General features: G+C 41.7%; 1 protein-coding gene across 6 annotated transcripts; it reads right to left on the bottom strand.

Moving 5' to 3' along the window:
- Window positions 1–17,829: 17,829 nt before the first annotated feature.
- sulf1 (sulfatase 1) lies at window positions 17,830–86,114 on the bottom strand. Of its 6 annotated transcripts, none has more exons than XM_060899872.1 (20): window positions 85,767–86,113; window positions 67,235–67,477; window positions 63,879–64,118; window positions 59,639–59,790; window positions 57,832–58,001; window positions 55,236–55,386; window positions 54,984–55,159; window positions 54,734–54,862; window positions 53,093–53,149; window positions 50,481–50,616; window positions 45,679–45,889; window positions 42,077–42,332; window positions 37,476–37,572; window positions 37,087–37,181; window positions 34,438–34,515; window positions 30,610–30,782; window positions 30,322–30,464; window positions 27,306–27,429; window positions 22,460–22,493; window positions 19,618–19,750 (listed from the first exon to the last, which is right to left on the bottom strand). In XM_060899872.1, exons 2-20 carry the CDS (start codon window positions 67,404–67,406, stop codon window positions 19,717–19,719), a joined length of 2,628 nt encoding a protein of 875 aa, XP_060755855.1. In that variant the 5' UTR covers window positions 67,407–67,477; window positions 85,767–86,113; the 3' UTR covers window positions 19,618–19,716. The 6 variants fall into 6 exon arrangements, with proteins under 6 accessions (XP_060755851.1, XP_060755852.1, XP_060755853.1 ...); XM_060899871.1 differs by having other exon boundaries at window positions 19,664–20,430; window positions 85,767–86,114; XM_060899873.1 differs by having other exon boundaries at window positions 19,664–19,793.
- Between the last annotated feature and the right edge of the window lie 52,961 nt (window positions 86,115–139,075).

The following is a 139,075-nucleotide window of genomic DNA, read 5'->3' as shown; positions in this document are numbered from 1 at the left end:
CTCACAGTAATCTTGACCTGTGACCTTTTAACCTCAAAATCTAATCAGTTCATTTTTGTCCCAAAGTGCACAAATGGTGAAAGTTTGGTGAAATTCCTTTCATTAGCCTTTGAGATATCGCGTTCACAAGGTTTCGGGACGGACGCAAGCAGACAGACACTTGACCTCATGGTGACCTTGACCTTAGACCTTTTGATCTCAAAATCTAATCAGTTCATCTTTGTCCCAAAGTGCACAAATGGTGAAAGTTTGGTGAAATTCCTTTCATTAGCCTTTGAGATATGGTGTTCACAAGGTTTGGGGATGGACATTTGACCTCACAGTAATCTTGACCTGTGACCTTTTAACCTCAAAATCTAATCAGTTCGTCCCAAAGCACGCAAATGGTGAAAGTTTAGTGAAATTCCTTTCATTAGTCTTTGAGATATCGCGTTCACAATGTTTGGGGATAGACATTTGACCTCACAGTAATCTTGACCTGTGACCTTTTAACCTCAAAATCTAATCAGTTCATTTTTGTCCCAAAGTGCACAAATGGTGAAAGTTTGGTGAAAGTCCTTTCATTAGCCTTTGAGATATCGCGTTCACAAGGTTTCGGGACGGACGCAAGCAGACAGACACTTGACCTCATGGTGACCTTGACCTTAGACCTTTTGATCTCAAAATCTAATCAGTTCATGTTTGTCCCAAAGTGCACAAATGGTGAAAGTTTAGTGAAATTCCTTTCATTAGTCTTTGAGATATCGCGTTCACAATGTTTGGGGATAGACATTTGACCTCACAGTAATCTTGACCTGTGACCTTTTAACCTCAAAATCTAATCAGTTCATTTTTGTCCCAAAGTGCACAAATGGTGAAAGTTTGGTGAAATTCCTTTCATTAGCCTTTGAGATATCATGTTCACAAGGTTTCGGGACGGACGCAAGCAGACAGACACTTGACCTCATGGTGACCTTGACCTTAGATCTTTTGATCTCAAAATCTAATCAGTTCATGTTTGTCCCCAAATGCACAAATGGTGAAAGTTTAGTGAAATTCCTTTCATTAGTCTTTGAGATATGGTGTTCACAATGTTTGGGGATAGACATTTGACCTCACAGTAATCTTGACCTGTGACCTTTTAACCTCAAAATCTAATCAGTTCATTTTTGTCCCAAAGTGCACAAATGGTGAAAGTTTAGTGAAATTCCTTTCATTAGTCTTTGAGATATCGCGTTCACAATGTTTGGGGATAGACATTTGACCTCACAGTAATCTTGACCTGTGACCTTTTAACCTCAAAATCTAATCAGTTCATTTTTGTCCCAAAGTGCACAAATGGTGAAAGTTTGGTGAAATTCCTTTCATTAGCCTTTGAGATATCGCGTTCACAAGGTTTCGGGACGGACGCAAGCAGACAGACACTTGACCTCATGGTGACCTTGACCTTAGACCTTTTGATCTCAAAATCTAATCAGTTCATGTTTTGTCCCCAAATGCACATATGGTGAAAGTTTGGTGAAATTCCTTTCATTAGTCTTTGAGATATGGTGTTCACAAGGTTTGGGGATAGACATTTGACCTCACAGTAATCTTGACCTGTGACCTTTTAACCTCAAAATCTAATCAGTTCATCCCAAATGCACAAATGGTGAAAGTTTAGTGAAATTCCTTTCATTAGTCTTTGAGATATGGTGTTCACAATGTTTGGGGATGGACATTTGACCTCACAGTAATCTTGACCTCTGACCTTTTAACCTCAAAATCTAATCAGTTCATGTTTGTCCCCAAATGCACAAATGGTGAAAGTTTAGTGAAATTCCTTTCATTAGTCTTTGAGATATCGCGTTCACAATGTTTGGGGATAGACATTTGACCTCACAGTAATCTTGACCTGTGACCTTTTAACCTCAAAATCTAATCAGTTCATTTTTGTCCCAAAGTGCACAAATGGTGAAAGTTTAGTGAAATTCCTTTCATTAGTCTTTGAGATATCGCGTTCACAATGTTTGGGGATAGACATTTGACCTCACAGTAATCTTGACCTGTGACCTTTTAACCTCAAAATCTAATCAGTTCATCCCAAATGCACAAATGGTGAAAGTTTAGTGAAATTCCTTTCATTAGTCTTTGAGATATGGTGTTCACAAGGTTTGGGGATGGACATTTGACCTCACAGTAATCTTGACCTGTGACCTTTTAACCTCAAAATCTAATCAGTTCATGTTTGTCCCAAAGTGCACAAATGGTGAAAGTTTGGTGAAATTCCTTTAATTTGCCTTGGAGATATTGTGTTCACAAGGTTTTCAGACAGACATTTGACCTCACAGTGACCTTGACCTTAGACCTTTTGATTTCAAAATCTAATCATTTCATCTTTGTCCCAAAGTGCACAAATGGTGAAAGTTTGGTGAAATTCCTTTCATTAGTCTTTGAGATATGGTGTTCACAAAGTTTGGGGATGGACATTTGACCTCACAGTAATCTTGACCTGTGACCTTTTAACCTCAAAATCTAATCAGTTCATGTTTGTCCCAAAGCGCAGAAATGGTGAAAGTTTGGTGAAATTCCTTTCATTAGCCTTTGAGATATCGTGTTCACAAGGTTTTGGGACGGACGGAGGCACGCACGGACACACGGACGGACCGATGCACGGACAGACGGACAACCCGAAAACATAATGCCTCCTGCACCTTAAGGTGGCAGAGGCATAATAAAAATGGAGAAGTACAGGGAAGGCCAGAGAAAGCTACATTGTGTGTTTGTAGACCTGGAGAAGGCATATGATAGAGTGCTGAGAGATGAGTTATGGTATTGTATGAGAAAGAGTGGGGTGAATGAGAAATATATTAGAGCAGTGCAAGACATGTATGAGAACAGTGAAACAGCAATGAGGTGTGCAGTTGGAACAACTGAATGGTTCAAGGTGAAGGTGGGACTCCATCAAGGATCTGCTTTGAGTCCTTTTTTGTTTGCCAAAGTGATGGATAGCTTGACGGACGAAGTGAGGCAAGAGTCACCATGGAACATGATGTTTGCGGATGATATTGTGATACGTGGTGAAAGTAGAAAGGAGGTTGAGTTGGGTTTGGAGAGATGGAGGTATGCATTGGAACGAAGAGGAATGAAGGTGAGCAGGAGCAAAACAGAATACATGTGCATCAATGAGAATGGGGCTGAGTGTGTAGTGAAGATGCAAGGAGTAGACGTAAAGAAAGTTGGTGAATTCAAGTACCTGGGGTCAACTGTGCAGGAAAATGGGGGCTCCGATAGTGAGGTGAGAAAGAGAGTGCAGGCAGGGTGGAGCAGTTGGAGAAGGATTTCGGGAGTCATTTGTGATAGGAAAGTCCCAGCAAAAGTGAAAGGTAAGATGTATAAGACAGTAGTGAGACCAGTTGTGATGTAAGGATTGGAGACCGTACCCTTAACGAAGAGACAGGAGGCAAAGTTGGAGGTGGCGGAGTTGAGGATGTTAAGGTTTGCGATGGGAGTGACAAGGTTGGACAGGATAAGGAACGAGCACATCAGAGGGACAGCACATGTGGAGAGCTTGAGAATTAAGCTAAGAGAGATGAGACTGAGATGGTACGGGCACATCCTGAAAAGAGATGCAGAGCATGTGGGAAGGAGAATGTTGAGAATGGAGCTGCCAGGCAAACGAAAATGAGGAAGGCCAAAGCAGAGATACATGGATGTGGTGAGAGAGGACATGAAAGTGGCAGGTGTGGTAGAGAAGGATGCAGAAGACAGGGAGCAATGGAGATGAAAGATCCGCTGTGGTGACCCCTAATCGGGAGCAGCCAAAAGAAGAAGAAGACATATACAAAAAAAGTCCAGCAGGAGAGGTGTTGCACATTATTGTTGTTGTTGGCTCCTTTGATATCGAAAGATCATGGTGATCTGCGCCAGGGGTCATCCATCAGTTGTCAAGTTGCAGCACCTAGTATGACTGTATAGGCCGATGCGTGAGCCGCACGGTCTGCTACAGTTGCTGCAGGTGAAGTTGCTTGGTCAGATGTCTGTTGATGCCGTCTGCAGTCTCCGCTGTCGTCGGAGCCTCCCCTCCCCCCACCAGGTCTCTCTCCTTTCCTCGGCTTCCCCAACGACGGCCTTGGTGGTGGACTGCCAGCCGACGCGGTCTGAGGCTGCCGTCTCCAGGTCTGCGGGGTTGAAGCCGCCTGCACATTATATTGCACATTTATATTGCACATTGTCCAGTATTGCTTTTTGTCAGGCTAGGCTACTGCTCCTTCCCATCCTCTGCCCTCCTGTTCCACCCCCAGAGAGGAGTTGTACAGTCTGATGGCATGAGGGACAAAGGAGTTTTTAAGTCTGTTAGTCCTGCACTTGGGAAGGAGCATTCTGTCACTGAACAGGCTCCTCTGGTTGCTGATGACGGTGTGCAGAGGGTGACTGGCATCGTCCATGATGTTCAGTAGTTTGTCCATAGTCCTCTTCTCTGCCACCGTCACCAGAGAGTCCAGCTTCATGCCGACCACAGAGCCGGCCCGCCTGATCAGTTTGTCCAGCCTGGATGTGTCCTTCTTGGATGTGCTGCCCCCCCAGCACACCACGGTGTAAAATAGGACACTGGCGACTATGGACTGATAGAACATCCACAGGAGTTTCCTGCAGATGTTAAAGGACCGCAGCCTCCTCAGGAAGTACAGCCTGCTCTGTCCCTTCCTGTACAGGTGGTTGGTGTTGTAAGTCCAGTCCAGCTTGCTGTCCAGCCACAGCCCGAGGTACTTGTAGGAATCCACAGCCTCCACCTTGACTCCCTCGATCAGAACTGGTCATGACCTTGGTCTGGACCTCCCAAAGTCAATGACCAGCTCCTTGGTCTTCGAGGTGTTGAGCTGCAGATGGTTCCTGTTGCACCAAATGCAAAGTCCCTCACCAGGCTTCTATACTCCTCCTCTCTGTCGTCCCTGATACACCCCATGATGGCTGTGTCATCGGCGAACTTCTGAATGTGACACAGATCTGAGTTGTAGCAGAAGTCCGCGGTGTACAGGGTAAAGAGAAGAGGGGCCACCACTGTACCCTGAGGTGCTCTGGTGCTGCTAATCACAGTGTCAGACGTGATGTCCTTCAGCCTGACATACTGCTGCCTGTCGGTGAAGTAGCTGGAGATCCAGGTGACCAGGCAGGGGTCCACTCGCATCCTGTTCAGTTTGTCCTGAAGCATAAGGGGCTGGATGGTATTGAAGGCACTCGAGAAGTCCAATAGCTGCATAAGAATATTAGAAAAGCACCCACTGTAATTTTTCTAAAATTTTTTTAACTAGATTGTCACCTCAGCCTCATTAGGGTTTCTATACCCTTGTATTGACTTCCTGTGGTTTGGGCATGAAAACCCAGTTCTGCACAAGCCCAACACGATCGCACTAGAAAGCATGGTCAAGCTGCCAGTGTAACTGCAGTCTTTTTAGTTGCGAATTACGATTATTTCCTCTTGTGTTAATAATTCGCCATGTCAAAACAAGCAAAACTTTCCTCCTTCTTTCGATGTGAAGAGAGGTAAGCAATTTATTATATATTTTTTTCCATCAAAGTTGCATTTTGTGGCTTTAAGTTTTAGTGTTTCGTTTCTAGAACACAACGTCAAGAAAACATGGAAGCAACAGCAATAATGGAAGACCCGGTTTCTAAGCTACCTAAAACTAGCAATGGTAATTATTTTTTGTTACATATTTTTCATAGTTCTATTCTAGTACTAGGTCAAATTTTTTATGATAAAACAGACTCAAAACAAGATGCATCATCGCCTTCGGCAGACCAAGAAACACCGGCCCAAGCAGCAGTTGCCGCTGAGTGAGCTTGGTTTGCTTATGCTGTGGTTTGCTTATGTTGTTTGGTTTGAAAGAATTAGCCCAAAACATTAGTATGGTCAGTAAGCTCAACCATTCTTTTTGTTCGATGTAATCTTTCTTGATTTGCCAGATGAAATAATCTTGAAGATTATGAAGCACCGACCGCTCTCGGCAGTGTTCCATAGCTTGTCGAGTACCTGCAAAAGGCTGCTGCAGCTATCTCACACAGCCGTGTTATGGAAACGTTTCACATTAGAAGGTCCAGGACGTCCTCCTTTCTACACCATCCATAGTTTTAAGAGCATTTTTGAGAGGCATGTACTCATTTTCACCATCTTTATTTTAACGGCAATTTTGAACAACATTTCACCTTTCAGTTTAGTAAATTCAATCTTACACAAAGTGGTCAAGCTGCCAGTGTAGCTGCAGTCTTTTTAGTTGCAAATTATGAGTATTTCCTTTTGTGTTAATAATTGGCCATGTTAAAACAAAGGAAACTTTCCTCCTTCTTTCGACGGGAAGAGAGGTAAGCAATTATCTTTTTTTTCCATCCAAGTTGCATTTTGTGGCTTCAAAGCTAAGTTTTAGTGTGCCGTTTCTAGAACACATCAGGAAAATATGGAAGAAACAGCAATAATGGAAGAGCCGAATTCTAAGCTACCTAAAACTAGCAATGGTAATTATTTTTTATTACATAATGTACTCAGGCTGCCAGTCAGTGTGTGACCCCCCTTTGAAAAATCCTAGCTACGCCCCTGCAGAGTATCAGGATCAGATGGAAGCCCGTTTCCACCACATGGAAAAAACAAACAAACAAACAAACAAACAAACAAACAAAACACAGTACTGGACATCATAATAATAAGAACATATCTCATATCATAATTATGACTTATAATATGGATAATGGATGATTGGTGCTTGAAAAGTTAAGATAGAAGAATTTAGCAAAGACAAAAGTAGTGATATCCATTATCCATAACCATTTATCCTGTACAGGGTCCCAGGCAAGCTGGAGCCTATCCCAGCTGACTATGGGCAAGAGGCAGGGTACATCCTGGACAAGTCGCCAGATAGATCATCACAGGGCTGACACACACAGATAAACAACCATTCACACTCACCGTCAATTTAGAGCCATCAATTAGCCTAACCTGCATGTCTTTGGACTGTAGGGGAAACCTATACAGACACAAGGAGAACATGCAAACTCCACACAGAAAGGTCCCCATCAGCTGCTGGGCTCAAACCCAGAACCTTCTTGCTGTGAGGCAACAGTGCTAACCACTACATTATCATGCCACCCGTAGCTACATACATAGAATAAGAAATAGAAGAATCTGAAATATACACATTAGAAAAGTGGACATATTTATGTGCATGAGTTGTTGAAGTCCAAGCTGTACAGTATGTTTGGAATATGCAAAAATGGGTCACATGATGAAGAGGAAGAAGAGCCATGATAGGAATGTGTAAAAGGAAGAGCATATGTGCAGTGGGTTAAATAAATAACCAAGCTTTACAGTGTGAGCTGGAATGTGCAATAAAGGTTCACAGAATGGAGATGTATGACATGGCCTTGAAATGTGCAAAATTGCAGTTCAGTGACAAAATGCATTAATGTCACACAGATTGGAAGTGTGAGGTTGGAGTCAGTGGGAGTCTCTGACCTTATTGATGAGGCAGCTGCAGTGGGGAAAAAGCTGGCCTTATGGCATGAGGGTTTGGTTCTAATGGACCGCAACCTCCTACCAGAGGGGAGTGATTCAAAAAGTTTGTGTCCAGGGTGAGAGGGGTCGACCACAATCCTTTCTGCTCTCCTCAGGGTCCTGGACTTGTACAGGTCCTGAAGAGATGAAAGGTTGCAGCCAATTGTCCTCTCAGCAGAGTGAATGATGTGCTGCAGTCTGCCCTTGTCCCTGGCAGTGGCAGCAGCGTACCAGATGGTGATGGAGGAGGTGAGCAGGTATACGCCTCCCACTTAAGGTCCTGGGTGATTATAGTGCCCAGGAAGTGGAAATACTTCACAGGGGTTACTGGGGAGTCAAAAAGGGTGATGGGGGAGGGTGTGGCAGAGCTCCTCCTGAAGTCTACAGTCATTTCCACTGTCTTTAGAGCATTGAGCTCTAAGTTGTTCTTCCTGCACCAGGACACCAGATGATCAATCTCCTACCTGTAGGCAGACTCATCCTCATCAGAAATGAGTCCAATGAGGGTGGTGTCATGTGCGAACTTTGGGAACTTGACAGACTAATGACTTGAGGTGCAGCTGTTGGTGTACAGGGAGAAGAGTAGAGGAGAAAGGACACAGCCTTGGGGGGATCCAGTGCTGATGGTTCAGGAGTCAGAGATGTGTTTCTCCAGCTTCACGTGCTGCTTCCTGTCAGACAGGAAGTCAGTGATCCACCTGCAGGTGGAATCAAGCACATTCAACTGGGAGAGCTTGTCTTGCAGAAGAGCCGGGATGATGGTGTTGAAGGTGGATCCTAGCCAAACAGGATCCTAGCATAAGTTCCTGGGGAGTCCAGGTCCTGGAGGATGACTTGAAGAGCCATGTTGACAGCATCGTTGGCAGATCTGTTGGGTCTGTAGGCGAACTGCATTTGGTCCAGGAGCAGGTCAGTGATGGCTTTGAGGTGGTAAAGCACAAGGCACTCAAAGGATTTCATAACCACAGAAGTCAGGGCGATGGGTCTGTAGTCATTTAATCCTGTGATAATGAGAACATTGTCTCAGAATTATGACTTATGTTCTCATAATTGAGATATTAAGTCATAATTATGAGATACTAAGTCATTATGTGATGAGATGACCATTAAGAGCTTGAAAATCATAATTATGAGGAACTTTCTCATATTTATGAGAGTCTTAAGTATGAGATACTCTGCCATTATTATGAGTTAGAATGTCATACTTAAGATACCAAGTCCCTATGATAAGAACTTAATTCATAATTATGAGATACTAAGTCATTATGTGATGGGATGACCATTATGAGATTGAAAATCATAATTATGAGATACTAAGTCACAATTATGAGAAACTTTCTCATATTTATGAAAGTTGTAAGTACAAGACACTCAGCCATGAGATAGAAAGTCATACTTATGAGATACCAAGTCCCTATTATGTGAACCTAATTCATAATTGAGGTACTAAATCATAATTATGAGAGTCGTAAGTACGAGATACTAAGCCAGGATTATGAGATATCAAGTCATTATTAGGAGAACTTAATTCATAATTATGAGAAAGCTTTTCATATTTGTGAGATAGTCATGATTATGAGATACCAAGTCACTATTAGGAGAACTCTCTCATAATTGATATACTAAGTCATAATAATTAGAAACCTTCTCATACTTATGAGATAATCATAATTATGATATACTAAGTCATAATTATGAGATTATGAGATGCTTCTTCTTCTTCTTCTTCTTCTTCTTCCCTTCAGACATAATGTGTACAATTGTACACATGAAGTTCCATAGCATTTTTCCTTGTGTCCGAAGGGGTTATTATTATTAAGTTATCTTTATACAATGCCTATCACAATCCCAAGTTTGCTTGACATAGAGGAAGGGGGAGAAAAGGGGAGAAGAAAAAAAGAGCAGATTAAGCAGTAAAGGAGGAAGTGTAGTGTTCATTGAAGAGATGAGTCTTTAATTCAGATTTGAAAGTAAAGAAAGAAGAGCAGTCACAGAGAGATTGAGGAAGAGAGTTGAAGAGTCTGGGGGCCATGACACTGAAGGACCTGCCTCCCAGGGTGGAAAGTCTGGTGCATGGGACAGCAAGGAGATTATTGGTGGAAGACCTGAGAGAGCAAGAGGGATAGTAAGGGATGAGGAGCTCGCTGCTGTCAAATGATCAGATAATTGCATAAATGAGCTCATTATTTAAATGTATACAGTAAGATTCTGGCTATTTATTGGAGCCATAGTGCTTTTGAATTCCTGAACTTACAAATCAAGAGATCACATGAGGTGCAGCTTGACCTTATTTAGAGGCTGCTTATTTTCTACTTGTTGAGGTTTGAATTACACTGAGCTTAGGAGGCTAATAACAATAAGCACACAATAATTATGATAATTATGATAGTGGAGCAATCATTGGAATGGAACTCTCCCCTCTCCATTAACTTCATTGACTATGAGAAGGCATTCAACAGTGTTGACAGAGATACACTGTGGAAGCTACTGAGACACCATGGGGTACCTGAGAAGCTCATCTCCCTTATCCAGTGCACCTACAAGGACATGACATGCAAAGTAGCTCATGCATGACAATTGTCAGACAGCTTTGAGGTAAAGATTGGAGTGCTGCAAGGGTGTCACCCTTCCTTTTCCTCCTGGTGATCGACTGGATCATGAAGACCACTACAGCAGGAAGGAAGAACGGAATACAGTGGACACTCTGGACGATCTAAACTTTGCTGATGACCTGGCACTCCTGTCACACAATCATAACCAGAAGCAAGACAAAACTACTTACCTCACTATAACATCGGCAAGAAGAGGGCTTAAGATCAACAGGAAGAATACAGAGCTCATGAAGATCAACACCAGTCACCAAACACTCCAGTCACAGTAGGTGGGGAGCCAATCAAAAAGGTTGAATCCTTTGTGTACCTAGGAAACATGGTTGACCGACAGGGGGGCATGGACCGAGACATCACAGCCAGGGTTGGCAAGGCAAGAGCAGCATCTGTCATATTAAAGAACATCTGGGCCTCAAAGGAAATCCACACAGCCACAAAAATGCGCATCTTCAACTTCAACATCAAGTCAGTCTTACTCTATGGCCCAGAGACATGGAGAATGACTAGGGCATCACAGCAAAAGTTACAAACATTTATTAACACTTGTCTACAACAAATCTTCAACATCAGGTGGCCTGACAGAATCAGCAATGAAGAATTGTGGCAACGGGCAGGACAAGAACCAGTCACCAAGCAGATTCTGAGAAGAAAGTAGGACTGGATTGGACATACCCTTAGGAAACCAGCATCACCCATCAGGCACTGACCTGGAACCCCCAGGGTAGAAGAAAGAGAGGCCAGTCCAGAAACACCTGGAGGCGCAACACTGACAAGGAGCTGAGGAAACAGGGGACCAGCTGGTTGGAAGTGCGGGAGACTGCCCAGAACAGAGTTAGATGATGGAGATTCATTGGTGGCCTATACTCCATAAGGGGCGAAGGGCCCAAGTAAGTAAGTGAATGTGAGTGTGAATGGTTGTTTGTCACTATGTGTCAGCCCTGCGATGATCTGGTGACTTGTCCAGGGTGTACCCCGCCTCTTGCCCAGAATCAGCTGGGATAGGCTCCAGCTTGCCTGCGACCCTGCACAAGATAAGTGGTTATGGATAATGGATGGATGGATAATTATGATAACTGTTGGGTGTAATTTCAAGCACATCAATCAATCAATCAAACACCACTGGTGCCATATAGGAATCAAGGCCAATTCAAAAGTGTAAAGTAATTATCCTGAATCACCAAAATCTTAAATAAAACTGGCCTATTCAGTTGTCATCACTGCCGAATCCAATCTGGGATTGGGGTGAACCATGTTTGGTTGACTTGGCCAGAATTGCAGCAGTAGGGTGGCCAGTTCCTTTCCATACACTCACATTCACACCTATGGGCAATTTAGAGTAGCCAGTTAACCTAACCTGCATGTCTTTGGACTGTGGGGGAAACCGTAGCACCCGGAGAACAGGGAGAACCAGAGTTCTTCATGGGGAGAACGTGCAAACTCCACATAGTAGAAGAATAAAAACCTTTATTCGTCACATGCACACTTCAAGCACAGTGAAATTTATCCTCTGCATTTAACCCATCTGAAGCAGTGAACACACACGCGCACTCAGAGCAGTGGGCAGCCACACCAGAGCACCCGGGGAGCAGTCAGGGGTTTGGTACCTTGCTCAAGGGCACCTCAGTCCAAGGCCGCCCCACGTCAACCTAACTGCATGTCTTTGGACTGTGGGGGAAACCGGAGCACCCGGAGGAAACCCACGCAGACACGGGGAGAACATGCAAACTCCACACAGAAAGGCCCTCGCCGGCTGCTGGGTTTGAACCTGGAATCTTCTTGCTGTGCTAACCACTACACCACCGTGCCACCCCAGCCTGTTCACTATGTGCTCGCAAATCCGATCCAATCAATGGCTCAGTCTATATTCTTTACTCTCACTGGCTTCTCCCCTACTGACATGTTGCCATTTTAACTTCCTGCTTGCTTCAGATCTTTTTTTTCTCAGTCCTGTCTTCAGCAAGTGAAATGCAGCTCACTCATATTCAACTAACTCGACCCCTCACCCACTATAGGTTAAATAGTCTCAAGTTGCAGCTGATGGATCACAGTTTAACTCTGTAATCATCATTTAATTTCAATTATAATGTGCTGGAGGAAATAACCTGAGTGCATTTGTGGTTTAATTACTTTTACATTACACTACACAGACTAATCAGACTGCTTTAAATAACATCTCCTACACATTTCTCATTAGGAGATTAGCACAAGATTTTTGATACAAATGGACTTTCCTACATATCAAAACATTAGGTTTCATCAAGTCATAGTTATTTCCTGTTTTTATCTTTGGATATCAGGTTGTTGTTGTTGTTGTTTTTTTTTATCCAAGTTCCCTCCAGAAAAGTCATAGAACTTGTGATTTATTAATGTGTTATGTTTTATCACAGTGTTCACATGTACAGTACATTTTTCACATTTTACTTTCACATGATGTATTTTCACAAGTGACTCTGACAACACAATGAATTGATTTTCACGTTAATTTTTCACATGATTTTATTTTTCCACATGGGACAAAACATAAATGTGTGTATGACACCAAAAATATCTTTTCACACATAATATCGATATTATTCAAGTCCATAGTTATGAGTTACATATGATTAATTTGACTAATGCAAGGGCGGCACGATGGTGTAGTGGTTAGCACCGTTGCGTCACAGCAAGAAAGTTCTGGATTTGAGCCCAGCGGCCAATGAGGGCCTTTCTGTGTGGAGTTTGCATGTTCTCCCCCTGTCCGCGTGGGTTTCCTCCGGGTGCTCCGGTTTCCCCCACAGTCCAAAGACATGCAGGTTAGGTTAACTGGTGACTCTAAATTGACTGTAGGTGTGAATGTGAGTGTGAATGGTTGTCTGTGTCTATGTGTCAGCCCTCTGATGACCTGGCGACTTGTCCAGGGTGTACCCCGCCTTTCACCCGTAGTCAGCTGGGATAGGCTCCAGCTTGCCTGTGACCCTGTAGAACAGGATAAAGCGGCTACAGATAATGAGATGAGATGAGATGTTAATTTTTCACATGATTTTATTTTTCCACATGTGACGAAACATAAATGTATGACACCAAAAATATCTTTTCACACATAATATCGATATTATTCAAGTCCATAGTTATGAGTTACATTTGATTAATTTGACTAATGCAAGGGCGGCACGGTGGTGTAGTGGTTAGCACCGTTGCCTCACAGCAAGAAAGTTCTGGATTCGAGCCCAGCGGCCAACGAGGGCCTTTCTGTGCGGAGTTTGCATGTTCTCCCCGTGTCCGCGTGGGTTTCCTCCGGGTGCTCCGGTTTCCCCCACAGTCCAAAGACATGCAGGTTAGGTTAACTGGTGGCTCTAAATTGACCGTAGATGTGAATGTGAGTGTGAATGGTTGTTTGTCTCTACGTATCAGCCCTGTGATGAGCTGGTGACCTGTCCAGGGTGTACCCCGCCCCTCGACCATAGTCAGCTGGGATAGGCTCCAGCTTACCCGAGACCCTGCACTAGATAAGCAGCTATGGATAATGGATGGATGGATGACTGATGCCATTAAAGCAAAACCGGGACAATGCCACTGTCCATCAAACTCATATTTCTGACCCAACACTGACATCTGCTGGTACAATGGTTTGCCTAGGTTCATTCACATTTTAAAGCTGTGCTCGTGACCCAGGACTGCCAGAGCCACAGCTAGTGGCATTTCAGTTTTAATTCTTGCAAGATTTTAGAAAAAAAGTTGGGATGGTAAAAGTATTTACCACTTCATCATGTTGCCATTCCCTTTTGCAACACTAAAAAGTTATTTAGGGACTTGAAACACCAAGTGATGAAACGTTTCAGATGTTATTTTGTCCCATTTTTCTTGCAAACAGGTCTTAAGGTATGCAACAGTACAGGGTCATCGTTGTCATATTTTCATTTCAAAATTCACCACACATTCTCTATTGGGGACAGAGGGGTCAGCCACCCTCTTCTTCCACAGCCCCGCCTTTGCATTGTCTTGTTGAAATATCCCTGGAAAAGACGTCGTCTTCAAGGCAACCAACGTTACTCCAAAATCTCAGTGTACTTTTCTGCATTAATGCTCCATCACAGAAGTGTTAGTTACCTTTGCCAAGGGCACTAACACAACCCCATACCATGACAGACCCTGACTTTTGGACTTGTTCCTGGTAACAGTCTGGAGCGCGCAGTGTCCATTTCTTAGATAAAAGACCTGGAATACTGATTTGTCTGACCACAGTACACATTTCCACTGTGTAATGGTTCATCCCAGATACCTGACCAGACGAAACATGAAATATCTTGGGTTCATACTGCCTGTAATGAAATACAAGTCAAAGTAAATTTAGAAATCGCTGCCTTCTTTTTTTAATTTACATTTTCCATAACATCTCAACTTTTTCTGATTTGAAGCTGTATCTTGCTCATGCACAGTTTATTCTTGAATGACTTGTTCCTGTTGTCATCTGTTGTTCTTTATACATAATGTAAAACACACTAAGCTGTCTATGAAAGCTGCTACAATATGAAATGAAATAAAATGATCCCAACTTGAAGAAGGTCCAACTAGTCATGATTTATACTCTACTTGATTTTGAGTTAGAAGTTTTTTGGGGTCATGAAATCATTTTTTTTCTTCTATCGACTGACCCTAGATGCACTTTATTTCATTTTCCTGCATGTAGGGAGGTCTATAGAGTCCTGCATTTCATTTTCTCTGCTCCAATGGCACCCATTAGCGCGCATCATCACATCCTTCAGTGTAAAGGGCACCTAAGAGGGCGTTTTATCATGTTTTATTTACTGTACTTGCAGAGCAAGTAAACTTCTTATTTGTTCTTGCCAGAGCTGATAGACAGTAACAGTCTTAAATCTGAGTGCCATACGTAACAAAAATAGTTAAATTTCTTATGTTATGTTACTTGTCTATCCATTTCTAAATGTGATAAATCTTTCTTCTTCTTTTGGCTGCTCCTGATTAGGGGTCGCCACAGCAGATCTTTCGTCTCCATTGCTCCCTGTCTTCTGCATCCTTCTCTACCACACCTGCCACTTTCATGTCCTCTCTCACCACATCCATGTATCTCCTCTTTGGCCTTCTTCGTTTTCGTTTGCCTGGCAGCTCCATCCTCAACATTCTCCTTCCCACATCTCTTCTCAGGATGTGCCCATACCATCTCAGTCTCATCTCTCTTTTTTTTTAAAGATATTTATCACATTTCTAAATGTGATAAATATCATCTCAAAAAAAAACCCACCTGTGTGCATATGCTTAGTTTGTATAACTGTCTCAAACTTCTTCCCTAAACTGGATGCACCATTTGGACCGTCTCAGTCGTCCTGACATTATACACTGCCTTCTTTTATTTTCTGTTGATTTATGTATATACAGTATTTGGACTGCTGTCTTATTGCATGATGCAAACTTTCGCACCCAGCTGTAACAGTTACAGGCAGTTACAGCAGTGCTCACATACCTAACAATAGCTTTGCTCTGTAAGTCAGGCGGGGCGGCACGGTGGTGTAGTGGTTAGCACTGTCGCCTCACAGCAAGAAGGTTCTGGGTTCAAGCCCAGTGGCTGACGGGCGCCTTTCTGTGCAGAGTTTGCATGTTCTCCCCGTGTCCGCATGGGTTTCCTCCGGGTGCTCCGGTTTCCCCCACAGTCCAAAGACATGCAGGTTAGGTTAACTGGTGACTCTAAATTGACCGTAGGTGTGAATGTGAGCGTGAATGGTTGTGTGTCTCTTTATGTCTCAGCCCTATGATTATTTGGCAACTTGTCCAGGGTGTACCCCGCCTCTCACCCATAGTCAGCTGTGATAGGCTCCAGCTTCCCCACGACCCTGCACAGGATAAGCGGTTACGGATAATGGATGGATGTAAGTCAGGAATAAAATGCTTGGGGGAGTGCTGCCATTTCATTCAACTTGGCGCAAGAGTCACGGCACAAATATTACATTTAGCAGACGCTCTTATCCAGAGCGACATACAACATACCCAGAGCAGCCTGGGGAGCAGTTGGAGGTTAGGTGCCTTGCTCAAGGGCACTTCAGCCATTCCTGCTAGTCCAGGGAATCGAACTGGCAACCTTTTAGTCCCAAAGCTGCTTCTCTAACCATTAGGCCATAGCTTCAAATACAGACAAGTTGCCTTATTTTCAGACAGCGAGCTCCTGGAATGCTGCAGAATCACTTACTCTCAGCATTACCTGCCCGTTTTGCTGAACTATTCATCCTGATCAGGGCTCCACCACAGATTCGTCCATTATTCCTGTGGACACAGTGTTTCCTTCATGGTTAAGGACTTTGCAGTGGTGATTCATCACTCAGTACTGTTTAGATTAGTAATTGCTGTTCTGCCGTTTTCTTCACCTTCTTCATTCTGTATTCCACAACCAACTTCAAGCAGAGGTCGCTCTTTAAAGATTTCCAGTGAAAGACCTTTGGGCTTCACAAAGAAACTCAGCAAAACTGGATGACGAATCAGTTCTAGAGAATAACAAAACACCTTTCTTGGCAGAGACTGAGCTTCGACTTACAGTAGACTCATTTACCCTCGCAATTGGAACTTGCCACTGAAAAGCATTCATCATTGTCTACAATATATTAGAAAAACAAAAAGAGAGAAAGACAAAAGAGTGACAAGAACGGAATCTAGTAGTATGATTCGAGACCAAATTTTAAAAATGTTATCATTACAGACATCATGTTTCTTTTATTATTGACAAAATGATTTGAGTAACCAGATTAGTCACCTTACCTTAATGTCTTATAATGTTAGTGTTGTAGTGTCATAACTGTATTCAGGGGTGCAGATCCGATGTCAGGATTGGGGGGACACAAAAGTGATTTTTTTTTTTTTGTCTGTATGCAACTCATACCATGCAACCATAAATCACAACTTCGTAGAGGCTCGCCACATCATTCAAAAAGTACTGCACAGGGAATCATCTCATCTCATCTCATTATCTCTAGCCGCTTTATCCTGTTCTACAGGGTCGCAGGCAAGCTGGAGCCTATCCCAGCTGACTACGGGCGAAAGGCGGGGTACACCCTGGACAAGTCGCCAGGTCATCACAGGGCTGACACATAGACACAGACAACCATTCACACTCACATTCACACCTACGGTCAATTTAAAGTCACCAGTTAACCTAACCTGCATGTCTTTGGACTGTGGGGGAAACCGGAGCACCCGGAGGAAACCCACGCGGACACGGGGAGAACATGCAAACTCCGCACAGAAAGGCCCTCGCCGGCCACGGGACTCGAACCCGGACCTTCTTGCTGTGAGGCGACAGCGCTAACCACTACACCACCGTGCCGCCCACATGGAATCATTTGTCTGAAAATACATTTGTTTGTACAATTTTGAATAATTTAGGAGATTTTTATGGGGGGGGGACAATTCATGTTTTTCAGAAATTGGGGGGGGGTCATGTCCCCCCCGTGATCTGCACCCATGACTGTATTGTATTCTGAAAAACTATTCAGGCCATGAAAGACATTGATCAGAGCAGCAGATTCCTGCATGAACTACGGGTTTGGACTTCATTTCTGCTGATAAATAATGTCCAAGCTGCACAAAGGAAAGAAAATCAATGCCCAAGAGAGGATCATCTTTGCAGTAAAAGCCACAATGTTTTTATAACCTCCACTGTGGTTTATTAAGCAGATGAAAAGATGCAGATGGCTCCTTTCATTTTAACAATAAAAAAAAAAACATACATGACAATCAGGTTTGACAAAGATTTATTTCATAACAGCTTCTCGGCTTTCCAGAAGCCAGAATTGTTTCAACATCTCCAATGGATGCCAATGATTTAAAAAAAAACAAAAAAACAGCATTTTATGCATTTTAGATTAACCAGTCAACATATTTCACTCCAGCTATAAAATTAGATGTTTTTCTGTTAAAGAAAGAAAGAAAGAAAGAAAGAAAGAAAGAAAGAAAGAAAGAAAGAGCGAGAGGACGAAAACAGACACAGAGCAGCACTTAGTTCTGATTGTATGTTCACAAAATCCACAGTTTCCTCTGATCTGCTAACGTTGATGAACTGCTGATTTGGAAAATCTCGTGAATGTGCTTGTGTGCGTTTGTATGCATTATATGTAAACTAAATACAGCTGCGGAACAAACCAAAACCATTCCTGTTAACCGGTTTCACCATTTAATGTCTGAACATCAGTGACTGAAAAATGTGCTCAAGCAGGGTGTAATACTGTAAACCTACACGTCATTGTGCAATTAAACAGAAAAACAAACAAACATCTTCTTCTAGACAATTACCAATGTATAAAAATCTGAACCATATATATATTTTTTTTAAATAAGGGTGATGGAAAAAAATGTGGACGTTAGGACTGTAACCTCCTCATTCAGAAAAATGTGAGATCTATTGTCGATAAGATTGTGGATTATTTCTGGTTGTTCTGTGCGCTCAGGTTAAAGCCTGGTGTCCTCCATGTACTGTAAAGATGGTCAGTCTTTGAGAAAGTGCATTAAACCTCTCACCATACTTATTTTTTGTGGTTCTTTGATGTCCGAGTGCAATGAACGGGTTCACCAACAGAACTTGTGATCCTTTACAAAAATACATTACAGCTCTGTTGTTGGTGTTCTCCACTTGAAATTTACATAAACCCAACATTTAAACTGCATTAAGGCTCTTGATCTCTAAATATATATATATATATATATATAGGCATATCTTACAAAACACATAACACTGACTTCTAATAAATGAAAGCACCGGTAAAAAAAATTAAAACAATAAAATTGTGTTTCATAATGCAATATTTAGCCCGATCTTAGAGCTCCAGCACTTAGTGTCTCTGAGCATAAATGGCTTCGGGTCTTTTTTTTTTTTTTTTTTAAAGTCACAGCGATGTGCTGGAGGGGGAAATTAGGAGACCACTGCCTTCTGAATCTTGAGAGTCATGCGGCATTTGGGCATGGAGTGTATGGAGATTTTGGAGTGGAGGTTGGGATGGAAGCCTGGCTGGTAGGTAGATCTGGGCCTCAAAGATGTCCTCCTCATCCTCCTTTTCTGTAAGACGTCCTCCTTTTTCTTTTTGTGCTCTACTGAGAGCTCGCTCTGCTTCCAAGGCGGAGCTGCTGAACAGAAAATCGTCACGCGTTTCGAGCTCTGTCAGCCCGTTCCCGCTGAAACTCAAGTCATCTCGGTCCAACTCGTTCTGAGGCCGTAAGCCTTCCCGACGGTTTAAGACATGGCCTGAAGGTTTAGTAGGAAGTCCTTCAGGGAGATCATTGGCTGATTTACGGGTCCACTGAAGAATCAGAGGAGTCACTGGGGTTGTGTTTTGAGGTTCTGAAGTGAGAACCAAGTGCCACTGCACTTGCTCAGCGACTCCTGCGCCACTGGCCTCATCCAGACCCCCATCTCCTGACCCCAGGTCTGCCCACGGCTCCAGCTTCTCAGTTCGGTTCAGTTTCTTTAAATTGCTCAGCAGTGCAAACATACTATCTACATCCTTCGCAAAGTTGGCCCAGTCTTCCAGGCTGGGACTGTAGTCGTGTCTGTGCTCAAACAGACTCTCGTTCACACTGTACAGTTGTGCCAATCCTTGCCAGTTGGCTTCCTCGGTGAAGTTGGGCAGCTTAAGGTCGGCGCCCGTCCCATGTAGGCTGTGTGCTGGAGGGAGGGAAGGAGAACAGGGTGACACGGTCAGCCAAGTCTGAAGGAGAGAAGAAACTCTGTGGAGCACAAGTTTGGATGGTGTCGAAAACATGCAGCCATGCATGGCCTCGAAAAATTATAATGGAGCGAATAAATTAGTGCAGAACAACATGATGGCAATATTTTGCATAAAAGCTACTACTATCTAAAGCAATAAGCACTGAAAGACATCAAACTGGCAGAAAACCAGAAATTCTCGATGGTCTGAACACACAGATGGATAAAATCCCTACAAATTGAGGACAGTCAAAAACACAACATGTATAAATGCTTTTTTTTTTGGCACTTGAAAAGAAGAGTCCAGGTAACCTGGAATGAATGAAAAAGGAAAAGTCCCAGAAACACACACAGAAGAATGCAAGGAGATGGAAATCTGCAAGGCAGTGTATTAAGGAAAGGTGCATGGCCTCAAAGGAGCAAGCATTCCCAAAGATGATCAGGTAGTTATCGCTGGACTAGCAGACACGGCGTGAAAGCCACGCCGTATCAGCACTGAACTGTATCTAGGTTCTGGTGTGTAAACGGTATGGACGACTAGATGGGATGAGTATGGAGAGAGCGTTTCAGACTCTGAGACTCACAGGGATGAAAGGCTCGGCCTCCTCAACTTTGACCACTTTCGATGCTGCTGTTGCCTGGTAAGCAGGTAAAGCCAAAAAGACGACCGGTCAAGAGGTGACAAGTGGCAGGAAAAATGTTCAAAAAGTGAAAGCAAAAAGAATCGTGAGAGACAGAGAGAGGACCGGCATAAAAATACAGAATGCTTAAAAAGAAAATGCACACAACGTGCGCCATAAGCGGTTTCAGTTTCAGATTTTTTGTAATCAATTCTTTTGGAAGTTTCATATTTAAGAGAAAGGGTTATATCGCCTTTTTTCTTTTTTTTTTGGTACCAAATTCTTGTCACTGGAGTGGTAACTTCCAGGCTCTCTCTTTTCTACCTTTACTTGGAAGAACATATAGTACCAGTCAAAAGTTTGTACACCCCTACTTTACTCATTCATAGATTTTTCTGTATTTTCTACACTACCGTTCAAAAGTTTGGGGTCACCCAGACAATTTTGTGTTTTCCATGAAAAGTCACACTTTTATTTCCCACCATAAGTTGTAAAATGAATAGAAAATATAGTCAAGACATTTTTCTGGCCATTTTGAGCATTTAATCGACCCCACAAATGTGATGCTCCAGAAACTCAATCTGCTCAAAGGAAGGTCAGTTTTATAGCTTCTCTAAAGAGCTCAACTGTTTTCAGCTGTGCTAACATGATTGTACAAGGGTTTTCTAATCATCCATTAGCCTTCTGAGGCAATGAGCAAACACATTGTACCATTAGAACACTGGAGTGAGAGTTGCTGGAAATGGGCCTCTATACACCTATGGAGATATTGCACCAAAAACCACACATTTGCAGCTGGAATAGTCATTTACCACATTAGCAATGGATAGAGTGGATTTCTGATTAGTTTAAAGTGATCTTCATTGAAAAGAACAGTGCTTTTCTTTCAAAAATAAGGAGATTTCAAAGTGACCCCAAACTTTTGAACGGTAGTGTACATTGTAGAACAACACTGAAGACATCAAAACTATGAAATAACACATGGAACATGTATGGAGTTATGTGGTAAACAAACAAACAAACAAGTTTCATATTTTAGATTCTTCAAAGTATCCGGCGTTTACCTTGATGACACTTTACACACTATTGGCATTATCTTAACCAGCTTCATGAGGTCATCACCTGGAATGCTTTTCAATCAACAGCTGTGCCTCGTCAAAAGTTAATTAGCGCAATTTCTTGCCTTCTTAATGCGTTTGAGAACAAACAGTGAATAGTAAATAATAAAAATACAGTAAATATCCCTATTCCACATCACAACTGTAGTAATCCATATTATGTGAAGAACCGTTCAACTAAGCAAAGAGAAACGACAGCCATCATTACTTTCGGACATGAAGTGTTAATAATTAATAAAAATAAAGAAAAAACAGTGGGGCCAAACTTTTGATTGGTACTGTACATCATTAAGGCATATAACTGAACTATCAAGATGCATGATGAGCCGTTGCATGAATTGTGTCCATCAGGATGTATGGAACGCTGCCTGTACTTCAACTTCCTGGGGGTTAAGAGGAAGACTTCAACTTACAAACTTAATTTGAAGAAAATATTTCTAATTTCTAACAATTTTCTAGTTTTTAAAAAAATTTTTTTACTAAATAAAGATACACAGTTATAAAAGTCAAGCCACTGAGAATGGCTGAAAATCTTCAGCGATTTCTTCAAGTAGCTTTAGTAACCAGGCTAAGTTCACACCTGAGCCTCATTCCTTTCCGGTTACAAAATCATCCAAATGAGTTTCTAAAAATGTTCGAACATAAGTTTTTGCTCACACTACCACAAAAAACAAAAAAACCCAAAAAACGGTTGGGCTGATATGAACAAGATATCAATATATTCATATCATTGCTGATTTATGAAAACGTACTATTGGAATTAACTGCTTGATTTAATGTTATTAGCACACACCCCAGCATACATGTGCGCACACACACACACACACACACACGTTTAGCTCGATGCGTCCAAGTGGATTAGTGGAAATGAGCTGGCCCATGCAGTTATATGGAAACAAGGCATGGATGAAATCATAAAAGGTGGATACCTGTGTGGATCAAAGCTTCCTCCATCTTTACTCCCTGATCAGGAAAATAAGAGCAATCGAATGTTAATGTGTCAATCGTAGATGGGGAGGAAAAAAAAAAGAAAAAGAAAGACATTGCTGCTGTAGTTCTGCATGCACAGCACTGAACCCTTCAAGAGAAACCTTGTTAGAGAAGACACAGTCAGAAGAATCAAGAGAAGAAAAAAAAGATTACAGGGTGATTCCAGGTCTATACATTTATGACTAGTTTTAAGCTGCATGCAAAAAACAGAGTTTGCACAATTTTCCATTCCTGCCAAACGTAATCGATCAAATAATTTTGCTAAATCAGCTCCACACCAAGCTACATCATCACATAACCTTGTTAAGCCACGGAATCTCGTTTTTAAAGAAAGTTCACACCGTGGCCCGAGTACATCCGCAGCTCTGTGCGCGTCACACTACTGAAAAACTGGAGGATTATATTTACAGAAAATATTTTTTTGGCTGAAATAGACTTTCATTGGCCTTGTAGCTTGAAATAAATGCCAGCACTCGACATCTCTCGCCTGTTTGACTGTGTTTCAGATAAGTGGAAAAGTCTGCAAACTTATTTCCCCTTCACTTTATACCACAGCGCTGTTGAATTTGTGATTGATTGTTCAGAAGGTATTTATTAACTTTAACAGCAAACTGGCTGCAATTCAAAATCACAGCTTTATATTAATGCACTCACTAATTCATTATCATTTCAATAGCAATAACTTTCACAAAGACTTGCATCTTGAATTAAAAAAAAACAAAAACAAAAAACAAAAACGTGTCATTTAACAAAGAAAAATGTATAACTAAATAATACTGGCTGGCTTTCTTTCATGGTATATCAGACATATTCCATTCAGCTAGCATGATACTGAATGAGTTGAAGACGAATAGCTGAATGGAATATATCTGATAGACCACAACAAAAAGCCATTATTATTACTATTATTATTATTATACATACACATTAATTTCAGGTGTTCAACGCGTCTTTCTCTTTCAAAATCTTCCATATTTAACGAAGCAAACTTGTCAGCCATGTTCGTTTACAAATTGTCACAGTCGCTCACTCGCTAGTGTGGACATTTTACGTTTCCGACGTGTGACATCATGTTGTCTTGACAACCATGCAATATCATAAACCATATTCAACGCTCATTCTCCATTGGGTAGAATGATGTAATACATGTAGGATAAGCGATATGCTAACAATATTGCATGCTATCAAACCAAATGAATGAAACCTGCTAGAAGGGAATAGAACACGTGTTTTTATTCCATTGCAAAAGTGTCCTGTGTGTATAATAATCATTTTTATTTTTTTCGCGGTCCGGTTTCCATCAAATCCTGCGCTCTGATTGGCTGGCGAGCAGGTCCGTATCTTACGATACGGACCCCAATTATGGACCCCGGTTATGGACCTCTGGTGACTCGCTCGTTCACAACAACAAACATAGTAGCATTTTTTGTCAACATTTATCTTTTTTTTAAAAATAAGATTTATTTACAAGATTATCAAAAATCTTATAAATTTTTGTCAGCATTTCTCAGGAGAATAGCATTAATTTTACAGCATGGATAGCGATAACGACAGTGTTCACAGCGAAAGCGAGTTTTACTACCCTGAGGAAGAAGAAATAAAAGAAAACATTTCAGGAGAAAGCTAAAAACCTCTAACTCTTGCTAACGCCGAGCAAAAACATGGCTGAATCCTGAATGACTCAATTTTGTATAAATAGGGGACTACCAAGGAGGAAGCCATTTGCATTACAGCCGTGAATGAGGATTCAAAATGGTGGCTTGGCTCGGTTTTCCTGCTCGGGCGCTCTCGTTTTCTGTTAGAATTTGGTAAAGAAAAAAATAAATATATTATTTACCAGCTTAAGGTCGGTCCGTATGGTGAAATACCATGACCTCGGCCTTGAATACTGACCTCGGCCCATGGTATTTCATGATACAGACCTCCCAGCTGGTAAATAACACACACACATACAGTGGTGCTTGAAAGTTTGTGAACCCTTTAGAATTTTCTATATTTCTGCATAAATATGACCTAAAACATCATCAGATTTTCACACAAGTCCTAAAAGTAGATAAAGAGAACCCAGTTAAACAAATGAGACAAATGGTCATTTATTTATTGAGGAAAATGATCCAATATTACATATCTGTGAGTGGCAAAAGTATGTGAACCTCTAGGATTAGCAGTTAATTTGAAGGTGAAATTAGAGTCAGGTGTTTTCAATCAATGGGATGACAATCAGGTGTGAGTGGGCACCCTGTTTTATTTAAAGAACAGGGCTCTATCAAAGTCTGATCTTCGTTTGTGGAAGTGTATCATGGCATGAACAAGGGAGATTTCTGAGGACCTCAGAAAAAGCGTTGTTGATGCTTATCAGGCTGGAAAAGGTTACAAAACTATCTCTAAAGAGTTTGGACTCCACCAATCCACAGTCAGACAGACTGTGTACAAATGGAGGAAATTCAAGACCATTGTTACCCTCCCCAGGAGTGGTCGACCAACAAAGATCACTCCAAGAGCAAGGCGTGTAATAGTCGGCGAGGTCACAAAGGACCCCAGGGTAACTTCTAAGCAACTTAAGTCCTCTCTCACATTGGCTAATGTTAATGTTCATGAGTCCACCATCAGGAGAACACTGAACAACAATGGTGTGCATGGCAGGGTTGCAAGGAGAAAGCCACTGCTCTCCAAAAAGAACATTGCTGTTCGTCTGCAGTTTGCTAATGATCACGTGGACAAGCCAGAAGGCTATTGGAAAAATGTTTTGTGGATGGATGAGACCAAAATAGAACTTTTTGGCTTAAATGAGAAGCGTTATGTTTGGAGAAAGGAAAACACTGCATTCCAGCATAAGAACCTTATCCCATCTGTGAAACATGGTGGTGGTAGTATCATGGTTTGGGCCTGTTTTGCTGCATCTGGGCCAGGACGGCTTGCCATCATTGATGGAATGATGAATTCTACATTATGCCAGTGAATTCTAAAGGAAAATGTCAGGACATCTGTCCATGAACTGAATCTCAAGAGAAGGTGGGTCATGCAGCAAGACAACGACCCTAAGCACACAAGTCGTTCTACCAAAGAATGGCTAAAGAAGAATAAAGTTAATGTTTTGGAATGGCCAAGTCAAAGTCCTGACCTTAATCCAATGGAAATGCTGTGGAAGGACCTGAAGCGAGCAGTTCATGTGAGGAAACCCACCAACATCCCAGAGTTGAAGCTGTTCTGTATGGAGGAATGGGCTAAAATTCCTCCAAGCCGGTGTGCAGGACTGATCAACAGTTACCGCAAACGTTTAGCTGCAGTTATTGCTGCACAAGGGGGTCACACCACATACTTTTGCCACTTACAGATATGTAATATTGGATCATTTTCCTCAATAAATAAATAATATTTTTGTCTCATTTGTTTAACTGGGTTCTCTTTATCTACTTTTAGGACTTGTGTGAAAATCTGATGATGTTTTAGGTCCTATTTATGCAAAAAGGGTTCACAAACTTTCAAGCACCACTGTATACACACACACACACACACACACACACACACACACACACACACACATATTATATATATATGGCCTCTTTTTGTTGTTGTTTATTTAATATTAATGGAAGGAGTCTCCAGTGTCCGAGCTTTGTAAAAGTCTTCAAGACAGAAGAAGAATTTGTACTTCTCATTTTCTTAGTAACTTGACTTTAAGAGATAGAATAAAAGAGTGTTGAGGGAAAGACTATTGAAAGGTGCTCTAATGTAAGTGATAACAGGAACTACCTTGTTTCAGATACTACATGTAACTATAAACTGATAAATTTTATTGTCGTCCTTTAGTTAAAAAAAATGGTGATCTTTGATAAACTGCTGTGGTATAAGAGGAATAAAACACTTGGGGTGATGGTGTCGTTGATTATTTTCCTAGAACACCACTACCCCAAATGTTTAGTGGGTGTGTTTATTATGTGAGCAATTAAACAGTATACAGTTTGTATATGAGGATCGTTTTTATGCGAGATCTTAGTGTTGCTAGTGTTGTGCAAGGTTCACTGACTGCCTGAGTAAATGATTCATCAGCCATCGCATTAAATAAACACCCTCCACTTAAATGCCTGGTTTAACCCAAATCAGTTCCAGTGCATTAGGTTGTAGATCACCGAAATGTTTAAGGTTTGATGTAATAATGATGTAAGATTTGCAAAATAGTGACAGCCATCAGAACAGTAAAAATTATTTAGAAATATAGAGGCTTGGAAATATATTTCCCGAATGGTCCAGCACTTTCATTCCACCCTTAGAATAAATACAGTACAAGAAAAGGAAGGGTCAAGTTCAGATCTTTATAACTGTATTCCTTTGAACATTTTACACATTTATGAATTCTAAACAGGCCTCAAAAAGAGATGAAAAGTAAAATTATTATTATGATTTCATTCCTGATATGACCACTGGCTTTACATCTGGAAAGAGAGGCAAGTGTAAAACACGGCTCATTAGTGCTCTGCTTCCTGAGGGAACGAAAAGGGGATTATTTCGGAAGGATATGTACAAGTAGGAAGAACAACATGGTGTCAGAACCCACAATCACACACAGTACAGATATACGGTCAGGTCGTCATGCACCATGCAACACACACAGAAATAGTGCACAACACATGAATTGAACATGCTGGAGCATAAGGAGAGACAATTTGAGGGGGGAGGGCTGTCAAATATGAGCATGATGATATTTTTCACAAGACCTTTTTTGCAGCTCTGAGAGCGATGGTCCAGCATGCGAGTGACCGAGAGCAAAAAGTCATAACGTGGTACCTGTGTCTGTGCTTTTGGGTCTGGGGTTGCACTGTTTGTGTCCCTGGCAGCTCCTCAACTCCATCAGCTGCAAATGGAGCTGGTTCAAGATGTCTCGATCCACCGTGTAAACTGCATTGCTCAACTGCAAACACACAAGCATCCTCTCGATCAGGTTATATTCGAAACAGCATATTAACCGTACATAATGTCCTTATTTTATAACGTATGGATGGTTTTGGACATAATGCTACTGGGGTAGATCACATGATACAGTATATTGTTCATTAATTACTTCTGCATTATTACTTAATACAATATATTGTTCATTAATTACTACTGCATTATTACTTAAACACTTGCAATATGCAAATAAGTCATTTAACAAATTATAAATTTGTAGTCTGTTCTGAAAACACTGAGTTTTGGAGTAATTTAAAAAAACATTTTTAAAAAATTGTTTTTTCTCGCCGGTTTCCGCCCAGTTCTCACTCACCGGCCGTACAGGGTGAGCCTTGAGGCCGTTAATCTTTTTAAACTGTCGCGTCACAAACTAGCATAAGCGCCATCTGCCCTCTTCCGCATATATGAGATCACAGACGCCAACGGTTTCCTAGTGTCAGAGTGATTGAAAAGGACAAGAGTATAAAATCCCTCCCACCCTGAAAGCACAGCCGATTTTGTTCTCCTGAACCATGGATGGCTGTGGCATCTTCGCTAGGTGTTATCTAGAGACCCGCTGACCCATCTATTCGACGGCCAATACTAGAAGTCGAAGGGTAATTTTCTGCAACGACGGGCTTCAAAATTCCCATTCGGGGATCCTTCGGAGCGCGTTGTGTGCACGCACTTGGGACCCAATCATTATGAGAAACACCTGATGCTGATTTGAGCGCCATCAGCACGCTGTTTCCACAGAGACTTTATGAAGTATTATGTCATGTATGCGGCGGTAGATGGGTCTAAGTGCAGGAAGAGTGTTTATTAGCAGGTGTGATATTTACAAAAACAAAACACAAACGAAATCAAAAGTAGCATCATAAACATGGCGAGAAACAAACGTGATCGTGATAATGAGAACACTTCACAAAGCCTGTGTGTCCTTACATGCCCGTGCTGATTGCTCTCAGATCAGGATCAGGTGTTTCCCATAATGACTGGGTCCCAATCGTGCACACAACACACTCTGAAGGATCCCTGAATGTAAATGCACTTTAAGTCTCGGTGAAAGTGAGGCTCTGCAAAGCCGCCGTGTGACTCATGTTCATTTCACTGGATAAGAATGAGCACCGCGCTGCAGTTCTGAAATTATTATTATTTTTTTATTCTTACCTTCGTGGAAATGAAGTGAGCACCATCGGGTTTTTGACCTCTCCATTCGACACTGAGTCCCGCTGAATGTTTATTCCACATTTTTCCCTTCTACATTTAGAAACTTATCTAGTTTTAACCCCCTGATGAATTCTCTCATCTCATCTCATCTCATCTCATTATCTCTAGCCGCTTTATCCTTCTACAGGGTCGCAGGTAAGCTGGAGCCTATCCCAGCTGACTACGGACGAAAGGCGGGGTACACCCTGGACAAGTCGCCAGGTCATCACAGGGCCCCTGATGAATTACTTTTGGTAAATTCAAAAATCTGATGTCTTTGTGTCATTCAAAATGATTTGCACATCCAAAAACGCACTAAAACCTTGCCATACCAGTCAGTAACTACTAACTCAGCTGAATGGAGCACTACAATCGTGCCCCCTGTCATGGTGGGGTAGTTATCGTTGCTATGGGGTCAGGTGACAGTGCAAAGCCTCCATTTGAAAAAATTAGAATGAAACAAAAATGAGCAACATGAGTTGCACTGACAGATGAAAATAAACGCCAGTGGATGAGGTGGAGACCCCAAACACCACAATAAATCTGCATCCCACGTGTGTTTCTCTCCGGTACAGTGTCTGCTGTCCCTTATTTCTGAAGTGAGACATGATTTGCTGCTCAGAACCGATAGCACTCCCATTGGCCAGCGTGCAGTATGGCAGCCAACCATAGTCCTTGTTTCATATTACAGCCAGGTTCAGCTGCCGGCCCTGGCGATGTTCATGTAAAGTTTAGCTTCTGTAGTTGGGACAGCCATTACCAATTTACCACACCATGCTAATCAGGACTGAGCGTTGCAAAGTTAGGCACAAAGGCTACATGTGCAATAAAATAAAGAATTTTCTTGAAATTATATGAGTTGACTGATTCCTTTTACAGAAATTCACTCCCTAAAGCACCTCATTTGAAGAGCTTCTCTCAACTGCTTTTTCATGCCAAGATTGCACCAGAAGGCCCAGATTTTGCTTCAATATTTCAAATTTTCCTGGGGGAGCATGCCCCCGGACCCCTCTAGCAGGCGCCCCCGCTGACACCCTTCTCTCAATTTCTAGATAATACCCTGCATCTTCAGGATTTGAACTCAATCTCCCAAACAACAGGGCAAATGCTTCTCTGTTGTGCTACTAGCGAGCCCTGTGTAAATGCTTTTGTCCACTCATTATGACCACCGCATTATCTGAAACAGCGATTTCGGGCTTCAAGCTCCACCTACTTCAAAATAACACCATGCTACATATATACATCTGAAATTTGTTTACTTCATTCCTATCTCTAGAAGATTATTACAGAATAATTTTTCAGAATGTTGATTATTGTTGGATTTGCATTACTGATGTTTTGGTGTGTGATGTTTTCTCGGTTAAATAATCCAGAAATATTATTTCTTGAAAAGGCTTTTTGCATAAGATCAAATAAGAGATATTACTTGTGTATTTTTTTTTTGGGGGGGGGGCTTTTTCACCTTTATTGGATAGGACAGTGTAGAGACAGGAAATGAGCAGGAGAGAGAGACAGGGAGGGATCAGGAAATTACCTCGGGTCGGAATTAAACCCGGATTTATGGTATGGCGCCTTATCCACCTGAGCCACGACACCCCCATTACTTGTGTATTTAATAAAAATGGGGATGTTCGATTTAAACGTACGTATGCTGTCCCTGACTCACCTGGTAAGGGTCACTGTTCAAGTCGAAGTACTCCAGGAATCCAGTTGCAAACTCGCAGAAGAGCGTGTTGTGGCTTTCATTTATGGTCCTCAGACACCAGTACGTGTTGTTATTGGAGCTGGTGCAAGCACAGAAACCTCCCACTGTACAAACAAATCCAAACTTGATTAAACCTACTGCCAAACATACTATACTGGAAAGAAACTTGAATGATATTCAGAAATGTCCTAGCACTGGAGCGCTGTGCCTCTTTCAAAGTATTAAAACATAAATGCATTGGTTCCGTACGGTTCCAGAAGGGGGCAGTCTGCCAGTGGTCGTTGTTATGGGTGAAGCAGGTGAGACCAGGCAGGCTACAGTCGTCTCCGTTCCTCTGCCTCTTCCTCTCTTTCCTCTCTTTCTTCCTTCGCCGGATTTCATTATAGAGCTGAGCCTTGGTGTCCACCTCCTGCACTGCTTCTCTGCAGAACACACGCATCGAGATCTTTATCTTCGTCAACATCTCTGCAATAACCAAGTTTTTTCAGCTATGTTCATATATTTTACAGCATGCTGAACACAGAATGTGATCTTTTCAAGTAGGGCATTTCTCTCAACCAGTCACTGCTATTTGATATCACCGGACGGCACAGATTACTCTTCACCCTCCTGAGATAACATCTGGCTTCCAGGCAGGTAGCTTACTGTGTAGATTTGTGTTTCAGCTTCCAGATATTTTAGTTGAAATTTTTTAAAACAATGACGCCATTTATCTTAAATCTTTAGTAGTGTGGACGTTTAGCTAACTAATATTAGGTCCTGAACCATCTCTCTACCAACACAAAGCACCGACAACCTGATTTAAATAAAAAGAAAGACGTACCGCTCGAATATTTTCAATCATTTAGAATTTTCCCACGTTTCCATGACCTGTGGAGCCACACAATTCATGATGTTTTGGAAGGAACTTTAAAAGACAAACAATTTCTGTGATTATGTCACACTTCAGTAGCTCATTCCAGGTAAATACTGTATCTCAAACTCGTCTGGAAGTGGACAAGAGTGACAGAGATGTGAAGAAACATTCTACACACACACACACACACACACACACACACACACACACACACACACAAAATCATCATGTTCATCCATGGTTTTTCCAATTGTATGTCTCTGGATTTATCACATCAGCTATCCAGGTACTTGAAATCTTGGTCATCGGCCTCTGTGAGCGCTTGTTTAATTTCACTGCCGTTCCTGGTGGTAACTGACTCTACATTGGCATTGATGAACATAGCTTTTGTTTTTCCTGCATTTAATTTCAAACCCACTTTTCTGCATTCTTCCTCAGCTGCATGTAGCAGTCTTTTGGCTTGTTCAATGTGGTTTGAGAGTAGGACAATATCATCTGCGAAGTTGAGGTCGCACAAGCATATTGCAGGTGATCTTCTATTTCTCCTCTTATGCAGTGTCAAACCGAGATCATCTTCCTTTCCCACAATAGCCTTCCTAAGAGCAGGGTCCAGGACTATTACAAAAAGGTATGGAGCAAAGGTATCCATCCATTATCTGTAGCCGCTTATCCTGTTCTACAGGGTTGCAGGCAAGCTGGAGCCTATCCCAGCTGACTATGGGTGAGAGGCGGGGTACACCCTGGACAAGTCACCAGGTCATCACAGGGCTGACACAGAGACAAACAACCATTCACATTCACACCTACGGTCAATTTAGAGCCACCAATTAGCCTAACCTGCATGTCTTTGGACTGTGAGGGAAACCGGCGCACCCGGAGGAAACCCACGTAGACACGGGGAGAACATGCAAACTCCACACAGAAAGGCCCTTGTCAGCCGCTGGGCTCGAACCCAGGACCTTCTTGCTGTGAGGTGACAGCGCTAACCACTACACCATCGTGCTGCCGAGCAAAGGTATCATCCATGGTAAATAGTGAGTAAACTGATAATTTTTTTTTTACAGCTATGTGAACGACATTTTTCATATACTATCTTGCATATCTTATGCACCTCCAGAGAATTAAAAGTGGCATCCACTAGAGCAGTGTTTCTCAACCACTGGGCTGCGGTCGAAGCGCCATCTAGTGGGCTGTGAAATTTTTTCAAGTTTGAAGCCAAATACTAAATAGTTCAGGATGCCGTAGTGTCCCAAATCCAGTAGCTGGTTTGCCGAACACTTTTCAAGTGGAATAAATACATTTGTGGGTAAATTAAGAATAACAAGCCTTTATTATTGTCATGTTCCTCCTTTGCATTTAACCCCTGCATGCACGCACGCGCGCGCGCACACATGCGCGCAGTGAGTGAGCTGAATAAATAAATACGTTTGTGGGTAAATTCTATGGATCTGTGATGCCTGCTGGAAGAGAAGAGCAGGGAGGATTGAGAATCGAGCATCTGTGGTTTGTTTACACTTGATACTAAAACTTGTAGCGTCCTAGCAGCCATCACAAAGACGCGTACAAAAGCCCAGAAATTCCTCCTTAGCCGGGCAAAAACAATACAGGATTTATCTTGTAGTGTCCTAATCCCCAGATCTTTAACCCAGCCATGTATAAAAAGTTGTTCTCCTCCATGCTCTTCCAGGTTTCCATCTGTGCGTCCGTGTAGAATGATGTCTGGAGCACCAGGTAGTTTGAGATGTCGGGGAACTCAGCGGATGGATAATTTTCCAACTCATAATAAATGAATGAATGATTTTATTTAAACATGATAAGTTGATCAGCAGAGCTGGTGGGGTCGTGCATGTACAGATACAAATAATTACAAATACAAAAGACTAAAAATATACACAATCTTTTAAAAAAAACCTTAAAACCTGTTGATTATCTGTTAATTATCTTCACATTAAGCTAATTAATAGTATGCATAACTATTGTCTTTGTATTTAATTCCAGCTACAATAGGATCAAAATTTATTCTACTAATGTCAAATTTAAGCTCATAAAATTTTATTTCATAGGAAAAATCCTTCTTTGTTCGTGTGTAAGGATCTGATCCCATTGAGTGGTTTCTATATCCACTTCTTTTGCGTGTACTTCTTGATTTTAATAACTTGTTTGTTTGCTGAACACAAACATGGCAATAAGTTCTTGTGTTAATGGACCAGACTCCACTTTTGGATCATTAATCCCTTTTGAATGAGAATGTCCTGCATGGATGGTTTGGCTTCTCGCATATCCATACAGTTTTAAATACAAAACCTACAATTAAAAGCAGTTTGTTTTTATTGTATTTATTTAATTCCTGGACTCCCGTCTGTAACAGGGAGTGATGTCGCATCCCATTAATACACTTTACAATAGATTATTAGATTCTAATAGAATAGATGAGCCAAAATAATTGGGGATCTTTTTTAATGGGCTCTGATTCATTACAAGTATGAATAGGTGGGCCTCAAAGCAGATAAGGTTGAGAACCCCTGCTCTAGAGGACACGCCAGAGCCAGAAAATTCTGCCGATCTGGTTTCCAAAACCAAACTCTTGCACAGTAACAAACAGACTGACCAGGTCCATTTGTCTTTCAGACTTTCTCCTGTCGTCGTGATTGTTGTCATGATCCATGTCTCAAATCACAAAACACACACTGTCCATTGAAAAATATTTACTAATCTAGAAAATCCAGAAGACTGGTACTCAAAAGCAGACTTTTTGGTAAGTTTACGAGGTGTTGGAAATAACTAATAGGAAAACTGTTCGTGTTAGTATTCAATAAAGGTCTAGAGTAATATATAAAGTATGCAATCTGAGACACAACGTCAGTTTGTTTATTCAGTTTTGGACCCAGTGTCACAAAGTGCTATACCGCCTCCACTATTTTTGTTGGAATTGCACCATATGGATGCATCACGCTAATTTCTGAGCATGTCCACAAGAGATGCTCCAAATGACTGTAGGATGTGTGTGGCAGCCATATTGTGTACGTGTACAAGCAATTAAAAGCAAGCAGAAATCAGCCTTTAGAGACAAACCACTAAAAATAAAAAATCCTTGTAACATTCAACCATAACCCAACATACAGGACACGTGATTTAGTGCAACATGGAGCCAGTATTGTTTATAGGGACTGGTGGGGACACAGACACCTCAGACATAACACACAGGCAGGAAAGAGACTCACTTAAAGGGATGGAGATGGCCATTCCTGCTCTTCACCCTCTCCGGTTTGTTTCTGTCCTCTTTCTCTTTGCTATAGTAGCTGTGTTTAATAGACAGAGAACAGCGAGTGAAATCTGGCTGCAGTCTGACAGACCGAAGCCTCTTCTAGCCAAACGAAATCCTCAGCACTAATGATTGGAGACTGGATGGTGAACGGTTCAGCACTGACTCCATTGATGTTAATGAATGAACATACCTTTAAGGCCCGGTCCCACTGGCCGATGGACACAAAACGTATGCAAAAAGGACACAGCGGACGAGCAAAATTTCGGGGGTGGCGCTATCCGTTTTCATCCGCTTCAGAAATGGACAAAATTGGCGAAAATTTGCGAAAACAGAACGGAAAAGAACGGACGTGGGTAGTATATAGTGGGGATGTTAAACGCATGTTCATAGGAAGCCTAGCGGATGAAAGCGGATGGAAGTGGATGACAGCTCCGAAGGGGTTACCGGTGATAACTGAGAAGCGGACACATAGCAGAAAGAGCGGATGCATAGCGGATGAAGGGGATGCATCACGTACGCCTAACGGAAACAAAGGGGATGTTGCGCGGATGTATATCGGATGCAGACCGTTCACTGCGCATGCGGGGGGTATGAATTGCGTCTGCTCCGCGGATATAAAGGGATGCAGCACGCATGCCGTCAGCATAAAGCGGAAAGACGTGCTGGCGGCTACATCGATACATCTCTACTACTAGATGATTTTCTCCCCCTTTTTATACAAAATATCGATTGTCCGCTAGGTGTCCTTCTACATACTCTAGACATACTCCAGACATCCTAAATATACGAGATACATCCCAGATATAAACGCTTTGTCCGTTTTGAATACTTTATATACGAGATGCATACGCTTACATCCTTTCTATTTCCGTGCTACTAACGATGAATAGACGTTTCATGTACCTTATCTTTCCTCCCTCTTTCCGTTTTCAGCTGCAGCGGATGTGAGTTGCGAGGATGCCCAGAGGATGCAGAGAGGATACAGCAGACGTTTAACGGATGATAACGGACATAGAATGTTTGTTGCTCGTATATGTCGCGGATTTACATCGTACACGGCGGAAAGTTCATCCGTTCTAAAAGTTTTGTGCAGCTCAAAACTTTTTGCGCGGATGAAATCACAGTAGACGGATGCTCGATGGATAGAGCGTATGAAGCACGTATGCAATGAGTACACAACGGATGCATAGCGTTTTCCAACGGATGGCAAAGATTTTTTTACGTTTTACATCCTCTTTGCATCCGTAAGTGCAGTGGGACCGGGCCTTTACATCTTTCCTCAAAGTTCTGCCTTCATCACATATTATAATATAATGTTAGTTAGCTCGCTAGCTAACGATAGCCAAGTCAGCTAGCCAAATTTAGCCTGAGTAATATTTGCTAGCTAGCTCAGATTAGTCAAGTTATTTGACATTAATTACTAGACATAACTGCTGCATTTATGACCAAGTTTTGAGCTCCAAGCTGGAAAAGTTTTCTAAAAAGAGTTTTCTAACCAACTTCCACTTGAAAAGATCTCGTCTTCTTTGAGACGTTGGTGCAATACAAGACCAAGAAACTGTAGTACGTTTTAGACCGTGCGCTTTTCAGTGTGGTACGTTTTCAATACGTTGCTAATGAAAAGCAATACAGGTTGTGCACTGCATTTCACACTATTGCAAGTGTGATTGCTTTTCACTCTGGCAGGGAATCTTTTCATTGCTATGTTTAAACTATTTAAGAGCTTTTTTTGCAGCCGCATGAAAGACAAACAAAAACGCAGGCATCATTTTTTAAATAGTGAACGCACCGAGGTGAAAAGCAGAGAGTGAGTTGGAGTAGACAAGTTAGCTAGCTGACTCCAGTACGAGTGAGAAAGCTGTATCTTATACAGTACAATTAGGTTTTGGATCCGAAACTTTTCCTGCTAAATGTTACACAATATAATTCCTTTTCAATGGAATTTACATCTGCTCAATACTAAGAACAGGAAATGAAAACTCAAAGCAAGCCAGTTCAGATTAATGCAGACTAACATATATTTCCAATAAATCCCCATTATACTGGTCATAATGTATAGACATGAAGTAATAATGTTACTCGGAGTCGAGTCTGAGAAGCAAAAAATATACAATTAGCCAGAATTGTGCTCAGAGTCAGGCAGAGCAGAGCAGAGCAGAGCCGTCTCTCCCACAAATATTATTACACTTGAAAGCCATTACACCCATATGCGCTTTTAAGAAGTGCGCTGCTGCTGCTCTTGGATCTGCAGTTTGAAAAATGATCCATCGCCATCACTCAGAGACGGAAAGTGCACTCGAGAGGATTGGAGGCGGCATGACGTCCGATCACTCAACAAGCAGCAATGAATTGGCTGTCATGGCAAATAGTGACTTAACCACTCGGAGGAAACAACCCACAGCAGCACGGAGCGGAAGGGAAATTCTCAAAGGCACCGGGTCATGGTATTCCTAACCTTCCATCAGCACCCGTCTCATACGATCGCTCTGAATTCCAGTTAGCACTCGGTAAACTTCGGCTGGACTTGTAAATGGAGAGTGATGGATTATTGACGTTGGCTCAGATATGAAACTGAAGAGGGGCAGCGAGTGTAATTTGGCCAAACCTTTTCTTTCCGCAGTCACACTCGTCTGGCTTTCTGCTCTTCAGGTGCCCGCGGACCTCTCGCAACTTTTTCATCTTATCCTGGAGCAGCTCGATCTGTGATCATTAAAAAGAAACGGGGGAAAAAAACCCATCTTTTTGCTCTGTACATCCAATTTCACCACCATTATAGAGAGAGAAAAAACAGAAAGATGGATTTTGTGATGTTTAAACCTGGGGTATGACAGCCCCTCATGGTCAGTCAATAATTCTTAACTTTGTGAAAGACACTGAGTATAAGATGAAGTGAAACCCTGCTGTACCAATCAACTACTTCTGCATGCAATTACTAGAATTTAATTTGGACATTAAATTCACTTGAGCGGAGGAGTTCAGCTTGGAGCTGCTTACCTCCTGGTCGACAAAACTCTTGTGATCTTTCCAGGCTTTGGATGACTGATAGATCTCTCTCTCACAGCGCACGGTGTCATTCAGCAGGATGTAGCACCTGTCAGACAGACAGCGGCCCAGGAATTAGTGAGAGAAACATTATACGTAGACATCCATACATAGAGAGATAAATACACAGACATACACTACCGTTCAAAAGTTTGGGGTCACTTTGAAATGTCCTTATTTTTGAAAGAAAAGCACTGTTCTTTTCAATGAAGATCACTTTAAACTAATCAGAAATCCACTCTATACATTGCTAATGTGGTAAATGACTATTCTAGCTGCAAATGTCTGGTTTTTGGTGCAATATCTCCATAGGTGTATAGAGGCCCATTTCCAGCAACTCTCACTCCAGTGTTCTAATGGTACAATGTGTTTGCTCATTGCCTCAGAAGGCTAATGGATGATTAGAAAACCCTTGTACAATCATGTTAGCACAGTTGAAAACAGTTGAGCTCTTTAGAGAAGCTATAAAACTGACCTTCCTTTGAGCAGATTGAGTTTCTGGAGCATCACATTTGTGGGGTCGATTAAATGCTCAAAATGGCCAGAAAAATGTCTTGACTATATTTTCTATTCATTTTACAACTTATGGTGGGAAATAAAAGTGTGACTTTTCATGGAAAGCACAAAATTGTCTGGGTGACCCCAAACTTTTGAACGGTAGTGTATAACAAGGCAAGTTAGCAGAATTTTACCTGCTAATAGATCATACAATACAGAATGTGATATCCTGAGTAGTACAGATCAGTGTCAGAGATGTTCAAGTAATTGCAGCCTTCAGGCAACCTTTTAAAAAAAAAAAAAACCCAAAACCTTTTAGCAAATTTTCTCCTTAATTTAGTCATATCTGATTCCCATGCACTCGCTAAATCTTGTCTACATGACAGCTACAATAGAGTGAAACTTTAGATGGAGCCTCATGATAGCATTTTAATTACACACTAAGACCTGTGGTGGCACGGTGGTGTAGTGGTTAGCACTGTCACCTCACAGCAAGAATGTCCGGGTTCGAGCCCCGTGGCCGGCGAGGGCCTTTCTGTGCGGAGTTTGCATGTTCTCCCCGTGTCCGGCGGGGTTTCCTCCGGGTGCTCCGGTTTCCCCCACAGTCCAAAGACATGCAGGTTAGGTTAACTGGTGACTCTAAATTGACCGTAGGTGTGAATGTGAGTGTGAATGGTTGTCTGTGTCTATGTGTCGGCCCTGTGATGACCTGGCGACTTGTCCAGGGTGTACCCCGCCTTTCGCCCGTAGTCAGCTGGGATAGGCTCCAGCTTGCCTGCGACCCTGTAGAAGGATAAAGCGGCTAGAGATAATGAGATGAGATGAGACTAAGACCTGTAAAGCACACAAACTCGTCGTAGGAGTGTTTTTATAAGAGAAGGCGAGTGTTTGTTAACCAAACCTCCATCAACTGCATCTGCAGTGTGTACTGTATGTGTGTGTATGAGAGAGAGAGGATATTACACAGTTGCGTGAAGATATGAAGTTTATTTTTGAGTGGTGAACATATTCACGACTTAATGAAGCGATCGAGTGAAAATATTTTCAATACGAGAAGATAAACTTCATATCTTCACGCCACTGTGTAATGTTCTTTATATTATACAGACACATCCACAAAAAAAAAAAAAGCAAGTTAATCAAAAGAATTTTAATTCTGAACCGGTTCAACATTTTGACAATATGCATCTAGTCAGCGGGAAAACACTGGGAGTGACATCGTTGGAGTGAAATATTGGGAATTATTATGCAGTACATACAGGCCACTTTTACCATAGAATAAAATGTGTTCTATTCCCTTCTAGCAGGTTTATTGATGGCATGCAATATTGTCATCATATCACTTATCCTCCATGTATTAAACCACTCTACCCAATGGAAAATGAGCGTGCAATATTGTTACAGTATTGCATGTTGTCAAAACAACACGACGTCACACATCAGTGCTCATGCAAAGATCCGATGCGCATGCCCACAATCATTTCTTTGTCTGCTGGGAAAGAGAGAAGACGAGGCAAATCCAGTGCTCAATTTAAGCACTAAATAAATAAACAAACTCAAAACTGAAGCTAAAGAGGCACTGAACACCCGAAAGGCTACCAAAACTTCATTAGACATTCTTCACGCATATTTACAAGAGGAAAAACAGACCAACGGACATCGAAAAACTGGAAAAGAGACATATCGGAGATGTAAAACTTCCACGCTAGCAAGTGACTGACAGTTTGTAAACAAACATGGACGCGAGGTTCACTTCATTAAAAGTCAAAGATTTAAAGAGAAAGAAGCGCTGAACACCCGAAAGGCTACCGAAACGTCATTGGATATTCTTCACGCATTTAATCTTCCACATTAAATATATGAAAAACTGGAAAAGGGACACATCAGAGATGTAAAACTTCCATGCTAGCGAGTGACTGTGACAGTTTGTACACAAACATGGCCGCAAGGTTCGCTTCATTAAAAGCCGAAGAAACCTGCGCTGAACTCCCGAAAGGCTACCGAAACTTCATTATATATTTTTCATGCATATTTACAAGAGAAAAACAGACCAATGGATATCGAAAAACTGGAAAAGAGAACAATAATGGAAATATCATCAAAGTTCTACTTGGAAGTGAGGAAAAGTGATGGAGACTTTTACAAGAGGACTTCACTCGTGGACTTTACTCAGCAAAGCCCTTTTGTTTTGAACAATTGCAATGGAACAATTAACTACGACCAAAAGTAACTGAACTTGAACTGACAACCTAGCTTGTATATAAGTTGGGCTGTTGGTCAGGCTTTTTGGACTTGTACCATTTTTACTGTTAGAACTTTGACTTTGTACATTGGATTGACAAAACATTGAATTACATTCGATCAGAATCAGCATTCGATATTGGTAAGTTCCCCCCCTGTTCTTAACTTTTTGTAAAATCTATAATTGTTCCATTGAATGTGTATGTATTATAATAATAATAATAATAATAATAATAATAATGGCTTTTTTTCGTCATCTATCAGATATGTTCCATTCAGCTACTCGTCTTCGACTCGTTCAATATCATGCTAGCTGAATAGAATATATCTGATATACCACGAAAAAAGCCAGCCAATATTATTAAAATATGTCAATCAGATCCGTGATGTATTTTGTATGAAAAATGCGAGTTTTTCAACATGAGAAGATAAATTTCATATCTTTAAGCCAACGTGTGATTTTCTTTTTATTATATCGACACATTCACAAACAAAACATGCCCAAATTTATCAAAACAATTCATTGATTTCCTCACAAGTGACATATAGAGATTTATGTGAAGGTTTTGGTTCTCCATGTCCCAGTAACAGGAAATCAGATTCATTCTCCATTATAACTTACTTGTAATAGAAGCCTAAGGTGTTGAATTTGGTCAGTCAACATTTATATACATTGTTCATCTCATCTCATCTCATTATCTGTAGCCGCTTTATCCTGTCCTACAGGGTCGCAGGCAAGCTGGAGCCTATCCCAGCTGACTACGGGCGAAAGGTGGGGTACACCCTGGACAAGTCGCCAGGTCATCACAGGGCTGACACATAGACACAGACAACCATTCACACTCACATTCACACCTACGCTCAATTTAGAGTCACCAGTTAACCTAACCTGCATGTCTTTGGACTGTGGGGGAAACCGGAGCACCCGGAGGAAACCCACGCGGACACGGGGAGAACATGCAAACTCCGCACAGAAAGGCCCTCGCCGGCCACGGGGCTCGAACCCGGACCTTCTTGCTGTGAGGCGACAGCGCTAACCGCTACACCACCATGCTGCCCTACATTTTTTTTTTCCCCTCTAATTGTTTAATCGGGTTCCTTACAAATTAGTCTCCAAATCCGTACCTTCAGAGATGAGATTACTTTTTCAAGTGCATGAATACCACAAGACCTCTGGGTCAGCAGAAATAACCCCAGGTTTTTTTTTTTTACTGTATTGTTGAAATGTTGGCTAAACTGACATGAGAGCAGCTTTGGGAAGACTTTCTCTCATGTTCTTCTCTTCATATGATTCATACTACTAACTTGTCATAGCTGAAGTGTAAAATGTAATCAAATCATCGAACAGAAGTTAGAAAAAGGTGCAGCGAATGAAAACGATATCCGAAAATGAACGCAAGTTTTCAGTGAATGTTATTGGAAAAGCAAACAAAAACACTAGAAAGAGCTCCAGAGTGAAAATGTTACTTAAAAAAAATAAGAAGTGCTTAACTGGTTAATGATGTTATTTTCCCATTACAACGTGACAAGAAATTATAGTGTAAACCTGAACATTGTCTCAATAGTCAAATATTGATATTATACATGGTTTAAATAAGTACAGGGAAACATCATTCTAGTCGGACTACATTAGAAAAATAAAAGTAAATACAGCTACAGAGTACGAACGGAAGTGAGATTAGGAAAGGGACACCGCTCAAAGATAAAACGTCCTGGCCTGACAGCTGTTTGTTAGCAGTATTATTATAATATCATACACAAAATAACTTCATGAAAGTATACGAGCTCCAAAGATTGAGAGGTTTTCTTCTTACTTATGAGTGACTTTGAGTGAATTGGGGTAGCCGACAGCGTTAGTATCATCAGCCAACATTTCCTCTGAAGCGTCGTCCGACTCCAGGTTAAAGTCAGGGTCAAAGGAGATATCGGGCTCGTAATGGCGCTTGCTGATTGGCTGTGGTTCTGCAGCCAGCCTGTCATCCTCCTGCAGGTCCACGGCGTAAATCTCACCCTCAAACTCCACTGACAGCGAGCGCGCATGCCGAGTGTGGACAAAACGCGGCCTGTAACCTGGTGCATGAATGAGATACATTTGTTTTGCATTTTAGCCAGCTGGGTATAGAGTAGAAGAAGAAGAAATGTCTTGAGCAAAATTTTACTTAATATCTGAATTCAGTGTACAGAAACAGAAAGGTGAGTCAATCAATTAAACAATTAAAAATGTGTTAAAGACAAAACCACTGGAGCTGAGACAAATCACTCTGTATTCGGCTGAAATTTCAGAATCTAGTGCTGTAGGATTCGAGTCCGGTCTCAAGACCACTTTTTGAAGGTCTCGGAATGGATCGCATTTTTACTCGGTCTTGTCTCGGTCTCATACATGTCAACCTTTGGTCAATCAAACCTGTATAACAAACCTCCAAAATCCGTATTTCCCTTATAAAATCCTTATAAGATGCAAATTAAAATAATTTACCTAAAATTTGAATGATAATTAACAATGATATATCCCAGTTACTTTTTATTCAATATTAATAACAATAAACCTTCAGAATGAATACAAAGCTCCAATGTTTGACAAAAACACAAAGTGTCACTCTAATGCTCTGAATTGTACTCCATGACAGCTTTTTTAGCACTCCGCACCAATACCTCACGAGGCTGCACGTCACAGCAAGTGTCTGTGTTGATCTTGCCGGAGTGCCCATTCAGAATCTTTTCAGTCGCTAGTGAAAGTCGCTCAGGTGGAAATACGCGTTTCAAACAAAATGTTACTTCCCGGTTGGCGGGATTCTCGCAATGCGGTGTGCGCATGATCAGAAGTGGAATGAAGTCTCGCTACCCCAAGATAACGCGCGATTTCATAAGACTCTTTACTGGCTGTTTGTGCTTTCTGTGGTGTACAGTACGTTTGTAAATGTTATGCGCTCTTTTATCATCGTGGGAATTGATTATAGCTCTAAATAAATATTGAAGTTTTTTTAAAGAACCCGTGTAACTTTATTTGTACGCCCATATACTACGTTTATTGAATCAAATCCGTATAAAATACAGACATTCCGTATAGGTTGACATGTATGCGGTCTCAGACACAGAGGACTCGGGATTTTATTTCAAGACCGGTCAAGACCATGACTGTAGGGATTTCACTAAATTGCCTGTGTACACTGCAAAAAATAAAAACCTTAGGAAGTTTATTTGTCTATTTTCAAGTCAATACATCTAGCCACCCTTATTATAAGACATAATTGCCCAACAAGCAAAACCTCATTTAGCTAGAAAGGCTAGTTTTTAGACAGTCCATCTTGAAAATCTTGTATAGACAAAATGTCTTGGAAAAGTCTTATTTGGAGCACCTTTGAAAATAAAACAAGTTTTTTTTTTAAAACAAGTAAGTACATTTTGGACATTTGTCAAATGCGGTTCATCTTGTTTCAAGAAAAAAAAACAAAGCATGCTTGTTTTGGGAATAAATGAACTTTACTGAAATCTTTGAATCTAGTGCCCCCAAAATGCACTGTTGCTTTGGCGTTGTGTAAGCACTGTAAGTCAAAATGCGTAGATGTTTGGGTCACCACTTATCTTTAGTTTACTGCGACTGTTTACTCAGTCATTCAGAGTGAGCTCCTTCTAGATGCTGTACAGACTCTAGACCAGACAAGTGCCTTCAAAAAGTTTATGAGTGAGTGGAGGGCGTTTTAGTGAGGTCTTTTTGGAATGCTGTGAGTTAAGTTCAATGTTTTTTGTTTGTTTGGTTGGTTTTTTTTGTGCCTGATCTTGTAAACCCCTCGTACACATGAATAGTCAGTGCCCCCAAAATGCACTGTTGCTTTGGCGTTGTGTAAGCACTGTAAGTCAAAATGCGTAGACTTTTTATTATTATTATTATTATTATTATTATTTTGGTGCCTGAGGTCCTGGGGAAGTGGAATCTTAAGAGATGTCTGTGAAGATTCTCAATCATCCAGGTCATAGTAAACTGTGGGTGGTAGAAATTGGCAACTGGACTTGCTTGAAGATTCTTGAAAACGTTTCACCTCTCGTCCGAAAGGCTTCCTCAGTTCTGTCTGACTAATAGGGAGTATCAGATATTTATCTTCTCCTGGATCAGAATCAGAATTCTGATGACCAGCTCATCTAAGGTGTCATTGAGGCATCATGTTGGTGTGGGTCACTGGAGGCTGGGTGTGAACGGCGAGTCATTAGGGTGATCAAAGGATTGCCCGTTAAGAGATGCTTTAATGTTTGAATGTTGAAATGGGAAAAAAAAATAAACTTGTTGCAATGCTACACGTGTCGTCAACTTGATTCAAGATAGTCTCTGGTCTCATATCTAGAGTATTTTACTAATTACAGGTCACAAAAGGAGAATCTTTTAAGCTACCAATGCTTAGTTCTAGAATTTAACAATCCTAATATTAGTATATTTATCTTAAATTCAGTTTATACTCTTAAGACTTTGTCATGAATTTAAGTGAAATACCCTTAAAATGAAATAAATAAAAACGACTTGAATGGCTAAATGTAAGAAGTACGATCTTGTTATAAGAACTATTTTGATTATTTTGAGTTAATCAGATCTCGCATAATAAGTTCCCCAATTTTATTTTGGAATTATTTTATCTAAAAACAGGTTAGATTTTTCATCTTACTTTAAGAAATCTTACCAAGTCAAATTTGACTAGTTCCATTGGCAGATTTTTTTCACCTGATTCAAGCAAATATGCTTTGTTTTAATCTTTTATTTCTTATTTTTGAAAGGCCATTTTTTGGAGTGTTGTTACTGTGCTTGGATGTAAAATTTCCTGCTTCAAATGCGACCAATAATGTGACTTGTTGCTAATTTGAAATTTTTCTTCTTGTTCACAGCGGTCACCCCTCCCCCACCTCCCCTTCACACACCCTGGTCTGGTTCTGGTCGTGACTCGGTTTTGCCCTGCTTTGGTCTTGATTTGCTCTCAGGCCGTCAAAATCTTGTTCTCGATACACTTTGGTCTCAGCGTATGTGGTCTTGACTCCAACATGATCAGAATCACACATCATTTATTTAAAAATATTATATTTTAACAAAGAATACAAAAACGACCTTGTTTTTCATGCATACTGCCATGCTACTTTATTTAAATTATACTGATGAATAGCTACGTAATACAGTTAAAGAAATTAAAAACGATATTAACAATTGACGCATTGTCTTCAGGTTGTTCTCAGGCTTTTGGACCTCCTGGACTAACTTCAACTTTTGCAAAATTAAAGATCTATTTAATTGGTCATGCATGTTGTACCCAGTAGATGGCACCAAGACATCAATTTGTGCCCTCAGGAGCACTGTACAAGAGATGTACCTGTATAACAAAAGCAAGCTCCTAATTTCATATCCTCTGTACTATTAGTAATGATGTCGAAATGTACTCACGTGGTCTGCTGCTCTGTGAGAGGTGTCTGTGTGCTCGGCGTTCGTTCTTCGCTGTTTTATACGTTCTGTCTTCACAGTGGCACTCTTTCCCCCGGGCGGTGTAGGAGCGCAGTCTCAGGCTGCGTGCTCTCTTCCTGGATGCCGTCTTCAGGCTTCCTTTACACTTCTGTAGGCGCCACTTCCCTGTCACATCCACTATGCAGTGCCATTTCTGTTAAACACAGCAGCAATGCTGTCAGTAAATGCAGGAATAACGTCAGTGGTAGTTCAGTGGTTAAACATCTGTGGTAATGACTGCAAGTTTGCACGTTCAAATCCCAGAACTGCCAAAGAACCCCGTCGAACCCTAAACCCTGAACTGATCTGACAGCAGCCTGCCTTTAAAGTCACTAAGGAGAGAAATACATGAGTCCAAGGTGAAAAGGGCTTTCAAAAAAAGAAAAATCACTATAAAATAATCTCATCTCATCTCATTATCTCTAGCCGCTTTATCCTGTTCTACAGGGTCGCAGGCAAGCTGGAGCCTATCCCAGCTGACTACGGGCGAAAGGCGGGGTACACCCTGGACAAGTCGCCAGGTCATCACAGGGCTGACACATAGACACAGACAACCATTCACACTCACATTCACACCTACGCTCAATTTAGAGTCACCAGTTAACCTAACCTGCATGTCTTTGGACTGTGGGGGAAACCAGAGCACCCGGAGGAAACCCACGCGGACGCGGGGAGAACATGCAAACTCCGCACAGAAAGGCCCTCGTCGGCCACGGGGCTCGAACCCGGACCTTCTTGCTGTGAGGCGACAGTGCTAACCACTACACCACCGTGCCGCCCGTGATAGGAAAATAATCAACAGTATAATGCATCCAGATGTGAAGCAGAGTTGATTATTTTCCTGTACAAGAGTATTCTGAAATGTTTCATTCCTTTGCCAACAAATGCATTTTTTTGTATTTTTATCCGTGTAATCAATATGTCGAATGTCTGTCAAAAAACAAACAAACAAACAAAAACTTAGTTTCTGTTACCACCTGCATTATCGAAGCTATATACAGCTGTTCACTCACCAGCTTCTCTTTTTACTTTCTGTTGAAGTTCAAAGACAAATTAGGAAGGAAAAAAAATAAAAAAGGCGTTCCTGTGGGAGAAATCCTCAAGAAATGTTGCAAAATCGCAGACACTGTTGACTTCTTCCAAAAATGCTAAATAAACATCTCCTTACGCAAAGCTTTATGAAGAATTATACGGTTTTCAGTCAATTTCTGTTTACTATTACACCTGGACTATTTGGAGTGTTGACCATACAAGCGTCTGTTTAATCATAGAAACAGTGCATTAATATAAACCTGTGATTTATACTTAGCTCTACTGTTACAACTGCTATTATAAAACAAAACATTTCCGAAAAATCAGATTCAAGATGGGCTCTGAATCGGAGCACAAGGGCCTCTTTAACGAGCATTAAAGGTGCATATCATGAGCAGAAGTTAAAGCACTTTTTGTTAAAAATGTAATCTGGCTAACATGCAATAGCGAGAGGCCCCACGCTTCAAATCTTTCCCATAAAGAAAAGACCAGAGGCTAATGTGCTCCTAATCTCCAATTTGGTGGTGTCAGTTGAAGAACACACACTCTCCCAGACTCTCTCACAGCTCAGACATTTGCTCCCAGCTGTGGGAAACCGTGTCTGAACAAAAGGCACGGCCGTGCTCAGATTTCCTGCCTCTGTGCCCGCGGGTAATGCTCATGTTAGATCAGACGGACAGACAGAAACAGTGGCTCAGGGATTTGTGTTTGTATGGCAGGTGAACCTGCTAAATGAACCTCTTCGCTTCTTACACACACAAACACACCCTGACTATGCACGCTTTATTCAGGTTTGCACGCACACAATCTGGATCACAGCAATTAGACACAAAGTCACGTGCGGTCAACTCTGTGGGATCTCGCACACACGCCATCGTGCTCATGGAGTCTCCAGAATGACACAGAAATGCAAATTTGAACAAACTAACCAGGCATCCAAATCACACCAAGTGAAAGAAACTCTCACACGCTACACAACCACACCAGGAGGAACTTACACAAACAAGCCCCCTCTTTCAAAAATCACACTTAAGAGTACACACACACAGCCCTCATTGACTTCACCACAGGAAGTGGAGGAGGACAGCAGTCATCAGGTGAAGTCTTGCATTACTGCTGCTGCTTTTTCGAGGGCTTTTAGCTGCGGCTCGGGTCACATTCCTAGCGAACTCCGAGAGAGTGAGAGAAGCTGTCCACAAGCTCAGACTCGATCTCAATATCGGAGGTTTTGTCTATGTGCTTCACATAGACCATAACCATGGAAAAAAGTATAAGTATAGTAGAGTGGGGGAAAAGCCCCCGTGGGGTAATACGCCCCCGGCCTGTTTTACCCAAAATAATCACCAGATGGCGCAAAGTTACATTTCTATTGTTGCTATGGACTGGCTTGACAACGGGGATATACAAATATCCACTGTGGATCGCATATCAGCAACGCAGGGGAGAGAGATCAAATTTCATGGTAAGTGATATAATTTTCAGATATCAGTAAAACTGTATTTAGATAGCTGCTATTTCGTCAGATATCACAGCTGTGTATGTGGTATGAGTAGACAAGTAAGTACGTTAAAAAAAATACATTAGGTATAAAAAGTTGAATCACATTTTGAAAGTAAGACCCTTTTTTGTAAAAGTGTAGTCTGTGGGGTAAAATGCCCCCTTAATGGCGGGGTAAATGGCCCCCAGGGGGCATCGTTTCCTTTTATCATAATTACTGTATTTCATACATTTCTGAATAGCAGATACATAGTTTTTAATAACATCTCGCGTACCTGATTGAGTAAAGCAAGTAATTTGAACTTAACATTAAAAAAAATATTAGCATTATTTATTGATGTACTTGTTCTTTGTTAATTCATGTTCAATCCACACAAAATTATATTGAAATTAAAATGCGAAATATAATAAAATAATGCATCTATTCATTAATTCAGGGATATTTTCTTGTTTCTTTCACATTATAGGCTTAAGTAAACACTTTTGCTATCCAAACAGCTTTTTTTGAGTGAGGGGGCCTATTGCCCCACCTCAGGGGGCCTTTTACCCCACTGGGGGGGGGGCCCTTGGCACAATGTTTGTTTTTGTTAAAAAAAAAAATTAAGTATTAACTTTAGGTGGCATTATTGTTCATGTCACTGTTGTCAAAAACTATGATAAAACTAAACACATGCACTGCAAAAAATGATCTCTTGTTGAGAGAAAATATCTTTAATATGGGTGAATTTATCTATTATTTCTTATTAGAAGTTTACTAGAACTCAAATATAAGATTATTTAGCTTACTTTGAGACGCTTTTACTAATTTCAAGCCTTAAATTTTCTTATTCTATTGGCAGATAATTTTGCTTCTTTCTAGAATTGAATGCTTAAAATGAGCAAATTTATCTGCCAATAGAATAAGAAAATTTAAGGCTTGAAATTAGTAAAAGCATCTCAAAGTAAGCTAAATAATCTTATATTTGAGTTCTAGTAAACTTCTAATAAGAAATAATAGATAAATTCACCGGGCGGCACGGTGGTGTAGTGGTTAGCGCTGTCGCCTCACAGCAAGAAGGTCCTGAGTTCGAGCCCCGTGGCCGGCGAGGGCCTTTCTGTGCGGAGTTTGCATGTTCTCCCCATGTCCGCGTGGGTTTCCTCCGGGTGCTCCGGTTTCCCCCACAGTCCAAAGACATGCAGGTTAGGTTAACTGGTGACTCTAAATTGACCGTAGGTGTGAATGTGAGTGTGAATGGTTGTCTGTGTCTATGTGTCAGCCCTGTGATGACCTGGCGACTTGTCCAGGGTGTACCCCGCCTTTCGCCCGTAGTCAGCTGGGATAGGCTCCAGCTTGCCTGCGACCCTGTAAAACAGGATAAAGCGGCTAGAGATAATGAGATGAGAGAAATTCACCCATATTAAAGATATTTTCTCTCAACAAGAGATCATTTTTTGCAGTGTGGTTCATTTCAACTTGGAGAAAAACTGAATTTTCCTTAAGGGGGGCTTTTTCCCCACTCTACTCTAATATTATATTAAGGGAATTAACCACAAAATTCCCCCCCCCGTATCCTTTAAAAATCTTTACCAAGGGTGCCAATAATTATAGAGGATACAGAGCAGAGATATTCTCCAGACACACAATCGAGTTATTTTTCCACTCCTTCTTAGATGGGAGCGTTGACACCTGCGTGTATGTGTGAGCACAGTTTGCACACTCACACCCAAAACCAGAACCCCTTTGTAGAACCTTTTTTGTTTTTAATCAAATTCCCAGACTGGGTGTTAGAGGCAACACTTTAACTGAGCTATAAAAGCGTGACTGGTTCGCATTAACACTGCCCTGGAAATCCAGGCTGAGTTTTTAATGCTACCTGTAATTGTTACAATTTGTATTGTTCTGCTGCAATTTGCCACCATGCTGTTGAGGGCTAACGGAGCAAGCGTGCTGCATGCTGCTTAATAGGCCACTGATGAAAGAGAAACTACGAGGGAATTAGTTTCTCGTGCTAAGCTCACCGATTTCTAATTACACTTCAACAGCTATAAATGGCAGCTTGAATTACAATCCAGCAACTCAGGAGGCCGAATGTCCTGAACACACTTCGCTCTCTTTTGGATGGAGGTTCTGAAGCAGTGCAAATTAATAAAATCACCAAAGTGAATCGATGGAGTTACAAACCACCGTATCAGTGTAGCAGAGAAAATGGGAGGGACCCCCCCCAAAAAAAACATACCTGTCCAGGCTGTTCACAGGGTGTCTGAAACTCGGCCTGCTGGCACGTCTCTTTCACCTTCTTGTATTTGGGCAGACTGTTGGTATGCGCTGTGCTCACGGTGCCTGTGGTCTCTTCTTTCTTGCGCAGGATTTTGCTGGAATGACAGGAAAGCTTCATGAGCTCACTTTCAGGCTTGATCTAGAGCAGTGATTCTCAAACTGTGGTACGTGTACCACTAGTGGTACGCGGGCTCCATTCTAGTGGTACGCCAAAGAATCACTTAATTAAATATAAATAAAAAAATAAAAAACGTGAAATACTATCCATAATATCCGAATGGATGAAAATATCTTATCAACCGATGACAAGAAAATGAAAGGAGATACAAATTAAGTTAATAATTTTAAAAAGTTTGCAAGTGCTTCTGGGTAGCCATACATAGCGTACGTACGCATTCCCGCCGGTTCCGCTGACAGACGGTTATCCGCCATTGGTAGACTAGGCTGTGATGGGAAAAGGTGGAGGTGGCTTTGCTAATTATGACGAGTACAACAAAATTACTGTCGTGGCTTAAATCCGCGAATGCGAGCGTGGATCAGGAGAGAGGGAGAACTGAAGAGGACGTGTGTGAGCCGAGCGCAGATGCTAACGACAGTGGCAAAACCAGCCCCAGAACTGCTAGCAAACGGCAGAAACCAGTGAGGAGGAAGTATGACGAAAAATACATAAAACTGGGATTCATTTGGAGCAGGACAGAGGAGCTGCCCAGGCCGCAGTGTGTTGTATGCGGCGACGTTCTGAGCAATGAGTCCATGAAACCATCGCATCTCAAACGGCATCTTACAACCAAACACAGCACTAAAGGACAAACCAATGGATTTTTTTTTACGAAAACGTGATGAACTGAAGCAGTCCAAGTCCACCATTCTGTCCTATGGTACACCCGTAGCCAAAGCACAGGAAGCTTCATATCGCGCCAGCCTCTTGATCGCCAGAGCCGGTAAGCCGCACACAATCGGGGAACTGCTGTGTTTGCCATTAGCCAAAGAGATGACACGTATCATGTGTGGAGAGAAAGCTGCCAGAGAGTTAAACTTGGTGCCGCTTTCAAATGACACCGTGTCAAGGAGAATAAATGACATGGCTGATGATGTTAAAAAGACACTGATTGAGCGCATTAAGAACAGTAGATATTTTACCATACAGCTTGATGAGACTACAGATGTTGCAGATTTGGCCAATTTATTTGATTCATTATTTAAGTACAGTGTTTTATTTTCCTATATTTAAACACAGTGTTACTGTTCAAAGTACTGTGTGTAATGTTACAGCGGCCAACAATATTAAATATACTTGTTAAATAAAACCTCCGCCTTGTTTTTAATGAATACTTAGGCCTACTACGCTACTGTATTTTAATGTTGGTCATTATGGTGGTACTTGGAGAGCCAAGTATTTTCTGAGGTGGTACTTGGTGAAAAAAGTTTGAGAACCACTGATCTAGATGCTACACTGAGGTTTCGGATGCCAGAAAAGCCTGGTCACCATGTCCGGGTCAGAATCAGTCAACTGTGCCAAGTCAAGCGCTCTCATCCTATAGCCTGTCCTGTCAGTCTGAGCCCACAGAAATAACAGCTCTGGTCTCGTGACACTAAATAAATCTCTCTCTCAGCACTGAGGTGCTGCATTTACTCTTGGCCCGATCACGCTCCAGGTCATTTTACATAGTTACGTAAAACCAAAACAAAAATAAATCCAAACAATAAACCGACCATCTGGCTGGAGACCACGGCTGTAAATGGAGCTCAGGCGGATCAGCGCAGCATTTTATTACATCAGATTAATGAAGTGGTTAAAATACTAATCTCACGATTCATTGACCTGAGGACTGTCATGGGCAGCTTGCAGAAACACCACGGGTCCGATTTTATGCGCAGTGGTCCTTTTGTTACAGGATAGTCAGCCAACTCTGATCATCAGCGCTCCTTGTTATTGCTCTGCTGCCAAAAACCTTCCCAAGTGGACAAAGATGAACTGTGGGGGTTCATGAGCTGCTTCTCCCGATGCACTTGTTGAAGGGAAAAACTATGTAATGAGCTTGATGGGATTGCTGCGCTTAGGAGTTTCACATTTCACGTGCACTCTTCAACGCTGGGTTGATACATAAGGAGTAATAAAATTAACCACGGCACATTCTTACACACTTCTAATAGTAACGTCAGGGTGGCGTGACAGCTGAGAGAGTTGCCTTGGGGTAAGGAGAAACCACAGGGTGCATCTGATAGCCTTGCTGTGTTCCTCACTCCACTCACTGGAACCCTGAGAAATATGTGAAGCGTCTAAGCTATCAAATGAAAACTTTTCATTCTGTAGGTAACAGGATACAGTTAATGCCTCGAGGAGGGTGTGTTTATGCTGTAGAATTACTGTAACACATCTGACAAGTGTACTGAGAAGATTTAAACCAGTCACGTCACTGGAAGTGCCGTTCCCAAGCTCTAACCAACTCCATTCCCAATATCCAATCATAGTCCAAGTATGAAATTAATAACTTTAGCTACAGTACTTTCACATGCTGCTCGTATGACAATGCATAAATAATAGAAAGCAGAAATGCATAAAAAGTTTACCCTCTCTCCACAAGGAATGTGTCTCTCCAGACCTTAGGTTTGCGGTTCAGTTTGAATCTGAAAAACAAAAGCCAGAACAGCTTTATCAAATTCATATGGAAAAGTCATGTGGAACAATACAATTCCCAACCTCGCCGAGGAATTTACTTCCAAATTCAACGCATTTCTCAAGGATTCATATAATCTACTGAGCAGAACCAACTAGGCATGAAGATAACACACGAGCACCACACACTTCACAAACAAGTTCCAAATGTGCACAGATTCTTGATGAAGATTATAAATTGGAAATGATGGTCCCTCCGTATTACTGAATGCATGGCAGGCTTGTAGTACTCGAGTCCAACTCGTGCCCTAATTTTAAGGACTCATGACTCGACTTAGGCTTGAGCACTGATGACTCGGACTTGGACTCGGACTCATGCATTAACTGCGTTATGACTCGTAAATTGGAGACAAGGACTTGGATTTTTTTTCTTTATTTTTTGTAATATGCCATAATAATTTGGCCTAAGATATTTACATCTACATTAATTTTGTACTAATTTCGTGCAAGAGTGTCACACCTGCGTGTCTTGCCGCGTGCATCAGATAGACTCTCGGGTGCGCTCCGGACAACGCGCACCAAACGGACTCTCGCACATGCCGTAAACGACTCACACCTGAACAGGATTAAGGCGCAATCGGCGCGCCTGCGTAAAAACCTGTGAAAATACACTTTGCGAAGTATTGAGTTGCATTGCTGACACATTACCGAGCCTTATTTCCTTGTTTGGTTTCCTGATCCCTGATCTCCTGTTTTTCGTCTTTGATTCTGCTGAGTCTACGATAGCCTGTTTGTGCCTCGCTCGACCTATTGCCTGTTTCACTGTTTTACGATTTTGCCTGCCGTTCTGGATTGTTTATCTGTCTTCACTTGTATTAATAAACACACCTTCTGCACTTACATCCTTCTCCCAACCATCTCTGACAGAATACTTCACACTCCCTGACAAAGAGAAGCACATTCACCTGTTCATACGTCATGTTCAGGAACAAACTAATGTTAATGGCGCTAAAACAGCCATCCATCCATCCATTATCTGTAGCCGCTTATCCTGTTCTACAGGGTCGCAGGCAAGCTGGAGCCTATCCCAGCTGACTATAGGCAAGAGGCGGGGTACACCCTGGACAAGTTGTCAGGTTATCGCAGGGCTAGCGCTGAAACAGCCACCGTCAAATGGTGTGGTTGGAGTCTTGTTCTCAGATTCGACTCAGATCAATAGTGGACTTGACTTGAACTCGAATCAGATCAATAGTGGACACTGCAAAATATTGAAAACTGAATTTGAGGAGCAAATTACTTAATACTAGTGAAATTATCTTGCTGCATGGACAGATATTTTTACTTGACAAGGCATCTTAGAATACGTTGGTTGCAATCTAGAACTAGGTTTAATAATCTCCGAATTGGTGTCTTGTATTCTTCTAATAGGAAATGCTAGATTGTTTCAACTATTTTCACTTGCTAAGATATCATTTTTTGCAGTGGTCTTGACTTGAATTTTTTTTAATGACTTGGATTTGACTCGGACTTGAACACTGGGGATTCAAGATTGGACTCAGACTCGACTACAACGCCATACTTTATACCATGAATACCTATTGTTCGTCTTCTCCTGCTCCAGAAGCTTCAGGATGGACTTGCCGTCCATATCAGAAGGAGTATCCAGGCCAGCGATATCCAGGATTGTAGGTGCCAGATCTATGTTTAAAACAAGCTGATTGTTTCTGTGGAGACCAGAAACACCATCTTAAAAAAAATGTAGCTTAGAAACAATTATGCATCGTAACACACTGCAGACCTCATTTCATCCCAAATTTGATAAAATTCAATTAAATTTCAAGTTACCTGGTTCCAGGTTCCACATTTGGCCCCCTCACAAAGAATGGGACTCTTATATCAAAGTCATATGGCATTGACTTCCCCTTGACCAGACCAAACTGTCCAATGTGGTAACCATGGTCTGCTGTATAGATGATGTAGGTGTTGTCCAACTCTCCTGTGTCCACTAGTGTGTTGTATATCTGAAGATATAAACAGTTCTCTTTAGTGCCTGCCAAGCATTTTTCACAAATTTTCATACAGACGTCAAAGACTAACCTTTTCCACAGAGTCATCTACAGACATCAGAGTCTGCAGTCGTTTCCTCTGAAGGAAGTTGGTGAACTCCATGTGGATGGGCTTCATTGGGCCTGTGTACTGCATGATCCAGTGTTTGTCCATGTTAGGAGCATAGTTGTAACTGGGCGTGCTGTTGAAAGGAGTGGAATATATAGCTTTCTGCATAGAGTTTTCAACATGCACCTTCTTGTCTTTTCACAGGTGAACACTGGTAGACATCACTCATAGATCACCGATCCTAAAGTTTGCTCAAGAAAATCAATTCATTGTCTGTGCTAGGTATTATTTTTCCAGAACCTGGGATCAATTTTTTTCTCTCATTGAGATGAGAGTCCTTGGAAAGGGGAAGTTCTTTGAGGGTTACTAGCCCTGTAGGCTCTGGCACTGAAAATAAGGTTTGTGACAAGCTCTAGGATGTAAACTCCAGGTCGTTTGCACTTACAAGTGGGGAAATAAATATAGGCAAACAAGTGGGCAAGTTAAAATGGATCACAAGGTCACAGGAGTCTACAAGTCACATGCTTGTTCATGTAGTCAGTTGCACCTCCACACTGAAGAACTTGGATAACCTTTGGTTTTAGAGAACCGATCAAGAACCCAGTTCATCAGCCTTTCCAAATAATGAATAGCTTTTGAACCAAGTAGCTTCTAACCTTTTCTTTTCAGACCTTTTTTCGATTACCGATCAAGTCTCCCATCCAGCAAGTTGCTCTAAAGGTAGCCACTTTGATACAAGACCAAATGTATCAGTTTGGAACTCAGGAGAGCCTAATTTGGCAACAATACTGGGGAATCCATGGCCTAATGGTTAGAGAAGCAGCTTTGGGACCAAAAGGTCACCAGTTTGATTCCCTGGACCAGCAGGAATGGCTGAAGTGCCCTTGAGCAAGGCATCTAACCCCCACCTGCTCCCCAGGTTGCTCTGGGTATGTTGGGTGTCGCTCTGGATAAGAGCGTCTGCTAAATACCTGTAATGTGGTATACCTTAAGTATCTAGTACCCTTTTTGTCCTTCTGGAGGAACCCTTAAAGCTTCTTTAGTTGTCTTTTAGAGAAAGTTCCAAGTATAGTCGTTTTAGGAAGTCAAGAACACTTAACAAGCCAAAGAACCTTTGTGAACCCCTTTTTCAGTGGGCATAGTCTTAATGTTTGAAGGCCTATCAGGTGATTTTCTGCATGATGTTCAAACAGACAATCCACTTCATGGAAGGCCTGACATTTAGTGCCATTATGAAAATAGCAAGAATGCTGGAAGTATGCAAATTGGTGGGGGTTAAATGTTAAATTACGGTGCACAGAGAACACAATTCATTCAAAAACTATTTTACTCATGACATCAACAATCCCTTTTGCTTTTCACTATCCAAACACTTTGATTTCCAGCTGGACCCAAATTACAAGGCATTTCAGATTAGGTAGTGTTCTGGGTACCAAGCCAATGAAATATGAATATACTTGCAAAGCTTCTCAGCTGTAGCTGGCGCAAGGAAATCAGTAGCTTTTCTTGGCACGTTTCTGCCCATTTCTGCCTCTTGATGAATGAATTGTTAATTTACATTATACACCAAAAGTGGCAGAAGCTTGTCAAATCTACTTGACTGTTATGGACTTGAGCAGTCACATGGCAGCACATTTATTCCTAAGTGTTACATTTTGCCTGCCATCTGCCTCCTTGTTCTGTTGGCAAGATTCTCAGCAACACAAAAATATGCCAGTCATAGCAAACCCAGGGGCCTCCCTCATCTATTCCTAATCATGAGCTCATGCTAAAAATATATTAAATGACACCACGAAAGGGTGCTTGGAAAAGAAACAATGCATTCCACACACCCCAGAAGGCACATGGTGAATGGATGGACTGATTGATATGATGAGAGTCAGGAAGTCCTGCCAGAGCCGAAGGTAAAAGAACAGGGTAAACAACTGTGAAAACAATGATAGTTGTGCGATCATGTCCTTATTGGGCTTGTAGTATAGTTGGGATGCTAGTAACTATGACATAGAGGGTCCCGTTGTCATGGTTCTTCATGTTGGGAAAGGATCTCGTCCAAAAAAGTATCTCCGTTCTGATGACAGATCCGCAAACCAATCGCGGGCTTGGCACTAGAGCAGAGTCCCATAAAATATCTCCTCCTTTGCTCATCCTGCTCACGTGTGCCAAAAGTATACTTGGATTATAAATCTTTTCAAGTTCATCGTGGTAAAGTTATTTGCAAGAGCAACATTTCACTCTTGTCATCTCCCGGAGATGAAAAGTCTCCTTTTAATAACATGTGCGAGATATATGACCCGTTGAAAGAAACAAAAACTTCCATAACATTTACCTGTAAGTCATATGATCGCAGAGTTTACGTGAGAATCATTCAGCTCACTCTACTGTTCCCCAGAAACAAAGGCTTTGTTTTGCACATAATTTGCTACCATAAAAATGTGCGAAACATTAAAAATATCTAGACTCAGCAAAGCTACTGCCAGGAAGACTGCTTATTTCAAGAGACTGGACATGAATTCAGAAGACAGGACACAAGGTTAAGTGGTGTTTGGTAACAGGTTGTCCCAGAATGCTTTGGACTCACATGTGCTGGGAGGCATTGGGGAAGAACCCGGCATACTGGGGCGCTGAATCTTCTGGACCGTGGGGCGCTGCATGACTAATCACCATCAAAACCGGCCGGTGTGGGTACATGCGCTTTGACATGCGGAAGAAGTTGATGCTGTCGTTGGTGATCAGATCTGTGAAGTAGTCCTGGGAGGAGTGAAAGATGTCTGTATTACCAAAAGGAGATTATTTAGAAGCAAAGTGTAAAAACATTACGACTGCTTGAGAATAAATGTAAAGTCAACCTCCGTGAATGAATGAATTTCATTACTTAGAATGGAAAAGACCTGGTAGCTTCAAGCCAAGTGTGTTTGCTCTGGGAGGCACAGTGTGATGCTGCAGCACATAATTGAACATGACACTGGTGTTAACACCAACAGTTGGTGGTGCAGTGGAGGGGGGTCAAGGCTCCCTGCTAGCACAGTGTTTTGACAACAGTGAGATCTTTCTCTCCCAGCTTTGAGGCCGACACTGGAATGTCTATGAGGTCTCTGAAGGTTGAGCGGACCTGGTGTGCTGGTGTTGAGATTTAGCCCTTGTACTACTTATACTATAGCCACATGGGCTTGCTGCTGGTGTGGGAGATACTTAAAAGCCTATTAAATGCCTTTCCTGACTTCACCCCAGAAAATAAAAGTATTGTGTAGTTTCCAGTTCAGCTGCAGCAGCATCCCTGTGGGCCAGGATTTACAGCAACTGATTTACACAAACAAGTCATGCACATCATCATGAGAGTTATGCCTGATGACATCTTTGTGCTCTCTCACTCATATGTATTAGACTTGAGTCATGCATTTCAGGACGGATGTGAACCAGACATAAATATCATTTTATTCATCTCGAGAGCGTGTGAACACCAGGACTAACTCATCGATCTCAGAAAGCAATCCAACAACTCACTGGATTTGAGCTCGTCGTGCAAAGTAAAGCATGCCTCGATTAGCCTTATCTAATAGGAAACGGTTATCTGAAAAACAACGTTTCTTTTGACAAATTGTGGCTGATGTGGTTTGTCCAAAGGTCTGAAGATCTCTAAAAGCAACATTCTAGGCTGTTAAATGATGCTTTGAAGGCAAGAGACGCAATATTCCAGCTGCTTCGGCTAAGTCTGGACATTTATGCTGGAACAGATTAAAATGTTCCCATGAACCACTAAGCCACAGTGTGTTCTCCAGAGCTCAGTGCAGGAACCTCCGGCCTCAGCCACCTCGCAGCTTGAGGGTAACTTAACACCTTGGTCTAACTAAACAAGCAAGTCGTTGCCATCCGAGCACTGGGCCAAACATCTATTTACCCATCAGACATGCTCATAAAGTTGAAACCAAGAAACCTCAGCTCAAATTCCACACAGGGAAAACCGCACTACTGTGGAAGGCATTCCTTAAGTTTAATCCTTAATTTCAATACTTTGCTCATAATTGTTGGTGCCATGTATATTTGCGTTGCTATAATCTACACGGCACCCATATCTTCGAAGAATCACAAAAGACAATAAAGTTGCCCCCCAAGGGCATTTCCACTCCGAGACTTGGTGGGAACCATTTGATAATATGAGACGGTGTCACAAATAAGGAGATCCCACAACAGCTCACAACATTCCCTTTAATTTAATCAGATTCCAAGCAGTTTAGCTCAACCTGGGATTACGAGCAAACAAACCCTGCAATTAGTCCAGAACAGACCTTACAATTGGGCATGAAGTAAAACCAACGGGGGTGATGGGATTATGAATCCCCGCAACGTGACGGAGACAAAGCTGTGAACTGAAACCAGCAGGCACATACCTTGGCATAGTCCGCTCCATGCTTCTCCTTGTAGCCGTTCCGACAGACCGTGTAATTATAGAAGCGGGAATTTTTGATGAGCCCCACCCACTCGCGCCACCCAGGAGGAATGTAGCTGCCGTTGTACTCGTTGAGGTACTTCCCGAAGAAAGCTGCAAGAAACCAAGACACAAGCCGTCAAACACCAAAACTATCATTACTGTGTATTTTTTGTTACTTACTAGATTAGAAGTTTCGTTCAACTTCTTATGGGTTCAAAAGAAAAGGCAGTTATTGAGAGCTCAATTTCTCAATGCCGCCATTTTAATGATATCCAAGAGTGCTCTGCTTTTTAAAGTCTGCTTACAGTGTCTTTCAGTCTTCAGCTCTTTTTTTATAAGCCAAATTACAACACACCTACCAAGAGCTGGGAAAAGCGCCAACCTGGGTAGCAGACTAAAATTCACCTTGACTAGATTTGAAACTTTCATTCATCATCTTATAGGTTCAAAAGAAAGAACAGGCACTGCATTAATCACTGTGGTTTGGTTTCACACATGGACAGATCACTGGGTGCTTGGCAAGGTTTAGGCACATGATGTGTGGAGTGTATGCGAAATTTGTCTTTTGGGATGAATGTGAACCGACGTGTCACTGGGACTTTACTGATCTGAAACGCCGTAAAATTAGAGAGAATATTTACAAATGTATTTCATATGCCAAATTTCAAAATAATCTTTGACTTGTGACAACAGTGACCAACAGCTGAACATACACCAATATTCAACATCGACATTATGCCCAAAAGTATGTGGACACCCGACCATCTAGAATGTCAGTGTAGGCTGTAGAATTACATTTTCCCTGTACTGGAACTGAAAGGCCCAAACATGTCCCAGCATAACAGTGCGTCTGTTCACAAAATAAACTCCAAGAAGACACGACTTGCCAAGATTGGAGTGGAAGAACTCGAATGTCCTGCCCAGAGCCCTGACTGCAACCTCACTAATCACCTTTGGGATGAACTGGAACTCTGATTGCACCCCAGACCTCCTACTTGCCTGACATCAGAGCCTGACCTCACTAATGCTCTTACAGCTGAATGAACACAATCCCCACAGCCACGCCCCAAAATCTAGAGGAAAGCCTTCCCGCCTTTCGCCCGTAGTCAGTTGGGATAGGCTCCAGCTTGCCTGCGACCCTGTAGAACAGGATAAAGCGGCTAGAGATAATGAGATGAGATGAGAACGACAACAACATAAAAGCACAAAGGAGGAATAAATGTGGAAAGCGATGTTCAATATGCAGATCAGGTGTCGACAAACTTTTGCCAACAGTGTATTTTGCACTCGGTAAGAAGCACAGAACATTTTTGAAATTAAGTCAGTTCATTTAAAAACCTCATCGTGGTACATTTTAATGATATAGGGGAGAGCGGGGTAAGATGAGCCACTTTTTACATTTTTCATCATAACTACATGTTAAAGCCATTTTTGCTTCCAGTCTACACACCATACCAAATTTCAAAGTGTACTGTTACTATATGAGCAAAAAATAATTGATAAGCTCTTATGGTTAGAGTGATATTACCTCTTGAAAAAAAAATGTCAAGTGGCTCAACTTACCCCATGCATGGGGTAAGATGAGCCACTGTGTGGGGTAAATTGAGCCAACACAAAACATGTTAGGTTAACAAAGTAAACAACTTTTATTATTAGAAATGCAATCAATGAATCAAGTCAAGTCAATCAAGTGGGGGATAGGGCCGTTGCATAGAGAAGGGGAGATGAAGAGAGAGGTGATAGAATGAGATGGGATAGGGAGGGATAGATAGATGGATAGAGAGAGATATGCGTAGATCATGCACATCATGCACACCTGTAATAACAGAGGGCATTATTTTATTTATTAAAAACCTTTTAAACATATTATTTATATTAACATGTTATTTATTTGTTTGTTTATTTTTTGTTGTTGTCGTTGTTGTTGTTGTCATATATGACCAGTAAATGTGAAAACTTAAGTGTCATCCATATTGGGTAAGCTCAGCTACCAATGGGGTAAGTTGAGCCAGTGGCTCAACTTGCCCCACATCTAATGGCTCATCTTACCCCATGGCCACCATTTTGTAGAAAAATGCTAATAAAGGGGATTAGGCTAATCAAAATTATTTTTATTAGCATTCATATCATAGCTTAGAAAGCCACTAACTTAACCCTAATGTGTCTAAATATTATTCTACTTTTGTCTTCTCTAAATCATCTTCACTGTGGACAAACATGGAATTGACTTAGAAAGCACAAAAACACATTTTTATAAATATCTCCCTCACCTAGTTTGACATGTGGTGCTCCTCTCCACAAGTGTAAGTAAATGGTCCCGCCCCCCTTTGAATGTGGTCACATGGTCACATTTGTTTACTGTTTCTTAGAAACAGGGGGTGGCTCATCTTACCCCCTGGCTCATCTTACCCCGCTCTCCCCTACATTATAGCAAAATATTTAACTGAAAAACAAACCTTTTGAAACTATGCATTTAATAATGCTTTTATTTAACATGATTTTTTTTTAACCCTGGAAAAGGGATGTTAGAAGTGTACAGATAGTAGCCATTTATCTCAGCACTGATAACGTACACTACCGTTCAAAAGTTTGGGGTCACTTTGAAATGTCCTTATTTTTGAAAGAAAAGCACTGTTCTTTTCAATGAAGATCACTTTAAACTAATCAGAAATCCACTCTATACATTGCTAATGTGGTAAATGACTATTCTAGCTGCAAATGTCTGGTTTTTGGTGCAATATCTCCATAGGTGTATAGAGGCCCATTTCCAGCAACTCTCACTCCAGTGTTCTAATGGTACAATGTGTTTGCTCATTGCCTCAGAAGGCTAATGGAGGATTAGAAAACCCTTGTACAATCATGTTAGCACAGCTGAAAACAGTTGAGCTCTTTAGAGAAGCTATAAAACTGACCTTCCTTTGAGCAGATTGAGTTTCTGGAGCATCACATTTGTGGGGTCGATTAAATGCTCAAAATGGCCAGAAAAATGTCTTGACTATATTTTCTATTCATTTTACAACTTATGGTGGGAAATAAAAGTGTGACTTTTCATGGAAAACACAAAATTGTCTGGGTGACCCCAAACTTTTGAACGGTAGTGTATAATCATATTGTTCAAGTAAAAAAAAAAAGATAAAAATAATTACTGACTATTCATTTATGTTTTCAAATAAATTTTGTTAATTACTACAATTTTTTTTCTGGAACCAACCACGAAACCATATAACTGTCAGAAGTAAGTAAGGATTAAAGCAGTTTGGAGATGCAGTAAGAGGAAAATAATCAATGACTGACTGGTCTGAAGTGGTGTATCTTTATAAAGAATAACAAGCGCCAAGTGGCGGCACGGTGGTGTAGTGGTTAGCGCTGTCGCCTCACAGCAAGAAGGTCCTGGGTTCGAGCCCTGTGGCCGGCGAGGGCCTTTCTGTGCGGAGTTTGCATGTTCTCCCCGTGTCCGCATGGGTTTCCTCCGGGTGCTCCGGTTTCCCCCACAGTCCAAAGACATGCAGGTTAGGTTAACTGGTGACTCTAAAGTGACCGTAGGTGTGAATGGTTGTCTGTGTCTATGTGTCAGCCCTGTGATGACCTGGTGACTTGTCCAGGGTGTACCCCGCCTTTCGCCCGTAGTCAGCTGGGATAGGCTCCAGCTTGCCTGCGACCCTGTAGAACAGGATAAAGCGGCTAGAGATAATGAGATGAGATGAGACAAGCGCCAAGTTTCATCCATTTCTAGTCAAGTTTAATGCTATGGAAGATCCAGGAAAGAAGTTACTTCCTGTTGTTTTACATTATAGCAGCTATAAACAGTTGTTCCCTCCATCCTGAAGACTTTCACGAGCTTGTTACGAAGCACTGATCCTGAAGACTCCTTCCATACATGTCACGTCAACATCTTACATAAAATTTCAACCTTTAACAGCTCATTACTGTATGAAAACTGATTATTATGCCACTTAGATACAGTATGAAGAAGATAACGACACGTCCTCTATGCGTGTCCCTGTGAAGGACCTGTTACTATAGAAATGATAACATTGATATAAACCTGTGATCTGAATTATAGCCGAATCTACTGTCAGGGATGCTGTTAGAAAATTAGTCAACACATTCTGACCAATCAGACTGGAGAATGCAACAATCAAATATATCGATTTGTGATTAGCACTCGGAATTTAAGTGTCTGATGGTGATATTCATACCTGTCCTGTAGCCCGTGCTGTTGAGGTAGACAGCGAAGGATCGAGGCTCGTGCTGCGCCTGCCATGATGGAGAGGAGCAGTTCTCGTTGTTGGTGTACGTGTTGTGGTTGTGAACGTATTTCCCCGTCAGCATGGACGAACGGGACGGGCAGCACATTGGCGTCGTCACGAAGGCGTTAGTGAACGTCGTGCCGCCTTCCTCCATGATCATGCGAGTTTTGTTCATCACCTGCAGCGAGCCTGGAAGAAGCAAGTTAAAAAAAAATCCTGATACTTCTATACCTTATAATAAATACCGAGCACCTTTCATTCTTCGAAGCAGTTGTGCGATTAGGATCCTCAAGGTTCTCACAGAACCTACGTTTTAACAGTTGGAAGGTGAAAATGCAGAATAGCTGGAAGGGCTTTTATTACGCCACACTGACAGCGAGGCTTGCTGAGTGCTATATGGTCAAAGTGACGACAGTTAGGTTCCCAGATCGTCTCTGACATACTGCAGTTGTGTTGGCACAAACCAGAGAACGGCTCGACTGCTGAGTCACGCTGGCTAGAAACACCCTACTGCTGTACACTAAATCAATTTTTCCTGGCTGGTCTGGATTAGTAATGAAGAACTTGCACAAAAACAAGTATGTTTCGTAGACAGAGGACAAAGCGATGAAATGAAGCCCTCTATAACTGTATATTAAATTAATCTTTAGACTTTGAGTCATAACCAGAGTTTCATGGCTTCAGACCAGAATCGCTCTGGTTTTGCAAATTTTGAAGGGACTGTTTATCTTCTCCCTAAACCTGACACCATGTTAAAACACTCCGTTTACGTTCACACACAAAACAAGTTTATTCGTGTGGAAGTAGTAGAAGCGTTACCATACGAACAAGAAGCACAAACACTTTCCCAGTGTAAGAGATAGCTAACAGCAACTCAGCTTGTGGTTTTAACAAGTTTCAGAATTTTTACAAAAAAATAAATAAATACTCCAACTCCAAACGTAGTTATTGAACAGACTGTGAGAAGATTTCATGTTTCTTCGAAGCGTAATGTCAAAACTAAGATTTTCTGTTTGCACTTGGTTCAGATACAAAAGTTTGCGTTTCTTTTATATAACTTGTGATTATTGTATTTTATTCCATCTTTATTGCATTTTTATATTTTATCATTGTGTCTATTCCTTTTTTCATCACACTGTAAAGCACTTTGAAATTTAATAATAATTTTAGCCTATTATTAATAATATTAATTTTCTAGGGCGGCACGGTGGTGTAGTGGTTAGCGCTGTCGCCTCACAGCAAGAAGGTCCGGGTTCAAGCCCCGGGGCCGGCGAGGGCCTTTCTGTGTGGAGTTTGCATGTTCTCCCCGTGTCCGCGTGGGTTTCTTCCGGGTGCTCCGGTTTCCCCCACAGTCCAAAGACATGCAGGTTAGGTTAACTGGTGACTCTAAATTGACCGTAGGTGTGAGTGTGAATGGTTGTTTGTGTCTATGTGTCGGCCTTGTGATGACCTGGCGACTTGTCCAGGGTGTACCCCGCCTTTCACCCGTAGTCAGCTGGGATAGGCTCCAGCTTGCCTGCGACCCTGTAGAACAGGATAAAGCGGCTACAGATAATGAGATGAGATTAATTTTCTCATCTCATCTCATCTCATCATCTCTAGCCGCTTTATCCTTCTACAGGGTCACAGGCAAGCTGGAGCCTATCCCAGCTGACTACGGGCGAAAGGCGGGGTACACCCTGGACAAGTCGCCAGGTCATCGCAGGGCTGACACATAGACACAGACAACTATTCACACTCACATTCACACCTATGGTCAATTTAGAGTCACCAGTTAACCTAACCTGCATGTCTTTGGACTGTGGGGGAAACCGGAGCACCCGGAGGAAACCCACGCGGACACAGGGAGAACATGCAAACTCCACACAGAAAGGCCCTCGCCGGCCCCGGGGCTCGAACCCAGGACCTTCTTGCTGTGAGGCGACAGCGCTAACCACTACACCACCGTGCCGCCCAGATTAATTTTCTATTTAACTGATTATACACTGTTCATACGTCATTGCATCAATTTATTCACTTTATTTAAAGGTCCCATGGCATGACATTTTCACTTCGTGAGGTTTTTTAACGTTAAAATGAGTTCCTCTGACCTTCTTAAGTCACCCCAGTGGCTAGAAATTTCATAATGTGTAAACCAAACTATGCCCAACATTTGAGAATGGCGCGTCAAAATGGCGCGTTGATAAGCTCTTCCCTTTACTACGTCAGCAAGGGAGATGATCCCCACGCCCCCCCTCTGGATTCCCACCCACTGTATGGATTGCCCCGCCCAGCTCAAAAGTTGCCACCAAACATGGAAATTGCGCTGTACATGGATGTGACAACACAGAAAGGAGTCTGTTTTTACTGCCGACGGGAGAGCCCCTGAAGACGCAGTGGCTTAATTTTATTTACTCCAATAATACGCCGTCGAGTCTACCTAAGACGGTGTATGTTTGTTGGAAGCATTTTCCTGATGAATGTTTCCACAACTTGGGACAGTACAGGGCAGGTTTTGCACATCAACTGTCACTGAAGCCTGGGTCCGTACCAAGCATCCCTGCCGCATCAGCCACAAACACCGAACAAGTAAGTGTATAACTGTTAAGTCGTTTTGCCGTGTTTTAAAATCGGTGCCACGTTAGCCTTGCAATGGTTACATTAGCTGTGCAGCTAACCGCTTCCTGCAGTTAGCCAGGTACTCTGCGCTACAAAACCAAAAAGCATGCAGCATGCTCTGTTATAATAGCCAATCAAAACAGTTTTTACAAAGACACCCACATTCTTTAAGTCACTTGTTCATTTTATTTGTTTGTTTGTTCAGTAAAAACCCAAACATTTGTTGAATTTATTTTATTTCCTCGCGTTGCACCTTAATGACGTCAGCGCGCGGTATTTTTCCCTTCGCGGTTTGTTCCTTCTCTCTCGCCATAGTAAGACACCCACATCCGCTTGTTCTGACCCACTGGAGGTAGCGTCACAGTGCTGTTAGCCAATCAGAGGTAACACGTTTACATGTCATGAATATTAATGATAAGACCCGCCCCCACCCTCTACCCTTCCCCGCCTCCTGCTTCTCATTAGCAAAACGACGCAGTGGGAAAAGCGCTGAAATGGGGCTTTCTCCCAGGACGCTATATCTATGTGCCGAGGGTTCATTTCGAGAAAGGCTGCGGATATAACATCCGGAAACCTCCACGAGCCCGTTTAAAGCATCAACAAACCACCATGCCATGGGACCTTTAAATTTACATCGAGGTATGTGCATGGGGTTTGTAAGAAACATTTTGCCCAGTTTATCAACCTTTTAGAGGAAGTGTACTCACCCAGCTCTACGTCCTGGTCGTCGGTCATGATGAGGATGATGTTGGGGCGTATGTTGCGGCGGTCGCGCTGCACTCGGCCCCGAAGGCTCTGACTCCGTGTGGTGGAGGCTGAGCAGGACAGTGGAGCAGCCAAGGTAAAGGCCAACAGCCATGCCAGGCACGCAAGGTTCATGATGGAAGAGAGAGTGAGAGAGACAGAGAGAGGATGGCGCTGCTGCACTAAGGAGCTTTTTACGAGCAAATCTGAAAGAAAGGAAGAAATGGCGTGTCACAACACAAGTTTTTACGTATTAAACGCACTTATGGAAAGTTGTGGTGAAAGTAAATGTTACTTTGGCTGAAAGAAATGGAATAGGTCTTAAAGACTGAGGCAAAAAAAAAAGGAAAAACAAACCCTAAATGACTGTTCCAGATATGTGGCTAAATATTTAAACATGCTCACACCTGATAAATCATTCACAGAGGCTCTTAAACTTCATGTAAGTCAGGATCCACAAACCAATAGAAGCAAAGAGTTTACACAAACATCTGTAGCATCAAATTCACCACTTAAATGTTTCCAGTAAAAATATCCTGAGAAATGGGTGCTATAGTGCATACGTCGCTCTTCGCTGCACAGCATGCATGCAACGTCTTCATTCATCAAAATTATTTTACTCTTGAGCTTCGAGCTACGAGCAAATACACAAGTCAAAACTTGATATAATCTTTTAAATCCTACCTGCAAAGTGCTTATCCTGCTCTCATGATTTTCCCCTTTCTCTTCAACTCCATACACACACACGCACTCACAATCAAAAAACGGAGAGACCTGAGGGCAGTGCATTCACTTCCTGTGTGTGCTGACAAACCGGTATTCTCATTCTCTCTCTCTCTCTCTGTGCGATCCACTCACAGACGCTTTCCCACTGGCTGGTGACGGCAGCATGAAGCCAATCAGGGTTTAGTGCTGAGGTGTCAGTCATGATCTGGGTGTGATGACCCCTGCAGGATGGCTGGTGGGGAATGAGGGTCCCAAGAGAGGGAGCACATGGAGGCGGAGGTTCCGCTACATTAACCTTTCTGCTCTGTGTGTGTGCATGTGTGTGTGTGTGTGTGTGTGTGTGGGGGGGGGGGGGGGGGGGGGGGGATGCTATGCACGACCGAAGATGACAAAAGTGGTCCTGCTGGCAACATTTTGCCATGCGGGAACTTTTCTGCGCCTTGGGAAACAATTTTACACATGTGTCAGGGTATCCTTTCAAACTAATTAGAAATCTTTTGAAAATGAATCCATTCTAACCTAATTAGACCACAAAAAAAAAAGGGCACATGACTGACATGTACACTTGACCATGAAAGTCATTACTGTGCATATCTCCGGGGACAGCAGATTGCCTGATGGCTGAGCTTTGTGTCTGGAATCGATGAGCTGAAACAAACAGGACTGAAACGAATATGCACCTGGGCTTTCACCATCACTGTACAGAAATCTTCCCAGTGACGATGGCGTGAACGTAATTATTGGGAAGATTTACTTAAGAAGCCTCAAATATTAAATGGTGTCCCAAAGAACCTACTAAGGTGCAGAGTAAGCGTGAGAGATATCTCTCATTTGTACTGAGCTCATGTCTCATGGACTGCATACAACATTTTCATGTTAAACGTGTGAAAATAACAGTGGTTGTGTAGTAAATCAGTGCTGCTGCTGTTGAGCAGTTTCTCAGATCGACCTTTAAGTGCTTTTTTGGACTGCAAGCGTTTGAGACAGGCAGCGCGAGGGCCAGCCAGCCAGCTAAGTCCTCTCTGCATTGCTGTGCAAACACTGGAGCTATTTGCACAAACCACTAGTGGCCTGGTAGCAGGGTTCAGACACCAGATTTCACATACATGCCTACCTAAGGCAATTCAACTTGATTTGTTGAGCACTTTTAACAATAGCTTTACAGAAATCCAGATGTAGATTTAGATCCCTAATGAGCAAGCAGTGGTGAGGAGACGGTCTCGTTGGACCTGAAGCAATATGAGGAACAAATCTTGAAAGAAACCAGACAGAAAAGGAAAACCTATCCTGGGGTCCTGGGATGAGCACAGGACAGTTATGATGATTACAGCAGCAGCAGCTCTTATAGATCCAAATCTACAGTATCCAACTTGAAGCAACTTTTCTCCTTAGATGTAGTAGGGCATCAAAATATGCATGATGGAAGCAAAGCTTTGATCCAACCATCAGACTGCCCACCTTCTCTTATCATACACTTGTATGATCACTCGTATGAAAGGTTCACAGGGCACCTTGTTGAGATAGGATTGTATAGGACTGGATTCTGAAGGGATGCAACAAAAAAGTCGCCCAAGCAGGAGGTTTTTTACTTTCATGCTAACTCGTACCAGTGGTCAGGTATGAGGCTCACAGGACAAAGAAAGACCAAGTTTATCATCATGAATATGCTGTGCTGGGCAATGCATTAATCCTTTATGCTTGTGTCACACTGTCTCATATCTTGCCACGTAAACGGCTTGGGGGTCAAACGTCAAGAAATGAGGCGCATTTTGTCCAAAATTAAAGTCCTGTGGCGTACACGGTATATGTGTGGTGTTACTGTGGCGTATCTGGGGTTTGTATGGGGTTCAAGGGATGAAAAGTTATGGCGTACTGAGGAGTATGTGTGGTGTATGATGCGTTGCCGCGGCGTAACCGTTTCGTTGGCGTGGCATTTCGTTCTTATGTATGACGTTGCTGCTGCATAACTGTGGTGTTCATGCTGCGTTCGTTGTCATTCGTCATAGTCAAGAAAGCATCATGCCAGCGAAGAAGTCCAGACCCAGGAAGGGCAGTGGAAGAGGGAAGACATCAGCCGCATCCACCCAGCCAGCCCAGGAGCACCTTCACCAGACACAGGTCAACTAAAGCGTTCGCATGGTGTAATAGGTGTTCGAGCAACATTCCCGCTGCGTCACTGTTGCGTAGCTTTCGTTTTTATGGCGTACACGTGATGTATGTGTGACGTATCAAAGCTGCTACAGTACATACACTATATTGCCAAAAGTATTTGCTCACCTGCCTTGGCTCACATATGAGCTTAAGTGACATCCCTTTCCTAATCCATAGGGTTCAATATGACGTCGGTCCACCCTTTGCAGCTAGAACAGCTTCAACTCTTCTGGGAAGGCTGTCCACAAGGTTTAGGAGTGTGTTTATGGGAATTTTTGACCATTCTTCCAGAAGCGCATTTGTGAGGTCACACACTGATGTTGGACGAGAAGGCCTGGCTCTCAGTCTCCGCTCTAATTCATCCCAAAGGTGTTCTATCGGGTTGAGGTCAGGACTCTGTGCAGGCCAGTCAAGTTCATCCACACCAGACTCTGTCATCCATGTCTTTATGGACGTTGCTTTGTGCACTGGTGCACAGTCATGTTGGAAGAGGAAGGGGCCAGCTCCAAACTGTAAAAACAGTCTGCATGCCTAGGTGCTTGATTTTATACACCTGTGGCCATGGAAGTGATTGGAACACCTGATTCTGATAAATTGGATGGGCGAGCAAATACTTTTGGCAATATAGTGTATATGCTAAGTGTGGACTTAAAAATACGCCGCATCCTGGCATACAAGGAGATCGTGTTACACGTCCTAGAGTATTAGGTACACAAGCTGGCGATGCTGTGACGTTCCTTTCTTACTGCCACGTATCCTGATACGCCGTACATACGCAAGGCTGAAACCAATGTGTGACACAAGCATTAGGAATTGCCTAGTCAGGGGTCACAGTGGTTCAAATTAGGCTGCTGGTTTGTTTATATTTTGGGAAACAGAACTGTTAGAAAATTAGAAATTGTGCCAGAAAATTTCACACACAAACAAAAATAATAAGTGCATGAGCAGTCCTGTGCAGATCTCTAGTTATGAACAATTATGAACTGGAGTGATGTAGCTGAGGTTGAGGAACTGTCAGAGCTAGAGACAGTGCTGCATTTATACTTTATAAACAAACAAACAAATCCGGGCTGACTTTGAGCGAGAAGCAGGGTATACCCTGGGCAGGTAGCCAAGCTATCTCGGGACCAACGCAGAGAGGAACAACCGTTCACACTCACATTCACACCTATGGGCAATTTAGAGTAGCCAGTTAATTGGCATGTCTTTGGACGTAGGAGGAAACTGCAGGCCCGGGGAGAACATGCAAACTCCACACAGAAAGGCATGAGCCGGCTGCAAGGTTCGAACCGAGAACTCTTGCTGTGAGGTGACAGTGCTAACCACTACGCCTTCTACCATTCAGCACAATTACCACACCAGGACACCGCAATTCAAACAGATCGACTTCAATTAAACTAGAGAACTGCAATTTTAGAAAGTGGTTCGTATGAAATAGCACTGCTGTGTTCAGCTCTGGAAGGTCCAGAATTACGGCTTGGTTTTAATTACCCCCGTTATTCAAAAACAGGTCTGAGCCAACAGGCCTGGTGATTGTCAGAGGCTCCTCTTAGGCATGTGCCGATACGCGTCCTGCACTAACCCACCACTTTAGAAAAGTGCTTGACCGCCTCAGAGCATTCAGGCGGGTGCAGTCGTCCACTTTACCGTTTTCCATGAGCAGAAGGAAACAAAAGCAGCAGACCACTGCTGTTGGCCTTCCACTATTCCACTCCGGCCAAAATAGCACAGGCCTGGCATGCAGCTATTTTAATGTTCATGTTTATTGATGAAACGTCCTGCTGAAGAACTGGCAGCCTGCACTGGCTTATGGGAAACTGTTGTGCAAGCAATTGTGCTGCAGTATAAGGTACAAGTGCAACTAGGTGCCAGGGCTTTAAAGCAGCCCAACAAACAAGCACTAGTTTGTTCTCGAACAAGTCGCTGCTCCAGGAGAATGGCTACACAGATTGGTGGATGTCTGAGAAGCAGCCGGGCGGCTGTGCTTGCCTGGGACGAGGGCTAAAGAGCACACACGCTCCGAAGGCTGTAATGAATATGCCAGTCAGGAATCCTGTGGACGGTGCTGTTCTGAACGATGGACACAAATGGAGGAGAGGTGCATGAATGGGTGAGGAACGAAAGCACACAGAGTTTAGATGAAGTTCAATATCCCAGGTTCAAAACAATACATTATGACGACCACAACAAGACCCCAGACAATAATACAAACTACAATATCCTACACCCTTTGCCAAATAAATTAAATACCACTGAAAATCTTCAGGGTTTTTTTTTCCCCCCTCTCAAGCTCATTTGCCATGCATATCTTTTTTTTGGCCTCCTTACCATACAGAGCAACACTTTCTTCTGGACTACAGTCGACCAGCAAAAAGAGCATCATCTCTCACCAATTACTGTTTTTAAGGATTAGACCAAATGACCCAGTAAATTAGCCTCTACTGTATTAATCAGAGCTAAGCTCAGGGAATAATATTGGGGATAAAGGGAAGAAAAAAATGGTCTCGAAGGTTCAAAGGAGAAAAACAAAAAGGCCACTATGTCAGCTTTCAGCCTGATGCACAGCTGCCAAAAAAGATCCCCCGGTGAAAATGGGAGTAATTTTCAGATTAATGGAAAGACGGACCAAGGGTCCTTCACCGCAATCCACAATCTTTACTTCCATCATTATCCTGTATCCTCTTTCCCCCCCTACCCTCTCTGTATAAACAATGGTACACCAAGTAATGAAGGCTTCTGCTCAGCAACGCAGCTGTGTTTTTGGCCATGCAGATTTATGAGACAATAGCAAAGAGTGTCTTGGCAGGCGCAGGCTGAAATGATGATGCAGCTACAATGTAGGCAAGCTAATCCAACCCACAGTCCCCTGGGTCTCAAGTATGTAATGCACATCAGGGTTCACTGGGCAACACAGCTGAGGATGAAAATACAAGGAGTGTCCTGACAGGGAACATTTTTTCCAACTGCACTAATCTTTGAAGGAGGAAGAGAATTTAGTCATCTGGTCGACCAAAAAAGGGAAAATGACAAATCTAAGGTGGTGCTCGATCAGCACCATCAGTTTACAGACTTAAAGGAAAAGTTCAAAAGTTTTACCACCCTCTGTTGCTGTGATGCAACTTGCAATGAAAATACAAATAGGCTCCCCCCGAACAGACACAACAGACCCCTGAAACTATCAATTCCTCATGTGTCCAAAACAAGTGACATGGCATGGCAATATTGCAAGTCGCAAGGTATCTTTGACATTACATGATTATTATAGGTTTAGCTATACATAAAAAAAAACCTTGTACAACCCCGATCCAAAAAAAGTTGGGACAAAGTACAAATTGTAAATAAAAACGGAATGCAATCATTTACAAATCTCAAAAACTGATATTGTATTCACAGTAGAACATAGACAACATATCAAATGTCGAAAGGGAGACATTTTGAAATTTCATGCCAAATATTGGCTCATTTGAAATTTCATGACAGCAACACATCTCAAAAAAGTTGGGACAGGGGCAATAAGAGGCTGGAAAAGTTAAAGGTACAAAAAAAGGAACAGCTGGAGGACCAAATTGCAACTCATTAGGTCAATTGGCAATAGGTCATTAACATGACTGGGTATAAAAAGAGCATCTTGGAGTGGCAGCGGCTCTCAGAAGTAAAGACGGGAAGAGGATCACCAATCCCCCTAATTCTGCGCCGACAAATAGTGGAGCAATATCAGAAAGGAGTTCGACAGTGTAAAATGGCAAAGAGTTTGAACATATCATCATCTACAGTGCATAATATCATCAAAAGATTCAGAGAATCTGGAAGAATCTCTGTGCGTAAGGGTCAAGGCCGGAAAACCATACTGGGTGCCCGTGATCTTCGGGCCCTTAGTGTCCTGCATCACATACAGGCATGCTTCTGTATTGGAAATCACAAAATGGGCTCAGGAATATTTCCAGAGAACATTATCTGTGAACACAATTCACCGTGCCATCCGCCGTTGCCAGCTAAAACTCTATAGTTCAAAGAAGAAGCCGTATCTAAACATGATCCAGAAGCGCAGACGTCTTCTCTGGGCCAAGGCTCATTTAAAATGGACTGTGGCAAAGTGGAAAACTGTTCTGTGGTCAGACGAATCAAAATTTGAAGTTCTTTATGGAAATCAGGGACGCCGTGTCATTCGGACTAAAGAGGAGAAGGATGACCCAAGTTGTTATCAGCGCTCAGTTCAGAAGCCTGCATCTCTGATGGTATGGGGTTGCATTAGTGCGTGTGGCATGGGCAGCTTACACATCTGGAAAGACACCATCAATGCTGAAAGGTATATCCAGGTTCTAGAGCAACATATGCTCCCATTCAGACGACGTCTCTTTCAGGGAAGACCTTGCATTTTCCAACATGACAATGCCAAACCACATACTGCATCAATTACAGCATCATGGCTGCGTAGAAGAAGGGTCCGGGTACTGAACTGGCCAGCCTGCAGTCCAGATCTTTCACCCATAGAAAACATATGGCGCATCATAAAACGGAAGATACGACAAAAAAGACCTAAGACAGTTGAGCAACTAGAATCCTACATTAGACAAGAATGGGTTAACATTCCTATCCCTAAACTTGAGCAACTTGCCTCCTCAGTCCCCAGACGTTTACAGACTGTTGTAAAGAGAAAAGGGGATGTCTCACAGTGGTAAACATGGCCTTGTCCCAACTTTTTTGAGATGTGTTGCTGTCAAGAAATTTAAAATCACCTAATTTTTCTCTTTAAATGATACATTTTCTCAGTTTAAACATTTGATATGTCATCTATGTTCTATTCTGAATAAAATATGGAATTTTGAAACTTCCACATCATTGCATTCCGTTTTTATTTACAATTTGTACTTTGTCCCAACTTTTTTGGAATCGGGGTTGTACATGAAGACGCAAATCCACAATCAGCACATAATGGGCCAGTAAACAATACACTGGATCCATGCTTATTCACACTGTTTTTCTTTCAGCATAAATAGTGCGTCTTACAATACAACAAAACTGGTATTATTAAGCCATAATGGGATTACCCAGAAAGTACATGTAAATGTAACAGCTCTGAGTTCCCCTATTTACTGTAAGGAAAATCCCTCTTTCACCACCTACTTAGTGCAGTTGTATAACAAGCCCTTTTATTCCCTTTGGCTTGAGCCACCAGACTGATGCAACCAATTGAAAACCTGGGGTTTGCACTTCATCCATCAAAATCCTTTTGTGCAACACATCTTCTCTTTTTTGTCCATTGGCGGCCCACAGCAACTTGCATTAGGATCACTCGCAGAATCTGACTAAACCACACCGTTTCATCCTGCCACGTCCAAGCAGCTCACACTTCCCACACATCTGGTTTTAGTGCAGGCGTCTACCAGCTAATATCAACATCAAAACTCACCTCATTTGATTTTTTTTTTTAATTGGAGAACTCTGGATTACAGTAATACAGATAGAAATAAACCTGACCTGATCGTCATAGTTTAAGCAAGACCGATGCCTGAAGCTAGGAGATGATGATGCCAGTCCAGGGCACCCCAAGAGACAGCAATCCATCAACACAAGAGGAGTCAAGGTAACAGCAATCCCAAGAAACCCAAGAAATAGCAATCCATAAACGTAAGGGCCGTTAAGATGACGCCAATCGCAAACAACCCAAGAGACAGCAATTCATAAAATTTGGAACCATGAAGAGAACACCAATCCCTAGCAACCAAATCTCTCGTTATATCCTCAATTTGCTTGGTATCTTTGCCTTTGCCATAGCTAATCTACAGGTTAGAATTTGGCCATCCCCTTTCAAAAGAGAACAGGTAGAGATAAAACTAAAGCAAGTGAAGTGAACTGAAGCAAGTGAAAGTGCTGACTCGGTCTTCTGGGGCATGGAGGTATATAAGAGGGTGTGTGTGTGTGTTTATCAGGGTATAAAGGGCTGCATGCATGCATCTCTATGCTGGTTATTCCCACTAGGGGCACAGTGGCCACTGAGCCGCAGAAGCGGAGTACGGTGAGGTTTGGGTTTCGCAAACATTTTTGTAATGGGCCAGGATCTGGCAGTGGCGAATGTGCACACTGAGCAGCGCAGTGTGTGAAATCCCACTGTGCCAAGCAGGCCTGTGGCCAGAACACACCGCAAGCACACAGAGCCTCCGTCAACGATTGCTCTGTCCATACACTCAGCCCTAGTAACACTATGTTGCTATGGCCGATCTTAAAAACGTGAAAGAATAAAGCAACGTTAAAGCCATAAAAACCGAGAGTTTGGGCAAGAAATAAGTCAAAATTCAGGATGGTTCTGTGACCACTCTTTCCAAACATGATCTAAACCAGTGAAGAAGTGGGCCTATAAACCACACTGGCCTTGAAAGAATCTAACCTAGATACTCAACGTATAGAGTGTCCAAATGTAATCATTTTCTGAAGCACAGCTCAGCAAGTTGCTTTTTTTTTTTTTTTGCTGGTGGGCTTAAGTGCTGATTACGTGGTGAGAGAAGGAATGTACCGGTCCACTGAAGTGGTTTTACTTTGTTCTTGGTTCGCTGGGTCATTTGACTTAATCACTGTGGAGAGAATGCCATAGACACACACACACGCATTGTAGACACACTGACTTTCACTAATGACATACCATACACCTCTGCAGAACGACCCAGACAGTCATTTCCACATGCTTAAAAGATGAAACTCCAGCCCTTTCTCTTGCTCACATATCTGTGTAAAGGCAAGTGAGGCTTGTGCTTTTATACAAAACTAAATGAAGTCCAGAACTCCTTGCTGGTGGTGACCTTAAGAATACAGTCTGTAGAACTTGGGAAGTGATGGGGATACAAAATAAAGTCATGCCCGAAAAGATGGAAAGTCTCAATTGTTTTGATCCCTGCCACTAGTCCTGTTGGTGAAGACCTGGGGGCTTTAACTTGGCAGTGACTTTCCAAAGCCCTCATGGAATGATATTGTCAGCATTCTAGATCAAGCCAGCATCAAGAATAATAAGTTCTAAGAAGGCCACATGAGGCAACTACCCAGGCTTGTAAGTTCTCAGAGTCCACGGAGGAAAAAGTGCAATCATGTGATATCTAGTGCAGAGATTCAAACTTTCTGCAACTCCTGATCCTCACCAATAACCACAAAATGCTTGGAATATTAATCAAATTCTAGAAATGGCAAATAGTACATGCTTTCCCCCCCCAATAATTTGTATTGGCTTTTCGCTTAAAAATGAAAAGGCAGTCATGGACAACACTGGATGCTCAACCTGACCTGCATGGTCCAATAATTATAAAAACAGACTATATTTAGCTCAAAGCTGTTAGCTTTTACTGATTACAGTGAGCCGTATGGGGGCCTGGATAACAAAGGCTCAGATTTTATTACAGTCACTAAATTTAATACACTGATGATGTGGTTTATGAGGAATGGCACGGCGTAATATTTGGAGGAAACAATGAGAAAACTAATCCCTGACTAAAACAGAGGGTGCAATGAAGCTTTGTAGATGACTGATCTAGCAGGGGTCCTTTCATTAATTATAAATGCTTGTAAAAATGTGATTAAATTAATCTAACTCGGAGACTTCAAAGTCTTGCTTGCTGTGGTACCAGGTGGTCTGCTGGGAACTGCGAGTGTATGTCAAGAGGAATGTACTAAGAGGAAAATTATTAAAATACGCAAGAAGCGCCATTGGTTTCAAGGGTTGCATTGAAATGCACTGCTAAAACTCTTTACTTGACTTTCAAAATGTCTGAATTGGGTCAAGAACAGACTTGGAGAAAATGTCTTGATTATAAAGGTTCATCTGAAGTATGGTAAGACCTGATGAAGTACCAGTAAAGGGAGGGACTGAGTCAGTCAGGACCCATGGTCACCTTGCCATGCCACCCGCCAAATAACAGCACAGTATCCGATTGCAGCAAACCCGGAGAGCAGCAGTAGCATCGATGAGCACCTCGACCATCTTCACAGCTTGAAATGGACACCTGGCATCTGTATGACTGCAAGAGGACTGCAAGAGCGCTACAAGTTGCAAAGCCCTCTCACACTCTTTAACCCAGCCAAAACCCCACACTAATCCCCACGGTAAGCCTTGTCGTCTATGCTAGCCTTCATGTCTGAGAGCTCAGACTGGGAAGAGAAGGAAAATGTGACCTTGGAGAGTTTTATAATGTTCCATAATCCATTATCAACCACAGAAGAGCGGTCCCCTTGCCTCAGAAATCCCACAAGCTGATACTGACAGAAGCACAGCAAGGGTTCCACAGTGGTATGAAATACAAGTATCGGCCTGCTGGAGCTTCATGTGTACGAGTTCTGCTATGCCTCTCCTTTACTTAAGCTTTAAGCTTAGATTACATACGTGGTCAAAAGTATCTGGACACTCGATTGCCACATCTACAATGTGGGTCTTCCTCAAACTGTTGCCACAAAATTAGAAGCCTACAGTTGTCTAGAATGTCCATGCGTTCCGTCATTAAGTTTTCCTTTAACCGGAACTAAGGGCCCCAAACTTGTTCCAGCATGGCAGTGCCCCTGTTGACAAAATGAGCTCCATGAATACAAGATGGGAGTAGAAGAACTCCAGTGTCCTGCACACAGCCCTGACCTCAACACCACTGAACATCTTTGGCATGAACTGGAGCGGTTTATTGGGCACAGCCATGTTCCAAAATTTAGTGGAAAGCCTTCCCAGAAGAATGAAGGATGTTATAGCATGAAAATGTTGATCGATGCTTGTGTTCTTGCGTTGCGTATACACAAAGTCACACATCAAGTATAAACCAGGCCTTAGAAGTGATTAATGCTTCTCTCAATAAGGTTGGAGTGTCCAAGCCAGCTGCAAGGCACTGCACCAGGCTAAGCTGAGTTAACAGCCACTTCTGGTATTTTTCAACTACGTACCAAACTGAAATGTGCACTTCAACAGACTTAAGTTGCCAGGTAGAGTGTAAAACAAAACAAAAAAAACAAAACAAAAGAAACGTTAAAACCTGGCAACCATCTAGTGAAACCTAGTGAAGATTCTTCTTGCCATTTTTCCTTTTCAGGCTCAAAGTGCTGTAGCTCAAGCAAGGCTGTCTCCTCTCTCTCAGGCGGGAGATCGAGTTGTGCCATGTTTAAAAAGCTTCCAGGATGCCGGTTCTTTTATAAGCATTAAGTTAATAATGAAAGCACAGAAGAACAGATCCTGAAAGAAGAAAGTAGGGAAAATTAATGAAAACAGCAGAGGGTCTCTGTCAAAAGATTTAGCTTTTGATCAAACGTGAAAGACAAATAACAGAAAAACAGGCACAGTAAAAAAAAAATCTTTTATGGAGTATTTTGGGAAGAAATGGAGGACAAAGTTGAAATTTTGTGGAAAAATTACAGCTGCTATAAAGAATACACAGGAGTTTCTTTGTCTCGTTATGAATATTTATTTTTTTCTCCCCAAAAGAGACCTACCATGATGAAAGGTTCCAACTCACCACACGACAGATAAATAATTCTGAGGAAAATAGACAGCTTCAACATAAACACGACATTTCTGTCCAGATGTAAATGTAAAGTAACATCTAATCTACAGTATTCCAACGCCACTTTAGTTCCCTTCTGTAGCTCAGAAACCTACCCGCTCCCACATGACGAGCTGCCAAATGAAGACTTTTTACACACTGTGGTCTTTTTTATTCAGTCAGAAGCATCCAAAGAGACATCGACGGACCACAAAAAGACGATATCGAACAGCAGTTTCCACCCATGTAATCGCTCTTCATAAATAAACCATGACTGTCAGGCTCCCACTGTAAGGTTTGAGTTTGAGCAACTTTGCCACGTCAATAATCTTATATTTCATAAGGATTGCTGCACTCTGGGTCAAGAAACATGGCAAAAACTTCAGAGATTACTCTTATTTTTACTGGTGGAAATAAGAAAGAAAGAAAGAAAGAAAGAAAGAAAGAAAGAAAGAAAGAAAGAAAGAAAGAGCTGGCATGGTGCTTTAGGTGGAACGAAAAATCGAGTCATTTACATCTCCAGAGTTTTGTCGTGCCTCAAAGGCTCATTACTCACACCCATGGCTGGGCATGAAGACTCCATCGAGGCGGTTTACACACATAATGACCCGTGCAGACCCATTAATGATTAATGAACATGCCTCCCAGGCCACTTGTTCCATGGATTTGCTCAACACTGTGCCGGGAATCGAAAGCTTTGTTAACACGTCACGCTTGTCTAAGTGGTTTGCGTTATTGAGACTTTGGCAACTTTTGACTGATTGAACGAATACAGAATGAAGCTTGGAATAATAACACCAAAACCACATGTTTATGAAGGGAAAACGGATTACGAGTGCTACTGTAATAAGCTAGGCCTAACTGAATTGGCCTTACCAACTCCAAATATATACAGAACAAACACCAGGCCTGACCACCAGAGACTGCCAAAAGTCCTCGCTTAAACTTGTATAATGCAGTTTAAAACAGAGTGACCTGCTATAATTTTGTGCACTTCACTCCAGCCATAATCCCTATACTTTACTCTGTTTATTGCACTAACTTCATTACGCTGAAGACATGCTTATAACTCCGATTTAAACTTTCCACCTGGTTCCACTTTTTAGCCGTGATTTCATCCAAACCTACAAATTATATAAAGACTGTATGTCATATAAACTCCAAGCTATACCTTCTTGTAAAGCATGTGTCCCAGCAATAAGTGGTCTCCAATGCAGCAGGACGCATAAGTAAAGTTTTTAGAGCGGAACAATCAGCCCACTTTTTCCATACATGTTGACTTAACACACTACAGCTCAACAGTGTTGAAAAGTAAAAGCCCCCCTCAAAAAAAAAAAAATCTGCAAAGCTCTTGGGGGCATTTAGGAGCTTGCAGGAATTCCACTCATTGAGGAGGGGTGAAATCCCTGTCAGCAGCCTCCAGCCGTGGAGCTTCTGCCTCTACGCGAAACGCTGCACTCCCAGAATGTGGAACGTGTGCAGACAGGAGTCGTGGGAAATGTGAGAAAAGCCCTGGTCTGGGAGAACCACTGTCCCAGAGCTCATCTGTCACACGTTAGAGCTCTTACTGCTGTGTGTAACGGTGAAGATGACAGTCGTTTAAAGACGTATGATTTTCAACCTGTCTCTGTATTCTCACGCACACGTGTATAAACAAAGAGGGAGAAAAAGAAAGGAAAATAAAGACAGAGAGAGAGCAAAACGGCGTGAGAAGGGAAAGAGTGAGTGAGAAAGACAGAGACGGAGCCTGTAATTTGCGCCCGGATTGGCTCTTCTTTCCACCACAAGTGGTATAAACTGCATGCTTCAAGGAAGCCTCGCACATCACACCATTTGTAATTCAATTAACTCTCAGCATCTCATGCGTGCTTTCCAGCACCTGCGTTTCAAATCTCCGCCTCCCAGACGAGGTGTATGAACTTTTCAATCATATGATTCATTTGGAAGGGACCACGCAGCCAAATATTCATGCACATTTACTGTGTCGGTGCCAGAAGAGCAAACATGAGGTGTGGAGAGCCAAGTCTGCTAGCATGCCATGCATAAATACCGCTGATCCCAAAACTTGGCCAAACACTCCACTGTGTCTGTTTCTCTGGAGCTGTTCGGTTAACTATCAAAAGGAAACCTTCATGTAGGTTTTTTTTTTTCCATTTTCGCTCAGCGTGGGTGCAAAATGGTATTCGATCAAGCGTGCCTCAAATAATATCTTGCTCATGTTATTTATTTTAACCAACCAGACAAATAAATAAATACAGCAAGGTGAACCTTGTTTTGCTTGCCCAAAGTCTGATTGCTGATTAGATGCCGACACATCACCGTAGCAACCATAACAAAACAGAAGAGCCCGAGAAACAGTGGAGACATGATCTTATTTCAATAAATCTTTTTTTTTCCTGTATGTTCATCTCCATTTTCAACTGTCCAATCCTGTCGTAGGGGGGCAGAACTTGAGAAGTTGGAATTAATTCTTGCCCTCAGATAATTGCAAATCAAGGTTCTAGATGTATACCACCACCTAGTGTATGGATGTCCTCAGGAACATGCACAGGACATCAGTCAGTCGCGTAGTAAGTGGAAATGCATCCTCTAGGACCGTTCATGCACCGTAACACCTCTTTTGGAAGCACACGGAAAACTGCAGACTTACAAACCTGTAGGTTTCATGGTGCCTCAGAAGATGAACCAAACAGAATTCTGATCCAGATGAAGCACTAGACCCCTGTGATGTGTTCTTCAGCGGAAGTACAAAGGAAAAAAAAAAAGCAGCTCAAGTGTCTCATGCTGTCTTTTATTAGAAGAGCTGAGCGTTCACTCACCAGCCCCCCTCCATCCTTTTTTTTCCCTCTCAAATTGTTCTCCATTATCTCTTTTTTTTGGAGGAGCGGAGGATAAAAGCGCCAGCTCCCCGGCTGGGTCACCTTTTGAACGGCCCTTGTTCCGATCCGTTCTGACGGCCACTTAATTGCACATGACACACGTGGACCTCTTTTTCCCTTTCAAATCTAAACCAGATTGTTGGATTATTGTAGGTGAGGCGGCAGGAGAACGTGCTCAGGCTGGAGCTTTGAGGTTGAAGTGGTAGCCTTTTGACTTCCACTCAGAATCTACGACATCCGTCATTGGCCGTCTCAGACGAATCCGATCTCAAATACATTTCTTGGGAGCGAATTCGAATAAACGGAGGAGCTCTCTCTTTCTGAACATCATTTTTTCGTTCTTGCTTTTTCATACATCTCTCACATTCTTCATTATTCCCTTTTGCTTCATTTTCTCTACAAGGCGATGCTTGCCCTTATGGACCTTGGATCATTCTCATATTAAGGACTTTCCCCTTCATTGAAAGTCAACGAATGAATGAACATCAAGGTCAACGAAATTACAAACCTGACACAACTCAGTTAGAATTACAGTGATGCACAAGGAAAAAAAAAGAAAGAGCGCAAGCTGTGTTCTGACAATTACAACCATGACGTTCGCAATCCTCCTCTTCAAAAAGGCACAGCCTCGCTTCCTGTGGGATGCTGTTATTAAGTCTCGAGATAAACAGCCACTTGAGAGCGTAGTGTGATTTCCTCTTTTGGATCTCACTCAGCCTCTTCACAAAACAGTAAAATCCTTAGGGCTGACGCTTTGAGAAAAAGGTTAGGGATCCTTGAGGGTTCTTTGGACCCTTTCAGAAAGGGAGAACTTGCATTGTATGGTTTTACATCGAAATTTACATAAATGAGGTGCTTTTGGGGAATAGTTAGTGCGGATCAATTATTTTCCAACATTTATAAACCAAGAACCTGAGCAGTGAAGTTAGAGACAGGCTTCATCAATCAGTTTGGTTTTACACAAATGAAAGCGAGAGTGAAAAAAAAAAACATGTCAGAAGAAAAAAGGTAATAATAATAATAATATCCTAATATTACTCGAACTATACCAATGTCTCGAAAGCATTTCAAGAGTTCCTTCACAGAGGGATGAACCAAACAAACTCTTCGGGTGCTAGATGGGTTTTTCCCACTTTTCTAAGTATGTGCCGTTCATATGGCAGTAAGAATCATTTTCTTTTATATGAAATGCTCTACTTTGGCTTACAGGAATTTCAAATTGTCAATTTTACAAGCCTTTGTTGTTTACGCCATGGTAGTGTTTCATTCTGTCATATGGACTGATTTAGGCAGACACAGTAGGGAGATTTTTAACTCAAAACAAATATTGCTTTTAAATAATTTCCATGTTTAACACACACAAAAATCCAGTTGCAGCCTTCTGCCTTGGAGAAAGCCACTAATTCAGAAAGGGAATCGTCAGATCATCTGGTGAAGTGAGAAGCAAGAGCAGTAAATAAGATTCAGACGAACTCCATCACCCCCAGGTCTGCTGTAGCCTTCACCTAGAGTCAACCCGTCACCTAAATGAACTCGTGAGTCGTAACGCTAACTTTGGATAAATAAAACAGCACCGCTTCAAGTGCTCAACACCAACAGTGGCACAGATTGTTCAGGGTCTGGCATTGGGGATTTGCTTGACAGAAAGACAGAACATGTGCGGTACGACTTAGACGCAGTGGAGCAGTCTGCAAACGCACTTTCTCCACGAGAACGAGGAGGGAAAGAAACGGGCTCCTGCTTTTGATTTGAGCTCATGAATAAAAAGGAGAAATGTCAAGAAGGCAAAGCGAGAGCACAATATAAAGAGTGTGATTGAGAGCCGCTCATTGTAACTCAGGATACACACTTTCACTTTATTATTCTAAGACCTCTTACTCTGAATGTGCCTCCAATCTTGAGGCGAACTTTCATGCTGCCTAAATGGCTACAGGACTAATATTTGCATTGGCGCAGCCTTCCCAGGAATCGCAAATAATCTGCAACAGCTGCAAGCACTGTTTATGGATCAGTGGAAAAATAGTGGTCATATCTTATATCTCGTATCTCATGCAGGCTGGTATTAGGATTACGCTATCGAAGATTGTGCTGGTGTTTCCAAAATCGGTGGTCAAATAAATGAGAAATCAGAGATGCACATACGTTAAATACAGTGCTTCAGATGGTCATGGTGTCAAGGGGACTGGAAAAAGGAGCAGGGTCAAAGGAACAGACTTTGCGACAATAAAACGGTGAAGAAAAGAGAAGCTTTGGAGCGTTGTGGAGCGAGAGCTCTGAACAGCTGGCACGGATTACTTATGATTTATTTTATCAGTCTCAGCGCAGAGAAAAGATGGAAACGTTTGGTTCTCTGGTTATCATTTTCCCTCAATTCCTCCGTGATCTCACCTTGGGTCTATTTTTGGGAAGAAAAAAAAAATTATTTAAGCAAACAATCTCTTGCCAGTTTAAGACAAAATAAACTGCAGTAAAATTCAGACTGCAGTCATATTAGGCAACGGCAATAAACTTAGCAGCTACTAAATTCACATCCTCTTGCCGTGCCACGCTGATCATTAGTAATGGATTGACTCATGCTGAACTCGCTGCCCTTGTGTTTGTGGTTTCATCAGTTACATTTAGCGCTCTGTGTGTGAGACACATACACGACTGATTACTACCCATAAACATTAGTCAGACACTGGTGCTTTATGTTTTTATGCCTTTATTCCAGGCACCTGCTTGTTTTCATTACACGATTTCTGCTACACATGGCCCACAGCAACTTGCATAAATAATACTCAGTCCTGCAGACCCTTTCCCGATGCTCAGACTTTTCTCTCTGGGATTCACTGAAGCTAAAGAACTGAAGCAAGCCATGAATTCCTCACCCCCCCTTCTCAAGTGTATGTCTCTGCTTTGACAGTCAGTCCAGAAGCTTTTTTAATTTTAAAATGATGTGCAGATTACCATCATCCCAAAATGAAGATTTACAATTTGTCCAAGCCGTTTATTTGAGATTAGAGTACGAAAGGAACATGCGCCTTCATTAACCAATTTCCCAAATTCAATAAAAGTTTTTCTGTGGCAATTTGGGATTCAATTATAATAAAATCAGATCAGACAGACTGGAACGACAGTTTGCGCAAGCACTGCTTTTTGTTGCTTCCACCCCACATCAAGAGAAACGTAAATCAACTCAAATCATGAACAGGAGAAATAAAACAAAACAAAACAAAAAAAACCCAAGAAAACCCAAATACCTGACACACAGGAGCGGAGAAGTCTTGCGCAGCAGACGAGGTGAGGACTGCGTCCTCACTTTGCGCTGTCTCCTGAAGCTGCGCTGCTCTAAGTGGGGACCACACAGCTCCCCGGAGGACAACCTTCCTCCTCTAATCCTTTCTTCGATGTGATGACACACACCAAACCCTAACCATCTGTTGAAACACGTCCTCCGGCTCACACCGCGTCAAGACAAACCAGCAGGTCCAATCAGAGAGGTTGCTGGGTGGCTCTTCCCAGGCTGGAGGCAGGGACAAGGACACAAGGCAGGGGAAGAAGGTGGGGGGGACCCGCTAGAGATGTCTGCAAACTCCGGCCACCGTAACCTGAGAATTACAGAGAGACAGAGCTAGAGAGAGAGAGAGAGAGAGAGAGAGAGAGAGAGAGGGGGTGGGTTGATGGGTGGAGGGAAAAGTGTGTGAGAGTATGCGAGTGAGTGAGGGAAGTGAAAGGGGAGGGAGGGTGGGTATTGGGTGTGTGGAGAGGTGTGTATGGGGGGGATAAACCTTCTGACCAACTATGCACTCCAAACTAGGAGAAATCTGCACTCCCATGTTCTGAACACACAAACACGAACATAGAGCAAACACAGGACTCAAGGTGCATGTAGAAGCCAGGACACACACCAAAATAGGCTCTGGAACACTGACACTGCACTACACACACCTAGGTGTGATAAATCTTTACCACAGGCAACATTCCTGCCTTTCACAATCCATCAGCATGAAAACACCCGAACGGAAAAGACTTGGTGGAAAAATCTAAACGTTTGTTACAGAATGCATTCATATTCAAATGCTGTTGGTGAAATTCTGTAACCTTCTTCACCTTTACTGTTTTAAGGCCAATTTATGCTGACAACCCAGTCCTCGCAGATGGCGTCGCAGATGGCGTCTGCGTAGCCCCCCCCCCCTTCGCAGACGCTCTGCGCGCACTTCCCAAAAATTGTGACCACCTCAGAAGCCTCGCAGACAGCGTCGCAGACAAGAGGGCTTTGATTGGTCCACTCTACATCCGCTGTACACGCACTTCCGCTTCCCTACTTTCCCGGTTTGTTTTGTTTTCACGACCGCCATTTTTAAAAACACGAGCGAAGATGGAGCAGCACGAAGAGCGGTTGATCGAGGAAGTGAGGAAGTACGGACATCTATACGACTCCAGTTCTAGTCATTATAAGTAACCGGAGGATAAACACTCCACTAACCACACCCACCAACTACTCCGAGCGATTTCGCGACTTCGCGCCCCCTTGCGTTGTGGCGGTGAATAACATCGCGCACGCCTATTACTCCCCGCTCAACGATAAATTACAACTGTCTGCGAAAAGCTATCTGCGAAAGCCTTGTCGCAAGAGCATGCAGAGGCCCTTACAAATCAGCCTGACACTAAACACTGAACCGCCTGATGCAAGATTATGACAGTTTGCTAAAGAATGATTTGATTTCATTTATATTGACATTTCGTCCATGAGATCTGGGCAAACTGATGAGAGAGGATAATATCAGTACTGTATTACGATAAACTGTTCTGAGGTATAACACTTGACAGTTATTCCACGAAATCGAGTCGTACATGAGCTGATAGCTGACGAGATGCGTAGCAGTGAATCGGCTATAAGCCATGTACGCTCAGATTGAGTGGAATAACTCTTTTATTCTATCCACATTCAATGAATTTTGAGAAACAGCATATTTTTTTTTGCAAATTCGATAAATAAAAACTTCATACAAAACATCTGACAAAATAATTTCTGCTTAGAACGTAAACAAACTGACGAAATGACAGGAGCAATTTATGAAAAATGCGATATAATAATAATTCTTGAAAAGTAATTTAAAAAAGATACATTCTTACCATCAAATACTGTCATTCCATATTTTGCTGCTTTTTATTTTTTGGGGTGTTGTTTTCGAGTAGAGTTTTTATTTTGTCCTCAGTTGGTTCAGCAACACGCTCCGTCATTCTATTTTTCTCTACTCAAGGTATATGAGCTGATATCCTAGTACTAGAGTAGCCAATCAGAGCGCTCAATTGCTCATCTCCAGTGAATGTGGATAGAATATTAACATATATTCTCAAAGTCTATTTTTTTTTTTTACTCAGTAACACAGATTGGCGATTATATTTCACTCCCAGCATGTAAGGTTAATTAGTTTTTCATAGTTCAATTTTAATTTGGGGCGGCACGGTGGTGTAGTGGTTAGCGCTGTCGCCTCACAGCAAGAAGGTCCGGGTTCGAGCCCCGTGGCCGGCGAGGGCCTTTCTGTGTGGAGTTTGCATGTTCTCCCCGTGTCCGCGTGGGTTTCCTCCGGGTGCTCCGGTTTCCCCCACAGTCCAAAGACATGCAGGTTAGGTTAACTGGTGACTCTAAATTGAGCGTAGGTGTGAATGTGAGTGTGAATGGTTGTCTGTGTCTATGTGTCAGCCCTGTGATGACCTGGCGACTTGTCCAGGGTGTACCCCGCCTTTCGCCCGTAGTCAGCTGGGATAGGCTCCAGCTTGCCTGCGACCCTGTAGAACAGGATAAAGCGGCTAGAGAGAATGAGATGAGATGAATGAATTTTAATTTGCTTAAAATATTGGTCTGACATTTTAAACACTCTTTACAAAATAAAAACTCTCCAAAGTTGAACTCTTTATTTAAAAAAAAAAAAAAAAAATCAGGATACATTTTTGTGATCAGGTTTCATTTCGAGCTTCTTCGATTTGTCCTTCAGGGAAACGCTTAAAGAACCTATACAATATGCTACGACAGAGGATTTCGCTTTCACACCGTTTTAATGATGACTCCATTTAGAAACCTTAACTAATCAAACAAATTCACAAAGAACCCTTTTGTTCCTGAGACTGCATTCTCTGAAACTCAAACTAATCACAAGTCTCTATTACAGATTTAGGCATACAATAGTATACTATTAGCACTTCCAATAACCCTCTATTCATGTCTACATTAATGTGTAACATTAGTAACCAGGTACTTCATCTCTTGTCAAAGCTTTGAAAAGCCGTGTGTTGCTCCGTGACATCCGAGTAAGTTCATCAGGAGTGAGGAAATGCAAACAAAGGCTGCTAAGTGACCTATTAGCATTCTGTAAAGCAGGATTCACACCTGTTCCCTTGGTATTAGTTTCAGTCTGTGAGGACCCCCGTGACACACACACACACAAATCAATCCTCACGGACTGCAATTCACTCAGCGGTCAAAACAAAACAAACACAAATCTTCACTGGGGAAGGACGCTGAAGCTCTTTAGTGCTCCTTTTGATGGCTAATTCTAGCGACTAGTCGTGTATTTCATCTACCACCAATATGTTCAATCGGTCTTATTCTGCACTGATTAAGAGCTAAGCAAACTCGGAGCCACCAGATGGCAAAACACGCCTTAGCAATTTAGTACAACAGAATAACATTTAACCTCCTACCAGCTGCTTAATTTAAAACTTTGGACGAGACGCAAGTCTGATGCCGCTGAACACATCTGTTAGAGAGGTTTTCCTCTTCTGTCGTCTCTCCGTGCATCCATGCAATCAAATAGCGTTTCACTTAAAACGTATCCATCATGTGTTTCGTTTCTTCACCATGCTGTTCTAGATGGGCACGTCCAGCAGAACTGCGCCATCCGAAAAGAAATTCAAGTCCTCGCTTGCCGTGTGTAGGATATTAAATTAAAAGGGGAAAAAGAAAAGCCATCTTCATTTAGACATGTGAACCTTCCTGCTCTTGGTTTTGTCAAGATCTGAAAAGGAGGGGAAGTGCAGAGCCCAAATTGGATTGAGCAAATTCACAAAAGGGTAACCCCCTCATCCACCCCACTCCTTCTGAGCTCCCTCTTGTCCACCTTAAACCTCAACCCCCACACCACAGGACCCTAAAGTCTTTGTGAAAGGGCAAAGGTTAGCCAACAGCTTGGTGGACTTCAGAATCTTCATCCAAGATGGGATGATTAACGGTGACTACATCATACACATTCTTCACCATGTTTATTGTAGCATTCGAAACTTTGCTTGGCACGCAAGCTCATTATTCTAATTCTGGTGAGAACAGGAGAGTTGGGCAAGCCTGGGAACATGCTGCTGCTGATTATAAGGCTATAAGAGGCTGAATGCTGCTGCTGCTCCAAGAGAGTCTTTCAAAAAATGGAGAAAGCCTGGTAGAATAGGAGGGTGGACATTTTGAACTCATCCTGTCCATGGACAGCCTAAAGTCCCTGCAGGAGGTCATTGAAGACAGACACACATAAGACAGAGGTATAGAGAGGACAATCCCTGCAAGAGTTAACCCCTGCAAAGCACTCCACTCTCGATTGAGGGTTGCAGGTGCAGCAAGGACCTTGAGAGGGCTATTTGGTTCATTACTCTCATTCATTATGCTTGAATAAGATCTGGAGGGTGTCACCGGTCCTGAACATGGCACCACAGCAGGGACAGAAAGAGAAGTGGTCTAAACTGGGGACTCTACCATGCCCCTGCCCCCCCCCCCACCCACCTACAGACATACAGTGGTGCTTGAAAGTTTGTGAACCTTTTTGAATTTTCTACATTTCTGCATAAATATGACCTAAAACATCAGATTTTCACACAAGTCCTAAAAGTAGATAAAGAGAACCCAGTTAAACAAATGAGACAAAAATATTATACTTGGCCATTTATTTATTGAGGAAAATGATCCAATATTACATATCTGTGAGTGGCAAAAGTATATGAACCTTTGCTTTCAGTAACTAGCGTGATCCCCTTGTGCAGCAATAACTGCAAGTAAAAATTTCCGGTAACTGTTGATCAGTCCTGCACACTGGCTTGGAGGAATTTTAGCCCATTCCTCTGTACAGAACAGCTTCAACTCTGGGATGTTGGTGGGTTTCCTCACATGAACTGCTCGCTTCAGGTCCTTCCACAACATTTAAATTGGATTAAGGTCAGGATTTTAACTTGGCCATTCCAAAACATTAACTTTATTCTTCTTTAACCATTCTTTGGTAGAACAACTTGTGTGCTTAGGGTCGTTGTCTTGCTGCATGACCCACCTTCTTTTGAGATTCATTTCATGGACAGATGTTTTGACGTTTTCCTTTAGAATTTGCTGGCATCATTCAGAATTCATTGTTCCATCAATGATGGCAAGCCGTCCTGGCCCAGATGCAGCAAAACAGGCCCAAACCATAATACTACCACCACCATGTTTCACAGATGGGATAAGGTTCTTATGCTGGAACGCAGTGTTTTCCTTTCTCCAAACATAACGCTTCTCATTTAAACCAAAAAGTTCTATTTTGGTCTCATCTGTCCACAAACCATTTTTCCAATAGCCTTCTGGCTTGTCCACGTGATCTTTAGCAAACTGCAGATGAGCAGTAATGTTCTTTTTGGAGAGCAGTGGCTTTCTCCTTGCGACCCTGCCATGCACACCATTGTTGTTCAGCGTTCTCCTGATGGTGGACTCATGAACATTAACATTAGCCAATGTGAGAGAGGCCTTCAGTTGCTTAGAAGTTACCCTGGGGTCCTTTGTGACCTTGCCGACTATTACACACCTTGCTCTTGGAGTGATCTTTGTTGGTCGACCACTCCTGGGGAGGGTAACAATGGTCTTGAATTTCCTCCATTTGTACACAGTCTGTCTGACTGTGGATTGGTGGAGTCCAAACTCTTTAGAGATGGTTTTGTAACGTTTTCCAGGCTGATGAGCATCAACAATGCTTTTTCTGAGGTCCTCAGAAATCTCCTTTGTTCGTGCCATGATACACTTCCACAAACATGTGTTGTGAAGATCAGACTTTGATAGATCCCTGTTCTTTAAATAAAACAGGGTGCCCACTCACACCTGATTGTCATCCCATTGATTGAAAACACCTGACTCTAATTTCACCTTCAAATTAACCGCTAATCCTAGAGTTTCACATACTTTTGCCACTCACAGATATGTAATATTGGATCATTTTCCTCAATAAATAAATTATCAAGTATAATATTTTTTGTCTCATTTGTTTAACTGGGTTCTCTTTATCTACTTTTAGGACTTGTGTGAAAATCTGATGATGTTTTAGGTCATATTTATGCAGAAATATAGAAAATTCAAAAGGGTTCACAAACTTTCAAGCACCACTTTACCAGTAACAAGGTTACAGGTCTCCTTCAAGGATCCATCAGTGGCTCTCTGGCAGGCCTGAGATTTGAACTTCCGTGTTTATTAGATTAGTAGCTTAACGACAAGGTTACATCTGAAAGCCAGATGCTGAAAGCCATAAAATGCATCACATTTGATCTCCAGTCTGATAAATCCTCCATTGCGCTGATATAGCTACAGACAACATGGATGCAATGGTTAAGCTTACATGGCACATTAGCGCCTCGCTAGCCTATACAAAATATAAATAGGAATATCCTGCTGGGTTCCCATCTCAGGATCAGAGGTCACAGCGGCTTCTTTTCAACTTTATGTCAGGGGAAAAACAGCTGAAGCCGTGGGGGGTGGACTGAAGGTTATGTATAGGGTTTACGGTGCATTGCGTCTCAGCGCTAAACCACTTCCACACAGCGTGACAGCTGAACACACAGACACTCTGCAAAGTTGTCTGCTTATTACTGCAAACCCATCTGAGAATTTATCTAAAGACCCATAGATGTTGAGATCCAAAGGTTTGCAACATTCGCATGATCCAAAGGCATCTGACAAGGTTTCAAAATTGAAAATATGAAAAAAAAGATCAACTGTGAGCTACTCCTCACTTATGTGTACCCCCGCTCTCGCTTATATCAGAATGCAAGCAATCGAAGGAATAGGACACTTATTATGAATGTTGACTTCAACAAATAATTAACCCAGAAACAAGTAAGTAAAGAGCAGTGTTTTCCCCAAGGATTTCAAATAGCATCCTGGTAAACTGTCATTTTGAAATAGCATTTTGCTTCTTGAAATAGCGTCAAAATCCACCCTATAGGATTCATAAATACATTCAGTTGGTAAACAGGAAGTCGATGTGCGACAGACCTGAAAACGGTAGACATGGTATAGAACCCCAAGCTGAAGCTCGGTACCAAATATCAAGCAGTTGTGATTTGTAGTTGCTGAGAAAAATGTTACAAAAATTTTGTAAATCCACCCTATATGTTTCATAAATACATTCAGTCCGTAAACAGGAAGTTGATGCGCAACAGACCTGAAAATGGTATACATGGTATAGAACCCCAAGCTGAAGTTTGCTACCAAGTGGCTATGGTTTGTGGTTGCTGAGAAAAAGGGTGTTTCGAACAGATGGAAATATGGAGATACGGACGGATAGAGGTAAATAAACCAGCATACCCCCCTCCTTCGGACCGGGGGTATTAAAAAAAAACAGTTAAATGGGAATTAATACAATCACTTAACAGAGAAGTGTCACATCAATCATTGTCTCTGATCTAAAACTAACTGATGGGAGGGAAGGCTATTATCTCTAAATTCTGAGTACTCTTCAGTAATCACACCAAAGAACTTCTGTTTAACAACACATAAGCTATCAATTTGTACAAAGATCAATAAAAAGTCACTTCTTGCAAACATGAAAGCCAATTACACAGGGGGTAAAAGCAGACAAGTCACATGAAGGAAGATTTACAACAGGCTTCACGTTCTATCAACTGCAACTGTATTCAAATCATCTTTCTTGGATATGCCATATTCCTGATGACTATCTTGAGTAAATCAAACAAAGACCATCCTGTTGGGTAAGACTCCATTTCTTGCCAAATGAATCGATGCATGCATACTTCCATGGGAAAAAAAAAAGCAGTTAAGAACTTCTGAACTTCTAGAATGATCAATAAGGGGTGCATGTTCAAAGTATTTCTCAATATCTGTCCTGGTTCCAGCAGCCCCCATGCCCAAAGAGGCTGAAAATTTAAAACAGTACAAGTCACTTCCTGTGAATCTGCCACGTGCCCAGTCTGTCTGGCTTTGAATTATCACTCATGTTCATCAGCGATAGTGGCTATATGGGCCTAGAGAGAAGAACCACCCTGCAATCCAAATCTTTCCCTCAGCTGAAAACCATTTTTTCCTCAACTGAAGGGGAAGATGAGTCAATAAAAGGTATTCGTCTGGATGGTGATGTCGGGATGAGGGAGATCCAATGCTGTGGAATCATGAAGCTAGGTGTCGCCACCTTCATTAGCACCTCGCATGCCAAAACTAAGAATGGCAGCACACAAAAAATTACTATCCACATCGAGTCCCAGAGGCTAGAAGAAAGCACTGCTAATTCTATACTTAAGGCAGATAGGGAGCAGCTGCAAACGAGACAGAGTGAGTGCTAGGATCAAGTACAATCCAGAGTATGGACAGAAGTCAAATCAAAGAGAGATCCAAACAGGATTTACGCAAAAAAAAAAAAAATTCAAGCAGAGACACACATGTGGCATTTAATGGGAAGAGACAAGTTCAAAGTCTGAACCTGATCTCTGGATACACTCACAGTGCTCAATTAAAACTCAGACAGAGGGAGACAACTGAAGGCTTCTGTGAGAGGAAAAAGTCTCGATGACTCATTCAGAATGACAGAGCATGAGAGGTCAGACAATCTTCTTACCTTTTCGAGGAGTAATACTTTAAAGAGTTGCTCAGACATTTCCGGATTGTGAACGGCTGGCCTACATTTTCTTCTTTTTTTCCCCCCTTTTCTAACTTGCACTCATGGTTCCATTTTCATACTACTTTTTTTTTTCCCCAAACGTAAACAACATTTGTCCAAAAGGCAACGTTAAGCCTGAGGCAAAGTTCTAGGTTTATAACTTTTAAAGGTTCATAACCTTTATGACAAGCAGTTCAGTTTTGCATGCCCCCTCCTGTGACAAATTTGAATCAAACCTCAAAGTGAAAAGCTGCAGAGTTGAGGCGGTTTTGTGGTTAAGGATGACCGAGGGGAGCAAAGTGTGTCCCTTTGATCAATGTCAAAGTGTCCTTTCTACCACAAGTACAACAAATAAATCTCAAAAATAGAGGCACTTTCTAAAAAGGCTGCACCTTAATCAGGTACTGTCATTATGAGAGGAAGCACTCGCCCTAAAGGAACTAAACCACTATCGCAGCACAAAGTCATTTAGACGTTTGCGGCTGAAAGTCGTCAAGAGTAAAGATCAAGGATCTCAGGGGTAACTTGCTCATAATGCTCCAAGTGCTCTCCTGCTCTGCTGTAACCGTAGACCTTTGTGTTCTGGGACGTTCTCTAGAGACCGTCGGGGGAAAGGACTAGTCACATGCAAGCCCTTAACCACACGCACATTTCCACACACACACACACACACACACACACACACACACACACACACACACACACACACACACACGTAATACTACTTCTGTGAAAGCACCATTTCATTAGAGACGAGCAGATAAAGACCCAATACCTTTAAAAAAAAATAAAAAGCAACCCTACTAGGAGAAAGCATAAACATCTAATCATAATGTAGGAGGAGGAGGAGCTGAGTTTGCAGATTTTCACCATTGTATGCATGACGTGTGAACTACAACCTTATAACAACATTACTTCAGCCTTCCAACATTAGTAAATCAGTTTACATAAAGCAGGGATGAGAGTGGGTGGTCACCAAAAAAGCAGAAAACAAGATGGCGCCTGAAGCCGGGGGTCTGGGAGGGATACCCCCCATACCTGTCAACCCTCCCGTTTTTCCCAGGAAATCCCTTATTTTGACTTATTTCCCGCTGTCTTCCCGTTTTTTTATTTTCCCGAAAATATCCCGTATTTTCACATTATATAAAAGTCCTGTATTTTCACAATATAAAAAAGTCGGTAGGTCCAGAATTCATGACGCGCCTCTGACAGGAGCTTACAGCAGGAAGTCGGGCCATGAATTCACGTCCCCGCCCTCTCAGGCATCAGTAATTACAGAACTCCGTCCGGAGGCGAGGCTGAACAAGTGATTAGGTCCAGTGTTGCTAGATTGGGCGGTTTCCCGCCTAAGTTGGGCAGTTTCAAGTGCATTTTGGCGGGTTTTGAACATATTTTGGGCTGGAAAACGTCAGCAGTATCTGGCAACACTGATTAGGTCTGAGGTGAAGATGGCGATGCTAATAGCTAAGAAAAACATTAGCCTCTCTTTCTTTGATGATTTCAACAAGTGCGTGGCTGGAATGTTCCCAGACTCTTCCATCGCAAAGAAATTTTCCATGGGAAAAACGAAAGCCTCCCAAATAATCAAAGGTAAGCTACACATGTTTACATTAAGTATGTCCTGGCTAAGACCTCATAAATAGCCTAGTGTAAACTAATTGGTGTATTAACTGTTTTATCCACTCATTGTCTATTTTATTTTCTATCTGAAACTTACCCATTTTAAATCACTCTTGGTTTAATATCTTATATTACTCTTTATTTCTATCTATCTATCTATCTATCTATCTATCTATCTATCTATCTATCTATCTATCTATCTATCTATCTATCTATCCATCTATCCATCTATCCATCCATCCATCCATCCATCCATCCATCCATCCATCCATCTAGTGTTCCGAGGCCATGACTATGGTAAAACCATAATAAATTGCAATGGAATTGAATTTATTGACTGGTTATATAATGCCCTTTCTTATTTTAACATAAGATATGTATTTTAGCCCTTAATTTGGGAAATAACTGGTACCACTGAAAGCAAATAAAAATAAATGTATAGTTTATTCACAAATGCACTCTATAAACCATAAGCATATTGAGTTTGGGTCTTGGCTATCACCAACATGCACCAGAGTACAGGAAATCACAAATACTAGATAGAAAATTGCCCCCCATTCAACTACACACCCACTTTTGGTGAAGGGTAGGACTTTCCGAAATTTTCCCTTATTTTGAGTTAAAAATCTGAGAAATATCCCTTTTTTTCAAACCTCAAAGTTGACAGGTATGATACCCCCCCAGGAAAATTTTGAAAAATAAGGCCTTACAAACCACTTTTCCTGCAATCTGAGCTGTAGTAGATAAAAAATCTGTTGCCTTTTTTATATATTTACATGAAAATATGTTTCAAATCAATAGGAGTATTGTTTGAATTCAAAATAAAATCACATTCTACATTCAAGGGTATGGTTATAATTTATGATCAACAAAAATGACAAACTAAATTCACATTAAACGTAAGTTTTATTAATTATCAAAATGTTCATATATTAAATAAAATTTCTTAGGGAGAAAAGGTCAGTCACCCTATGTCCTCATTAGTTGCATATGATTTCAAAGTCTTTTGAAATATTTAAGTTTTCAAAACTGTCAGCATCAATTCAGATTTACTGACCATCATATACATGTTCAATGTATTAAATCAAACGAATGCTAAATTTATGGGATAATGTCTATGTACACTTTATACAATTATTTATAGTTCACAGTCATTTCTCATTTTCATTTAATCATTTCAACGACTTCTTCAGCTTTTTGGCCAAAGACAAAAGCTTGTCAGCTTGTCTCTCTGTTTTTTATACCAGCATCGATTTCACGTACCTTCGCTTCGTCTTGCTTGTCAATTGTATTCGGCATTTTGAGTAAAAAAGCCGATACGAAAAAGAAACGTATTTTTGAAGCGCAGCGACGATGAACATGTGCAAGTTTTGATAAAATAGAACGATGCGGGTACTTTTGTAAGAACTGTTATGATTGGCTTTTGTTCTCTCCCACACTCTTGTAAGAACTGTTATGATTGGCTATCATGCTCTCACCAGCGATGTTTTGGCCAATTACATCGTAGAGAACACGTATTCTACCGCGAGACTTAGCGAGACTAAAGATGGCGAAATTGTAAACATGTAACATCGTCGTACGCTTGAGTATCACGAAGGAACATACCCCAACCCCCCTCAATAAAAAAAACATCTCAACGGATTTGGCATAATATCAATTTTTGCTCAGAAAAAGCGGAAATCCGCCGAAAAGCGGAAAACTCTCATCCCTGATAAAGCAAGGCTGTCAATGTATTCACACATGGATTAACCAATAAACTATCAAAGCATGCACGTGTGCAGTATAAGCATGCATTTATCTGCTTTTTAGAAATTAAGAAGGTTTTACTAAGCACTGTTACTGGTTTCCGGCTACACCTGCTGGGCCACCATATTAACCCCTCAGACCTTTGAAAGGCCCATCATCTTCTCCTGGAGGAACAATGCGGTATATCCGGAAGCACACTTTTAATCCTCTCAGACCCGCAAATGAAAGGCAAGAACAAGGCAGAAAGGCCAAATCCTGAAGCACGGAGGCCCTATCCGCTCTACGACATCCCAAATGCCCGGACGGATATAATCCTTTAAAGCATGCCGCCACCGGGGCAGCAAGGGAGCAAATTCAGATCTAGTGTGTTGTATAGAAGCATAATCTAGATTTTAAAAAAAAAAGCCCGAAGAGGTGAGCTGTAGTACAAGACAAGAAGAAAGTGCACCACCAAGATGGGATATAGTAAAGCAGTCATTCAAGAGATCAAATCATGGCTGAGAGATCCAAAAAAAAAAAACCAACAACAAAAAACCCTACATCTTGAAAGGGGCATGAGAAGGTCAGAGCAGTGTTTAAATCTGCTCAAGTTGTGGTGTTCCTCAAGCAATAAAAGGATTCAAATGAGAAAGCAGCCTGGTGCACCCTGCCAGGTGAAATAAAAGTTTGATTAAAGCAAATAAGCAGTAAACTCACAGGCACACACGGCTCCACTGCACGCAAATACTTCAGTTTTGAAGAAGAACCCAAGCGCAGAAGATGCAAAGAGGACTGATTGGCTGTGGCTTACTTTAATGGGTAATTTTGAGCTTCTCCAGCAGTGAAAGCAGCATGGCGCTAGCAAGTCGTGATTGGCACTCAGGGTGGGAAACGCTTTAATCTGGCCCCGTGCTCTCCTTCTCTCGTCAAGGAAATAATTATCATCAAGCAACCAACTAAACAACAATGGCAGGAGTACTCTAGCTTGATCGCCCCCACCAGTTATTAATAATGTTTACAAGCACACCCTTTTGGTGAGGAAGCCTGGAAATACAGAAACTCGATGTAGGTGTGTGGAGAGCCAGGCAGACCCCGTTCCTCCCTTCTCATCAAGTGCTCACACCTGGCTGTTTATGAACAGGGCAGTAGAAAAAGGGCATTACGGCCCTTGTGCTACAATAGATTGAGTCTGGACCACTCACAGTTCTGAACAACGGCAGCTGCTGTGCTGGGAATGGCTGCAGTTAAGGACTCCAGTGTGGGTACACTTACTTACGGATAACAGCAATCCAATAACAAAGAACGGCATTCAGAGAAGTCAGAGTGACGTACACGGTTTCTGCTACATTATCCCATTTGATCTTTGTGGTTCAAAAGAAGCTGAAAATCTTTTTAGACGACACAAAATTGTGTATTCAGTCTGTAAATGATCAAAAATAAACATCAAAAAGCACAACGTGCTTAAACACACAAAAACTAACCCAAGAAGTACCATCCCATTTTCGTACTGTTGCTAAAATAACAATATAACAACTGTTTTGTCAATATAACCTCACACTGTTGAAGAATATAAACATGTCCAAGTGACACGACCCGTGTAGCACATTATTTACAAGTACAGCGCGTATAGAAGAAGTGACCTTTCCCTTGATGCGAGATATCATCTGCTTGTGTCCTGGACTCTCTCTGTGATCAAATGTTCAGTGATGTGTATTATGTGAGGAATAAAACACTTTGGGATGTGCTGTCATAAGAAAATAATCAATGCTGGATGCAGCCTGATGCTCAAGGAGCAATTTTTTATTTATTAAAAAGACGTCGTCATACTTTATCCATTTATTGTTCCGTTTAATGTTGTAGAATGCCAAAGAAATGAACTAACCTTGATTTTAATAATATAAAAAAAAAACACCCCAACAGCTTGTCATATTACCAAGAAAGTGCAAAAACTTCCATTTTGGAAATCTTAAATAACCAGCTTTACCACTGACACTGGAGACTCCTTTCATGTTAAACCTTTCCTCACAGAAAACTTTACAATATCAACGATTGTTCTACCCACAGTCACTGGATATGAGCAATCACACATGCTGATTGGCTACTCTACAGCTAGGATATCAGCTCATATAACGTGAGTAGAGAAAAACAAAATGGTGGAGCGTGTTGTTGAATCAACCGAGGACGAAATAAAAACTCTACTCAAAAACAACCCCCCCCGCCCAAAAAAAAGGCAGCTAAATATGGAATAAAAGTATTTGATCTTTTTTTATTTTTCAAGAATTATCGCATTTTTCACAAATTCCTACTGTCATTTCGCCAGTTTGTTTACATTCTAAGCAGAAATTATTTTATCAGACATTTTGTGTAAAAATGTTTATTTATTGAATTTGCAAAAAATAAAAATAAAAATGCTCTGTTTCTCAAAATCCAGTGAATGTGAATAGAATAAAACAGTTATTCCACTCAATCTTGTCGTACATGGCTTAAAGCCAACTCGGTGCTATGCACCTCGTCGGCTACTGGCTCATGTATGACTCAATTTCATGGAATAACTTAATTATACATGTTTATTAAAAAAAAAAAGAAAAAAATCCATTTATGAGTACCATCTGCTGCACAAGTCCCTGTTTAAGTTTTAAAAGGCAAACCTTGTAGCTGGAACTATTGTCAGAGCCAGAGGTATAGAAAATGAAAAATCAACACCTTGTGACCAATCAGAAATGAGAATTCAACAGCACTGTGGTATTTGATTAATTTGGTCATTTTGAGTCCAACTATGGGGCGGCACGGTGGTGTAGTGGTTAGCGCTGTCGCCTCACAGCAAGAAGGTCCGGGTTCGAGCCCCGTGGCCGGCGAGGGCCTTTCTGTGTGGAGTTTGCATGTTCTCCCCGTGTCCGCGTGGGTTTCCTCCGGGTGCTCCGGTTTCCCCCACAGTCCAAAGACATGCAGGTTAGGTTAACTGGTGACTCTAAATTGACCGTAGGTGTGAATGTGAGTGTGAATGGTTGTCTGTGTCTATTGCCGCTTTTCCACTACCAACGCGGCTGAGTCGGGCTGAGCCGTGCCGTGCTGAGTTGGGCTGAGTCGAGCTGAGTGGGGCTGTTGGAGTTGCATTTCGACTACAACCGCGCTGAACCGTGCTGGCTGGAAGTGGGTGGACACATTGGGTGGAGTTAGCGAAAGTGGGTGGACGTCAGGTGATGTCGTTAGGCGGCGCAAACAGTGACATCAGTGACCTTTTAAGCGGTAGTCTCACGACCCGGAGAATAAACAATAAACATGGAGGACATGGAATCGTTAGTGTTGCTGTGGCTTGTTGTCGCCGACAACGCCAACAGATACTGGCAAGAGCGTATAGATGAGGCGAGGCGCATAAGGCTTCATAATTCTCGTAATTCTCCTTCTTCCGGGTTTACGGTGTTTACAGATCCCAGCGTGCTCGCGGGGCGTGTGTGGGCATGTGAGGACACTCCTCCTCACCAATCAGTGCACAGGGGAGTGTCTCCTCACGCCCCTAGCCTCACTCAGCTCGGTTTGGCTCGCTTCAGCCCCACTCCAAAACCGTGCGAGTTTTGGGGGCTGAGCAGGGCTGAAGCGAGCTGAGTCGTGCTGTTCTTAGATAGTCGAAACGCGAGCCGTGTCGGGCTGAAGTGAGCTGAAGCGAGCTGAAGTGAGCTGAAAAAGGGTAGTGGAAAAGGGCCGTAAGTGTCAGCCCTGTGATGACCTGGCGACTTGTCCAGGGTGTACCCCACCTTTCGCCCGTAGTCAGCTGGGATAGGCTCCAGCTTGCCTGCGACCCTGTAGAACAGGATAAAGCGGCTAGAGATAATGAGATGAGATGAGTCCAACTATACAGTACATGCCTAGCTCATATAAAAAGTGCCACTGTGTAATAAAGCTGAATCAACACTGGAATATCAAAGGGTGGGTATTTTACAGAAAAAAAAAAATCTATAAATAGACCACCGAGATACCCAGCTGACCTTGTAGATCCCGTTTTACTGTGGAATGCCAAAAGAGCTATAGAGCAGTCATGGCTGAAAAGACTGAGAAAGATCACACAGCTCTCGAACAGGTGCAAATTCCAGCAATACCACCATGTTTGGGATTTAAAATGCACTCTCGTGGCACAATGGGCACTTTTAATTTGAGACAGGTATAACAGTGAGTGTTGTTCCCAAAATACATCAACACTTTCAATTTGAGATCACCCACAGTCTCAACTCTATAGTTAAGAAACCATGACCTTTCTGTACCAGGCACTGTTGTTCCATAAGTAGTACACCCAGCATATCCAAAGGAACTACTCTTCTGTCACCTTCACGCGAACTGGGTCTTCAAATAAACAAAGGCAGTAAACAATGGTGAAAGAAGAAAAGAGGATGGTCTGAAACTTCTAGAGAGCAACAGAAAGGCCTGCATGTAAAAGGGGCTTGGGATCCTATACTGCCATCAACTCCTACCCCCCATTGTCCGCCTGCTATCCTCCCTACAAGCATCTAGGAAATGTGTTGCGTTCAGGATGAATGTATTTGATCTTGGTTAGGTTGGCTTCAATGGGGGTGGTTGGGTGGTTTTTCTTTCCAGAGGTCAGAAGCTCCATCAGCAGTCTGAAATAGGGCGAGTTTGGTATCCTTAAAAAAAAAAAAATTCTTCAGGGAGAAGTCCAAACCCACAGTGCCTGGACCACTGGAACAAAACTACTAATAATCCAATCAGTCCACAGTAATGTGTCTTGTACATATTTGTTATATTCGGCTGTTGAATCAAAGACAAAAAAAAAGTAGGAAGAATGCTCGAAGAGGAAGGAGAGAGAGAAAAGATTATGTACCTTTCAGCTAAGTTGGTGAATAAAATGCAAACAGAGCTTTAGACGTCTGCTTTAGATCTTTGTAAACATGGCTGAGCCCCTCCGTTCCACTCCGTAACCCTCTGGGCTGGCAGGGAGCTCAGGCTCTTGTCAAGCTCCAATCTTTTGTAGTGCTCCTCTGACATTCAGCCAAACTTCTTTCTCAAGATGTTCTTGCATATGTATGAGTGGAGGGTTAGGTGCCCTTTCCCCACTGCGCTGCACCAAAGCACTCAGTTCCAGCGCTGGGCATATTTACTGGTCGAATTAACAAAATGTCACACGTGAATACCGCATTCTCTTTCGCCAAAAGATCCAGCCCCATTGCGTAAATGCTCAGCATAGAATTGAAGCACAAATTCCAGTTAGCAAGTAAGGAAGATGGTAGAATAAACGGCTATTGTTCTGGCCCACTACATCCAAATCATCATGATCCCAGATTTGATGATGTGGTGGTCAGATAAAAAGCATTCGCTTCCTCTCCTGCCTTCGACAAGCCCTGTTGTCTTTACTTTATAGCACAGCGTATCATTCAGCCGGCGTGATCTTTCCCAACCATCTTCCAGAGTCCGCAAAGAGGCATAAATCAGATTGGGCATGTTGCGACAAGGTGCCTGAGGGCATCGACAGGCAGATTTACCATCTGCATTACTGACTGAGGTCTGGGTCCACTCAGTCCATGACACAAATCTTTGTCCTGTTTTGCTGTTCTAGACGTTCATAAGCAAGTCCACAGGGTACACAGAAACCCAGGAATTCTGAGCATCCATCCAATTGTGGCTTATCTTGAGTGTGAGGCAATTATGCACAGCACAGGCACCATAATCGTTCAGACATGCAGGCTTGTGGCAATTAAGTAATTTGAAAAAGGTGGACTCATGAAGAGGCGCCATCTTTGCTTAATGGAAGAAAGTAAATCCTGCTAGTAAATTACCGATCTCCTTAAAGCACCTGGTGAAGAGTACAGTCTTTGTTCTCCTGCAGCATCACCAAAACCAAAAAGGAAAATAAAAGCTTCACTGTTAGCGCTTACCTGAGCTTATTGACAGCTCTCAATTGAGTGAAACTACATCTGATATAACTTCTCAAGTGCATGCTGCATCAGTGCCAGAGAATACCAGTTCGCTCTGCTCATGAACGTTTGCACCATCTTTACTTGGTGTATAAAATATTTTTATTACATGGGTGGATTTTCCAGGCTTCAAAGTCTAAACAAGAAAACTGAGTCATGTTTTAGTCCTGCTTAATCCTGGAATGCTGCACCCATGAATCATTCATACCTCATATCCTGTTTACTACAGACCAGAGATGGCAGAGTTATCTCTCTTCTACATACATTACTTCTTGAACTATGGCCTTTCCATAAGGAAAATGTATACAGAAACTACTGATGGCAAACAACTCCTTCCTGGTAGACATCTTTCAGCATTATTTTTTATCAGTGCAATTCAAGACAAAAAATCTCTCATTCTGACAAAATTCTAGGCACAGATCCTAAAGCTAATGAAACACAAGGCAGGCTTTCTGTGCTTTCACCAACCAAGTGTTAAAGCAATTTTATAATAAGGCTTAAAGCTAAATCCTAGATTAAACTGTTTTACACTAATGCACAAAAGTTTCATAATGATTCAACTGAACCTTTGTTGAAGGTTCAGTGAAGTTGAGAAAACATGCTCAGTTTGCAGAAGATTAATGAGATCTGTACTGGAACCAGAGCTGAAATGATAAACTCTGAGGCACTGTGAGACATTGTTGAATGTTTTACAGATACCTGTGGCATTTTTGATGAAATGATAGAGAATAAGTGATTACATTCACAGCAGGACAAATAATTACTCTTTCACAAATATATTTTTGGTATTTACAGTTACCAAAACTTGTTTTTAACAAGTGAACCTCAGCTTAACCTTTGTTTTTATACTTAATGGGAACTTAACTCTCTCTGGTTTAGATAGCCAAATTGACCATACAAGGCCTAACATGCGTCATTTTGCCAAATGTTTTCCAAACCCACCCATGTAATCCACCCTGCTATGCCACACTTTCTGGACACGGCTGATGTAAAATCTTTCCAGCTGAATAGATCTCTCTAAAGAGCTTGGATCACAAAAGGGAATAACCCTGCCGTGGCACTATGAAAACCAGCTCCATTAGTAAGACATGGACTCAAAGCAGGAAAAAGACGTGTCTAAGGCGGAACAAGGACCAATAAGACCACCCAGCTCTTAGATTGGGTTCTTCATCTTTGGTAGCCACACTCTTTTGGTGTGCAAGTGTGCATATCCTCAGAGGACCCATTCCTACCCCACCACTAAAGCCAAAAGCAAGGCCAGCTGGCCACACATCACCAAGTCCTTATGGCAACAGCAGGGGGACAGGTTCAATACTCTTCTCCCATTTCTTGCCTCCTGCAGAAGCACCAATGTGGTGAAATCAATCCTCCTGTATTTGAATGTCTGACAGCCCCCTGCCAGCATGCACCATCTGAGCCACAGCACTAAATCATTACCCGCATCTGCACTTCCAGGAGGTATACCAAATGTCTGTTTTTAACATGTTAAATGTTTGCTGTGGTCCTTACTAGATGCAGATCCCCCATCTTGAAACGAGGCTGATTTATGCCAAAGCATGAAGCATGTGAGCAGGGACACACATTGCACTGACAACCCCAATACACTCAAAATCATTCACAGACAGCAACATTTTTAACACGTATGGAAGTCAAATGCTTGGAACCACTGCGCCTGAGCCAAGCTGGTTGACTCAATTGTGCTAGACATGAAACATTCTGGAGGAGAACATCTGGACAACAGCTTAATGATCATTAATAGGGCTATAAATAGAATCACATGCTGTCTTGTGAGTGTACAGATTAAGCTACGCGTCTTTACATAGTGTGGTGGCAGCACTTTTGGTTGGAATTTTCCTAATAAAAGTCCTGTGGGTAGCTGCACTACTCACGGCATGAAGATCCTACTGCTACGATGCATCACAAGCTGTGGGAAGTGCCAGTGATCCCTAACTTTATTTTCAGATGTCACAGTATAGAGATTCCACGATTAGCCAAGTGATTAAAGTCTCTGTTGCCTTCAAACCCAGCTCAAGTTCCCACTTCAGTCCATCAGTACTACTGGAATGTTCAAATCCATCCTTGTCATTTTCTGGAGTTTTGATATACTGCTACAGAAATGTGTTTAAATAGACATGGTCTAATATTAAGAATATGACAGCAACTGGGAGGACACAAGTAACATAACATAAATGGGTGATGGAGTGAGTTGAGTTGGAGTGTAAAGATTCCTCAACCCAGCACCTTAAAGAACAGATAATATTCACAATAGAAAGTCTGGGGCATTCACCACAGTCTAATGTTATCCCCAAAGGGGCCACCACCATTCAACTCTGCTTTACTGAATGCATGGGTTCAGAAACATGGCCAAACTGAATACATTACATTGCATTAATGGCATTTAGCAGAAGCGCTTATCCAGAGCAACGTACAACACACCGAGAGAAGACTAGGGAGCAGTTGGGCTTAGGAGCCTTGCTCAAGGGTACTTCAGCCATTCCTGCTGGTCCAGGGAATGAAACCAGCAACCATTTGGTCCCAAAACTGCTTCTCGAACCATTAGGCCATGGCTTCCCCACATGATCTTTACATGCTATACATGATCTTTCAAAATGCCTACACTGAGGCACTCACTTTTTCCTCCCAGTCTCTGGATCTACTCAAAGAGCACTGCTTTATTTTACACAAGATTACTTGCTCAAAAAGCTGCATTGCAGACCACTCGGCCACTATCTTGACCCAGGTAAGAACAAGCAATAGCTCTGCAAGCACACCTCAAAAAAAGCAGGAAGAGGCAAAAGCAAACATTGGAAGAAAATGTCCTCATAGCAACTGACTGACAAAGTGGGGTTTTAGTGTCCAGCAAACAAGCATCCCACTCCACTTCCATGCAGCACTTAAATACATTTGCAAACACGTCAAGGTTTACGGAAAGACCGATAAAAGTCTTGCAGCTTCTGCATGTTGAGAAAGAATCATTTACACCCCCACCAGTGTTCCGGTAAAGGGTCTAAACGTGTTCATTTATTTTCACTACGCCCCATGTTTACTTTGGGAATGAAACTTGACAAGCTGTTTAGAGAAGTATTGATTTGCCATGTGAAGGTCAGCAAGTTTTTAATAAACAAGCACGAATATAAATCCTAACCTCTAAAAACATGACGTGCTGCTCCACAAGAGTCTTGGATTGCATTGACACAGAACTGCAGGGCCTATGGAGAAAATCAGCACATACCAGTCATAATTTGCAAGTTTGGTCTGGCCAATTTTTGTCTGTGGGGGGAGATCTGTAGCTTAGAGTTGCAACTCTGTATGAAAATAACAGGGAACACAATAGTGGAGCAGGTGCCTGAGTAGTCAGAGCTTTAATAAACTAAAAAAATAAAATCCTTGAGGAAAAAGCTTTGAGTCAAGAAAAGCACCAAGGGCCAAAAATGTCTTGGCTGGTGTTCTGTAAAGGTTAAACTGAAAGTAGCATTTAGCATGACGTATCGCCTTCCTCCATCGCTTGCACTGGTTGCTTTCTATCCAATACTTTTCTAACCACTTGCAAAAAAAAAAAAAAATCCAACTATCTTCTACTGGAACACGGATGTGCTGTTGTACAACATGTGGACGGGGTAAACATCATAAATACTGGATATGAATTTGCATTTCAAGGCAAAGCACAACAAAACCTCAGGAAGGCATGGTATGATGACTTGAGAGGAAGGCAAAGCCTTTCAGGTAGCATGTCTGAAATGCCCTGTAGGTCCAGGTGGTTTCACAAAGAGCTGAACAGTACAGTGCTTTGCGGTCAGTTCTCACATTACTCCGTCTCAGTGCCAACAGCCAAGGGATGCAGTGTTGCTATGGCTGCCTGAGGTGGGGGTAAGTGTGGGGGACTCCTCATAAATCAATCCCGCCTCTAGATTTATCCAGAGGGTGCGCTGATTGCACACATGGTAAATCAGCATGAAAACTCTCAAAGTTCCCTTGGAGCCATTAATAAGTTGTTCCTGCCTTTTGTGAGATATTTCAGATTAAGGAAAATGGGATAGATTAAGAGATGCTTGTCTAAATAGGCACTACCTTGTTAACACTGCTCATACCTTAGTCTATTCTCAGTGAGGACCAAGTAAATCTGACCTCCAGGCACGAGTGTCACTTGTGATTTACAATAAGCAAACAGGGCCAAAAAGCTAAAGCAAAGCTGACTTGTAATGACTTGGGGCAATGACTAACCTTCTATAAGCCTGGGACTGTTTTCTCTGGAATGTTTATTTTGGGCTTCTGCAGGGAGTTGTGAATGAGCCCGGACACTCAAGGGGACCCTGATAATGCAAAGATAAGCTCTGCATTTAAGACTTGACATCACAGGCTGAAAAAGGTAGATAGACCTTCATATCAGTGTAAAGAAAACACTTTGGACTGCATTACTGATTATGGCACTGTCCCCCCCCATCACTCACCTCTCTACAGCAAGGAGGCCTATTACAAAAGGTGACACAAGCTCATCAGTAGATGACGTGGTGTTCAAACATCACCTTTCACTCCTACCTCAGAGAGCTGTCCTTCCTCAGGCATGAGTGTGGTGATTGCTGCTAACGATGGGAAGAACTAGCTTTCTGAGCATGAGCTCTCCCAGAAGACAATAAGGGTTGTCATCAACTTGCTTACAGCAGTGCTGAAGATTACAAAAAAAACAGTGACCTTTTGCTGACCTTGAGAGTAAGCTTTTCATACTACTAAAAGACAAAAGGTGTGTAGGTAGGTAGGAAAAATAATAAAAAAAAATCACATTACATGCAGGATAAATGTAATAATTAGTAAGTTACACTACCGTTCAAAAGTTTGGGGTCACTTTGAAATTTCCTTATTTTTGAAAGAAAAGCACTGTGAAGATCACTTTAAACTAATCAGAAATACACTCTATACATTGCTAATGTGGTAAATGACTATTCTAGCTAAATTATACTAAATGTCTGGTTTTTGGTGCAATATCTCCATAGGTGTATAGAGGCCCATTTCCAGCAACTCTCACTCCAGTGTTCTAATGGTACAATGTGTTTGCTCATTGCCTCAGAAGGCTAATGGATGATTAGAAAACCCTTGTACAATCATGTTAGCACAGCTGAAAACAGTTGAGCTCTTTAGAGAAGCTATAAAACTGGCCTTCCTTTGAGCAGATTGAGTTTCTGGAGCATCACATTTGTGGGGTCGATTAAATGCTCAAAATGGCCAGAAAAATGTCTTGACTATATTTTCTATTCATTTTACAACTTATGGTGGGAAATAAAAGTGTGACTTTTCACGGAAAACACAAAATTGTCTGGGTGACCCCAAACTTTTGAACGGTAGTGTATTAAGCCAGATTTATACTTTAAAATGGCAACAGATTGTATCCTGCTTTCACTGTACACATCTGAAAAATTGTGTGTGATGCCTGCATAGATTCAATTTGGCAGACATGATGACTGCCTTTTATTGCACTCCATCCAAGTCTTATCTGTGGTACCAAAGGATATTTTAGCAAATGAATGATCGACATTCCTGTAAACAGTGCTTGGCTGCTCCATCTCTGCAATGCAGAAGCACCGAAACATACAGCAGAACCTGAAAGGCTTTAGGACGGATGTCGCCAAAGCACTGACCTATCCTGAAAAGGCCACCAGAGGAAGACCCTCCAAGCAAGGTCATCAAGCATGGCCTAGGTAACTTGAGACATGACAGGATTGACCAGTTCCCTGACCCGTGAATGCAAGGCTGTTGCTGGATGTGCTCCACCAGACAAACCTCCATCATGTGTGACAAGTGCAAAGTGAGGCTTTGCATGGCCACTGGTTCAAAATCTCAAACTTACTTCCTTAACTTTTCTACCAGTAAGGTGCTGGAGAGTTTCAAATTTGGGGACAGCATAGTGATGTAGTGGTTAGCACTGTTGCCTCACAGCAAGAAGGTTCTGGGTTCGAGCCCAGTGGGCCTTTCCATGTGGAGTTTGCATGTTCTCCCTGTGTCTGCATGGGTTTCCTCCAGGTGCTCCGGTTTCCCCCAAAGACATGCAGGTTAGATTAGCTGGTGGCTCTAACTTGACCGTAGGTGTGAATGAGAGTGTCCAATCCTAAGGTCTACCTAAGGTCCTAAGGTCTATCACTCCAATCCTAAGGTCTCTGCACTGGCTCCCAGTGAGCTACAGAATTGACTTTAAAGCACTACTTCTTCTATTTAAAACATTAAATGGGATGGGACCCAGCTACCTACTGGATATGTTTCAATTATATGCACCAACTAGGTCTCTAAGATCACAAGAGAAAAACTTGCTAGTAATACCAGCTGTCAAAACGAAGTGTGGTGAAGCAGCCTTTAGTTGCTATGCTGCTAAGCTTTGGAACCAATTTCCAGATGATATGAAAAATGCTCCTACTGTTGTTAGTTTTAAATCCAGGCTCAAGACAAAGCTGTTTTCAGATGCTTTCACTTGATTAATTTTTACCTAAGTAATTAATTTCCTTTAACATAATTTCTTTTAATTTTGATTTTAATGATTTTACTTTATTTTAATTTCTTTTTAATCTTGGATTTTAATGATTTTACTTTTACTTTAATTCTTTGTTACTGTGATCCTCGTAGATTTTGTCTGCGGGACGATTTTTTGGTGATCCTCGTAGATTTTGTCTGCGGGACGATTTTATTTGGTGATCCTCGTACATTGTGTCTGCAGGACGATTTTTGGTGATCCTCGTGGAAGAGCCATGGGAAGAGCGCGCTTTATGTGATCCTCGTAGATTTTGTCTGCGGGACGATTTTTGGTGATCCTCGTAGATTTTGTCTGCGGGACGATTTTATTTGGTGATCCTCGTAGATTTTGTCTGCGGGACGATTTTTGGTGATCCTCGTGGAAGAGCCACGGGAAGAGCACGCTTTATGAGTTAAACCCATAATAATTAATCTCGAGGCTGATTCCTTTTTTGAACTTTATTTCATTTTATTATTTTATTTCTACTATTGTTTAATTCTTATTATTTTTCTTCCCCAATTATTTTATGTAATTTTATTTTCTATTGTTTACTGTTCTGCTTTTACTTCTGTAAAGCACATTGAACTGCCACTGTGTATGAAATGTGCTATATAAATAAACTTGCCTTGCCTATGTGTCTGCTATGATCTGGCGACTTGTCCAGGGTGTACCCCGCCTCTCGCCTATAGTCAGCTGGGATAGGCTCCAGCCGGCCTGCAACCCTGCACAGGATAAGTGGTTACGGATAATGGATGGACGGATAGTGATTTATCCAAATGCAAAAGATTCAGCATTAATCTTTTGAATATGTACTTTACACAAAACTGCAATTGTGAAGTGTCAAGCCCTAATGTCTTTAAAAACAAAACAATGAATTAATTTTCACAAGTACTTTTTTTTAGCTCTTGATCATTAAAAGGTTAATAAGGCTCTCCCAGAGAAGTCTGAGCGAGGCGAACAAACTAAACAGAAGTGACAAAATGATATATGTTGCAAGTAGATGCATTAATATATAAACTTTGCCAGGGAGTATGGCACAGAAAAATGATAACCAGCCAAATGGTGACAAAAACACTCAACAAGCACAACTAATGATATACATGAAGCTCAGAATGAGGCATGGAACAAAGGCAGTTCATGTTTCAACACATGGCACAGATACGCCAGTGCTTTCCCAGTTGGCAGCCCCAGTATGCATTCTCCTGGGCAGAGCAAATGTGTGGTAGTGATTGATTGTATCCCTGAACATGGCCTTACCCAATGGTCTCCACAAACCCAGAACCAGACCTTTCTTGGAGTGTGATGGTTTTAAACCATTTGCTGCACAACTAAGGTTTGACGAACCTCCAGGCATCAGAAAATAAACTAACGCATGTGGAAATCTTTACCATACCTTCACTGGAGCTTAGGATGAGGATGAATCAGGGAGTGGCATCATAATGATCGAGAAGATGGGCTACAGAGCACCAAGTTAAATTGGCCATACCGTATCTCAGGCTTCAGTAGTTTCTGTTTGGGTGGGTGGATGGAGAAAAGCACTGTGCTCTCACGGTCCTGAAATTCCAGAAGCCTTTTCCTAACATTTCACTCTTACTATATGAAGCCTATTTATTTCTCAGGCTGATTTATTAGTAGAGATGATTGCAATAAATCACATTGTAATAGCTCCTCTTTTGTTGCCCTCATGATATTAAATGAAACCGTCTGTGGTGTAGAGCTTTGTAAACTGTTTTTCCTGAGGTTGAGACATCGAACATTACAAATTACCTTGTCAGCACCACTATCCCATAAAAACGTAATGCTATCATATACATATGGGCTTTCAGAAACAGTTTGTTGATGCTATTTAGGACTCAAGATTTTAAAGACCAAGCCAAGTTATTGCAACACTGCTGTGCTTCCATTTCTGGGCAAGTTGGATTCGTTTTGTCATTCTTTACTAATCCAAAGCAATACACACAACGCTGAAGTGTATTGGGTGGTTAATGGATGTGTATACCTGATACATATACAACACAGTAAGCTTGTGGGATATAACAATTTAATCATCTCTATGTTATAATATTATTGTTAGGGCTGTCAATCGATTAAAATATTTAATCGCATTATTGTCCATAGTTAACTCACAATCGCACATTTTTTATCTATTCTAAATGTACCTGAAAGGGATTTTTTTATTTATTTATTTTTTAGTTTTTGGGGAGTGGGAGTGAACAAATATGCTCGCTTTATGCAAATATGTGTGTCCAGGTCAGGAAGCATAAGGCTGGATACCACAAAAATGATTTTTATGGGCATTTTATTCCCTCACTGCATTTATAATTTTGTGGGTTTAGCACAACACAGTCTGAACAAAACAATATGTTATTTTCATCTAGTTCTGTACTTAACTTCCAGTCTCAAGCTATGCAATAAAATAAAATAAAATAAAATAAACAAACGTAGTGATGTGGACTCTGGAGAACAGTAGTGGCTATCTTTAAATAAAGAAAATAAAAATACAAAACCCTAATAAATACATTTGTGAAGCCACACAGCTCATAAAGATGTTTTCCAGTAAAAAGCAATAACTGACTGGTAAATATACAGTATATTCATGAGCAAAAACTGCATTAATAAACACTTTTACATCACTCACACATTTCTCAGAATAAAACAAACTTTCTCACTCCAGTGTGCAGCCTGTGTGCTTACACACACACACACACACACACACACACACACACCTCGACATTAAAGCTGTACCGCCTTTCAGATTTTTCAAGTGTAGGTCATAAAAAGAATTTTCTCCAACACCCAATTATTTTTGTTTAGTGGACCAAAAGCAACTGAATTCGAATCACACACTTCCAATTTTATTAGTTTTTTTAAAAAATAGAACAATTAATGAATTTAGAGCCACATGGCCCTAAATTCTCGGCTATTTTTTCCTGCTTCACCATGACCCAATTCAAGATACTAAACCATGCATCATGTGGTGGGCTTTCCCCGTTCGCGCAAGGCATTGTGGGATACAAATTTGAAAGAGGAGAGGAAAATGGAGGACGTGAGTGTGCGAACGAAACGTGAAAGAACGCAGGACCGAACTAATAAATATCGGTGGTCAGCAAGCACCTCGGTGTGATCAGCTGTTCTTTTAGTGACAGAATGATGTAGCTGTCAGTGCACGCTCAAAGGTAAACCTGTGCATGAGCAAACTGTCTGCTTGGCTGCGTGAAGCGAGCGATTTCATACACATTATTTGCTTTAATCCCCTCAAATTGTATAACTTCCCAGCCACAGAATGCCTGTTTTTTTTTTTGTTTTTTTTTAGATATTACAGAAATATGGGTGGCACGGTGGTGTAGTGGTTAGCGCTGTCGCCTCACAGCAAGAAGGTCCTGGGTTCGAGCCCCGTGGCCGGCGAGGGCCTTTCTGTGTGGAGTTTGCATGTTCTCCCCGTGTCCGCGTGGGTTTCCTCCGGGTGCTCCGGTTTCCCCCACAGTCCAAAGACATGCAGGTTAGGTTAACTGGTGACTCTAAATCGACCGTAGGTGTGAATGTGAGTGTGAATGGTTGTCTGTGTCTATGTGTCAGCCCTGTGATGACCTGGCGACTTTTCCAGGGTGTACCCCGCCTTTCGCCCGTAGTCAGCTGGGATAGGCTCCAGCTTGCCTGCGACCCTGTAGAACAGGATAAAGCGGCTAGAGATAATGAGATGAGATGAGATTACAGAAATATCACAATGACCAAATTTCAGAGGGAACTAAATTTCACAGATTTTATGAAATCGAAAGGCTGTCTAAGCTTTAACACGTCTTCTTTTCTTCCCTCTGGACCATCAAGAGCATATAAAAATAAACACATTTTACATAAACAGTCAGAATGCAACAATAAGTTGATTCTGTCCATAAGTGCACTTTATCATGACTTACGCTGACCAGCTAATCGCAACATCGCTTGCTCATGCTACATCATGTCCTGATTTCCTAAACTACAGGCGAAGGGGGACAGAACGTGCATGTGATAATCATACATAAAAAAAAAAATGTGGCGTTAAAAGGAATTTGCGCTAATACGTTATCACTTTAACTCTGACAGCCCTAATTATTGTATACTGCCATGGTATCCAGTGTTGTTTACTCTGATACATGACCAGACCAATCAACCTTTATGCATTTTGCACAGGAGTACGTTAGTACGAGTTATTGCTTAAAAATACACCTAAAGAGCAGTCTTTTTCTTCACAAACAAAACAGTTTATCCAATCTACGAAATTAAGTGACACACCTGGAAGCCCCGCCTCCTTCCTCCCCAACTTACACGTTCTTGACTGCGGATTTGTGGGGTTCCCTTGTGTTCTGCAACTTGGCGTACAAATTATTCTCCACTGCAGGTCAGGGCTGTAAGAAGCTGATGTGCAATTTACCCAGAGCATCAAAGCACTTCATTCACAATCCGCTCTGATCTGTCAACCAGAAAAATAACCAGAGACAACATCAAAGGACATTTCTGTCTGCAGGGGCCAGTGCTATAACGTCGCTGGTTTTATTCCTTGGACCCACAGCAAAGGATTCTTTCATACCTGTATGAAAATTGGTCTCATTAAGAAACTATTGGAATCGTTTGATGAGAAATGACCACCTGCACAAGGTGAGGACAAAGGCAGGACATAAGGAATAACATGATGGGCCATGCTGGTTTAGGAAAATTATCAATCATGGGGTGGTGGGATGTGAGGCAAGTAGGTGAAGCAGAGTTACTGTTAACACCTGGAAGTAGATTATTTTCTAATAACAAGAGATCATTAAGTGTTTTATTCCTTTTACAGTACTGTGCAAAAGTCTTAGGCACCCTATTTTTTTTTCTTTCATACAAATTTTGTTACAGATTTCTATTTTATGACTTCAGCATTATTGAGTCAGTACAAAAACAGTTTAGAGTCCAAACGTTTGGGGTTTTTTTCCCCCCAGCATAAAATTAAATGTTACAGAAGAAAAAAAGTTTGTATCTGAGCAGCATATTCCATAAGAGAGCACTTTTCAGATGAAAAAAGAAAACATAATGAAGGCTGCTGGGTTTTGGTGCAAAATGAAGAAGCGAGTGTGACAGTCAAAGTGTCCAGAAGAACTGGGGCTGGTTCTGTAAGACGCTCAGTAAAACCTACAGCTCATTTCCGCATACAACTGCACTCACTGGACCTCAGACTACGAATTTTTTTTTAAAAGCAAAGGGTCGTCTCACACCAAATACTGACGTTCATTTATTATGGCTTATTGCTTACTGTTTATAGTATTTTTTAAAATGTTGAAACATTTCATTATTTTTAAGCCATTTTTGGTCTACAGCATTTCTTTACATGTGCCTAAGACTTTTGCACATCACAGTGATTTGCCAACAATTACAATCTTTAGTTTATAAATGAACAAATGAATGTTGTGTTTATAGTTATATTCAATGGTATAGAGATCTTGCAGTCACGTGACCGGAAAGTACACAGCCGCCATCTTGTCGGTAAAAAACACCGCTGAATACTGCTGCACTCGTGTACAGAATGGATCAATTTCAACCGACGGACTACACGGCTCATTTTTCTAATGAACAGATAACTAGATATATGTCTAAAATAAACGACCTACAGATTAGTGACCCTTATCGCTTACCAGACGTAGTTTTCACGACCGTGTCAGTGGATATGGAACTGCCAGAGGTGGAATACCCAGACGTGTATAATTACCTCATTAACTTTCCCTCGCTGTTCAGTGGTGAAGCACTGCGTGCTTATAAATCTCTGGACAGTTATCTTTACAGAAATTCAGGATTTGTCAGCGACTCAGATGTGGCATCTTGTAAACAAGAAAATAACACTCCTCATTGGACGGGTAAGTCACTTAAGTATTGATACTAGATATATCAGTAGTACCTAGTATAGCACTGACCAGCCGATTAGAGAATAGAATAAGGTAATTCCAGCTGTAATTCCAAATCGTCCGTCTTGTTTACCATGGATCTGGCGTTGGAGAGGTAGAGGCTTGGCAGTGGAGGTTTGAGTGGCTGTTTTCTGAGCTTAGTCAACAGGCCGGCTCTGCCTGCAGCCTCGCTTTTGCTTCCTCTCCCGACGCTGCCTCCTTCGCCTGCCAGACCCGATAACAATCCACGGAGACCCTGCTGGTCTCGCTATCTCGTCCGGAACGTTGTGCATGCGATGGAAATCACTACAAACCGTCATTTTCTGCTGGAAACCAATGTCCAGTAAGTCCATACAGTTGTAGTGGATATTGAAGTCCGGTACAGACGAACAACACGCAAAAATACACACAAAAAACATAAAAAACGTGCACAGGTAGGGAGAGCTTGTAGCCGCAGCCGTTGTAGTAGAATTGTATATAGTAGGGTTTTCCAGAAGAAAAGGTAGAAGCAGAAGTAGAACCAGAATGAAGTAGAAGGTGGAAATATGGCGTTTGACCGACAAGATGGCGTCTGTTGCAATCTGGATCGGCTGTGACGTCACATGCAAGATCTCTATATGTCCACAAGTTAGTTTCTGTTATCACTGAAGTTACAGCAGCCATAAACATTCATTCCCTCGCCTGGCTCACTTAAAACAAACAAACAAAGCAGCTTGTCATGCTACCGTCTGTCCTGAAGACTTTCCTGTGATGGAAAACCTACTGACTGTTATAAAGCACTGACACTGAAGACTCCTTCCATGAACATTACATAAAAACAGCTAATAAATTAAACCAAAAACAAACAAACCTTAATCTTTGTTCAATAAAATCACCTCTTTTTATCTCTTATTATCCTTAGATTATACGGCGTATCCACCATACAAGTCCCATTTGATATGAAATGACATCGTAATCAAAATACAGTACTTCAAGCCTTAGAAGAAGAGGATGAGCAGGCCAAAGTTCAACATTTTAGCTTTAGACAAAAAGCACAAGAACAAAGGCTCAGAAAGACGTTCCGTTCGTTCCACTTCACGTTCACTTCAAATGCTTTAAAACCAGAATATTAAATTGTGGGATGGCATCCAAGTCATACCGTTTTGGTTAGACTGTAAAAGGCTTCCAGCTGAAGCCATTTCCACAAACCGCATTACTGATGAACGATGTGAACTGATACAGGACGCTGAAGGACTACATGAACTCTTTGCAGTGAGAAAACAAACACCTCCAATGGAGAACCTTTTACTCCTTGCTGACATGCTCGAGAAAAATGACCATGAGGCCGGAAGGTGAGAGTCAACAATATCTGCTTACTTTTCAAACTCGGATATTCTATAAACCCATCCCATGTATCTGACCTGCAACAAAATGGATGGAAATTCTACAACATTATAGCTGTCTAAAATAATAAAAACACAAGCCTCGCTACCATTTTGCAACAACTACACTTGTTTAAATTAAGGCACAATATTTGCATGAAATGGTGTCAAGTTTTTTTTTTTTTAAAATAAAGTGCGTCAAGTCCAATCTATTTATTCCGAACAAGCACTCTGCTTTGTCTCATGGTCACCTTTGAGGTCGGACTATCAATACTGAACAATTCAAGGAAACATTGATTCAAACGTTGAAAATTTTTGCTTGAGGGGAAAAAAAGTAATCAGGGTGTGTTTTCTGGATTTTCCCAGCAATCTCATGTTACCTGGCTGAGTTAAGGCTGACCTGAGAAAGCTCTGCAGATGAACTGGCCATATGGGCTGAGCAACTTGAGTCCTGTAGTCTGAGTAGAGCTCTTCAAGCATCTCCCATAGTCATCTCCTTCCTTAGTTCTAGCTCCTTAAAAGAAAAAAAAATCAAACAAACAAAAAAAACCCCACAAGATCAACTGTGAGCTCCTGCTCACTTACGTATACCGCCGCTCTTGCTTACATCAGAATGCAAGTAATCGAAGGAATTATTGACTTCAACAAATAATGACCCCTGAAACAAGCAAGTAAAGAGCAATGTCTCTCCCCAGGGATTTCAAACAGCATCCTGGTACACTGCCATTTTGAAATAGCATTCTGCTTCTTGAAACAGCGTCAAAATCCACACTATAGGTTTCGTAAATACATTCAGTTTGTAAATAGGAAGTCGATGTGCGAAAGACCTGAAAATGGTATAGAACCCCAAGCTGAAGCTCGGTACCAAATATCAAGCAGTTGTGATTTGTAGTTGCTGAGAAAAATGTTACGAAAATGTTGTAAATCCACCCTATATGTTTCGTAAATACAGTCGGTAAACAGGAAGTTGATGGGTGACAGACCTGAAAATGGTCTACATGTTTAGAACCCCAAGCTGAAGCTCAGTAACAAATATCAAGTAGTTGTGATTTGTAGTTGCTGAGAAAAGTGTTACCAAGTGGCTATGATTTGTGGTTACTGAGAAAAAGGGTGTTTCGGACAGATGGAATTATGGAGATATGGATGGGCAGATGGACAGAGGTAAAAAAAAAAAAACAGTATATCCCCCCCATCCCCCGGAGCGGGGGTATAAGAAAACATTATGCAAGAAATTTGCCTGTGAAATAAATAACAGCCATGTGTGTTTTATATTGGTGTTCACAGATTGCTAGCAATTGGTGATATTAGCTGGCTAACAACACTATCCTACAACTTACAGTGGTGCTTGAAAGTTTGTGAACCCTTTAGAATTTTCTATATTTCTGCATAAATATGACCTAAAACAACATCAGATTTTCACATAAGTCCTAAAAGTAGATAAAGAGAACCCAGTTAAACAAATGAGACACAAATATTATACTTGGTCATTTATTTATTGAGGAAAGTGATCCAATATTACATATCTGTGAGTGGCAAAAGTATGTGAACCTTTGCTTTCAGTATCTGGTGTGACCCCCTTGTGCAGCAATAACTGCAACTAAACATTTGTGGTAACTGTTGATCAGTCCTGCACACCGGCTTGGAGGAATTTTAGCCCGTTCCTCCGTACAGAACAGCTTCAACTCTGGGATGTTGGTGGGTTTCCTCACATGAACTGCTCGCTTCAGGTCCTTCCACAACATTTCCATTGGATTAAGGCAGGGGTGGGCAATTATTTTTTCCATGGGGCCACTTGAGAAACAGAAAATTTTGTGGAGGGCCGGACCAAAAGGCTGAACTAAATTCTGCATAATATTAATTGTATTTCTTTATATAAAGCAGTAAATAACATTGTTTTTACAAGCTGCTAAGACTGGTAAGAGTATGGAAAAAACGAGGTTGCCTTCCAAAAAATGTCATTTATTCAATCAAATTTCCCAAAACAATGGTTGACAAAATGTGGATGTTTGTACAATTTTTTTTCCAGTCACATTCAGCCCAAAACACAATAAAGACATCAAAGTATTGTCTTTCTACTCCAAATATCAAGCAAGATACATCATGTTATAATAATGATGCCCACATTTGTAGTCTAATTACCTCATGTGACCTGCTCGTAACAACGTCAATTCGGTGTAGGTATCAGATCTACAGATCGGCTCGGGCTCCGGCGCCTGCTGGTGACATCACACTATGTGATTGGCTGGACTGTTTGAAGGATGACGTACAAGTTTGTGGTTGGTCTGGACAAATTACGGAAGTAGTTATCGCGGGATTAGGTTTCGTGGGATTTCATGTCATGTTCATGTCGCGCGCATTGCGTTTTTGTTGAACACAACTTCAAAATAAAAGCAATGCACATTCAGTCCATGCATGAGGTAAAATTAGAAAATACGTTTATTTTGTAATTTCTAATTAACCTTATGCGGGCCGGTCAGAATGAACCAAAGGGACGGATGCGGCCCACGGGCCATAAAATGCCCAGGTCTGGATTAAGGCCAGGACTTTGACTTGGCCATTCCAAAACATTAACTTTATTCTTCTTTAACCATTCTTTGGTAGAACGACTTGTGTGCTTAGGGTTGTTGTCTTGCTGCATGACCCACCTTCTCTTGAGATTCAGTTCATGGACAGATGTCCTGACATTTTCCTTTAGAATTCGCTGATATAATTCAGAATTCGTTGTTCCATCAATGATGGCAAGTCGTCCTGGCCCAGATGCAGCAAAACAGGCCTAAACCATGATACTACCACCACCATGTTTCACAGATGGGAGAAGGTTCTTATGCTGGAATGCAGTGGTTTCCTTTCACCAAACATAACGCTTCTCATTTAAACCAAAAAGTTCTATTTTGGTCTCATCTATCCACAAAACATCTTTCCAATAGCCTTCTGGCTTGTCCACATGATCTTTAGCAAACTGCAGATGAGCAGCAATGTTCTTTTTGGAGAGCAGTGGCTTTCTCCTTGCAATCCTGCCATGCACACCATTGTTGTTCAGTGTTCTCCTGATGGTGGACTCATGAACATTAACATTAGCCAATGTAAGAAAGGCCTTCAGTTGCTTAGAAGTTACCCTGGGGTCCTCTGTGACCTCGCTGACTATTACACACCTTGCTCTTGGAGTGATCTTTGTTGGTCGACCACTCCTGGGGAGGGTAACAATGGTCTTGAATTTCCTCCATTTGTACACAATCTGTCTGACTGTGGATTGGTGGAGTCCAAACTCTTTAGAGATGGTTTTGTAACCTTTTCCAGCCTGATGAGCATCAACAACACTTTTTCTGAGGTCCTCAGAAATCTCCTTTGTTCGTGCCATGATACACTTCCACAAACATGTGTTGTGAAGATCAGACTTTGATAGATCCCTGTTCTTTAAACAAAACAGGGTGCCCACTCACACCTGATTGTCGTCCCAGTGATTGAAAACACCTGACTCTAATTTCACCTTCAAATTAACTGCTAGTCCTAGAGGTTCACATACTTTTGCCACTCACAGATATGTAATATTGGATCATTTTCCTCAATAAATAAATGAGCAAGTATAATATTTTTGTCTCATTTGTTTAACTGGGTTCTCTTTATCTACTTTTAGGACTTGTGTGAAAATCTGATGATGTTTTAGGTCATATTTATGCAGAAATATAGAAAATTCTAAAGGGTTCACAAACTTTCAAGCACCACTACGGGAATGCAGCACTGCACATGTAGACTTGGTAGCAGTCTACCAGGGTTAGCAGGGTTCACATCAAGGCTCGGCTAAAACTCCGTATAGCTCCAGAGAACAATACAATACATTTTAACTCCATTAAACAGCAACACATGATGAATGACAATTTAATGTACAGATGTTGACTTGAAGAAACTTGTTAAACTGTGGTAGCTTCGACAGTCTTTAATCTTCAAAGCTGATTGTATCTGCATGAGACTTTGCCAAGTGCCACTGAGCCGAGCTGGAGCTGGAGAAGTGCATATTGATTGATTCCGTATATGAACGCTTAGAAAGTCGCCGCTGATTATTTACTTACAAGACAAGAACTTCTTTTGAACATGTAAATTTCTCAATGTCATTGTGACAGAGGTTCATTTGTAAAGTCATGTCTGTATATTCAAAGTGGAGCATGTTTACATATACCTTAAGGAGATCCAGAGGTTTGGCAACAGTTCTAATTTGGGGTATGCTGAAGTGAGGTCACAGAGGATCATACGACACCAACGCACCACCAAGAACAGACAAACAGTATTTGCTAATTCTCAGATCATCATCATTTATCGGCACATTTATCACAGTATACAATTGATTTTAAATAATGTTTACCTGTTTCACATTTGGCAGCATTTTATTACAAAGTAAGATTTCTTGCTTTCTCATCATGAAAAAAATTCCAGATGTTTTCCAAAATACATTAATATTCTTTATTGAATGATTTGCCAAACATCATTTAAATTTCTTGCTATGTAAAGATTAATAACTGTAAAGTGAACACATGGTGGAAAACATGAAAAGTAGTGGCTATTACGGATTTAGAACTGCAGTGATCCGAGTTTTACTCAGTCAACAGAATATTTATACATTTTTCCCCCCAAACTGTTTCCTGAACTTCTATGCTTTCCATGTCTGGAAAACGGTGCCTCTAATTCCATACTTTTCCAGACTTTCCACAGAACCCAGTCCCTTTAAAAGTGCTAGAGATTTTGTTAAAACTCACGCTTTTATTCTAATTGTTCTTGTCAAGCAGGATACATGCGACATTTTGCCTTCAAACTTGCCAAAATATAAAATTAGAAAACAGCTGCCTGAATATTTACTTCTGAATTGGCCTGATCAGATCCCAAAAAACACTGATCACCTTACAGAAACTTGAAATACTCAGCTCTATATTTAAATAATATTTGCTGGTGTTGAGTGGGATATATCAGATATATTCCATTCAGCTAGCATGATACTGAACGAGTCGAAGACGAGAAGCTGAATGGAATATATCTGATATACCATGAAAAAAAGCCATTATTATTATTATTATTATTACTATTTTTATTATTATTATAATACATAAACATTCCTTTCAGGTGTTCAACACGTCTTTCTCTTTCAAAATTCTCTCAAACGGCCATGTTTGTTTACAAATTGCTACAGTCACTTGCTAGCGTGGAAGTTTTACGTCTCCGATGCGTGGCATCATGTCTTGACAACCATGCAATATCATAAACCATAGCCAACGCTCATTCTCCATTGAGTAGAGTCTTTTCTTCTCGCTTTCCGTTACTGTAGTCGGTCTTTCACGTTTCATTCGCACACTCACATCCTCCATTTTTCTCTCCTGTTTCAAATTTGTAACCCGCAATGCCTTGCACGAACGGGGAAAGCCCACCACGTGATGCATGACGTAGTATCTTGTATTGTGTCATGGTGAAGCAGGAAAAAATAGCAGAGAATTTAGGGCCACATGGGCCTAAATTAATTAATTGTTCTATTAAAAAAAAACCACACACAAGAAGACATGGTCATCACTATCTGCCGCCATGAGCATTTTATGAAGACCTCTTAACACTTACGCCTTTAGAAGCCCATTGCTTTAATATTGACTTATGATGTCGTAAGTGCTATAACACCTTCATAAAACACTACCCAGATTTTTATCAGTAGTATGAGCATGCAAAGTTTCATTGATGTAGCTTATGTGGTTTCTGAGAAAACTTGTCCAGGTTGAGTCCACTTGTACAAAGTCCAATAACGAAAATCAAGGGCCATAACTCTGAAAATAATAAATTCTCATGAATGATTTTCAAACTCAACTTAGATCATGAATAGTAATATGAGCAGGCAAAGTTTCGTTGATGTAGCTTATGTAGTTTCTGAGAAAACTTGTTCAGATTGAAACAGACGGACGGATGTATGGACTCCGTTCCTATATCCCCCTGTGCACTTTGTGGCGGGGGATAAAAATAACTGGGTGTCAGGGAAAATTATTTTTATGACCTACACTTGAAAAATCTGAAAGGCATTCTACCTTTAATAGGCCATTATGTTTTATTCCAACCTTTACAAATGTGGGGAAAATAATTCCTGTTGGTTATTAAGAAAATTAAACAATTTTTATTTAACAAAAGGAATATTTAAGTTGCTAAGGAATGGGAAAATGTTGCTTTTTTGCTCATGCAATTTTCTTCATTTAATATTTTTTTCAAAAATATCGTGGGAAAATTGAATCGTGAATCCAGTATCTTGAATCGATCTGAATTGTTACATGCTTATCTATCAGTGCTGCTGTTTTAGAAAAATTAATCAACACCTGATGATCAAAATTGAGGATTAAACTCGCATTGTGATATAAAACTCAATCATACCAGGCAAGAACACACCACATGGAACCAACATAACTAGTTACACTAATATCAAATAACCAGTTAAAGTAAATAAGCATAAAATCCTCAGCAAGACCGACCAACTTCTCTGCAAAACGCTGCAAGTCGATTGCGGCCCAAATGGGACACATTGTGTTTTTGCATTGTAAAAAACGAGCCACATTGGACATAACCACATGAAAAGTATAACTCAGAGCATATTTTTCCATATGTGAAAGACAACCTGTCAGACAGATGCAGTTGAGATGTTCGGGCAGTAAAATTATGCCTTAGATAGTCTCCCTCGAGTCCATTACTCCTTCTTATGTCATTTCTTGAAACAGAGAGGAGAGTAGGAGTCATTATCAAAGTGACTCGGCCACCCTTTACGGGCCTCCACAAGGCAAACATCATGTCTCTATAGCTGCCCCATGAATGTATACCACATTTGTGTCAAAGCAGTCAGGAACCAGCGGATTCCTGTTACACAAAAGACTTTCGAGGAGTGTAATGATAGTTTGGAGTGCAGAGACTGTGCTCTCTGCTCTCTGCTCAGCAACAGAGCGTGCGCAACATACCAGACGCCATTTATAAGCAGCCCAGATCATTAATCAAACACTTTCAGCAATCGGATCCTCCAGCATATCATCTGAACCACATCGTTGTGGCCACAAAGAACTACATTGTTCGGTGCATGACATCATGTGATAGCAATTATACTTGATGTGCGAGGTGGTGACCACAAATTTGCTGCATAATGGCAATGCGTGCCTGATCTCCAGATACACTTACGCTAAATACTCTTTTCAAGGAAAAAAAAAAAAGAAGCCCGACACACTTTTGAATTGGCTACGAGTAGAGTAACACAACCACCCCCATGTAAACTATGTAATACTTGATATAAACAGATACGAGCTTCTTGGAGATTGAGATGACAAAGAGCTCAAGCAATTAAAAAAAAGAACAAAAAAGAACAACAGACTACAATAATAAATATAGCTTATACCAGTCAAAGGTTTGTACACACCTACTCATTCATAGGTTTTGTGTATTTTGACTACTTTCTACGTTGTAGAACAATTCTGAAGAGATCAAGTTTTGACTGCTACTCAACATGTTTATGTCAAACTGTGTCATGAATCTTTAGAGAAAGCACTCGATTAAAAAAAAAAAAAGGCAGTTCCTGTCGCCATTGTCAGTGTCCGAGACGAAGAGGAAGAAATATTATTAACTGTCCTGTCTGCTGCCCCTCCCCCACTCAAACAAAATGTTCACAGAGCAAGCATGGTGTTAGGGTTTTGCTGGGAATCGAACCCAGGTCACTGGGGTAGTGATCCAGCAAACCCCCACTAGGCCAATGACTCAAGTGCAGAGGAGTGAGGCGAAAGTAGTGTAGAAAAAACAGTTTATTTACAATGCTGAAAAATCTCATCTCATCTCATCATCTGTAGCCGCTTTATCCTTCTACAGGGTCGCAGGCAAGCTGGAGCCTATCCCAGCTGACTACGGGCAAAAGGCGGGGTACACCCTGGACAAGTCGCCAGGTCATCACAGGGCTGACACACAGACACAGACAACCATTCACACTCACATTCACACCTACGCTCAATTTAGAGTCACCAGTTAACCTAACCTGCATGTCTTTGGACTGTGGGGGAAACCGGAGCACCCGGAGGAAACCCACGTGGACAACATGCAAACTCCGCACAGAAAGGCCCTCGCCGGCCACGGGGCTCGAACCCAGGACCTTCTTGCTGTGAGGCGACAGCGCTAACCACTACACCACCGTGCCGCCCCCAATGCTGAAAAATCCAAGGCAAAAAACAAAGGTAATAATCCAAACGCTCAGAAGATTAACGGGAAGGGGGGAGGGGCGGAGCATGGAGAGGGAGTAGACGCTTCGACCACAGCTCCTGCAAAATACTTTAAAATATAATACACTACGAATCTCTTTATACTCTAACAGTGACAATTTATATTTTAAATGAACCAACAATAAAACCACGATGTCACACAAGACTTCCAAAGAGCCTAAAGAAGGCAGGGCGTCGAGAAACACGACCTCAGACGTGGATGCTAATACCAAAATCATGGAGGCGCTAGTCAGTGCTATACAAGCGTCAATTAACTCCTTTCGCGAAGAAAGTCGGTCGTCTATCGCTTCTCTTCAGTCAACTCTGAATACCTTTGGCCAAAGAATTACAGATGTGGAGGATGGACTGAACGAGTTTGATAAAAGACTGACTGAGGTGGAGCAGTGCCAAACCAATCTGGCAGCAGAAAATGCTACGTTAAAAGAGAAGATCATGTATCTGGAAAATTATACAAGGCGACAGAATATCCGTATCGTGGGCATACCGGAAAACACAGAGGGGCCGCAGCCAACGGAATTTATTTCCAATCTGCTTTTTGAGCTGTTTCGCCAGGACTTTTCTAAATCCCCAAAGGTGGACAGAGCCCACAGAAATGTAGCCCAAAAACCGGCAGGGAATGAACGACCACGGCCATTCATAGCAAAGCTGCATCACTTTCAGGTCAAAGAAAAAATTCTACGCCTTGCGAGAGAGAAAGAGACGCTTAACTACAACGGAAAAAGAATTCACATTTTCCCCGACTTCAGCGCCGAGGTCAACAAACGACGAGCTGCGTTTTCTGAGTGCAAACAGAAGCTCCATGCCGCCCACGTCAAGTTCGGTTTACGCTACCCAGCCACATTACACTTCAGCCACGGCCAAACGCCCTTGAAGTTCACAAATACAGCGGAGGCTCTCGCGTACATCACCAATAACATTACCAATTCAGCGCACTCTCCGTCCCCCGACGATGAGTGAAGTGATGGCCTAATCCAATAATAGACTATTTTCAGGTGGTGTATCCATTTACAAACGGACATTGTCTGTGAGTACTGATACTGTTGGGTGTTATTTTCACTACTAGAAATGAAAGGTTTTATGAGTCGCCCCTTTTTTTTCTGTTCTTTCACAGAGCCCATCATGTTGTTTTTTTCTTGTTTATTATTACTGTATTGGATTGTGATGCGTCTTAGATGACTTACTCACTATGGAGGTCTGTAGTGTTTAAAAATAAAGGCACTAGTTAAGCAGCAGGAAGGTGCAAACTAGAGTTTGTGAAAGTTCAATGTGTGTAAGGGGGGGTTGCCATCTTCAGGCATTGGGATTATTATTGTATGTTATATGTACTGTCTGTGTCTTTTACTTGTTGTGTGCATTCTGGCATATACCTATTCATTGTTGTATAAATAGGATAGACAACATATTTGATATGCATAGTCCAAATGGCTAATAGGTCGGTGAATATTATAAGTTGGAACGTAAAGGGTCTCAATCAGGGTGTGAAGAGGAAAAAGGTCCTCTCTCACTTACAGCATCTAGGAGTTGGCATTGCAATGTTACAGGAAACCCACCTTATTAAAGCAGATCACTTTAGGATTCATAAAGACTGGGTAGGACAGGTGTTCCATTCCAAATTTGACTACAAAAGTAGAGGAACAGCTATTCTCATTCATAAAAATGTTACATTTACTGTCTCAAACATAATCTCTGACCCAAACGGGAGATATGTCATTGTTGTGAGACAACTCTTTCAACTACAAGTAATACTTGTGAATATTTATGCTCCTAATTTTGATGATGTGTTTTTCAAAAGGATGTTGCACTCTATCCCGAATCTAGATAGTCATCATCTGATTTTAGGTGGCGATTATAATCTTGTGATGGACTCAGATTTGGACCGCTCCTCTCACTCGGTGTCAAAGTCAATGAAGTCAGTGCAGGTAATACAGGCTTTTATTGACTCCCACAAGCTGATAGATCCATGGAGGTTTAAAAATCCAATTAAGAGGGAATTCTCCTTCTTTTCTAACGTGCACAATACATTTTCTAGGATAGATTTCTTTCTGGCTGATCCCCTCTTACCAAACGTGATAACCCAGTGTACATATAATTCAATCATGATCTCCGACCACGCCCCTGTGAGTATTACTCTGACTCTTCCAACCCAGAAAACAAGACGTGCATGGCGGTTTGATCCCCTTCTACTAGCCGGTACTGACTTTGTACATTTTATTTCTATGCAGATAGATTTTTTCATGCAAATGAATAGGACTGATGGCATGTCTTTTTCAACTCTTTGGGAAGCTCTTAAATGTTACCTTAGAGGACAGATAATTGCTTGTAGTGCACACTCTAAAAAAGTCCACCACGGTAAAGTTATGGATGTCTCTTCCAGGATAAAGGCATTAGATAGCCTCTTGTCTACTTCTCCTACCCTTGACTTGGTTAAGAAGAGAATAGAGTTACAGACTGAAGCCAATCTTTTAGCCACTGTCCATGCAGAGAGGCTGATATTAAAGTCCCGCAGTCGATTTTATGAAGAGGGGGACAGACCCTCCAAACTTCTGGCCAGTCAACTTGGCCAAGAAAGTGCATCTCACGTTATACCACAGATTAGATTATCTGACGGCTCATTAAGCGAAGATCATCAAAATATTAATAGCCATTTTAAGGAGTTCTACTCCAAACTGTATTGTTCAGATATACAACCAGATCAACACCAATTTGACACTTTCTTTTTTAAATTTAAGATTCCTACAATTGCATCAGACATTAAAGCAGACTTGGAACAATCTCTCACATTGGAGGAAATTATTGGTGCGATAAAAGGCCTTCAGAGTGGAAAAGCTCCAGGCCCTGATGGGTTCTCCACTGAATTTTATAAGACTTTCAAAGATCAGTTGGCCCCTATTCTCCTATCAGTTTATGAGGAAGCTCTGGAAAATAACATTCTTCCCCCAACACTCCGACAGTCAACTATTACACTACTATTAAAGAAAAATAAAGACCCACTCGATGCTTCATCCTATAGACCTATCAGTCTAATAAACTGTGATGGGAAAACATTTTCAAAAGCCCTTGCATTTCGCCTTGAGCATATTCTTCCCTATGTCATTTCAGATGATCAAACTGGATTCGTCCAAGGCAGACAGTCTTATTTCAATCTGAGACGACTGTTCAATATAATCTACAACCCCGATTCCAAAAAAGTTGGGACAAAGTACAAATTGTAAATAAAAATGGAATGCAATAATTTACAAATCTCAAAAACTGATATTGTATTCACAATAGAACATAGACAATACATCAAATGTTGAAAGTGAGACATTTTGAAATTTCATGCCAAATATTGGCTCATTTGAAATTTCATGACAGCAACACATCTCAAAAAAGTTGGGACAGGGGCAATAAGAGGCTGGAAAAGTTAAAGGTACAAAAAAGGAACAGCTGGAGGACCAAATTGCAACTCATTAGGTCAATTGGCAATAGGTCATTAACATGACTGGGTATAAAAAGAGCATCTTGGAGTGGCAGCGGCTCTCAGAAGTAAAGATGGGAAGAGGATCACCAATCCCCCTAATTCTGCGCCGACAAATAGTGGCGCAATATCAGAAAGGAGTTCGACAGTGTAAAATTGCAAAGAGTTTGAACATATCCTCATTTACAGTGCATAATATCATCAAAAGATTCAGAGAATCTGGAAGAATCTCTGTGCGTAAGGGTCAAGGCCGGAAAACCATACTGGGTGCCCGTGATCTTCGGGCCCTTAGACGGCACTGCATCACATACAGGCATGCTTCTGTATTGGAAATCACAAAATGGGCTCAGGAATATTTCCAGAGAACATTATCTGTGAACACAATTCACCGTGCCATCCGCCGTTGCCAGCTAAAACTCTATAGTTCAAAGAAGAAGCCGTATCTAAACATGATCCAGAAGCGCAGACGTCTTCTCTGGGCCAAGGCTCATTTAAAATGGACTGTGGCAAAGTGGAAAACTGTTCTGTGGTCAGACGAATCAAAATTTGAAGTTCTTTATGGAAATCAGGGACGTCGTGTCATTCGGACTAAAGAGGAGAAGGACGACCCAGGTTGTTATCGGCGCTCAGTTCAGAAGCCTGCATCTCTGATGGTATGGGGTTGCATTAGTGCGTGTGGCATGGGCAGCTTACACATCTGGAAAGACACCATCAATGCTGAAAGGTATATCCAGGTTCTAGAGCAACATATGCTCCCATCCAGACGACGTCTCTTTCAGGGAAGACCTTGCATTTTCCAACATGACAATGCCAAACCACATACTGCATCAATTACAGCATCATGGCTGCGTAGAAGAAGGGTCCGGGTACTGAACTGGCCAGCCTGCAGTCCAGATCTTTCACCCATAGAAAACATTTGGCGCATCATAAAACGGAAGATGCGACAAAAAAGACCTAAGACAGTTGAGCAACTAGAATCCTACATTAGACAAGAATGGGTTAACATTCCTATCCCTAAACTTGAGCAACTTGTCTCCTCAGTCCCCAGACGTTTACAGACTGTTGTAAAGAGAAAAGGGGATGTCTCACAGTGGGAAACATGGCCTTGTCCCAACTTTTTTGAGATGTGTTGTTGTCATGAAATTTAAAATCACCTAATTTTTCTCTTTAAATGATACATTTTCTCAGTTTAAACATTTGATATGTCATCTATGTTCTATTCTGAATAAAATATGGAATTTTGAAACTTCCACATCATTGCATTCCGTTTTTATTTACAATTTGTACTTTGTCCCAACTTTTTTGGAATCGGGGTTGTACACAAAATCTAATACCTTATCTCCAGAAGCAGTCATATCACTCGACGCGGAGAAGGCGTTCGACAGAATCCACTTAGAATACCTTTTTTATACCCTGGAGCAATTTGGATTTGGTCCTCAATTCATAAAATTAATTAAACTAATATATACCAACTCAATAGCCTCAGTGCGTACAAACTCAATCTCAATATTTTCCTCTCCAAAGAGGGACCAAACAGGGGGACCCACTCAGTCCATTACTCTTTGTTCTTGCCATAGAGCCCCTCTCTATTGTTTTACGAAGCAGCTCTGGCATTGAAGGTATAATACGTGGCGGCTTAACACACACTGTCTCACTGTTCGCAGATGATTTATTATTATATATAACCAACCCCATTTCTACCATGCCAGAAGTTCTTAATGTCCTAGCAGACTTTGGTAACATATCAGGATACAAACTCAATTATGAAAAAAAGTGAGTACTTTCCTATCACCGCCAATGGCAGGACAATCCCCAATCTACCATTTAAACCTTCATTAGATTCAATCACATATTTAGGGGTTAAGGTAACCAAATCATTTTATGACTTATTTAAGAACAATTTCACTCCTTTGTTAGAACAATCAAAAAAAGATATCAAGCGGTGGTCAAACTTACCTTTATCCCTTATTGGGAGAGTAAATTCTGTGAAGATGAATATGGTGCCTAAATATCTGTATTTGTTTCAAGCTATACATCTATTCATACCACAGTCATTTTTTAAGGCATTTAACCAGATGATTTCTTCCTTTATTTGGAATAATAAATCCGCCCGCATCAGAAAGGAATTCATGGAACGACCAAAAATGGAAGGTGGGCTCTCCCTTCCAAACCTCCGCTCATATTACTGGGCCGCCAATCTCAATGCCATCTCCCTATGGCTAAGGGATTGGAATGACACTGCTCCAGCATGGCTCCAGAGTGAACGGTCGACAAGCAATCCATATTCACTCCCCGCCCTACTTTGTTCATCCTTGCCACCACTTGTGAAAAATATCAAAGGAAACATAATTGTTACTCAGTCTCTACGTATTCTGAAACAATTTAAGACATGCTTGGGCATTTAGCAGATATCCATACATTCACCTATAGTGAATAACCATCTCTTTCTGCCATCTTTATTAGACAAGGGCTTTCAAGCCTGGTATGAAAGGGGTATACATTGCATTGGGGACTTGTACATTGATAATACATTTGCCAGCTTCAAACAACTATCGCAGAAATTTCATCTGAACAATACTCATTTCTTTCGATATTTACAAATTAGGGATTTTGTACATAAAAAAAATGACTATCTTTCCCAATAGCCCTCCCCTGTCATGCCTAGATTCTTTATTGAAAGGCAATTTTCTAAGCAAGGGTAGGGTTTCTATGTTTTACGCACACATAATGGCTAGATATAGCCCTACTATTTCACATATCCGAGAACAATGGGAAAACGATATGGGGATCTCACTTTCTGATGAGGAATGGGAATTGGCCCTCACAAGGGTCCATTCTTCCTCCATATGTTCCAGACATGCCCTAATACAGTTTAAGGTTTTACATCGACTACACTTCTCTAAAGCTAAGCTTGCAAGAATATTCCCTAACACAAGTCTCATCTGTGACAAATGCAAACAAACAACTGCAACCTTATATCATATGTTTTGGTCTTGTTCAAAACTTGCCCCTTTTTGGTCATCTTTTTTTGATACCATGTCTCAAATATATGGTTTTGATATTCAGCCTTCTCCCTGTGTTGCAATTTTTGGCATAATTCCTGACTCAGACCAATGTAGTTTCCCAACCTACCTGCAGAGGGCATTTGCCTTTTCCTCTTTACTGGCGAGACGGTTAATTCTATTTAAATGGAAGGACACAACTTCTCCAACTCATAGCCACTGGATCAGAGATATGATGCAGAATATAAAACTTGAGAAAATGAGATGCACGCTAAATGGCTCCCTTCAGACTTTCTATAAAACCTGGGACCCCTTCATAAGCTATGTGAACTCATTGCCTTGCCTGGACCTTTGAAATGACCTTGTGACCTTTGAAAATCCTGATCTATCCTATTCTCTGTATGAACAGTGAATGCACTTTTGCTTGTCTGTTTATTTTTGTCTCCAGTTTTTGTTTTGTTCTGTTTGTCTTTGAATTGTTTTGTTTGTAACCGTAGGTAACAGGTATCCTTTCAGAAATGTTTTGTTTGTTTGATCATTGAGAAAATCTTAATAAATAAACAATTTAAAAAAAAATAACGGGAAAAAAACAAAAGTTCAAAGTCAAAACAAAGAACCAAAAATCAGAAAAGAAGAGGCAAAATTCAAACGCTCAGAAGATCCAAAATGGTAAATACAAAGTCCAAAAGAAAGCAAAGTACAAAAAACCACAAAGACATAGGCAAGGAACATGGAACAGAGGTTACTGGAGCTAAACATCACAGCACAAAGACTCCGTGACTAAAGGCCAAACTGAGGGAGTATAAATACACAAACTAAAATAGAACACAGGTGGCAATAATGAGGACTAGGCGGGGCACAAGGCACATGGAAAAACAAAACACAACACACAGAAACAATAGCGGCCTCTAGAGGCCGAGATAGTCCAAGTCCTAACACATGGGGCAGGATGCGTTATGCCCACTGAGCCTCTTAATACTTGTTCTAGTCCTCATTTTTGATCACCAAGTGCAACAAGAACAGTAATAACAATAATACTGAGCTAAACAGGGAGCTGTCCATGATTGCGCAATATCAAGAAATGTGGCCAAATCAATGGAACACTGGCTTACATGTTAAATCGCAACATTAAAAAAAAAAAATCAATTATTGGTCACTCAAAATTAGTATAAGGAATTTTAAAGCTAGACGGCCTTTCAGATTTTTCAAGTGTAGGTCATAAAAATAATTTTCCCCGACACCCAGTTATTTTTGTTTAGTGGACCGAAAGCTACAGAATTCGAATCACAGACTTCTAATTTTATTATTATTATTTTTTTTTATAAATAGAACAATTAATGAATTGGCTAATGTGGCCTTACATTCTCCACTATTTTTTTCTGCTTCACCATGACCCAATTCAAGATACTACAGCACACATCACGTGGTGGGCTTTCCCCGTTTGCGCAAGGCATTGTGGGATACAAATTTGAAACAGGAGAGAAAAATGGAGGACATGAGTGTGCGAAAGAAATGTGAAAGACCGACTACAGTAACGAAAGCGAGAAGAAAAGATGTTATGTTATATGCAAAGGAAAGGAAGCGCAGGACCAAACTAATAAATATCGGCGGTCAGCGAGCACCTCGGTGTGATCAGCTGTTAGTTTAGTGACAGAATGATGTAACTGTCAGTGCACGCTCAAAGGTAAACCTGCGCTCGCACACACACGGACTTCCTCTGTCGGCTTGACTGCGCGAAGCGAGCAATTTCATCCACATTATTTGCTCATTCAAATTAAATAACTTCCCAGCTACAGAATGGCCTTATATTTTCTGAGGTATTACAGAAATAAACATGTATCACAATGACCAAATTTCAGAGGGAGCTAAATTTCACCAATTTTATGAAATCGAAAAGCCATCTCGCTTTAAATGCATGGTTTGTGAAAGAGTTGGATTTTTTTTCTGAATAAATATTAAAATTAGTCTGTGTATGGTTGGGCTCTGCCCCATCTGTCAGTACAGATGAGCTGCCAGTGAATTTATGATTTTATTCATCTGTGGGAATGTTACATCACTGACAACAGTTACATTCAGGTAAATAATATAATGAGAAAAAAAAGCCATTGTGCTCAATTATGCACAATGCAAAATGAGGTTCTTTCATTCTTAATATGTTGATATTGCTCTGCCTTTCAATCAAGACCGTCTGCTACATGTGTGTGCAATTAAAATGTGGTAACTTCGGGGTGGTAACAGTAACTCGGCTTCACATTAAGCGAAATCGCACCACCCTGTTGACTGTTTCCCTACAACTGCACATCCAAGTTATTTTAATTTTTCCATAAATAACTGTGCTGATTGGACCGTTACAAATATCGAATTCTAAATTCATGCTTATTGGTTCTGAATTTGTTTTCAGTCATTTTGCAACATTAACACTGCACATGCTAAATACGCAAAGATATTTAACAATAAAACGTAGAAAATAGCCACGGGACACTAGACATACCTTAAAGGGCAGACAAGAATCAGTACACGAGTTCTTGTGGAACTTTCTGGTCTTTAAAAGCTTCTCCGCACGAATGTAGAGATCCAACTATAGAACTAAAATATTGAACACCCAATATTAAGCATCAAACTAATTTTTTTTGAGAGAACAAAGAAAAAAATAAACAAACATAGTTGGTGCTTCCTTCCTTCCTCCAGTGCCTTGGTGATCATCAGACTCCAGAGTGCTCAAGATTCGCCAAATGATGAGTCACTCATGACTGCTTCATTCAGATGGCTGGATGATAAATGTGCAGTTGGGAACAAACCACATCAACTCTAAACTGTCAAGCATATTGTCCTTGAACTTTTGTTTGAGTTAAAATCCGATTCACAGCTCGGTGTGGCACTGAACAGAACCACTGATGACGCCAAATACAAACCATCAAGAACTGGAAAGCACAGTGTCCAAATAAAGAACTGTGACTATACGAATGGCTCTAATTAACACAGCAAGACATCCAAATAAACCACGCCTTATCAAAACCTCGTTCCCCACACTTGCAGTAGAGTACGGGTGTTCTGAAAAGTTGCAGTTGATAAGTTGCAGATCATGACGCACATGATGCCGAGAGTTAAATCGCAGTCCTGCTGTGCGAAACAGTAAATCTGCTTGTTTTTGGAAAACAAAAATGTAAAAATAGGCAAGATGAAGAGATCAGCAGCCTATAAAAATAATCCATGAGACTTGCAAGATCAAATAAGGGGATAAGTACAGAAAATTTTATTCAAGTTATTGAGCTTGGACCACATGTGTCGACCCCACCATGGTAACATTCTGTACACTAAGGAAGATGGTAGTATCCTACCAAGAACACAGTTTGTTAGCCCACCAATTCCTCTATTGCTTTCCTACAGAAGAAAAATAATGTTCACTCTTGCAAAACCCGCCTCAATGGCTCAGGCTCTTACATAAGCAGGTCCATTTCCTGCCAATTGAAGCTCATCAGATCGCACTCAAGCACATCTGCTCACCTCACTGACTATCAAATATAAAACCTCAAACAAATGTTGGGAATTTATTTTCTGGCATCCACCGGTTCATCTTTTTAAACAAATTAACAGTAATAAAGTAGGTGCAAGTTTTATTAGGCAGGTTTAGAAGGATTAAGATGACTCCTTTTAAAAATTCCCAGCAGACCTCATAACACACGTGTGAAGTTTTATGGTTTGCCTTTGCATTTCACAAAAGGCACACAATTCATCTTCGACTTCAATGCTATTGCTGTTTTGTAAGACAAATGGACAGAGGGAATGAAAGATTACAGCAGTTGGTATCTTCGTGAAACTTAAATGGCACATCCATGTGCTTTCAATCACATTCCGGTTTGGACCAAAACAACTTCTCGGAGAATGTCTCCGCATCTCTGTTTTGTTCCAAGCGAAGAAAAAGATTTGACTTGGAATCGACTCGACTGCGAGAAGTAAACCAAAAACATTCCTGTGTATTTTGGGTAGATGCGAGCCGGCTACCAAACCAAGCAGGGCGAAGACTAATGTGTGCTTCCGAGACTCATGAAGCCAGCCAATCACATATTTTCAAACTGCTGCTCATCCTGCATCACAGGGCAGCGTAACAGACTTGGAGGAAAGACCTATCTACCCTCTTCCACATACATAAGCTCATAGATGTCTACGATTAGCTCAGTCTGCTATAACTGGCAGGTGTGAGAGAAAGACCATCCTTCCTACCCAGAGAACATGGCACTGCCAATTTTGCTTTCTTGATTCCCGGCCATGGATGGCTGCGGCAGCATTGGAATTTAACTTGCGGCCTCTCGACAATAGGACGAATTACATTGAAGATTTTCATCTATACGGCAATCAATTCCATAGAAAGGTTTTAAAACTTTTTACTGCACAAAATTCTTGGACATACCCAAGCTTTCAACTCCTTCAGGAGCCCTGAAGGAGTTTGTATGTCCAAAAATTTTGTGCAGTAAAAAGTTTTAAAACCTTTCCCTGGAATAGGACAAATATTTTTCTGTTGTGCCACTTGAAAGCCTGACGGGTTCTTTTTGGTTCATTAAATTACATGCAAACACGAGAAGAAATCAGGTTGTCCCTGAAACCTCTAGGCCTTAATATCATAAGCTTCCTGGTGTCTGACCTCCATCAAAGGATGTGTTTGGAATCAAATAGTGAATATATTCACCAACATATTGATGGATGGCATGTTGCTCATTGACTAACAGGAACAGTGCTTGTGCAAGAACTTTTTGGTGGTAGGTTCTTCAAGACAGCAAGAATCCTTTATTCTAGAGGATGTTCTGGAGAAACTGGCCAGATAATAAACTTGTCAGCAAGTTGTAGGTCTCTCTGAACCTTTAAAGTGCATATCACGGGTAAATTCAGGAGCAAGATCAATGTAATTCTCCTATTTTATATTAAACTTTGGTCAAATATCTGTCACAGTTTGTATTTTGTACAATTTTTTTACCTTGCGCAATACCAGAAAAATTCAGTTGAAATCAAGCCATTTGAAGCGAATTGGTCCGCCTCTGAAAAAACTTGGCATTTGGATTTCCCGGCAAACACTGATTTTCGTGACGTCACGTGCGGGACGCCTCCTTCTGAATCCTACGTCAGCGCTGGTTTGTTTATGAGAAAATGACCTGGTGGTTTTCTGCAAATTTCTTCAACGTTATCGCATAATTATTAAAATGGCTAACAGATGTATCGTAGAAGGGTGTAGCAACACCAATCTTGATGGGATTAGTACTCATCGTTTTCCAAAAGACCGGACAATGAGAGAGAAACGGGAACGCTTGGTCTACACAGGCTGTGCACTGAAACCGTGCAAAGCTCTTGCAGCCTGCTGGCGCTTCCACAGGTGACGTCACAAATCTGGCTCCAGACTCCCCTGGGATTTTTCCAGACGCGTTTTGTTATTTTATTTTTTTCTGCTGTAGACAGATGGCCTTGTGCAAAATTACCTTTCTGGATGAGTGTGCAAAGGGACATACTTTCATATAAAAAAAATGAATTTGGTCCAGGATATGCACTTTAAGCAAACTTAATGGAGAAAAATTGAAAAGCTAACGTTGAGCTCTTGCCCCATTCTTGTCCTCAGAATGCTTGAATGAAAGGCCAGGCCAGTGGAATCATTTTAGGGACGAGGGCTATGTTTTTGTGTTGCCCAATAAGAAGCTGATGCCAGCCCTCAAGTCAGCAAATATGGCTCCACACTGCTTTACACTGGACAACATGCTGCTTTGTCTGTTTTTTTGACTTTCTGCTGACTTCCAAAAATCTCCAGACACGTTTACAATGTCTTTCTGGCTGGGTCTTTAAACCGAAGAGGGTATGCTATTAATTCCATCAAAAGGAAGGGAGCTGGAACACAAATACTTTTAATATACTTGTATTCGAAAAAGGATGGCAAGAACTTACGAGATGCTTGGTGGCATTGGAATAAGAACTAAGAATGAACCTCCAGATCAATTGCACGCTTCAGCTTCTTGCAGATCCATTTTGTCGACTTGGTTCTTCCATCATTTCAGCACATGATCTATTAGATCGTCATATTTGGACGTATCACGGCATACCATCCTGTTTCTCGCATTCAAGAAGCTCGTAATCACATCTGTGTGGGCCTCTGTGCATTTGTTTTACGATGTACAGTAAATAACCATCTTCTCTGAAGCATGCCAGTATCACACATTTGTTCACTTTGGCTTTTAATGGCACTGGAAATGGGCCTGCAATCTCAAACATAAAAATAAAAATGGAAGAATATGGAAAGAGCGGTTCTGAAGTAATCGTCCGGTTCACCTGTTATTGCCATCATGAGAGTAGCCGCAGGAGGGCAAGGCTTTAAGGGGCTAGTGGAAAGTCAAGACACGACTGAGCATCTGAAAAGACCGTTCACTCCCTCCTCTCGTCAGGATTTATGATTTCGCTGATAATACCTGTGCTGTTCAGTACATGCTGCTTGAAACATCTGGATTATCTGATTCAGAAACAAAGAAGAAACACAAGTATCTGGCAGAGGAAAGGTGTCCCCCCTCCCCCCCAGTGTTGTGACAGTCATCTGTCATTATTTAGGTTTCATTATTTCCTATATGACGTGGACGGATGTAGCTCTCAGCACGTACGCTGCTGTGGAAAATGCTTTGATCTGCTGGAAAATTGTGTCAACAGGAGTTATTTATATGGTAAAACAATCTGTATATTCTATAGTGCACAACCACTAATGCTAGGCACGCACATAAGGAGGGACTGATTCCTAATTCCAGATGGACATCAGCAATGTCATCCATACGTAGTAATTTATGCTACTTGCCCGACTGAACTCATCAAACCATACTTTGATCAAACACATTTTCCACTTGGCCCAATAGGATCATTATGCTCTTAAAGCCTTCTTCAGCTTGTCCCTCTGGGAATCCCCTAAAGTTTCTATGTTGTACCCTAAAACATATTTA

Source organism: Neoarius graeffei, chromosome 19 (genome assembly GCF_027579695.1).
Source record: "Neoarius graeffei isolate fNeoGra1 chromosome 19, fNeoGra1.pri, whole genome shotgun sequence".
NCBI classification, from domain to species: domain Eukaryota; kingdom Metazoa; phylum Chordata; class Actinopteri; order Siluriformes; family Ariidae; genus Neoarius; species Neoarius graeffei.
The sequence above is the reverse complement of the archived record's forward strand: the minus strand, read 5'-3'. Positions and strand labels throughout refer to the sequence as shown.

Coding starts and splice junctions, on each gene's coding strand:
- sulf1 (XM_060899868.1), bottom strand. CDS start 67,406: ATGAACCTTGCGTGCCTGGCATGGCTGTTGGCCTTTACCTTGGCTGCT. Junction 58,002..59,638: donor ATGGAGCGGACTATGCCAAG/GTATGTGCCTGC, acceptor CACTCCTCCCAG/GACTACTTCACAGATCTGAT. Junction 37,573..42,076: donor TCACTCAAAGTCACTCATAA/GTAAGAAGAAAA, acceptor TCTGTCTGACAG/GTGCTACATCCTGCTGAATG.